Source organism: Strongylocentrotus purpuratus, unplaced genomic scaffold (assembly GCF_000002235.5).
Source record: "Strongylocentrotus purpuratus isolate Spur 01 unplaced genomic scaffold, Spur_5.0 spur5_scaffold_2, whole genome shotgun sequence".
Taxonomy (NCBI): Eukaryota; Metazoa; Echinodermata; class Echinoidea; order Camarodonta; family Strongylocentrotidae; genus Strongylocentrotus; species Strongylocentrotus purpuratus.
This window is the reverse complement of record NW_022145605.1, coordinates 32,158,146-32,280,041: the sequence shown is the minus strand read 5'-3', so window position 1 is coordinate 32,280,041 and position 121,896 is coordinate 32,158,146. Positions and strand designations below refer to the sequence as shown.

The window sequence follows — 121,896 nt, the reverse complement described above, 5'->3', positions numbered from 1 at the left end:
AAGACAAAATGAATGATGAAATTGACATTAAAATCATCATAGAATGTGCATTTGAAACTCATGATTATACATTCTTGCAATTTGACTGCCGCACATTATTTTACCACAAAAATAAGGTTCAAAACATCTAAAAAATGTTTACCAGTAATTATTAAGTACATGTTGAATTTGATGCTTGTTTCCCTTGAGGATGACGGTCTTTACATTAATGGATAGTGTAACATTTTAACAAAAAATCTCACCCTTCATTAAAGCAAAAATAGATGAGTAAAGAGTCATGCAGATAATCCACATTTTCAACCTTCTTCTTTTTTTAAGCGAGCATAATTTAAAGGGGGGATCATAAAAAACAAAAACATCCTGCTCAGAAAAAAAGGCATTGGATCGTGGAAAACACTAAGGTGCACTGCTAGGAGGAGTCTTGACACAAAAAAAAAAATCCATTTCAATCATGTTAAAGCACAAGTAAGGGCATGATATTAATGGTTATCTTTATATCATGTCACAACTTACAATACAAAGTAAAAACCTTGATTTAAAAACAGCACCATGTTGTTGACCTCAATTAACAGATTAACATTACATCATTCACTCACATAAAAATTGGTGGTCTAATCTCTTTGACAAACTTTGGACAACAATATACATTATATCTTCATGGTCATAATTGGTACCACACATACTTGCAATGTTTATAGACATTACAAATCTAGAATGAATATACTACAATAAACTGGAGTTGAACAACCCATATTCATACAAAATTGCACATAAGTTTTTTTATTTGTACATGAGAATCGACCCTCGTCATCAATTTTTTTTGTTTCATTAACCTCTCCTGAACTTCACCAGCGTTTTGCTTCCTTTTTCTACATCCATCACATGCAGTCTTTTCTCAGCTTTAAGACTTCCATCTAAATATCCATGTTTTTTCCCCTCCCATGATAACAACCAAAACTGAATCGTCGCCTGGCTGGCAGAAGGGCGTTAGCTCGAATTTCAGGTAAAAAATGAAGCGCTAAGCAGAAGGGCATTAGCACTTAATCGCCTCAAAATTTTATAAAACTGACTTACTTCCTTTTAAAAATTGTGGCCTTGTACTATTATAACATTTCTATTAGTCTTTTATATTTTAAACCAATTTTCGGGACGGAAAGCAGTTTAACTATAAAACAAATCTTTAAATGGGAATAATTTGAAAAGTAGTTTTTGAGTCGCTTGCGCTAACCGTAACGCCCTTCTGCCACCCGCCCGACGAAATGAACAAACAGCAACAAAAATCTGAAAATAACCATGAGCAGTATTAAACTGAGCGAACATTTAAATAATCTCTTATCAAAGTAACTCTAAAACGAAAACCCTGCATCAATCCACTTTGTGCCTCACAGCAAATGCAGTGTATATTTTTCCTGAAAACTGAAAACTCAATATGTTCATCACACCTCCATATATAAAAATAGAATATGAACCTTATTGGTTCTCTTTCATGAAGAAAGCTGTCTGGAATCGCTTGTGGTTTGCAATTTCAAAGTAAATCTTTTCGAAAAGTTGTAAACCAATAAAATCAAATCAAAACAAGTGCAAGTACCGTAGACAAAACTATAAAAGCGATTCGCTTGAAATTGGAAAACACTTGTAATTGATGTAAATGTACATCGTGAATGGCAATCATGCCAATGACCACAATTTTCTTTTGGAGTTTGCCAATCACAGAAGTTGAGTTTGCAAAATAACAATTGAAATTTCCTAAAACTAGCAAAGCTAGAGCGATGTTAAAGAGTTGTGATCACGATAATCACTTCCATGACATGTGGACATTTGATATTTGGACATATGTAATATATATTGAGATTGGGAGTGTAGTTATAGCAGTGCTCAATATTGACGGAGGTCCAGTAATCTTGGCTCCAACATTCAACTCCAGGGTCCTGTTTCATGAAACTTGTTATCAATAACAAGGTACGATAATTGTTATAAGCTACTGAAATCCTTACACTTGATTGGCTATGAGCCATTTTGTCAGAGATCTGTGACACTTGTTATTGATAACAAGTTTTGTGAAACAGGGCCTTGACTCTGAACATTTTGAAGAAGAAAAAAAGGTTTGATACAGACCTAACATATTTCAATCTAGACCCCTTAAGTGAAGTTTGTAGAGTAGAGTTCTTATCTTTGAGAAAAAAGGAAGGAAATGATTACAAAGGACGGGGATATTAAAAAAGAGAGAAAGGGAGAAGATGAGAACATTCAAGAAATGGTCTTTACATTGAAGGTATGAAGGTAAAATGTGAGAGGGTATCCCACAGAAATATAACAGACTCCACTTGGCAATGGATAGAAAAGCGGGAGGAGGAATAGGAAAGTCTGCTCAGTTATGCACCACTTTGGGTCATCATTAATATCATAATGAACATGAAACATACAACATACATCTTACTTAAAACATAGTTTCTTGCACATTCCCACTTCTCAGTACACATTTATTAGCTCACTTTGCAAAAGTGGAGTTTAAAAACAAACAAAAATTCACCTCAAAATGTAACACAAGTGAGACGGAACCTTGGCTTAAAAAATAAATAAATAGAATGAACGAGATACAAACATGATTCATTGCAAAAGACATCACGTTTCACATCCATTTTCAAATAATATGAATACAAATGATTAAATGCTAACACGTCCGCCGAAAGTCTTTTTATCCCTGCGATGGCCGTTTCAAGCCTACATGTACACATCCCAACAGGTCCTGCAAATAATAAAAGCTTGTAATTCTTTCATCCATTTTGGGAAAGATGTCAATACTAATGACAAAAAATGTTTCCCCAAAGTCTTTTTATCTCTGTGATGGGAATATTTCATGCCGTAATTTCTCAAGCCCTCCAATTCATAAATGCCTTGATCCTTTCCCACTGCAGCACAATCAACGATTCATGATCCTTTCCGAACGATGATTGGTGCGTTTCCACTATACCCCCAGACTAAAATTGGATGTGAAGGATGACCAGGCTGGAACACTCTAGTACACAGGGTAGTAGTGAGCCAGGGTTCAAATCTACCAAAGACAGGCCAGGGTAGGGCAAGGAATGCCCAAGTTGCCAACACCATCTTGCACACTTTCTCCTCCGTTGATTCAAAATAGGGATGCTGTCCCTCGACCATCTCAGTTCCTTTCACCTGGGGTAGGCCACGGGAGGCCTAGGTAAGATCTACAAGTACCCTTAACCATCCACTGTACGCTAGAATGATGCCTCTCATAGATGCTACCCTCCATCTCACGCTTGCTCCTCCATCTATTCTTGAGAAGGATGCCATCCTTCGATCATCTCTGTCCCATTCAACCTTTGTAAGCCTGTGGGTAAGCTTGACCAAAGACCGTTGAGGTACGCCAGGGTAACGCCTTGAACACCAACCTCCATCTCATGCTTGGTCCTCCATCAATTCACGAGAAGGATGCCATCTTTCGCTCAGTTCAGTCCCATCCATCCGTTATCATGCAGTTTCTATAATGACACCACACCAACAACCTTCGCATCTTAGTTGCAGGTTAACCTTGTATGCCAGCACACACATTGATAATGTTCATATATAATATAAGGCAAGATTGGTGTCAGAGCGTCTCTGAAAACGTCCTCTCTAATCTGTCCGCGATCGCAGGCCGTTTTAGAACCGTCCGAACGTGAGAGACCAACGCTTTCTCCTTCACACCCATGGATAGAAGCTACAAAAGAAAGAAATAAAGACAAGTAAGATTAATCATCATTTCCATGTGTTTATATCTATAATCCAATCCAGAGTTTTAATTCCTCAGCATTACATCATGATTTAAGAATGTTGCAGATTATATCTGCGAAGTGGAAACATAAAAAAAAAAATTTGGAAGTACAAAATAATGTACAAATTGTTTCTTTTGCAGTTTTTGAACACCCACGTTAGTCTGGACCCGTCTCATAACACTCGTTATCAATAACAAATTCAAAAATTCTATGGGAATTTGCTCTCAGCCAATCAAATGCCACGATTTCAGTAGCTTATAACAGTTATTGAAACTTGTCATTGATAACAAGTTTTATGAAACAGGGCCCTGAGCTTGAATTTGTTGTACAGTACATGTATAAGAATTTGTTTCTTTATGACCCTAACTTCTATAAGATAACCCTAATCCTAAAAGTAACCCTCTACCTAACCCTACTACCAGTACATACAAACCAACCTACCCTGCCACAGCGACTGACCCCCAAGATTCTCCTCCCATCCGTGTCTGGCATACAGGTGAAGACAGCGAGATTTGATGCTCTACAGATAACCCTCACCCTACCCTAAACCTAACCCACCCTTACCCTAACCCTACTACCAGCTCATTTTAAACCAACCTACCCTTCCACAGCGACTGACTCCCAGGATTCTCCTCCCATCGGTGTCGGGCATACAGGTGAAAGACTTAGAAATTCAATGCCGTACAGATAACTCTAACCCTACCTTAACCCTTACCCTTCTACCAGTACATTGTACATCAACCTACCCTGCCACAGCGACTCACTCCCAGGATTCTCCTCCCATCGGTGTCTGGCATACAGGTGAAAGACTTAGAAATTCAATGCCGTACAGATAACTCTAACCCTACCTTAACCCTTACCCTTCTACCAGTACATTGTACATCAACCTACCCTGCCACAGCGACTGACTCCTAAGATTCTCCTCCCATCGGTGTCTGGCATACAGGTGAAGACGGTGAGATGCGATGCTCTACAGCTACCTCTAACCCTATCCTAACCCTAAACCTAACTTTGACCTTACCCCTACCGCTAACCCTAACCCTTCTACCAGTACATACAAACTAACTTACCCTGCCACAGCGACTCATTCCCCAAGATTTCCCTCCCATTGGTGACTAGCATACAGGTGAAGACAGTGAGATTTGATGCTCTACAGATAACCCCCACCCTACCCTAAACCTCACCCACCCTTACCCCAATCCTAACCCTACTACCAGTACATTATAAACCAACCTACCCTGCCACAGCGGCTGACCCCCAAGATTTTCCTCCCATCGGTGTCTGGCATACAGGTGAAGACGGTGAGATGAGATGCTATGCAGCTACTGAGGAATGTCCCCGTTTCTAGGTCACACAGCTTGACTCTGCCCATCTTTGTCAGGATGTACACCAAACCATGTGACGAACTCACCTAGAATTTAAAAAAAAAAAATATACCGTAATTAACGGTGTATAAACCGCACCTTTTTGCCGCCAAAAAAAAATTCAAAGTCGGGGGTGCGGTTTATACACGGTACACCAAAAAAAAAAAAAAATAAATAAAGTTTTGATTTATTCCCCTCCACCTGGCGCTATGCCTGGCAATGTCTCCCAGCTCAGTAATCGGTGTGTTGAATCAACACTCGGAAACTAGAACAACACTCAAATTTGTCTGTCATCTTGGTTTGAAAGTAGTATTTCTGATAGATCTCAATATGTAGTTTATAATAATAATTCCTACACACGGCGTACCACAAGGTTCTATCCTAGGTCCTCTACTGTTTTTTAAATTTACATTAATGATCTAATACACATTCAGCAATGAAAGGCCTTCCCGCGTGGGTTTTTTAACACGGACCTGGCTTGCTGCCGACAGGGCAAAAAAGAGGGGTGCGGTTAATACACGAGGGCGGTTTATACACCGTTAATTACAGTATTCAAAAATTGGGGTAAAGCTTTCACACCTACACCTTGTATTCTTTCAATGGAATATAGAGCCCTGAAAGGTATGGTGAGCACCACAATGAGCTGTAAGAGGTTCTTAATGTTTTGATCAGTATGCTCTTTTAATCTTTTCTCAATGAAAATAACTGAAACATTACCCACTGGAGTCTACTTTATTGCCAATGAAAGGATACAATATGCCGACCACCCATTTCTGTCTGGTACCCAATAGAAATGCCTGAAATTTTTAACAACAGTTATTGCATGCAAGGTGTTCACAAGGATTTAATGCTTTTAAAAAGTGAGGGGGGGGGGGGGGGAAATACATCTAGAATGTTATTTTAATTTGTCCTTAAAGCTGTCTACCATCTCTGAAGTTTTCGCAGACTTAGTCAGACCAGCAATACATGCAATTACTGCATGCTTTATTTTTTGCTTTTGCTTTAGAGATTAGAGTACACCTAAATCTTTCTTTTTTAGTATGGGTCATAATTATTTTTGCTCTCTGTTTTGCTTGGTCTCTTTAGCTCTGGTCTGTTTCCTAATATGCAATTAGGACACATCTTTCACCTCAAGTATTGTACATAATTTTGTTCATATATTCCTCCTGACCCCTCTCCTTAATAATAGTTCAAATCATATTAAAGCGGGACTGCACTTCTTGTAGCCACTAGCGCCCTCTATATAGCCAACAATGCCTAAGCGGTACCTGTTGATCCCCCATGATCCCCTTTTTATTATTTTAATCGAGAGCTAATTTGATGAGATAACCATCCGTCAGTGACCATGCAGGGAGGTCTAATCCCTCCTGGCCAAACTAGTGCAGATAGGCTTTAAAACATTGATCTTCCTAGTTTTCATGATCTGGCTTTGCACAAATTTATAATAGAAAACAGATGCAAAAGTTCTCAAAAAAAAAAATTGCCCACGGCCAATCAAATTGCATTGATTTCAATAACTTATAATAATTATATACTTGTTTTTTACAACAAAAGTTATGAAACAGGGCCCTAATATTTATACGATGCATTACCTGGACTGAGACTGGAAAGTCGTATCTCTCATCATCATCAAAGTTGACTTGTTCTGAATGGTTGGTCAAGCAACAGTTACCATCTAAGTAAGGACCAAGCTCAATGATGTGTAACTAAGTAAAAGAATGAGAGAAAGTGAGGACCACGTTCAATGAAGTGTATACAAAGTGAGGACCCAGTTCAATGATGTGTATTTATGAGTCAAAAGGATAATACAAAGTGAGGACCACGTTCAATGAAGTGTATACCAAGTGAGGACCCAATTCAATGATGTGTAACTAAGTAAAAGAATGAGAGAAAGTGAGGACCACGTTCAATGAAGTGTATACAAAGTGAGGACCGAATTGAATGATGTGTATATATGGGTCAAGAGAGTTATACAAAGTGAGGACCTAATTCAATTATGTGGATATATGGGTCAAGAGAGTTATACAAAGTGAAGACCCAATTCAATGATGTGTATCTATGGGTCAAACAAATGATACAAAGTGAGGACCCAATTGAATGATGTGTATCTATGGGTCAAACGAGTGAAACAAAGTGAGGACCCAATTCAATGATGTGTATCAATGGAACAGTGGAACCTCATTATAAATAGCCTTTGGACAAGGCCTCGCGCGCTGCTTGTCTGCCGAGCAGGGTCTGAAAATAGACTAACGCAGTGTGGCTTTACAGCAGTGATCGCTGGACCGAGCCGCTTCAGCGGCTTGACCTTTGCTAAATTGCGGAGCTCATCATTATGTGCATATGCATGAGGGTCTTACATATACAGCAGCTAGTGATGATCGTGGCCAATCCTAATTGTTTTAACCGCGCGGTGTTTAAAATGGCTTCGTCCATGAAATTGTGGGGGAATCGGTATTCAAATGTACTAAAAAAATAAAATAATATCTAGTTCAATTTCGAATAAAATATGAATTTATCAAAAACAATATTCTACTTATTGACTAGGGTATTTATTATTTTGCTACTTTAGTAGATTCATAGTAAAATTTTGTTCCCTTGTTTTTCATTTTAACCTACGCATAGACTCTAGTGGTTCGCACGATCAGCTGGTCGGAATTGTTATTGTACAACACGTGAATATCTGTGTACGTGTGAAAACGATGCGTTCATGGAGCTTTGAATTTGCAGGGCTAGCTGAGCTAGCTGCATGCAAGTGAATTAAAATAATGAAAAGGACATCAAATTCTGGTAATTCTGCTTAGGTCTATAATGTAATAGATGTGCAAAAAAGGGTAGATATCTACTATGCAGTACATTCTGCATGGTTCCTGTGCAAGAGTTTTCCTAGCTATTTCTTATACTGGACTTAACTGAAGATATCATTTTATTGTGTGTGACAAGTTTGGTTCACATTCTTTCATTAAAGAAATAAGAGGTGAAACGATAACTTCAATGGACAGTGCAGTGCGGTGTGAGTAGGCCCCCGAACTCTGGGCAGCTTCGGGAGTAGACGCCGATGGGGATGGTGTGCTGGCAGCGACTGTGGTCGTCTGCACAAAGAAGTCCTTGCACAGTGAAATGGCTTGAAAAATCGCAGATTTGCCATAATCCGTTCGAAGATTAACAAATACATCTTCCCCTTTCACTGCTGATTTTATAGCTTTTGATTGTAACTCCTTAAAAGATGATAATTTCAACCTTTCGACCGCATATTCAAGGCTCTTTGATAAGAGATCTCCTTCGTCGCTCGCCATGTTCTGTAACCGCTCAAAAATGTATTTATGATTATATATGTTGATAATGAATATGCATGAAGTTTTCTCGAATCGTCTACTCTGATTGGTGCATCAGATTGGAAGGGGCGGTTTGGCCGGCTTTCTGGGTAAGATGCTTTGCATCTAATTATCTCCTGATTCGGGAGCGGAAATATAATACAAAACAAAAGAAATAAACTACAACAACCACTCAGGTTAGTAAAGGCCGAGATGCTGACGCACCTAATCCCACAGATCACAGTCGTCGCGCGATTAGTCTATGTATTCAGGCGCATTTAGGGAAATACAGCACGAGTGCCTTGACTAAAGGCTACATTATAAAGAGCTCTGAAATAACGAGGTATCTGTTATAACAAGGTGATCAATGCAGATCCAACCTCTCTATATTCTTTAATTGGGTTTATTTTACTCTGATCTAACAAGGACATCGCTATACGGAGGCTCCACTGTAGAATACAGATTTTAGAGTGTGAACGTCTGATTTTTACTGACACAGTGAATTTACCTATAACTAGAAGACGAAAAAAAAGAGAAGAAATCATGGTATACATAAGAGAGTAATTTCTCTAAATATAATTTACCTTTCCCTGTAGGCTTGCTTGCCTGTTTACAATGATAAGGACGGAATTGCTATTTTTGTTGTCGCTGCGACGGTAGGTGGCAAAGCTCATGGCTTGAGCATCGATGCACTGGCTTCTATCTGCTGTGGCCGAGTAGATCTGGACGACACCTGAGACAGAGTTTGAGTCACCATCCTGTAGGGTGGAGGAAAAAAACACAGATGGATGGTGTTAAGTTTGGTGTTAGATCAGGACTACACTTGATGAATAAACAGCTTGACACAACATTGTAAAGGCATCGTAAAGGAACAATTGAACATGAATGGATGTTGATGAAGTTACAGTGTAGTGTTAGATCTAGACTACACCTGAAACAGAGTTTGAATCACCATCCTGTAGGGTGGAAAAAACACAGATGGATGGTGTTAAGTTTGGTGTTAGATCAGGATTACGCTTGATGAATACACAGCTTGACACAACATCCTGAAAGAACAACTGAAAAAGAATGGATGGTTTGAAGTAACAGTGTAGTGTTAGATCTAGACTACATCTGATACAGAGACTGAGTCACTATTGAGTAGATTACTAAAACACAAGTACCGGTAGGAGGTTGCATGTATGCTTGTTGTCAGTTTCTTATGTTGGATCTGGCTATACAAAATAGATGGGTGCTTTTAGTTTTGGAGTTAGATTGGCCTACACCTGAAAGAGAGTTTGACCCACTATCTATGTGGTGTTATGTGTGGTGTCAATTACTGGTGGAGGATCTGCACCAAGTGTTTTTAGACATCATCCAAACTCACAAATGTAGATGAGTAGTGTTATGTTTGGTGTTAGTTTATGGCATCAAATCTAGACAATCAAATGTAGGGATAGTGTAACGTATGGTTTTCAGTTTCTGGTGTTCTACACATGATACAGAATTTGAGCAATCATCCTGTGGGGGGTAATAAAACACAGATGGGTGAGGTTACGTGTAGTGTTAGTTTCCGGTGTTAAATCTTGGCTAAACTTGATACATATATAAGTCAGAGTCACCATCTAATAGGGACACTTAAAAACAGATGGATGTTGTTACATGTACATGTTTAGTATTAAATTTTTATGTTAAATTTGGATTACACCTGATATATAATTGTTGCAACATCCAGTATTGAAAAGGGAGGGGAAAAAATTGGCCCATGCCCCCCGCCCCAACCCCTTTAAAACAAAAAATGGAAACCCAAAAGTATACAAAAGAAAGGAGCCCCCCTTTTAGTTTTCTTGTGGCACTTCAAAGTTTGGACCAAAAAGGCACCTGAAAAAGATCCCCTTTTTTTGTCAGAAATATTTGGCATAGTGCTGCTGCCCCCCTCTCCCCCTCCCCCTAAAAGAATTGGATCTAGGATATCTGCCTCTGATACTGACCTCATAATCTCTGTAAAGACCCAGCACAGCAAACCATCTAAAGGAAGGGTCTGCCTTGTATCCTACGATCTGACAGAAATTCAGCCTTCCATGGCGTGGGAAAGCCTTCATTGGACATGAGAAACCTGCAAAGAGAATGAAATATTTTAAAATGTAAAGGAAAAATAACAGCATGAGGAAATAAGAGTATTGGTACCCATATACATGTAATCTAGCTTCCATAACCTTTCTGATTATTCTATTTCAACATAAATTATAGAAATCAAATAGTACTAATAAACTTTAATGATGTTTGTTTCCTTTTTGGAACTACTACCATTATTGGTAGTATAAACTGACACACACATTACACTATTAGGCTGCGCTTATACTGTGATGTCTTTCAAAGCAAATGGATGTGGGATTATTGTCGTTTTGGTCAGGTCGACCCATTTTATACAATAAATAATACAGTTTGAGCTCCTGCATTTGATTTTAGTGAAATGCACAATGAGCCTGATAATGAACTTGATGAGTCTCGTTCATTATCCTAATTGTGACTTAACCAGCATGAAGTGCATATTCACTAATGCACTTGCAAACATGAATCATTTGTATAATAATTATACATGTATGTACAAGTTCATATCCTGTAATCAAGAATATATATATATATATATATATATATATATATATACTTGAAGGCCTACATGTTCATATACATGTACCTACATGTACCCTTACTCCATATCTGATTTCAAAGGCATGTCATGACGTTACAGGGTGATTAGTTTCATATTAATTAATTGATATTAGTCAGCCAGTATCACTTTCATTCGATCTTCAATCAGTATACATTCAGGGTTCCAAGTATTTCATGATAAGCAAATTCTCTTATTTTTTCCCTGACTTTTGTCTCAGTCTCAAATTACCAGGATCATTATCCCCACCTACAGTGTACATACATACAGGGTGTACATGTATGTATTTCCAGATATCTGTCTTCAATGACATTATTTCCAGATATATCTTTAGATTAAATGTCTTCAATGACATGTAGTTCAGGGGATATCCTGTTTGGATACAATTTTTCTCTGATTTGAGTCGTTTATCTCAAATTTCTTTCCCCGCCTTGCAGGAAAGAAAACTTATCTGCCAGGTTTTCCCCATTTGCGAAGAAGGTTGGGAGACCTGCGATAACACTAAAATATGACTGAAATATGTACATGTATGTACAGTCAAACCTGCTTTAGCGACCACCTGTATAAGAAAGACCACCTGTCTAGAAAGACCACATTTTTTGTTTCCCTTGAATATGGTTTCTCATTGAAACATGTACTATATAAAAGGAACCTGTACATAAAGACCACCTGCCTATAAAGACATATTTGGGTCTCCCTTTGGTGGTCTTTATAGACCGGTTTCACTGCAGTATCATCCTATTACGAGGGACGGGGGGGGGGGGGGGGGGGGGGGGGGTATGAATCTTTCCAGTATCTCCAGGTATACCCGTCTTTTCACTATCTACATGTATGAAGTGGATACCGGTATACAATATATACCTTGCGGTTTATTTATTCCTTCCTCATAATTTATTTTATGAATAGCACTTTCAATTGGCTATAACTGATCCATACTACAATTAGCTAATTGAACATTATGAAAGATGACAATTTCATTCATGAAATTGCTAAATGACAGAAACTACTAGAGTACTTGTACAAGTACATGAACATTAAAGCTCAATCAGCTTTTGTGCAAATCTTGAAAGGATGCATGCACATTCATAGCAATACATTAATACTTTGAATGAACTGTCATCAATGATGTCAATGTTATAAATTCTTCAGATTCCTTGATGCAGATATCCTTGTTTGTCCCTAAAACATTCCTGTGTTTAACCATGACCTTAAAATCAAAGTATTCTGTGGCTTATAAACACAGGCTAATTAACCCCGCCCCCACACACACACACACACAAAAAATATATATATATATATATATTTTTAAAAATGTGTTCAGGCTTAAATATGATCCACTTAATTGGTCATGAATACATTCGACACAGCCCTGCTACATCCATATAAAGTGTAATATACGTAAGTACCGGTATGCACTTTTGTTTGAAACATCAAATGGATTGTACAAGGCAGGTAATGGTGACAACTGCTCCCGGTCTATTGCTAAATTTTAATTACAAACTAAGTAATCATATCCTTAATTTCAACCTTGGACCTAACACCCTAGTAGTGGTTAACCATAAACATAACCATAAACCTTTCACCTACACCCTACGCACTGCCAAAGCTTTGAGGAAAAACAAAAACTTAATCAAATTATTACTGTCATCCCTTCGAAGCCACCTACACGTACATACACCCTGTACATCTAAATTCCCGTATGCACGTGCACGAAAGCAGATCGTGGTTAAGATTTTTCCTGTTTATGGAAATGAAACAGCAATTTCAATGTTGACATGACTAACACTCATGAGCTCTAAGAATCACGGCCAATAGTATTTTTGGCTCACATTCAAAATCTATTTTCAAGACCGATTTAGAAAGTTGATGTCATATTTCATATTTTTCAAGTGCTTTTGCCAAACTGTGATTGAATTATAATAACCTAATATACCGGTACTTGATTAGTAAACATATGTTCTTATATTATAATGCAGGAATAGAGTAATTTGCAATCATGTCTTTGAAGTTGCCTTGGAACTTATAATCCAAATTCAAATAAAAAGGCAGAGTTATTTAATTTTTCTCTTCAGGAGTCTCGCTCTAAAAGCCATGTGACAGATTTCCTAAATTTCCTAAATTTCTCAAGGAATTTTCTGAAAGTATTTTATTTATCAAACATTTTGCATACCCTTGGAGAGTACTAAAGAGATAGCAAAAGATGTATTGTAAGCTTGACGTATATATATACTATACAAGTAAATTTGCTCCTGTTGAAATTAGTTTCACATTTAAATGGTTTCGCATCAATTGTTTACTTCCTGTCAAGTGAAAAAATAGTGTAAACAGTCAAACTTTGTAGGTTAAATTAGGTTTCATTGTAATAGCATTTGTTAAGAATTGTTGATGGCATACCGGTATCTCTTTCAGTACACAAAAAGAAGCCATACAACATAATGTCATATCTTAGATATCCTGTAGAAAACATATAAAAGAACACAATGCTTTTCTTTCTTTCTTCAAATCTTAACAAAAACTATCCTAATTATGATGGACTGCCTTTTTGACAGGAACTGAGGAAATAGATTCAAGAAATGTTTACTTGTTTATTATCATACAGAAGGTCGCTTGTTAATAAATTAAAGAACAAAAGACCAAACTTGCTGGAATCGATCAATTTTACTGAAATCCTGTGTTCTGTTGGCAAAACATGTGATTGGGAGGACAATGGAACTTGAAGTTTTTCACTCCCTCTCCTTATTAATCAGCTACTGGACATTTCTACAATTTAAAATAAAATATTTATATGTTTTCTTGATTTTCATAATCCACATCATATATTTCTAGCATTCAACATTTACTGTCAGTTTGGTTGTCATCTGTGAAATACAATTTTTGTCACTTGTTACAAGAATTCTATATATTTTTTTCCCCAACAAAGTCCTTAAAAAAAAAAAATAGTTTTAAAACTACAATAAAGGACCACAGATATGACTTAGCCCATGTTCAAGCTGTATGGACACAAATAACATAAAGTACTGGTATGCTGTAAAATATGTTGGATACAAAAGAGTCAAACATTGGGATAGTTATCCCTTCAACTTTAGGGCAATTATGTGCCTTTTTTTTGGGGGGGGGGGGGGGAGGGGTTAACTTTTTGTTGGATACAAATCAAAGAAAATGGCAACAAAAACAACAACAATTTGAAAATATTGCCAAGAGCAGTTTAGACACAACTGCTCTCCTCATTGACAATTCCTTTTAGCCCAATAATTATTTGAAGAGTGCAATGTTCCGACCTACCTAGAGGAGAGAGGTCCCAGTGATAGATGAACTTTGACCCCACGATGCCGATGACGTCGTCGTTGAGCCAGCTCCAATATTGCACTTCGTCTTTCATGGTGCAGCGATACAGCTGCTTCTCCGCTACGATGTTGAAGATTTGAAAATGTTTACCAGCTGTTGAGGGATAGACAAACAGCAAAGGAGGGCCATTAGTGAATATTTGCTTGATACATAAACCCTAGACTATGCATACTATTCAAAGGATTCAGAAAATTTACAAATATACAGCTCGTAAACTGTTTATACATCAAGTGAAGTTCTTGGGGCTTGGGCTTGGGCTTGGGCTTGTGGAGGGGGGTTAAGCTTACTGTGATTTACAATTTTGTATGAATGAGTATGCATTGGAAGTGTCGTAGTCGAGTGGTTTTAAAGCACTTGACTTGAATTCAAAGGTCGTGGTTCGATCCCCGTCAAATGTCCTTCGGAAAGGCATTTCTACATTTGCCACACTCGACCCAGGTGAGGTAAATGGGTACCTGGGTACCTGCCTACCTGGCAGAAATTAATTCCTTGAAATGCTAGAGCGCTGTATATGGCAGCTAGGCTAAAGCGGGTAATAATTACTGCACCTCGGAATAGAATTTCTAGATAGACAGCGCTATAGAAATGCCTATTATTATAGTTGCTGAGCACACCTATTTTTTAGGTTTAGTAATCCCACTTTCTGTTTGGTATACATACACACAAAAAGAAAAAATGTTTAAAAATGTTCTGTTTATAAGAACTTCTTTTAGATTTCCTAATGCTCTCATGTCAAGCTTTTCATGGTGTACACTTTTCTTGTTTAATATTTCTTTCAAGAGCTTAGAGCTTCTTTCTAGTATAATAATAATAATACCGGTAATCAAAATAAATAATGATAATAAAAATATTAATAATAATAATAATAAAAACAATGATTATAAAAATAGTTTTCAATATCATTGTTCTGGAAATGTACATCCATCATGTCTCTATGAGTTTTACATGCACTTAGTCAGAAGTGTGTAAAGCGTTAAGACATTATATAGAGAAAGAGAGAAAGAAAGTCTGGGGGGGGGGGGGGGGAGTTACTAGGCCTGTCGTCATCAACTCGAGATTGCCAAATTTCCTGCTATTTGAACTATCCCGATCTCAAATTATCCAGCTAATTTGCGTCTTCATCAGCCGAAGTAGCAATTATCGGGATATTTGGTCGGGATAATATCTCAAGAAATCTCGGTCTTGTTTGCAAAATATCCCGTTATTTCCCAAATAGCGGGATAGTTTGCGCCCTTCTTCATCAGACCGAAGTACGAAGTCAAATATCCCAATCCCATCATGCACAACGATTTCCAGTCTTCCGTGTTTGTAAATAAACTAGCTTGTAAGCTCATGCTCTATTAAACCTGCGCTGCATGCATGCACAGCTGGTACTTGTTTACGTTTTTTACAGCGCAGGTAAAATCTCAAATCCGCAAGCTGGTATAATTGGTGTCTGAAATGCGCATGCGCCAATCTCGAGATTATTTTTCAAGCTAGTTTGTGATGAGCGTATCGGTCTTGTGAAGATGCGATTTCAAGTATCCGGATAATATCTCGAGTCTGAAAATAGCGGGATGTTTGGCAATCTCGAGCTGATGATGACAGACCTACTGTAAGCATGAGAGTGAGAGTGAATAGAGAGAGCAAGGTCAGAGCCAAGTTCTTGCTGAGAATGTCTTTAAACTTGGATTCTCACAGGATTACTCTATTCATTCTTCACGTGTAGATGTATCTTACAAACACTTTTTACAACTAAACCATACAAATCATCTTTTTGTCTTCAAGAGTGCTCAGTCTTTAAATGGACATGTTTACAATGATCTCAAAGTAGTTAAATTGTATATCGATTTGCCTATGACTGTGTATACAAACATTCCTCAATTTCTTTTATTCATGCAATGTCACACTGTACATTATAAGTAAAATATACATCTTTTCCCCCATACAGTATGTATAAAACAACTATATTATTCATACCCATACCAAGTTTTGTAATTTGTTAAATATGTGAAAAATTGATTTGAAACAAATTTTCTTGAGAATGTGACACGTTTTCAAGCTTACATCTGAAAGTAAATAACAACGGCCCTAATTCAGCCAGTCCACCTTTCATTCTCGAGTTACAAAAAGTACAAAAATCATCAAATTTACAAGGAGTATGAATAATTAAGTTGTTAATTGTATACAGATATGGTTGTCAAAGGTGTTATATTTGTATCTCATGTATTCATTCATAATTTGAATCCCATTCGTGTGTGCATGGACCTTGATGATTCTACTGAAGTATCTTCGGTCAAAATACACCAAAATGATTGCCAACAACATCATGAAGAGTCTGTGAAGGTAGACCAAAGAGAAAGTGCTGTTGGCTAGCAACAACAATGAAATTAATCAGTTTGCTCTGACTTTCACAAAAGAAAAAGAGGGGAATATACTCCTGGGAAAGTACCATAAACCTTTCAGAGTTATGGTGGAACAAGAAAATTGAGAACCATACAGTACACTGAAAAATGGCAATACTTTCTACAATGTAAAAAAACAAAAATTTACAAAATGTACAAAAAAGAGAAAAATATACCCCTTGGAAAGTACGATAAACCTTTCTGCTCCGTTCAGAGTTATGGTGGATCAAGAAAATAAAAAAAATGTACGATACAGTGAAAAATGGCTATACTTTTTAGAATGCACTCTTATTCATCAGCTTTATAATTGGAATTGAATTACAAATGCATAACAAAACGTGGCCATGACATTTCTTTTTTTGATAGTAAACAAGTGCTGGTCTTCTCTAGTACATGTATACATGTAAGATTTTGCAGAAATAATTCATTATGATTTGACAAGTGAAAAAAAAATTATGCCTGGGAAATCTATTACACTGTAGAAATGAGGCTCGAGCAGATTCATTCTAGTTTTAGAAGAACATGTTGCACACCACATAGACTGATCCAAAACCAGCCATGTCATTTTGCTTTAAGACTTTTTTATGTTGAGACTTGAGTGCCAGAATGACATTAACTGCATCAAAGTACATGTACATGTACATATAACTTTAATGCCTTTCTTTCTCACAACAGATGATCTATAGAATAAGCATCTTATAATCAATCCTCTCTTTAACCGATGGCTCAAACGATTCCATTTGCCAAGACTGTTTCAAAATTGTTTTCGACGATGGAGGGACCTTTCCACAACAGACAGACGCATGGAATTTTTTGATTTGGCACAAACCACTTATACTCTCTCTCTCTCTCTCTAATGGGGCACTTACATAGAATTGCCCTGAGAGACTCTTTGGCATGTAAACAGCCATCCACTTCAATTTATCTTATTATGTTTACGTTCCCTGTGTATAATGCCTGCCTGTGATGATGGTGAGCTCGCCGGATGGTAGGTCAGGGTAGAAGAAAAAATCAGTGCTATGCTAGTAGTAGTAGGCTGCAGCACTCATGGTCGTGAACATTCCAGAAGATAACTGGTAATCGCATGAATGCAAAACGAAGGCCAATTTACGATCTTCACATCTCGTCTTCTCACTTTGTGCCCCCCCCCCTTCGATCTCTCTCTCTCTCCTCTCTTTCTCCTTTCTCCATCTCTCATACACCTTTTGCCCATCTTTCTCCTCCTCTCTCTCCCTCTATATCCTCCTCTATTCCAATCCCCTCCCACTTAATACTCTCTATCCCTCTCTATCTCTCTCTCTCTCCCTCTTTCTCATTCAATATTCATCTGTTAAATTCTGTTGTTATCTGCTTTTGAGCTCCTTGTACATTTGTATGTGCCTTTCTCCATCTCCATCTCATTTTGTGTCTCTTTTTAACATCTCTTCTACTCTCCATCCTTACTCTGCATGTCTCTACCTCTCTTCATATTTACTCACTCCCCCTCTCTATTCTACAGTGTATGTCCACCCTTTTGCTTTCCTCTCCCTTTCCTGTTGTTAATTCTTTTTCATGAATTTTTCCATCCACATTCTCTTCCTCTTTTTCACCTTCTTGGCCCCCCCCCCCTCTCCTCCTCCTCCTCCTCCTTCTTCTCTCTCTCTCTCTCTCTCTCTAACTCATCTTCTTCTTCTCCCTCTCTCACTCTATCACTTGCCCCACCATATTCTTTCTCTCCTGTTCTACATTGAATATAGCTCTCTACAGAATGAGAGATATCCACATCTTGTAAGTTAATAACATTGCGGTTTTCCCCAACCTTGCACATCTCCTTTCCACTGGCTTCTTCATAAATGTCAATAATGTACGTTTATGTATGCAGACAATGTTTTCAATCTTCTCTCCTCTCTCCTCATCGGCCTTCAGAGTTCCCTTGCCTTTCAACAGCCTACAATGTGAATGCGATGAACGACAAATGCACAAATACCACAACTGCAATTTCATTATTTCAATACCCTCTTGTACATGTATCTCTTATAGAAATCATGTTTACATTACGTAAGAGATCATTCTAAATTTCTAATGTTCTAAAGGCACCTATAATTACATTACATGTTTTTTTTAGAGTAGGTAGGTTGATTATTTTGTCTACAAAATGTCTTTTTGATCAAGTTAAATGCTAATACCACAGTGAAATCCTAACACCAATCAACTTCAACCCTTGATCCAGCATCTAACCCTCAACCTAAGTTACTAAACCTAACCCTACAGTACATGTAATTGGAAGTAAACCAAGCACTGAGCCTAATTCTTTTACAACAAAAAGTCCAGAGTTAATGTGCAAGCAAAGGTTGAATCCTTGTATTTTTACTTGTTTGATGCTTCTTATATTATTTGTCGCCCTGAATATTTTTGTTTACCATTGTTGTTGATGGTAAAAACAGAAATTATAAAAAGGAGAATATCTTTAATAGATCATTGTGCAGGTAAAAGTATATTCATCCATAGCTTTTGTTACAGGCATTCAGGAGCCAGGACTTGCCTGATGATTCTTGTGTTCGACATCTACATATTTTATACAGTACATGCAGCTTCTAGCCTTCTCTCTTGTTTTCCAATTTCTCTGCATTTTTACAATTTCACTCGTTCCCTACATCTCCTTTGTCTTGTTCCCAGGATGTTTTTCTCCTTACCAACCATATCCAATAAACAGTACATGGAGCTTCTATCCTTCTCTCTTGTTTTCCAATTTCTCTGCATTTTCACAATTTCACTCGTTCCCTACATCTCCTTTGTCTTGTTCCCAGGATGTTTTCCTCCTTACCAACCGTATCCAATTTCCCCCAGGGTCCTCACCACAGCACACACAAATCTCACATACATGTACATTATGTATGCCGATAATAATGAGCCATGCTCCAACAAAACAGATGTATTCACTGTCAATGTACATCTACTGTATTCCTCTGTTTTGGGGCTGTTTTTTTCTTCTTATTTTTTCAATAACCTAGGAGCAAGAGCATAGTCTCAGCTCACAAGCCTATAATATTGAGAAATGCTGTCAAAAAAACATGTATCCATCTTCAATCTATCCTTCTCAGTCTTGTTCCATTTGCTCCATTTTTATTTTTCTTCAATAATGTACCGAAAGCAAGAACATGCACATAATTATATCTCACATGCCTAAAATAAAAAGGTATGCCACTAAACAAAACAACTAGACAAATTGTTCTTTAATGTCTACAACACTTTCTCTCTCAGTTTTTGCTTCTCTTTTCCCCCATAATGAACTTCTACTGTATACAAACAGTAAGAGTATACAGATTTCAACTTGATGGCCAATGCATGTGCTCATCTTCATAAGATATTAAAACACTTTTTTGTATAAGTACATCTTTTGAGAGTGTTACTCCCATCATTGGTGTTACTTGACATGAAAGTCAATGAAAATCACACAATATGAAAATATAAATGTACGGTACATGTTTATGTATGTATTTCCTAGTTGGAAGTCAATGCAGTAGGCTATTGAATAAATACATAATACAATGTACAGTACATCTCCAATGAAATCCTTCATATTCTGTCATTTATATTTCTTCGGTAAAACTATTTCTAAGATAATGCAAATTATTTGTTCTTCTTCTGGGGTAGACTAGTTAAAATTAATAGCTCTTTTACATGTTCATCTCTTAGACATCTTTGTAATATATATATACTCCATGAAAAATGAAAAAAATCTAGTTTTGCATACGGTTCTACAGCAGTACAAGTGCATAATTCAATGTGGGCCTCCATCGACCAGATGCCAGAACATGTACTATGGGACCGAATGATGGAGTATAAATCTGTTTGTACGGTGCACACTGCTGCTGCTGCCGCTACCGAGCCTCAGGCAGTCGAGCACTGTCTTGCACTTTTGTAAGATAAGATCGTGTGTAAGAGATTATATTTCACTATCTTAACAAGATCACATCAATGGCATTGCTCAAGGCTCCTTTAAAGGCATCGTTTAACAAACAATGTTTCCAGTTTTACAAATCTGAGATGCGTGGCCTACATTGTACGTGTTATCAGTGTCTGTGATATGGTGAAGTGTAATATTGAAACCCTAAAATTGCGCTTCAAAGTTACATGATACTGTATTATTTGATTGTATGTATATGTATAAAATACAAAACGAATTTCGAATTCCAATCATAAATATCTTGATTTATAATCAGACAGGCGATCGGCTTGTATGCACTGTACGTACAGTACACAATTACAAATCGTTCCTGTTTTCACGAAGTGACGGTAGTGAGGAAAATCCGCACGCAAATTGTATGGGATTATCGTTCACTACCATCACTTTGTGAAAATAGGGACGAAATGTATGTAACTTGAATTAAATAAAGGCACATTTTTAAACCTATAGTTTCACAGAAGGAATTCTTTTAATCTTTCATAAAAACGAGGGGATCTTTCGTTTTGTTGTGTTCTCTCAGTTTCTTGTTTTGTTTTGTACTACAATAACAGCTCTCCTAATAAGTCAAGTCGTCATGTTTATATATAAATATGATCACACCCTACACCCTATTGAGATCAGATTGAGAATATCCTGTACCCTTGCCTTGCAGAAGGAAAGCATAAGAGAGGGGGATAAATATAGAACAGGATATGACAGATAGTGAGGAGATTTAAATTAGTCTGTCATCTCCTCCACACATCAGCCGAACCCCTCAAAAGGCCAACAAACCCCTCCCCTTCCCTCGAATGCCAAGATGAGAAACTTTGTGATAACTTGACTTGTTTGTGCAGTGATTGTAACGTGACACTGTACAGAACATTTACACAAAATAGAGCTCACCATTTAGAGACATAAAACCAAGGTTTTCTTATTCATCAAATCTAATTTATCAAATATAATTAGTAAGGGATACCCATAATTACATGTAGTTATACTCTTAGAGCCACCAAAAATTCAAAAAAGGAGATAAACCTTTTTGTAATTTATGTTTAAGTACATGAACCCGTAGACACTGCCCAGTATAGTGTGAGCAGATTGTTAAATACTAGTTGAATTTTCTCAATGCATATTCAGAAATCTACATGTATTGGTTTGAAAATAAAAATTAAAAGTATGTTTCCAATGATTAATAGCATATATAGATACAGTGTACATGTAGATTTACAAGCCAAGCATTCAGGATTAATTGCTTTCTTAGAAGCCATGAAGCTAAAACTTATTTCCGTTAAAAATTGTGCCGATATTTAATCATTCTCATATTTTCAAAAATGCACCACACGAGTCAAAATATTAATTGTACAGCAGGTCCCCAGGCCATTATACCAAAAACAAATTGAAAAGAGAACTTCCCTGTTTTTAAAATGGCGTTGCATGCAGTTACGCCTGTGTCATCTGATCTGTGACAAGCGTAATCTATTTTTTCTCTTTCAGGTCTGCTCTATAAATTGGCCAGCCTTCGATTCATACCAGGTACCCTTGCACAAAGTTCTGTTCATACGTGCAGTAAACAGCCCTTATAACTTTTAAACTGGAACAGCAAAATGAAATTACATTAATTACGTTAGACCATAGTATGCACCACAAAATGGTAGACCTACTGTACATGTACATGTAGTTGTACATGTACATATTCACAGACCACTGAGTAGGCATACAATGTACAACGTACAATTAACAACTAAAATATTCATACCTATTGTAAATTTGATGATTTTTTTTATTCATCATCATCATCATCATTATATTATATTATAGTAGAATTAGTAAAACTGTGGCATAATTAGCGGTAGTAGTAGTAGTAGTAGTAGTAGTAGTAGTAGTAGTACTGTGGCATTATCGGCAGTAGTAGAAGTTGAAGTTGTTACATGTAGGAGGAGTAGTAGTAGTAGTAGTAGTAGTATGTGTAGTAGTAGTAGTAGTAGCAGTAGTAGCAGCAGCAGCAGTAGTACTGTGGCATTAGCATTAGCATTAGTAGTACATGTACATGTAGTAGTAGTAGTAGTAGTAGTAGTAGTAGTAGTAGTAGTAGTAGTAGTAGTAGCAGCAGCAGTAGTACTGTGGCATTAGCATTAACATTAGTAGTACATGTACATGTACATGTAGTAGTAGTAGTAGTAGTAGTAGTAGTAGTAGTAGTAGCAGCAGCAGTAGTACTGTGGCATTAGCATTAACATTAGTAGTACATGTACATGTAGTAGTAGTAGTAGTAGTAGTAGTAGTAGTAGTAGTAGTAGAAGTAGTAGTAGTAGTAGTAGTAGTAGTAGTAGTAGAAGTAGTAGTAGTAGTAGCAGCAGCAGTAGTACTGTGGCATTAGCATTAACATTAGAAGTAGTAGTAGTAGTAGTAGTAGTACAGTAGTAGTAGCAGTAGTAGTACTGTGGCATTAACAGTACATGTACATGTACACATGTAGTAGTAGTAGTAGTAGTAGTAGTAAGAGTAGTAGTAGTAGTAGCAGCAGCAGTAGTACTATGGCATTAGCATTAGTAGTAGTAGTAGTAGTAGTAGTAGTAGTAGTAGTAGAAGTACATGTAGCTGTAGTAGTAGTAGTAAACATTTAATTTGCTGTGGCTGTTTTTCGGGGAGGTTTACTGCGTAATGTCTGAACGAGGCTCAATACTCATTACTGACCAATTGAAGAAGCACATTACTCCATGCAATCTAGCTTGACTAATGAACGATACTGGCAAGCTGCTACCCATGGCTACAATGTACATGTACTGCATGCTACTTGTAACGCATGGGCCATGGGGTGAATATGCACTTTTTGTTGACAATAAGGTACTTTAATTCAAGAAAGAAACTTAAGGCCAAATAACAAAAGTAATACGTTTCTCGTCCGGACTTTAAAAAAAAGGATGAGGCAGGGTATTACAATACTATTTTGCAATTTTTTTCCAAAATGGCTGCCATGCTAATTATAGCTGGCCAAGCCTATTTATTCACAGATATTGTGCTATGTGAGTACTGAGTATACTGATGCAATGTATGACTAAACAAATGATTTGTATCAATTTAGAAGCTACATGTATGTGTATATCACAGGCTTTTTTTTTGCGTTCCTTTTTTTTTTTTGGTGCTTTTTTTCTTCTGAATAGTAAATGCCGTAGTGAAAAATAGATAATTTATATTATAAATATAAAGAAAACGATTTGTGGACAGTGAGGCAATGATGTCACAGACTCATGAGGGAGTTGCCAATTTGTCTAATGATTTTCAAGGTTTTTCAGTTCATTAAAAATTCATGACTTTGTTATTAGTTATCCAATTTTGCTCAAACTTTTTTTGATTGGTTAGTCTGATTTTTATGCTTCTATTGAAAGTAAGTTATATTCGGAGTGGACTTGCTCTTTTTTTGTGTTACAGGTCTACCCCTTTGATGTAGGCATAATCGTGTATGTTTATGTTTGTTCATCTTATACTGTATTGTATTAAAGGTAAAAACCAGTAATGGTCATGCGATTGTGAAAGCATTGTGAAAGAAACGTTGTGGAATCGATCAGAAAAGGTTGAGCATCTAGCATAAATGTACTGCAAGGTTCTGGAATCATCAAAATGATAAGAAATTTGGCCCAGTCTTCGTAAAGTTACAAGCACTGTACACAGAAAGAAGTATATGGGACTACGCACACGTGCGCGACACATGCGTTTATCTCTCACAGACCATGTACATGTTGCTAAACTAATTTACCAAATATATCAATTAGTAGGCGGTTTCCCGGCAAATTTTTTATCATCATGTATTTGTCAAAACATATTCTTTCACATGATTGGTAATAAGAGCTTCCATTTCATTATTTGAAATTGGGGCGTTTCCAATACTGGTCTTTACCTTTAACAGAAACAGTGAACCAGCTAATTGTTCCACCAAAGCTCCCCATGAGAGCCTGCTTGATTCAGTACATTTAACAAATTATAAAGATATCTGAAACGTCTGACAATATACAAAAGAAAAGAAGAAATGACCTTGATTTACATGACCGATTTCAGCTTCTAAATGGGATTGAAAAGTTTACAGTCTAATTGAGAAAATAAGCCCTTTGTGATCACTCCAAGGTCATTCAAAATAGGGGCATTCACACTGCAAGCAAAAACCCAACTTAAAACACATATTATGACTGAAATTTCTGTTTTTTGCAGCATGTTTGATCTCAAAACACTAATGACTTATTCCAGTTGTTGCTCATGCGACTCTCCTCGCTTTCATGGTATTGCATGCAGAGCGGCAACAAGTAGTGCAAGCACCTTGATGTCGGTTTAAAGTTTACACAACTCAAGTCTATCAATGGTGAGCGAACACTGACGGTTTTATATAGGTTTTTTTCAGTAGTGTACAAGTAGTCACGTGTACATGTACAGTAGGCTTTTCCAAAAAAGTGTAAATAATCCTAATGCAACTTATCTCAAAACTAGTTTTATTAATATCTAATGCACCATGAAGGCCCTCTTGGCGGCCAATGAAGTGTATCAAACTGGAAAGGAGATGTACCCCTACAGTGTACGCTTGCATGAAGAATTTTTTTTATAGATATCGTAGAGGTCTTCAGAACTGTTTGCAAAATGAACTAAATGTCCAACAAAAGATAAAAACCATCAAGGTGAGAAAAAAAAAACAGTTGAACAAAATTTTCTGATTGTTTTACTGTATGCATGAAGACAACATTTGGAAAAGGGAAATGAAACAAAGTCTACAATGTACAGTACAATCTACACGTACAGTACCAGTAGATAGAAAGCAATTTCAAGATATAATTCTGAACAAGGTCAAATCTAATATGCCTGCCTATAAAGGAACAATGGGAAACAACAGGGAGACTAAACTTACACAGATCAAGACAGTTGTTGGTCTATACATGTAGATGGTCAAAAACAAAAGAATTTTAATTGTATCCAATGCCAAACCATGTACGTTGGTTACACTAGGCCTGTCTTCACTATCTCGAGATTGCCAAATATCCAGCTAATTGAACTATCCCGATTGCAAACTACTGTACATGTATCCAGCTAATTTGCGTTTTCATCAGACCGAAGTAGCAATTAGCGGGATATGTGGTCGGGATTGTCATCCCAAGATATCTTGGGATAGTTTGCAAAATATCCCACTATTTGGCAAAATATCCAGCTATTTGTCCTGTGCATCTTCACCAGACCGAAGACCCCCACTATGCGCTAACGCTGAGCAAAATATCTCGAGCTAATTTCTCAAGGTCTAGTTTCAAGTTTCGAGGTCAAATCTCAAGCTGATGAAGGCGCGATTTGTAACTTCGGGATTATTTCCCAAATCAGAAATAGCGGGCTATTTGGCAATCTCGAGATAATGAGGACGCGCCTTCTGTGCATGAAGCTGCATGAGCATCATATGGTTCATGAGTTATCCAGAACAGAACAGAAGTGGTATTGCCTATGGTGTGTGCTTGGGTGAGCTCAGTCAGAGGGATTGTTTTCACCAGCCCAACAATTAAAGAATAGAAGAAGGAAAAAAAAAACACCATTTCTCTTCCTGGAAAAATTAGCTGATGGCACTGTAAATAATGCCTATGTAGTATATTCACCAATGACACACCTGGGAAATTACTACTACATGTAGCTACTGTACAAATTGTACAATATCATAAAATAACATATAACATGTATTTACTAAGTTCAAGGCTACATTATGAAAGCATATTTTTTGTATTATTGGATCACGGCATGCAACGCAAGAGCTGATTACTAAAAATAAACGAAGCATGCATGCACTGTGCTGCATATTTATTGTTTTAATATCAAGTCTGATATATAAACATATAAAAAATAATTGTGTTTATCATCTACAGCAATAAAAAGCAGGCTAGTGAGAACACACCTGGAGATGATGAAGTGTGAACATACCTGGAGATTTACATGTATAAGGCCTGTGGCCTGTATTGTACTAAATTTTAAACTTGGGCCATGTTTCATAAAATTTGTTATCAGTAACAAATGCTAGATTTCTATGACAAATAAGCGCTCAGCCAATCAGATGCCACAATTTCAGTAGCTCATAAATAACAGTCATTGCAACTTGTTATGGATATCAATTTTTATGAAACAGGGCCTTGATGCTACATGTTCAGGCTTCTGTTCAAAATCAGGTTTAGAAAGTATAGTTTGAGATCCAAGGTATTCCTTGTGGAAATTTGACTTTTGAGCAAGGGTTGGGTGAAAACTGAAAGTTGGACCACAGTCTTTAGACTTATTTATGGGTTAATATTGACAGCACAGTATTTAAATCATATTGAAATTATGTTGAAACTCTGATTTCCTTGGTACAATGTACATCATCTCGTGCGAGCAACCAGTTCAGGCTAGTGGGCATGCATCTCAAAGACAGACGGAGTGACAAACATCATCCTCCCGTTTCAGGCTACTGTACTATGTCCGGCCGATAGTTGATACTATAGGGATATAGTGTTCTGTGGCATCGTGCACTATTTATAAAGGGGTCATCGTCACAGTTGTGTGCACAGTAGTAAACCTTGGCCAAGGCCTGTCATAGGGTACACACTACACAGGGAGTGATAACGATGAAGGCTGTCATGTTTGTGAGAAAATGTGACCTATTTTGGCAAAGCAATTTATTTACATGAAATACACATCAGTTGTAGGGCACGTGGGCTAACAAAAAGTTGGCAATTTCACAACTTCCACTGAAAATGCAAAAATATAAACAACTTGTGACAGTGAGTCAGTGACCAATTATTTTTTTTCCACAAAAATTCGCTTAGGGCTTTAAAACTTCCATCATAGAAGTATGGTTAAGGTGAGGGTTGCTATTGAGAATTGCATAGGATTACTGGTTAGGGTCAAGTCCAATGCATTGCGTTTGTTTGTTCCTCAGTTAGAATTTGGAAATTTGTTTATTGTACATGAAATATGCCGAGCATGGAGCGATTGTCACCAGAGCTGAGAGCTTGCCATATTAAGCCAATGTAACATTACACTTTCACTGACAACAAGAACTATGATCATGTGTTCCAACTTCCAATTGATGCCATTTACATACATGTACATACTGTTGCCTACAGTGTCTATGCATTGTTAAAATGTTTTATAAACAAAATAATACTGTTACATGTACTGTGTTCAATATTTATGCATTCATTCATCATAATACCTCAATCCTACATGTATAGACAGATACATTTGTAGAAGGTTCAATTTGTTGATTTACTGGTATACATGGAGTACAGTATACTGTTACGTTTTAATGTGATCAATATTCATTCATACTGTACATGACTCATCATATTAAACACCTCCATCCTATAGAAGGTTCAATTTGTATAATGTGATGTTTGTTAATATTGGATTACCGGTAGGTATAATACTGTTTATCATGTGCGTTCATGCGCAGAGGAGAAATATGAATCATACATGTACATTATGTATCACCAATCAATAGCATTGCTGAATATTGCTCGGTCATATTGACTGACTATGGCAAGAGCTAATTAATGATCGTAGAATCATCCGGCAGCAGCGCTTTAATTGGGAGCTTTCCTGTATGGTATTCATTGGACAACCAGTACGCAGAGAGTTGCGTAATGAGCAAAGCTATTACAAATCAAAGGTGACATACTGATTAATACCACAAAATGTCATTTGCATTTAGAATGAAGTTGCAATATTAGTTTCAGTGAACATCTATTTTGGATTTCAAAACAAAATACATGTACTGTATCAGCAGACATACTGTATGTTGGTTTTTAATTAAACAGGTATTTTACTTTAAAAATAGAAAATGCACAGGTGAAAATTTAGAAGGCTACATACATTGTATATAGACCCTACATGCACTGTACATGAATGGTAATGGGTCTTTTGTTGGTATTCTATTATTTAGAAATGGTGATTTCCATGTAAAGTCAAGCTGATGAAAAAGTAGTTACAATATTAAAGTTAACTTGAGTTCTGGTAAAAAAAAGAGAAAATTAATTCTCACAGAATCAACAAAACTTACACTGAATGTTCAAGATTACAAATAAATGACATGTGCCAAACAATTTTGGAAGAAAATGTATACTGGCTGAGTAATGAGCATAGAAAGACAAGGAAATCAAGGTAGTACCAGCCCTGACACCATGTGTGTTGTCCCATATATAGCTTTCTGTGTACAGAGCTTGTTACTTTACCAAGACTCGGTCAAATTTATTATGATTTTGATGACTCTAGAACCTTGCAGTGCACACCAATACTTACATGCTACATAATCAACTGTTTCTGATCCTTTCCACACCTTTTCTTTCACAATGCAATCGCATTACCAGTACTAAAGTTTATCTTTAACAACAGTGCTTATTTACCTACATCCCTTTTTTTAAAACAAATTTAGTATATAAACTTATAAAGTTGAATTTTCAGTTTGTTTATTGTTGTTTAAAAATAAAAGTATAATTGTTTGGTTTAGTACACTACATGCATTGCATGGTGTACAAAATATATGATTGGATTTCAATGCATTGCAGAAGTGGCCTATTGGTATCTCATATTATTATTTTAATGTTCTTTGGAAATCTTTATTGTAATTCATGTTCATTTCAGTTTTTAACTGCCAGACACAAAGATTCTAATGAAATCCATTTACATGTATCTACTCTAGATCCATCCATAATGATAAGCTCAATAAATGCTTGCAAGGGATCATTCATGTTTTACCCACATTTGACAAGCAAAAACTTTGCATCAATTCCAATTTGAGCACGTACCTTTGAGAGCAAGCCAGGGTTTCCGAGGGTTCATCATGGCCGAGTCTGCCGAACACGGCCATGTAAGGGCGCGTGGCGTCCGACGCGTCAGGTTGATGGCCGTCACGCAGTTGTCCCTCTTCTTCTTTTTGCTGGTGTGACGGCAGCAGATCCAGCGATGGGACGATGCCGTCACCCGGGGGAATGTTACCTGCTCTGATTTAACTCCATAAGATGAGAGCTGCAAAGAAATGTTAATTTATTAAAGAATTGTGTATCTTTGTCTCAGATTCTGAAACAAAATCTTGGATTTAGCTTATGATGCTGTCATAATTACATGTACAAACCTTTAGGGCAGTCAGGAATCCCATGAATTTTACAAGCCGATCGCCTGATTGGAAATCAAAATTTCATTTTTCATTTTCCTAAAGGTTTTCATAACACTACAATCTATTCTGGAAGATGAGTAAAATGATTTAAACTTTTTTGAGGCACTGCATGATAATTTTGAAGCACAATTTTTCTAGAGGTTCAATATTTAACTGTACACCATATCACAGACCTGCTAACACCATAGGGCCATGCATCTCAGATTTAACATTTAACGATGCCTTTAAAAAAAATATTGCCCTCCACATAAGATGAGAGCTGAATAGTGTGTAGAATTTAAAGTAAATTGACTTGTGAGGTTGATCAAATTTTAATTAATAGATCTACGGGATCATGCTGTCACAAAGGGAAATTTGCCTATTTGAATACCCCAGTTCTCATCTTTTAAGAAAAGACCAATTCTTGGCCATAATCAAAACCCAGACCAAGCTCGTCTGATGAGAGCTACAAAGATTGATCAATTCTTGAAGCTTTTAAAGGGACTTGGGTAACATTGTTCAGATAAGATAAAAAAAGATAATATGAAAGTTTGAGTAAAAACGGACCATTATTAATGATAAAATTGGGGAAAACTGATCTGATCAATTCCTTAATTCTCCCAACTACATGTACTGTATATCATTACAATTCAATTACATTTAAGGTGAATGTAAATCGTCAATAACGAATTGGCTCTATATGGCATTCCAGACATTTAAGTGTTGGAAGATTTTTTAAAGCCTGTCTAATGTCTTATTTTCAAGGAAAAACAGTCGAGGAAAATTCAAAAATGTTTGGGAGAATTTACTGTTGTTTTAGAGTATTGCACAGTGACGCCTTCAAAGCAAACCATAAATATCTTTGTGGTTTAAGAATTTTCTCAGGATTTTTTGCCTGTTAGAGAGTCCATGTACATGTAAGTACAGTAGTAGGAATATACATCTAGGAAGTATTACATTTCATACACAAATTACAGTTTTTTTCATCAACCTTCAACAATGTTACCGAGTCACTTTAAAATCAATACACATACTGTAGATGCACACATCACAAAAGTTTAGTGGAAATATTTACTTCAAGTTTCAAGTACATGTACTGTACGTGTACACATGAACTGTACTGTTAAATATCACCTTCATAATGATAACGCAACCTTTTTGAGACTTGGATTCTTATCTCAGAATGCGTGCTTCTTAGCCTTCATGAATCCCTGACCAAGTTTGTTCCGATTGTAAAATGTAAACAGCACAATATTTGCCTAACAATACATCACTCCACAGTACAAACAAAGCATTGTACCGGAATTCAAACTGTTGCCAAATGTCTTTATGCAATAAATTTTGGTATAATATTTAAATGCGAAAGTTCACTCTGTACAACGAGAGGCCAAGAGCTCATTTCCGACTGAAGTTTTACCACCAGGACAACGACATACTAATGAGGCTTTGTACAAACGGCTTCAAATATTAAAGTAGACTGAACATACACTGTACATGTACATGTTTCAACAAAGAAGTTAAAGGAAACCAAAACCTTAATACTAAGTTACTTTTATTGTAAAGTTTAAGATATTTGAAAAATATCAGTGAAAATTTGAACAAAATCAGGCAAGGAATAAGGAAGAAAGAGCTTTTTGAAATGACTAGTCACTAGAGGGCGGTATTCAATTTGATGACATCATCTGTGGACAACTCTCCATGCCTTTTGTACATAAAATTTCATGTTTTTCCTTCTTTCTTGTGATTGAGATAATGTACTCCCCCGAAAGCAAGATATAGAATGCAAAAAGATATTCTACTTCACATGTTATGAAGTCGGATCAAGAACACAAATACATGTAAATACGAAGAAAACAAAACAAGGGAAACGCTCTCGGCGGTCTCGCCTGCATAACGCAATTCAATATGATAAACCAGAACGTCAATGACGTAGCGCTCATCCGCATCTCGCAACAACAAATATCGTAAATTTTATGTGGTACACTTTTGAACTGGTCAAAATTTTGCACATTCCAAAATTTGATGCCCTGGAAGGGACATAATTTCATTTCATTTGCATAAAGTACCATAAATAATCAATGGAGCAGAATCTCACAATTCTGTGTAGAAGTTTAGTGTTCCAAATTGAGCTCTGCCAGATAAGGCAAACCAAATCAAAATCGGTCAAGAAATGAGGGAAAAGAAGCAATTTTTGTTACTTTTTGAATAAATTTGCATAAATTACCATAATTAATAAATGGAGAACAATTTCAAAATTCTGTGTAAAAGTTAAGTGTACCAAAGTTAGCTCTACGATATTATGCAAACCAAATCAAAATCGGTCGAGAAATGAAGGAGAAGAAGTCTTTTTTGTGATTTTGAATAAATTTGCATAAATTAGCATAGATAATGAATTTCACGATTCTGTGTAGGAATTTTAAAATCCCCCTCCTAGCCCTATCATATGAAACAATCAGAATCAAAATCGGTTGAAAAAAAACAACGAAGAAGAAGCATTTTGAAAATCTTGATGTTGATGCCACAACAAAGTCTAAGTTTGTTGACCTTAAATGACCTTTGACCTTAACTTAGTGACCTGAAATTCTACTCACATGATTGGGGAGACTTGATAACCCTATAGTCCAAGTTGCATTGACTAAGAACTTATACTTTCAAAATTATATCAAAAATTCAAAAACTTAACCTTAGGTTAAGTTTTCCATGATGATGCTACAACATAGTCCAAGTCTGTTGACCTGAAATGATCTTTGACCTTGACTTTGTGATCTGAAATTCTACTCACATGATTGGGGATACTTGATTACCCTATAGTCAAAGTTTCATTTACTAAGAACTTATACTTTAAAAATTATATCAAAAACTCAAAAACTTAACCTTAGGTTAAGTTTTTGATGTTGACGCCGTCGCCGTCGCCACCGGAAAAGCGGCGCCTATGTCTTGCTTTTTGCTACGCAGGCGAGACAAAAATGGTGAAATTTTATGTACAAAAGGCATGGAGAGTTGTTCACAGGTGATGTCATCAAATTGAATACCGCCCTCTAGTGACTACCGGTAGTCATTTAAAAAAGCTCTTACTTCCTTATTCCTTGCCCAATTTTATTCAAATCTTTTAAACTTTACAATAAAAGTAACTTTAAGGTTTTGGTTTCCTTTAACACGCCTTCTGCCCTACATGTACATGTACATGTATATGTACATGTACATTGTACTTGCACTTCATACTGTACATGAGTTACAGCACTAGCAGATCCAGGATTTTGTTAATCGCAGAAGGGAGGAAATGCGCACATTGTCGAGAAAAAAATTATTAAAAATAGAAATAAACAATGAAGGGGGAATAGTATTGATGAGTAGTGTACAACAGTAGTACAATTCATAGCTCTTCAGAAGTTCAGCTTTCAGAATATCAGAAAATATTTAAGATCTAGTCAAAATTATTACCCGGTAATCATCTTAATCTTAATAAAATACAAAATAATTCATGAACATTTTCAACATAAATCTCTAGATTAAAAAAGACATGTACAATGATGTCGTATGAAGGGGTGACCAAAGTTCGTAGATATTTTTCTTTTCTTGCACACCCAGATCAACATCGTGTTTCACACGTCATAAGAATAGTAATTTATCATATAATCAAATTATATAACATTCCAAGGCTATATTTACTTCAAACCAATGATAAGACGAGAATTTCAGCTCACCACTATCGACGTCTGTCAAAAAGTGTGACTTAAGTTCGCGCATAATATATTTACTACCCTCTTGTGATGGGCTTTTTATATATGTAAACATTCCAAAAAGGGACATAGTTTCAATCAGAGGTAAAACTTATTATATTGAAACTTTGAAAAAGATAATAATTTCCCTCTATCATTGAAATTTTGCCCGAACAAAATACCATTGTTAAATTTTGTAAATAAAAGACAATTTATTTCATTTTTATGTGCTAAGGACAATGTAGTCCTATATCTCCATGTCATTTGTTATTTTGTTTGTTTAAAAAGTTTATCATGTATCTCCTTTTTATATGTCAGCCATATGTGTACACAAGTTCTCGCTCTTTTCTCTCTTTGTCTCTCCACTTTCCCCTTTTAAATTTGTATTCTTACGAAACCCGGCATAGATTCATTTACATTCATAAATACAGATACGGTGGAAGCAGGCGCGCAGGTTCAGTTTTTTTTGCGTAAGAAATTGGAATTTTATAATTATTTTTCGGAGTGAATCCCTCTAATAAACTGATTTTCATATAAAAAAAAACACATTTTGATATGATAAAAAGCGTGAAAAAGCTAGCTTATTCACATTTTTATGTCACATTTTGACCTCTGGAGTTGTCGACGGTACTCAAAGATTTTGTTGTCTCAGTACCACACAGGCATCGCGTATTGTTCTCCCACTATAATAAGCGCTTTTAGTGCCTAGTACGGAAACTTTGGTCACACCACCATAGATCATGAAAAAATTATGAGAGATCCAAGTAAGATCTAGTAGATCTACCGCCGCAATCCCCATTCCCCGTCCATTAATTTTTCATTGACAGATGGAGATAGCAATATACATGTAGCATGCATCTAACAGTAACAGTAACAATGTAACAACATGTCTAACATTTTGTAACTAAGTTATAGACTTAGAGTTAGACTCTACAAATTGTCAACAAATGCTGAGTGAGAAACCAGGCCAGATTCGATCGATGAATAACTAGAGTGAACAAGCATAAGATGTTCTAACATTAGTATTATCCACTATATTTCTAATTGTATCCCTAATTCTCACATTAAATGACCAGGTGCAGGCAAGCGCCAGGACAGTCAAAGACAATTTGTTATTGTTGTTGGCCCGTGCCACATACTGACATAGGCTTGTTCGTACAACAGACCTCCCCGACCTTAGCCGCAAGACGTCCTTCAGCTCTCCGACAAAGCTTTTCCGAGGGGTCTACACAAATGCAAAGGAGATGTGTTTCGACAACAAAAACAATTGTTACATTTATTAATGAATTTTCTAAATACCTGGAAAACTTGCTGAATACTCATAAGAGGTCCGTCTCCAGCTCTGTCCATCTTTTCTTGTTATTTCCTAAGTTATCATCATCCAGAAAGAGACATTAAATGACCGGTTGCACCTGAGGTTAATAGCGAGAGATTGAGAGAGCAGAAGAAGGAGATTTACTGCGTGCACACAATATGCACACGTACACCGCACTGTACACAGGCATGGATATCTAGCCTAGCGCTTTTAGATGAAAAGCAAAAGATGAAAAGCCCTCTATTGTTTGAGGCTTTATAGCGGCCCTATGCTAATCATAAATATAGAGAGGATCATAACTTTAACTACTCTTAAATCGATTGATTAATTCGCATACATACAACAATATAACAAATTAAGTCAGCTTGAACAGGACAACACACGAAAGCTCGAGAACTTATTTACAGTGGGGTCCCCGACATTCATTCAAAATCATGTACAAAATGAATAAGTTGAAATCGTATTATTTACAGACAGATAATAATAATAATAACAATAGATAAATGATATGAAGAATAATAGGAAGATAAACAAAGAAAAAGAAGAAGAAGAAAAAGAGGAGGAGGAGGAGGAGGAAAAGGAGGAGGAAGAAGAGGAAAATGATGATGAATATGTTGAAGTTCTATAACGTACAAAAAACATAAGTATATACAAGATTAAAATGTATGAACCAGCAGAAGAGAAAAAAAAGACAAAAGAAATCTGTATTCAGGCTATTTCAATCATATAACATGTCATTCGCTTCTCTCCTCAGACTCTCAAGTCTTAGGTGTTCCTTTTCCTTCATCATTAGGAAGTGAATTCCAATTTTTTATGGTAATGTAAAACGAACTTCCAATACAACCCAACCCAACCCAACTCAATTCAACCCAACCAGGCCAGGGTAAATCAAAATGAATAAAAAAAATAGTGAATAGTTCATGTTGATTCGTGGATATCTACCCCCGCCCCCTTGTTATTCATGGTACGCGTCTATGCTTCTTTCCTCCCTTTGAAAGCACCCCCTATCAATCAATCTATCAATCTATCTTGGAGACCCCCCCCCCCCCCTTTACTCCGGAACACAGCTCAATGTACCACCCTACCTATGATATTCAAGATATTTTATAACCCTCTTTCCCAGGAGTCCAAAGAGAGACATAGAGAGAGAGAGAGAGAGAGAGAGAGAGAGAGAGAGGAAAAAAAAAGCACACCTCTTAATATTTTATAACCTCATTTTTACATTTTTCAGCAATCCAAAGAGAGAGAAGGAGAAAAACACCCCTTTTAAAGAAATCTGCAAGTGAAAAGTCAAATACACCTCCTTTTTTAAACAATCCTCGGGCCGGACTTTGTCGCGCGAAAAATGCCCCTTTACCGGAGATTTTGGGAACACGGAGTGGGGGTGGGGGGGGGGGGGGGGGGTAGCCAAGATCTATCCATGCGTTTCATGAATTTTACTTATCTATAAGAAGAGGTTATGATGTGAAAGAGTTTTATGGGGGGGAAAAGGAAATGTTGTTGCCTTTATTAGCATCATGCAACCTAAACTTAAACTAGTAACATTGTTTTATCTCTCCGGTTTTTAATTTTGTTTTCTCTCGCTTATTTTTTACGATATGTACGTGCATAGTCAATTTTTGTAATGGGGTACATGTCACAGAGTTTTTACTTTAGGAGAGCGCCATCTTCTTCTAAAAAACTTTTAATCCTAGTCCGTTTCTTATACTAAAAGAAAGGGGGAAAACGATGTGTATACTAATATTAGTATTACGTGGCCTGTGTGGATTCTTATTTTAACCACTTCAAGACATGAACCATTATAACGATACAAATGTCCCATATTTTATTTGAAACATCTGATGAGAAAGAGAGAGGGAGAGAGAGCGAGAGAGAGAGAGAGAGAGAGAGAGAAGGGGGAAATGAGAGAGAGAGAGAGAGAGAGAGAGAGAGAGAGAGAGAGAGGGAGGGAGAGAGCGAGAGCTGGGGGGGGGGGGGGGTTAGAGGGGGGGGGGTTGGAAATTGGGTGAGGAAATGGGAAAGACGAGACAGCAAAGAAAAAATGAAGACAGGATTGAAAAGCTAGAGCAGAGAGAGAAGGGCAAGGAAAGGTAAAGAGTGCGAGAGAGAGGGATTTTTAAATATAATTATTGTATTTTTTATTTATGAATATATTATTATCTTCTTTTTACGGGGGGGGGGGGGTAGGAAAGCCCAGAAAAAGGACAGAGATAGAGAAGGAGATACCCGGGCTATGAGAGTTAAGTTGCCCCCCCCCCCGGCCCCCCTCTCCTGTATCTCTTTCCTTCCCCCTCCCCCTCTTTCTCAGGCTCTCTCTCCCTCACTCTTTCTCTTTCACACTCCCTCTTTGTCTGTCTGTCTGTCTCTCTCTCTCTCCTCCTCTCTCTCTCCCTCCCCTCCTTCTCTCTCTGGCACCCCTTTGCCTCCCCCTCTTCTCTTTTTTTCCTTGATCTATAGAATAAATCAAATAATATTGAAGGGACAATAGCCTCATTGCCATGACTTGTGAGCGAAATGATCTAGTTTCAAATAAAACCTATATAATTATTACTTAGCTCAGAGCTGTGGATGATTGGCAGCTCTAAAACACAGGATATATACAGGTTCTAAAGATCAAGATTATAGTAAACACGGGTCAAGGTAGACTAACAACTGAAGCCTTTGAAAAGTAAACAGAATAATGAACAATTATTATGCCACAGTATCGTGACCTATATAACTGTGTTATAATCAATCATTTTAGCAATTAACCTATATTTTCTTTTCTTTTGTCAATAGATATTAGTTGTAGGTAATGGCATTGGAAATATGAAATATTCACTTCTGAATATTATTTTAAATTATGCGCAATGTGCAATTTATAAAGGTTACGTTAAGAAGATTGTTAATGGTTCTGTTTATTACCCACATACTTTGTTTATTGAATTCAAGTCATTGCTAAGATTATTTTTAAGATATGAATGTTTTATCAAAGAAAATAATACTAAGCTGGAAGCATTGTTGAATATACTTTAATATTTAGCCTTTGTTATGTTTCACTCAATCATTGAGTTATTAATGTAAATATGTATCGAAATTACGGAAATAAAAACCTCGCTTGAGGATAAGAGGAAAAAAAATCAACCTATATTAACCAATATTCATCAATCAATCAGCCAGTCTACCAGACTAATCAATTTAATCTATCTTTCTATCAATCAATCAATCAACCAATCATCTACTAATGCAATTATAAACAATAAATCATTCTAATAACCCCAAATTAAATGTTCAATTAATCAGTTAATCATTCAACAAGTCAGTTTATATACCCTGTATTGTTGTCGTTTTTATTTTTGTTGCATTACCGGTAATACATAAACAGGGGGTGTTTCACAAAACTTAACTCCAAGTTGGACTTAAACATTATGGAATGCAATTTGTAGCCTTAAAATAAACATATTCAAAGGCAAAAATTCAATTATTTTAGACTTTTCATAAATTCCTTATTAATAATAATAATAATCATGAGATTTATATAGCGCCATTATCCATTTAAATTAAATGCTCAAGGCGCTTCAAAATATTAGGGAACACATTAAGTCATTGACAATATTTTATGCCTTTTAAAATAACTTTTATAATTTGTTTTCAAAGATACCAACGGCTTTCCATATTTTAATGTTAAGTCCAACTTAGCAATAAGTTCAACTTAGGATCTTTGTGAAACACCCCCCCCCCCCCCAGAAAGGCCCGGGCCAAAAGTTGGATTCGAATCTTCAATCCTTGGATTGGGGGTAAAGTAAATGAACCACTATTTCACGAGGCTTGCATTGGAACTGGCGGTATCATGAACAAATACTTACAAGCCTATTATAATATTTGTTTGATATCATTCTCAATTCAAATGCAAGTTGGTTAGACCTCCTTCTTAAGAAAAAGAAATTAACAAGTATATCTCACATCGCTGTAGACGATAATCATTGACAATACATTCCTCGCTATACCCAAACAAAAATACCATAACACATGGATGAATTACGATATAGTTACTTTTTAATAATGTATGTTAAGTACCAAAATATTATCATTATACAGCTTTTCAGTAAACTGTTACTAAACACTTATTTCAACTTAAAAACTGAAATGTATAATGACGCAAAATATATTGATTCTGATCATGCATTTGACCGAAAGAATTGTTATTATAAAAATATTTAATTTCATATAAAATATAAGAAAAATATGGATATTTACTCTTTACTCATTTACTCTCGGGTAGGAAATTAAAGGAGAATGATGAAGGAAATATTCGTATGCAAACGTTATTGGAAATGTTTGACATCATGTAGGAATATTATAACATACATTGGAAGGCTTAAGTTATCATACTGTTATGAAAATGTTTATCCAAAGTACAATAGACATAATAATAACTCAATATAATGTACTTGTATAATGTTTATGTACTAACCCCGTGTTTCTTGCATAGAACATTCATATTGAGTAACATGTAGAAAAATCATGTGCATAATCGCGTTATAGCCTTTTGTCAATCTCAGTAAATTTCTCTGGGATAGGTAATAAAATTAAAGGGTGCATTACGAAAACTGCAAAAACTTGCTTTGGCTTTACTCATATGTATTATGATCTATAGTTCAAATTGTTTTAAACCGAACATGATATTTGATGATGATTATTGTTGTGATTCATAAATTGTTATACCTCACCAGTTTATTCTTATCATTTCTGTAAAGTCACATGGATTGGAAAAGAAGACCTTCGGGTTATAGTCATTAAGTTAATCTTTTTCTTTTCCCGGCATCCATGTGACTCTTTTCAAAATGCACTCTTGTTTTGTATTCACTGATTTTTCTTTGTCTTTGCCAAATAAATTATAATAATAGTTATAATAATATTTTGAGACTTACACAAAAATAACATAAAACATTAAGAGTCATATCCTTCAATTTCATATGACGTTCAAAAAGCATTTAGATATAATAATAATGATAAAAGGCACGTTATTTGTATCGTGCAAGAATATTGCTTCAGCCTGGCTACCCTTACAAAAAAAAAAAGAGTACAAAACTGCATTTTGAGGAGTCTCTTCCTAAACGCCCGCCTGGGTCGAGAATGGAAAATGTTAATATTTTGCCAGATGAAGTTAGTACTAAGGCAGGGATTTGAACCCCGAACCCTGTGATCCACAGTCCCTGCGCTGATTTATCCTTTACAAGCACATCCGAAAATTGTCAAAAGAATATATCTTATATCAGAAAAAACGATGAAAATCATTTCATCGACTGAAAATCAATCTGTTTACCTGTTTACCAAACTGTATATTCATAACATCTTTGTGAATGACTTAGCATGTTGAATTTAAGTGCACATCAAGATTGTAAAAGTCTATCATTGTTACGAACATCAGCAAGATCAACGTATTGCAGTATTTTCATTGCTTATAACATGTACAAAGTGACACTTCATTTTTAGGTATATTTTTTTCTTTCTTTTTCATTTTGCTAATACATTATTTTTCTCTAGCCGCTAATCATTTTATAAACAATTAGAGGGATACGGTAGACGCGCATTATACTACAGCGTCTTCATAATTATAAGCATTCCACATATTGTATAAAGATATAGACCGGTAGTGGTAAAATTGCGGTTCAAGGGTTTTGGGTGCAAAATATCCATTCACTATTGTTTAAATATTGCCTTCAGATGGCAATACTTCAACCTAAATTCGCAAAAAAGCAGAATATATGCCCAAATGCTCAATGTTGAAGTGCATTCGTGATATATCCAGGCCGGATCAATATGATAATTTACCAAATATATCAATTAATAGGCGGTTTCCGGCAAAATTTGTATCATCACGTTTTAGTCCAAACATATCTTTCACATGATTGGTAATAAGAGCTTCCATTTCATTTTTTGAGAGGGGGGGGGGGGGTGTTTCCAAAACTGGTCTATACCTTTAAGACCCGTTGCATACGAGGTCTCATTTTGCTGTCGTACTGCTGCGTCAGCAACTGGCGCGTTTTTTGACGCGCCTTTGAGAGAGATATCTTACAAGCACTGAATGCAAAATGAAAAGTGTAATATTGCGTTGACTTATTGGCGCATGCTATATTAGCGCTCTATTATTAGCGCATGTAATGACGCAATCGAAATTGACGCACCGTGTACAACAATAATCACTCGCTTGCATACAAACTTCAGCCTTTGAATGAGTATATAATATAAGGTACAATGGATTGTCATTTAGCTATAAGAGGTACGTGCACGTATGCCAGTTTACCCCGACAGTTAACTTTATATTTCAAAGACATTACAAAACAAACAAGTAATTCAGCCTAATTGCATTTTGTAGACACCAATGTAAAGAGAGAAAAATACAGGAAGAAATATTCATGCCTTCTACGCTCTAGTTTCTATACGGAGGTATACAATTCTCCTTATGACAAGAATTATTACCATCAACGAAAAAGAACTAATATAAACATTATATATTAACAACAGTCTAGGGATCAGTTTTAAATTTCGTAGTATGTAACAGAGTGAGAAAATGAATCTTCGCAACGATATGGCTATACAATATAATTCAATAATTTTCATACCTTTGAACATTTCGAAATTATGCAAAAATTCGTATCAAAATACACTTTAAACAAAATATAAAGAAACAAGATGAAGACAAAATCTACATAATAAATTTTGATCATTTTGATGAAAAATATTAACAATGCAATTTTATAGACAGCGATATAGGTTATTTCAATATTCACATTAACCATTATAATTATAATGGAAGCACTACTGTATAGACCTACATGTGCGGCTCTCACGAGACCAAAGGCCTGCGAGACTAATAATATTCTTGTGAGCCTTCTACGTATTCAGCGACTATCTTATTCTTTATTTTCTCGTTTATTTCTTTGATTTTCTATCTTTAAGTATCATATGCAATTTCTTATTGTAATTATATAGGCCTTTCTTTGTTTTCCTCTATCTACCCCCTTCTCTCTCTATATATATTTCCTTACGTAATCCATTGGTTTTTCCAATGTTCATGAACGCAATTTATCTCCCCTAAAATTTCTTGCATGGACCTCTCGGAGCTCTTTGTCTCGTGTGCTATCGGTCTCGTGTGCTATCGGTCTCGTAGGCTGTCGATCACGTGGCCTGCAGGCCTCTTATAGAATGCCGGTCTCGCGGGCTGTCAGTCTCGTAACTTGTTCATTGAAGGAGATTACCATCCCCCTTCCTTCGTAAAACAAGAACAACACAAAATGTAAATGAATTCTTTGCGTTCTGCGTTTCTTTTCAAAGTGAGGAGCTACTGTAGTTATACTCCAGTTTCATCAACGAGACCGATATCAGTCCGAGCGTGGAATCCGTTACCCCTAATGGCCCAAAATTGGTCGCTTTGGAGCAAAGAGAAATAATAAAAAATTGCATATATCTCAATGGTTTGGAGTCGGTTTGGCGATGTGTCCGAAGTATTACTCACACATACAAACTTCGGCAAATAGATGTTTAAGTAAACGCGATGACAGTTAATAAGATGATGACAGTTAATAAGATGATGATATTGAAGCTCACAAACACCAAAAATGGACATCAATAACATTGACGTAGGACTAGAATGTCGTGTCGATGACAACAACCACGACGAAGATGATGAAAGCGTTGTCGATGACGGCAATGATCACCACTCACTCTATCGTCAATATACACTTATTCGCTGGCAAGAATAGTCAAGTCGATGTCGTCGTCCCGCTGCTGTTATACAATGCTGTCGTCGGGAGCAGCGACCGTCTTTGTCGATGTCGGCCCCTGGTCGTCTTCTGGGGTTTCCTTCCTTGTAACGACGCCATTTTGATCGATGGCCATCTTGTAGAGGATTTTTCTATAAAAAGAAATGGAAATGGAAAACGTAAAAAGAAAAATTAGCAACGATCTTTGCATTGATATATAAAAAGGGGTCACATCAATTATTATCTGTCTATATTAGCTACATTGCAAAAGGACCATATCACTATTAAAGCACAATTTAAAAAAAAATATATTTAAAAAAATCTAACTTCACATGGTCAAGGGAAAAATCGTCATACGTTTATAGAATAGTTTAATACTATATCCCTCTTTTCCACAATAATTCAATTTCAGTGCTGTATTTGATAATATCCTTGTGATGTATAATCTATGCTCCATAAAAGTTAACTGTATATCTTAAAGTGAACTTTGTCTTACAAAGCCATCACAGGCTTGTTACAGTTCTCCTATTTTTTCATTTTATATAAATTGTTTTTATTTCATATAATTTTAAACATCACAGATTTCCATCTTAAGAGATGCTCAAGGTGCCCACAAATACATTTAATTCATAAGCCCCTTAGTCATGTAAGTAAACCAATATAAATATTAGTAGTCAATTAACTACAAGCTTAAATCTAAGAAGGAAAACTTTAATTATTGTAACCAGCAAGCATTACAGGTGAGTCTTGCGTACGGCTTGGAAGGTTTAAAGGTTATTGACTCTTTGAAAAGAAAAGGATAATTTATTCGACAGAGAGGGAGCTGCTGATACCACCCCACCTTCTTTTAAAGGTATAGACCAGTTTTGGAAAATGGAAACGCCCCCTCTCGAAAAACGAAATGGAAGCTCTTATTACCAATCATGTGAAATAATATGTTTCGACTAATAGTAATACGTGATGATACAAAATTTTCCGGGAAACCGCCTACTATAATTGATATATTATTATATATATCTGTCCGAACTGGATAGATATCGCGTAGTCCTGCATATACATTTTTCTCTGAAAAGTGCTGGTAACTTTACCGAGACTGGGCCAAATTTCTTATCATTTTGATGATTCCAGAACCTTGCAGTACACACCAATACTTATATGCTAGATGATCAACCTTTTCTGATCAATTCCACACCGTTTCTTCCACAATGCAATCGCATGACCGAAACTGGTCTATACCTTTAAGCCTAATCACTAAATGAAGAACGACATGGAATCCCCCCCCCCTCCACATATTCATGTGAATAACACGTCTCTAATAGGGTCTCTATACTAAAAAAAATCCATACTAAAAGGGGCAATGTGATCACGAATTAGTGAGTGTAGCGTGGAAAACCATGACTAAAATCTGCCGAAATATCAAGAGCTAGATAAATACAACTGCCAAGCACTACAGAATAGGGAGATATATTCATAGTACAGTTTAAACAAACCGAATGCTTCCCATTCTTAAGCAAATGGTACTTAAAGCAGGATTAAAGGGGCTCATATTGCTCATAAATCTAAGTTCGAGGACTTATGGTATAGGCACCTCACTGTAAAACGTAGTAATTTAAAACTTTTTTATTTAGGGGGGGGGGGGGGTGTCCAAGACTACTTTGGCTCATGAGGGTTTCGAAAAAACGGCCCCAGATGGAAATTTCTCATGTTGTTGTTAACGTTGGTCTACAGAAAGTAACTTCACTCCTTTCTTTTATAATTCCTATTACTTATTACGTATCGCTGTACGTAGCAATTCTACATAGAATTTTAATCATATAACGATTTTTCCCATTTGGTTTCGAGTCGATACTGTCGGCACATGTAGTAAATAATACAAATGTGATCCCCAATGTGCCCCTGATTCCTGGACTAGAAGCAGTTAAGCCCCCAAAAGGATACCTGAAAATGATATGTTTTTGTTTGGTCAAAGAAACTCATCTGTGCCCCCATGTTTATCCCGGATCCGCTATTGCAGTTACTAAAACTGTACAATTTAAATATCATTTACAAGAATAGTCTATCAGATCCTGTTTTCAAACAAGTCTTTTCTTTTTGTCCGAATAGATGATCTGTGACACCAGTCCGACCGCAAAAACCAACGGCAAACCGACCGATTTAAAAAAAAAAAAAAATTCAGTGGGGGTCACGCCATTCTCTTTTTCGGTCTGTAGTCAGTCTGGTGTTGGTCTCGTGGGGGCGACTGTGGTATTTGCCTCGCATTCTGGTCGACCAGCTAGACAAAAATGATTCCAATAATAATACAAGTTCAGATATGATACAAGGCTACTGTGGTTGTTTTGAGGGAGAGAATCATAATGGCACAGTCTATTGTCCATAAAGTATGGACAAAGCTGTTATAGAGACAGCAACTAGACAACGACTTTTACAGGTAAACTAAATGGGAAAAGAATCTTAATACGTCGAATAACGCCAAGTGGAATTTAGACAAACATGATTCCAATAGTAATTTAAGTTCAGATATGATACAAGGTTACCGTGGTTGTTTTGAGGGAGAGAATCATCGTTGCGCAGTATATTGTCCATAAATAAAAGTAGAATGGGGAAAAAAAACTGTTATCAGGACAGCAACTATATAAGTCTTGATACGACTTTTATAATTAAACTAAATGGGGACAGAATCTCAATACGTCGAAAGAGGGGCAAGAGGAATTAATAGACTTATATCATTGATTGTTAGATATCACAGTTCTATACATCACTAGTAAATGATAAAATCTCTTTTATCACAAAACGTAAGATATAAAGCAACTTGATGCCTATACTTTACTTTTTAAATTTCTAAATTTCTTTCATCAAAATCGGAAATTAGCATATGATGTAATTGTACATGAATAAACTGTATACTAACTAATGGCCTATAGAGAATATTGTGCCCTCTCAGAAAGCTTTTATTTACATTCGACACTGAACTAATGATATATCCATTTGTTTGCTCGAATATTATATAGCGTGCGAAAAGGTAACACACTTCTTTTTCTTGTCCAGTTACACAAATAAGTTATTCTTCTCATGACAAATGAACTGACATTTCAAGATTAATCGGGGGGGGGGGGGGGTTCACTCCTAACATGACTGGCTATATACGCACCCGCGTCTAAAAAAGCTTCGAAATGGTTTTCAGCTATATACGGCGTCGTCGACGTTTTCCTTAAAAAGGGGGTGTATTTCAAGCACTAATCGCACAAAAACCGAAAAAGGTACCTTTTCAGGTTCACAGGTTTTGACCCATGTGCGACACTTACGCCTTTAGGGTCACTTCAGAAAAGGTGCGATACGCCATTAGGGTCCATTTCAGAGGTTGATGGACACGGGTGGGTAGCACTTGTGTCTGAGAGTGACCCCCCCCCCCCCCGGAGATAAACCCTTTAACCATTGAACAAATACTTAATGCCACTCCTATATTTTCCCCCAATTCAATCTTAGTTACTTTTTTCTGCGCTACAAAAAATGTAGACAATGATATTTTCATCCAAGTGCATCTTTGCATAAAATCAGCTCCGTTGTAAAAGATTAAATTATGTTTGTAAAACGTGAACTGAATATGGTTTTGCCGATTCGCTGCATGATTCTACAGTACATGATGGTTGTTTGCGTGAGAAAATGAGCTTGTTTGAACTGTGCATTATTATGCCCGGTCTATAAACCCCGCTGACTTCATATTGTATCTGTTTATATAGGCAGACGTGACTGAACAAATCATTTAAAATGCATTGGAATTTGGTAATGAAAAATACAGAGTAATGACGTCAAACATTTGCTAATACAACATTCTTCTCAAAAAAAGGTGCGCGGCATGGAAATGTCACACACCAAAACAAGGTCATTTTGGCTAAGTGAAAACCATTACTGAATTTCAGGAGACATTTGATTTTCTTCTGCATTCATGAAAGTTTACAGTTTCGATAACAATAATATGAAATACAATAAATATTTTACTGGCAATGAAACATAAATTAATTCTACCTTGAGTATTCTGATAATAACATCGTTTTAACTTTGGCCTTAAATGAGTAGAGGGAGCAACATGAATTAATAGATTCTGGGAGAGAGTTCCATAGGTCAGGATCATGGTGTCTTATGGATCTATGGGCAATAAGTAATTTCGGGTTTATTAGATGAAAATTTGAGGAATTGCAGGTAGGGTAAGAGTGAATAGCTTTATTCATAGTGTAAAAGTTTTGAAAGGTGGTTATGGCTATTTGGATAAAAGGAAATTATTTGTACTAGATGGATATTGTTGATGTTGTTGTTAATGTTGGTCTACAGAAGGTCATTTCTCTTATACCTTTCTTTTTATAATTCCTATGCTTCTTGCGTATTGCTGCACGTAGCAATTCTACATAGAGTAAGAGTGAATATCTTTATTCATAGTGTAAAAGTTTTGAAAGGTGGTTATGGCTATTTGGATAAAAGGAAATGATTAGACGTGATAAAAGGCAGTCATTCGGCCTCACGTTCATTAAACCACTGACAAAGGGTTAACACTGAAATAAAATGCCGAACAAAAACCAAAACCATTTCCGTTTCAGCGTCTATTCTGAGCCACAGGGGCGTTAACTCTGTTGTAAAGCATAATTATGATCGTTTACATCGTTGTGGATCGAAACAGAATATACGAGCTTTCATTTACAATAGAGGTAGGATGCGACCGTCATTGTTGGTCAACCAGTCTTTGAGCGTCAAGTAATGCCTGGCTGGAATGCTCCACAGGGAGTGGAGATTGTGCACACAGTGTATGCGGGAAAGTATTGAATCCAATGACCGGGGTAATAGTATATTTGTAAAGTGCTTAGAGACATTGTATCAAGCGCTATATAAAAGCTAAATATTATTTAAATTATTTTATATAAAACGATATTGCCATTAAAATACGAGAATGACACACACAATGGTAAATTTAGATAATCAATATTCAAGACAAGGATATAGATTGTAATCATTGTAACGTAGGAACACAATCACTACAGTGAATAACAATACAATGCCTTTACTTGATATTAAGCAACACATAACGATATAGTTGAAATCAATTGGTCGATGGCCTGTAATAATAATAATACTCAGTTCTTTTATAGCGCATAACACATTACAGGATGTCATGTCCCTATGCACTTCAAATAGAAAAGATAGGGTTACAAGAAAAAGTCATACCAATTAGAAAATTCACTTAGAAGCAAGGAAGTACATGTAGTGTTGGACGCTGAGTTCATGAGTGTACACTTTTAACATTGAATAAATACGTTTTATTACGTATTTATTGCGCCTGTAATATAATTATGATTTCGTCCTGTATATAGCTGGCAATAGATCGCAGAGACTTCATACAATCTGGAATGTCAATATATATCCAATGCAAATTATGTTGGAATGACCTAATACGTCATTGTGATGTTAGCACAAACTAAAAGGTGACTGCAAAGGCTTTTGAAACTTCCTTGGGTAGATTTTTCGAAAGTCTTTGCTATCATTTGAATTATGGTCCCATTGTATGGGGTATGTTTTATTTGGGTACCGTCGACTCCCAATAAATATCAAGTCCCCATTGCATGTTACCAGTGTCGTAGTCGAGATCGAAGGGTCCCCAGACCAAGAACAGTCATGACAGTATGAAACTTTTGATTACTTTTGAACTTCAATGCCCAACAGTGTCAATTTTCAAAAGAAAGCTTAAGCATTATCTTGTAAATGAATATGTGTAACTAGAATTTTTTTTACATAAATGTCTTTCTTGATTTGTTTGGATGTATTTGTCTGGTTTATTTCTATATGTTGATGTTTGCGTCATTTTAATCTTTGTATTTTTATCTTGTTTTAAGATATTTAAGAAACTTTTTTATGTAAATGTTATTATCTTTAGGAATAACCTTTATAGGCCAATGGCCTCTCTCTTCCCCATCACATTATGATTTCAATTGAAGATGTTTCATTTTAACATTTATTATTGTATATATGCATATAAATTGTACTTGTGTTTTTTTAAAATCAGATCTGGAAATAAAAATTTGAACTTGAACATTCAATCTGCATTATGTCTCGTAGTCAACACCAAACCCGAGACACCCAGATCCGAGGAATGTACTGGGCTCGCTGCTTTACATCGTCGGCAACATTGTGAGCCTGGGTCAAAGTTCAATACATTAAAACTCGAGATCTATGTAGACTGGTCTCGCTGCTATACAACATTGGTAACATTATGCTCCTATCGTTGGTGGAGCAAAGGTCGAGCCATTAAGGAGCAATGGCACCCCTCACCTTTTCCTCTCTACCCCCTCTACTTCCTTTCAGTCGTGAGTGGGGGGGGGGGGGGGGGGGAGGGGACATGCTCACTTGTTCACTTCGAAGATACCCTGAGTGCCACGGTGCTTTTAATGTTCGAACATTCACGATAAAAGGTGTGGTGCCATGAGAGAGGACATAGGGTGTATAGGGTGTGGTGGGAAAGTGACGCAGAATGGTGCCAACTTACTATTATTATTATTAGACAAAATTCTTTCTTTTTATCAATGGTTAATTTTCCTTTCTCGTTTTAACAATCTGGAATATCAAACGTAGGCCCATTCAAGTTTGCAGACTTTATTGTATGCGAGACCAATCGGCATGCGAAAGAATACAATGTATGACGTCTTCGAGTATTTGCTTTCGAGCTCCGCCCGAATTCCTTTATATCAAAGAAGTTTCTGCAAGTTAAAGATAAACTTGAGTTCTGGTAAAAAAAGATAATGAATTCTAACATAATCAAACGAAACTTACACTGAATATTCAAGATTACAAACAATTGTCATTTGCCAAACAATTTTGGTAGAAAATGTATACTGGCTGAGTAATGAGCATCAAAAGATAAGGAAATCAGTAGCCCCGACACTATTTGAGTAGTCCCATATACATCTTTCTGTGTACAGTGCTTGTTACTTTACCAAGACTGGGCCAAATTGATTATGATTTTGATGACTCCAGAACCTTGCATTACACACCAATATTTACATGCTACATGATCAACTTGTTCTGATCCATTCCGCACCTTTTCTTTCACAATGCATGACCAGAACTCAACAATATCTTTAACCGGATATGGCATTATTTTGGGGCGTTCCCATTCTATGATAGTTTCAGAAATTACATGTGGCTGTGGAATATAATATCGACGATCCTAATATGAGGAACAAAGAGAAAAGAGGGCAAGGTCGTTTTCATTTAGAAGTATCCGCACGTACATATACGGTTTTAAGATTCATTCATAATCTTGTTATTGTGTGTAATTGGGTTTTACAGACGTGTATATCATTCAGACTATTTCGACTATTCGACTATTTGCGAACGACCTTTGACGTCACCATCTGGAAAACGTGACTTAATTTCGAATCTGGGTTCAACCGACCTATAACGTTACCATCCGAAAGACGTGACTTAACTTCGAATCGGGGTTCGACTGACCATTAATGCCACCATCCGAAAGGTGTTACTTAATTTCGAACCTGGATTCGATCAGAGCCACTTTGAAGGCAAAGACTATGAAGACAGAGAGAAACATCATATTGTAGACAGTTATCCTAGACTACTTGTTTGTAACTCAAGTACGTGTTCTTGGTTGTTGATGAATAACTACTATATGTGTTGTGGTCTATAGTGGATAAGCCGCCGGACTGTAAACCACAGGGTACGGGGTTCGAATCCCTGCCCGCGCACTAAGCTCCTTTGACAAGACATTAATCTACATTTGCCACACTCGACCCAGGTTAGGTAAATGGGAACCTGGCAATTCCTTAAAATGCTAGAGTGCCAAATGGCAGCTACACGTATGTGTCTGACAGACATGAGCGCTAGACCAGAACCATTTTTATTTTCAATTAAAAAAATGTACAGGCTTCATTAAACAAACTATCATACAGGGCCATCGTCAAGGCATGAGATAATAAGGTAACAAACAGAAGCATAAACTTATATCGAAAAAAAATTTATCAAGATTTGCCAACCATGTACCACTGCACTTAATCCAAACCAACCAACCGTTGCGTTTATTCTGAGTGAAATATGTAGCCAATTTGTTTACTTCTACTCGGAATCTACTAAATCAATTTAGTTCTGAAGGCCATTAAAAAGGTGGGTTATTGTTGAAGCAAGCTAAAGAACGATAAAGTTGCAGTAAGGTAAAGTGAAAAGGACATAGTAAGAGCATGCCAATGTAAATTGCAATGGTATTACAATTCAATTCATTTCCATAAAAATCACATTTCAAAAACACATACATTTTCAACAAGGTACTGTAAATAACATGCAAAATCTGTCACTAGAATTTACATAAGTACATTAACATATCAAACAATAATGGGAAAAGGGTAGTTATAAAAACCCAAATAAATGAGTTTGTCGAGATAGCTCCCCCAAAATAATTAAACAAAATGTGATGAACATAATAAAGATTTGAAATTACATAAACTTGTTTTGCCCCAAAGAAAACTCGTATAACAACAGATAAAAAAAGGTTGAAAAAAAGAAGAAGAAAAAAAACAACAACAAAAAACAGGCCCTACACATACACACACATAAAGTGGAAAAGTATTCTACACAAAATCATATGTGATTAGATGCTGCTTTACACCTCTTTCAATACAACATGATAATAATTAATATTTTGTTATAATATAAATTGCACTAAAAATACTTTTTGTATGCATACATGTAGCTCTTACAAGAGAAAATGAAATAAGAGCGGAAAAGGTTAGAGGTGCAGTTTAAGAGGATAACATGATAAGTTGGAGCTGTAGTAGTAATGGTGGTGGTGAATTAGCATGTAACAGAAACTTCTGTTAGGTACTACTGTAGTACAGTGTAATATCACTCTAAGAATTCTTATTTTCTCAATCGTTATTGGTAAAGGGCGAGTCCACTCCAAAAATAACTTACTTTCAATGGAAGGAGAAAAATCAGACACACCCAACAAAACAAGTTTGAGCAAAATCGAATAACTAATAAGAAAATTATGAATTTGTAATGACATGAACAACTTTGAAAATCAAAGACATACCGGCAACTCACTCACGAGTCTGTGACGTCATTGCCTCACTATCCACTAATTGTTTTCTTTATATTGATAATATAGATTTCCTATTTCCCCCTAAGAATCTTATTTCTTCACACCAGCATCCAAGTTAGATTGATAGTAATATGTGTTTGTGTGGATGCAATAATAAAGTGCAATTTTTTTAGTTAAATCATGAAAAATGTGAATTTTGATGAACTATTTATATAAAAATCAATGATAATGAATATACAATATTCAGGAATAGTATCAATTCATCAAAGATCATAAAAGGTTTTGTGAAAAGTCATCTGTTAAAAGCAAATCATCTTTGGAGTGGACTTAGCCTTTAAGACTTATCATCATTAATATAAACATGGCTATCATATCAAGGGGCTATCAAAATCGTTTTTTTCGAGATTACTATTATAATCATTATCAAGTACATGTAGGAAGGAGGCACGAGTGAGGAGGAGGGGGAGGGGAGCAGGAGCAGAAAGAGGTAGAAGAGAAGAAGAAGAGGAGGGGAGGAGGAGTTGTACTTATTGTAGTAGTATAGTATAGTAGTGGTTGTGAAGTTGTAGTAGTAGTAGTAGTAGTAGTAGAAGTAGATGTAGTAGTAGTATGGTAGTAGTGAAGTAATCGTAGTAGCAGAGGTTATAGCCTTATTAGTTAGTGGTGGCGTTGGTAGTAATAGTAGTTATATCAGCAGCAGCAGCAGCAGTAGTAGTAGTACTAGTAGTGGTGAAGGTGAGGGTGGTGCAGTAGAAGTAGTCGTAGTAGTATAAATTAGAAGTAGAAGTATTGGTAGAAGTAGTAGTACATAGTAGCAGCAGCAGCAGTAGTAGTGAAAAGTAGTAAAAGGAGGAGGACAAGGAGTTTATATACAAACATAAAAATTATACAATATGTGAATATCATGAGTATTCCTACCTTGACAGTGTTGGGTAATCATTGATCATGAGCTGTTTGAGTTTCTCAGCATCCATTGTAACAAGGTTCTGCAGCTCACTGATTCTGCTCTCAAAAGATGCAGTCTTGTTCGGATCGGACTCGCTCGGCCTCCTCGGAGCGATTCCGGGGAATACCGATCCCGTCATCGAAGACGACTGCGATGCCGACGCTGAAGTCGGCGAGAAGGCGATGGGGAACTCATCTTCGCCCTCACCATACGCTGAGTCCTTGGAGTCCGTCCTACCCTGTGCGGATCTCCCATTCTGCCCTGCAGGAGGGCCACCAATTTGGAGCGGTTCCAGAGTTGGTGGGGGCCCTCTGAGCTTGGGAGGGGGGCCTCGTTTGGATGGTGGCCATGCATCGATCTTCATTTTACCAGGGACCTGCTTCTGCGACATATTGACGATATCCTGTCTTTCATCTACATCCTTGTCGGATGTTTTCCGAGCTGGGGTTGGCGTTACCTTGGTAGATGATGATGCCGATGAGGATGATGATGACGTGGTGGATGTAGGAGGATTTTTGTGTTTGCTCTTGGTTGATGACCTGCTACCAACACCGTCATTACTACCATCAGCAGGAGCAGAAGCACCACCAGGGCCACCACTATCATTTGGGGGAGCAGGAGCACCGCCAGGGCCAGCACTATCACTTGCAGGAGCACCACCACTGGTACCCGCCTCTAAAGATGGAGGTGGGCCATGCTTGCCCATAGCCTGTTGTCTCCTTTGCTTCAGCATCCGTTTCCTCTTCAGATCTTCAAAGGCTTCGATGTAAGCCTGAAGCTGCCAGTAAGTCAGTCCCTGAGCGTCCTCCGCCTTGTCGCACAGATAAGCATGAAGCACCAGGACCTGGTTGGCTGGTGAGGGGTCGTCCGTCATCTTACTGATAATCGCAAAGACCTGAGGATGCGTCAAAGACGCAACCCCGTATGTGATGTGATGCAGCGGGATGAAGAAGGTACATCCTTCCTTCTTAGGTTTCAAGAAAGGACCCGTCACTTCCCGACACATCATCCCGTCAACATTAAACGCCAGAAGTGTCTTTGGCAGTTTCTGCTTCACACGGAGTTTGCATAGCTGGTGAACGGGGTCCTCCACGGCCTGGCGCCCAAACTCGGCATCTGCCGGCATCCGCCCGAGATAGTGGACGATGAAGACAGGGTATTCATTCGAGCTTGTCATCACCATGCCCGACATGTCCTTAAATTTTCTCCTCTCCCGTTCCTTCCTGTCCGCTTCCTTTTTCTTCTGCATTCCCTTGTCCTCGACGATAGAATCATCCTTGCTTTGCGCGTCGACAGCGACGTCTGGCTTGTCCCTTCTGGAACTGACGTGAACGCTGTGACGTTTTGCCCTCCTCATTTCCGACGCCTTCTCCTTCTCATCTTTTTTCCTCGCCTCCTCCTCCAAGTCCACGCTCTTCTGTCTGTTGAATTTTTTCAGGAAAGACATGCTGCAAGCGTGATGTCACTGCATAAGCTTCAATCACTATTACACCAATTCAACGTTAACAAATCTCATCCGGACGCATATATCACATTACCAACGTGTGTATTCGCAAATGCAGATCATTCGTACAGCTAACATCGCAAAGTGTCTAAAACAGGTCTAGGCCAAGTGCCTTTTGGATCTGAAGTGACAAGTCCTGATCGACGTTCCCACGACCTTGGCTGTTCGACGCCGCACCAAAAGAAGCACAGTTTCTCCAAGTGCATAAAAACGTGCTGTACTGTTATATCGGTAAGGAAAGTTAGACTCTGCTAACTACATGTACAATGCATATTATATTGGCGTGTTTCTCGCTCTCTCTCCTTTATTGTTAGCATACAATAGGACCCCCACCTACGCAGAAAGTCAACAATGGAGCGCAGTAGAGCACAAAAAACAGTTCTGTCCGTGATATGAACACAGATCGGGCACTATAAGCATTAACCATAGCCCTGCAGGTACCGGCGTCTGTACAGTAGCTTCATGTTGGTCATAAATGAGCGCCAAACTTTCACCAAGAGTGTAAAGTGGTAGTTTAACAAGATTCAAACGTTCTAGATCAATTGATACGTTAATATAAAACGTACTTGTCAAAATACTACAATGTCCCTTCTCTTTTTCAAATCATATATCATAAGAATTGCATGTTATTATATACATATATTTTCATAAGTTCACGCGTTTCATTCGTCATCAAGGGGGCATATAAACGAGCATCAGGCTCTTAATGAGTCCGTTATCCAGTAGTCCAGGACTACTGATGCGTGACGTAAGGCCCCTATTGTAGTCTGACCGGTCTGAACAAGATCACTCGGATAAGCCTGCATTGTGATGGTATGACGAATTCGACCATCTTTTGAGAATAAGAAGGAGGTTTTTTTTGCAACTCCCCTTTTCAGCACGGTGATTCGGTGAATAGGAATAATGACCTCGGACGACAAAACCAACAACGCAGGAACAAAATCAGTATGATGAGTTCAACTGAAAGCTTTTACCTTCAATTTGAGAAATGGTCCTATGGTGTCTTTGAATGTGTATAGTGTCAAATTACCAGCACACAAATCAACGGCGCTCAATGACAAAGTCAACAGCACAAAAATAACCGTGTGATTAAAGTTCATGTCATTAGATATATAATGACAAAGTGGGAACCAGCATGAGCAAAGACATGTGACACACAACATTACATACATACAGACATAATATGTAAGCATGATAGGATAAAGTATATTACTGCGATGGAGGAGATTTTAAAAAGAGACTCAACACATTTAATTACAAACAAATTATATTGATGTAGTTATGTAACAATAATAGTTTATATCACTGAATTATATACATTTTTTTTTTGGTGGTTTCGTGCCTCAAGAATGAAAGGTGGTCTGGGGGTGTTTCACAAAGATCCTAAGTCAAACTTAACTCTAAGTTGGACTTAAATATTATGGAGAGCCATTTGTAGCCTTAAAATAAAATATGTTCAAAGCGAAAATTCAAGTATTTTAGACTTCTTATAAATTCCACATCAAGAACATGAATTCTCCTTGATAATAGAAAATTATGAATGATTTGAATCAACATTTTATGCCTCTTAAAAAAGCTTTTACAAAATAATTTCAAAGATGCTATCGGCTTTCCATAATTGTTAAGTCCAACTTAGAGTTAAGATCGACTTAGGATCTTTGTGAAACACCCCCCTGGTTGAATTACGGCCTTTGTTTAATAATTTTAGATGTAAGCTTTAATATGTCACATTGTCAAGCAATATAATTCAGGACAAATCAATTTTTACATAGTTAAAAAAATACAAAACTTGGTAAGCGTATAATTTAATTTGAAATTGTATAAATATATATAAATATAGTCAAACCTGCTTTAGTGACTGTCTACAAAGACCGCATCTTTTGTTTATCTTGATAATGATTTATCATTGAAACATGTACTAATTTAAAAAGGAACCTGTCTGCAAAGACCACTTTTTGTGTTTCCCTCGAGTGGTCGCTATAGACAGGTTCGACTGTATATATATATATATATATCCTTACGATGAGAGAATCTACTGGCAGAACATACACTTTCCATTTTGAACAGTGCATGGCGCCCTATGGCGTAGCGGTGAACCAGAAACTTTAGAGGGATATTGACATTATGAAGGGGCCGGCTATATAAATCTTATAATAAGAATAATTATTCTGATTATTACTGATACATGTATTATCATCATCATCATCGCTAGATTATTAGAGAGAGGGAGTGTTGCTTATCTAAACTGATTCCGAAAGGGCGTATAGTCACTTAATTGCTGATCCACAAACGTAATGCTATCAACAATCTTGTATTTGGATTACGAAAACATCCTTAACACTGACCTGGTTTCCTTTAGTAAATTATTTTGGTTTCTGATCTGATTTTGAAACAAGTGACTTTCTAGTAGACTGCTGGAGAAGTGTGAACTGGTCAATGCCATAAAAATAGACTACGTGTCTATAACATATATTACCACAAAGAATCTCTGATGCACAGGGCATTTCTCTCTTTGTAAGTTTTCAATTGTGATCGCTCTGCATGCTTACAGTGGACCGGTCAAGGGCGGCATGGCTGAAAGTAGACTTCAAGAAGACTGCCACTGTTCCACAAATATTTGTTTTTCTCTCCAATTAGATCCGCAAACTTGAAGATCACCCACGCATAAGATCCAAACAATAACGTGTTAAGCTGTCAACAAGTTGAAGGCCAAAAAGCCAGGATACAACAAAAAGAATCATGCAAACATCTGCACAGCGGAAGAATATTTTATTTGTTAGAATGGGTACCAGATAAGTGCCCTTTTTTAGCCGATTTATATCATGATCATGGTTATAATGTTTGAGCCGATCAGGAGCGGCGCGGCGAAACGGACAGGAGCGATATCAATAATAAAAGAAAGCTATCTGTATCATTATACATAATTTATGTATCATTGTCAATATGGGCAGTGTTTCTTCTGTACATCTTCTTCTTATTATCTTTGGTTATTTAAAATACTAAGCGCACATATTGTGGGAATAGCCCCCGACCTACTCCAATAATATGCTATGTACTCCATTGGTCCATATATTTTGATTGAATTATATTAGATATTTACAAAAACACTTGCAGAGATCGTCGATGTATTAAGTGCTATAAAATCCCAGATTATTATGAATATTAACATTATCATTATCATTATTATCATCATCAGTATTATCATTATTACTATCATTATTATTATTGTTGTTATTTTTATCATCATCATCATCATCATCATCATCATCATCATCATCATCATTATAATTACATTATCATTATCATCATTATTATTATCATAATTATTTCGAAAATTATTATAATTATTATCGTTATTATTATCATCTCAGTATCATCGTTAATCACAAAACAATCGAAAAACATGTGGTATGCTAACCAATTTATGGTTAACCTCAGTCCATGGCAACCTTACACTTTACCCCGATATAGCAACGGAGTTTAAACACGCCATTCTCGAAATTATAGAGCACTTGTGGATCCAGACAGAGGAAGAGAGTGGGAGAGGGAGGAATAGAGAGAGAGAGAGAGAGAGAGAGAGGGAGGGATAGAGAGAGAGAGAGAGAAGGGGGGAGGGGGGGGGGGGTAGAGGAAATAGTCCCCGATTTATTTCACATTGATTTCATGGACGCGCGACTGACAGCATGAGGTGAAATATATTTACGGATGAACACCATCGAGGGTTTATTTATTTAAAAAACACATACTCCCACTTCATGACAAACAAAGAGTAAACCTTTAAAAACCATATCCGAACTGAAAAATGGAACAGATGAATTATACATCAACGGAAAGCTTATAAGCCGTAGGTTACGACAACATCAATTAAATGCCATTTTAGTTTCAGTCAGAGGAGTATCAGCTCTCTGAAAACTCAAAATCCAAAGCTTAGAAAATCGGAAATTGTCGACCCTAAAACTTGCTATCGACTTGAGGACATCATTTTATGTAAGGTACGCATATTCACAATGACTTTGCATTAATTAAGCACGGCTCATCGCCTCAGCTATATAGATGAACCGATGGAATTCACATGTTATGTCGTCCCTGTAACTTTGGCAAAGTTGACCCATGTTGACCCGTAATTTGGAGGGGTGTTGAAAATAAGGTTTTAATTTGCTTTTGTGCAATAATGAAAGGGTAATACTTTTTATTCCTTTATATCTGTATTAAACATTAATTCAGTTTTCCATTGATATCAAGTTTTATTTTCATCGGATAGGGCCTTTAACATTCACGGGACTCTCACGAATATAGCATATTGTTTGTCGGTTTGGTCGGTTGGTTTTATGACATCTTGTATTGAGTGTTGCTCTCGGCCTTCACCTTTGTTTCGTTTTGCTTTTACGTTTTTTAACCTTGTTGTTTTAACCTATTTTAAAATGGAAAATAAATGTATTTGACGAATGGTGTTTTTCAATAACTTGCAATATCATTGATATGAACACTCAAGAAACATGAATAGTAGAATCGAAATGTCGGAGCAATGCAAGTCTCTTTTTGGGCAGGAAACCGAAGAATGTTCGTAGTATCATCAGACTCGTCGTGCGACTGTCTATGATTTGAAACCGATTTGGTCTTTATCACTCCGAAAAGAAGGCTCACGATGGCAAAATTTCGGTTTTTAAATATTCATAATCATTGTTCTGCATCTCAATTAGAAAGATTAGATTTGTTTGAATTTCCAAAATAAACTTGGGATTGCATTTTTGTCGGATCCTACTATATGGGATAAGATGAACTTTCAGTCTACCGCACACTACATTTGACTACGATCCGATTTGGGACGAATTTGCGACGTCACTTGATATGGACGCAATCGCAATGATCGAGGATTCGAATAGTGCTGAATTGCTGTTCGGTCTACAACCAGTTCGTCTATTACCCAATTAATATATTCCCGTATGGTGTACGCCCAGCCCGTCTACTATCCGCATGCCATTGATTGGCCTAATAACCATTTCGTCTTCTCATCATTAATAATAATAATAACTATTTCTTATATGGCGCTTTTTCAGGAGGGCCCTATCAAAGCGCCTTACAGATATATATACTATTACCCCGGTCATCAGATTCAAGGCTTACCCGCACACAATGTATGCACATTTGGTCTAATTTCCATTTGGTCTAATCTTCAATAAGTCGGTCGGTCTAATTCCCAGTTTGTCTAATGCCCAATCCGTCTACTATCCATAAAGTCTAATAATCATTTGAGGATAAGTATTATTTATGATTAAATTATTGTTAGACCATATGGATAGATTAGATGTGCTCGGTGTACATTATATGGGAATAGACTTGGGTAGTAGACGAACTGGTTGTAGACCAAATGGCAATAAACCTTAATATTCATTCAATATTATTGATCAAATCTAAATTTCAAGGGTTTTTGATGCTTCATCCTCTTTGGAAGAGGAAAAGCTAAATCGACTCAGAATAAGGGAGTTTACAGATACAATCTGCACATGGGCAGATAAAGGTCATTTGTACCAAAAAGGTAAAATCCACAGAGATGAATACTGGATATGCGCTCATGAAAGTTATGTAACATTATTCATTTATGCACCAACGGTACATTCTATGATACGCAGTATTCTTTTCAAGAGGGCAAACAAAAGGTATTCATGAAGCACATCTAGGACTTTGGCAGTTATTATTCTAATATGCTCAAAGTGGCACTTCTCCATGTGTAAAGGATCTGTGGATATTTGGGGTCATTTGTACCATGTGCTATCTGTAAACTCCCTTATTGAAGTTGCTGACAGCTGATTAATAATACGATCCTCTACGATTTGAAGTCGATTTGGCTTTAATTCTCACCAAAAGATTTAAATGCACCACCTTTCGATTGTTAGTATTCTTATTTTTATATAAAACCTGAATACGGAGGGCGATATTTGTTTAGAGTCCATATTTCATAAATAAAATTACTATTCCTTCAAAAATCAGAACGCAGGATGATCGTAAAGTGTGCGGGAAAATTAAGATGGCGCCCTAGTCATTTAAATGTGATAACGTTCCACTCCTGTCAAATATTTTCATACCTGGCACTGGGTTCTGGGTATGACTTTTTACAAAAGTTTTCTACATTCAAAATGTGTTTAGGATCACAGTCTACATGCATTATTATTAAGACCTGATATTGTTCTTTATGTTATTGCAGACAAATGACTCAAATGAATATACTGACTGTCATTTATACGTGGATTAACATTCACGTTCATTTATTGATTTCGATGAAAGGTATAATATGTTTAGCACTGTGATAAGTAACGTGGATATCTTAATATTAGGAGCCGAAGACCACAATCAAAGCGGTAACGCCATTTCTTTATTTATCGAACTATTATGATCGCAAAGACTTTCGAGAATCAAAATCAAAATAAGGCAACAAAAATATTACATAATCCGAACTGTATTTCTATAGGCTGTTGATATTGCCTTCGAATTGACGCGTTACAAAAAAAGATATATTGTCCTCTTCGTTCATGCTATTATGACATGCGTTAATACTCCCAAGATTTCGACGGTTAAAACCTGGCCCATTTCAATGCCACGTGGCTTAGATAACTACGTTTACAAGTGAGATCAGAATTCTGATAAATTTTGCCGCTATTAGATCATGAATATTGGATAAGAGCAGGATTTATATATTTTTTTAAAAGTCACTGTTGTCCTCTAACGTTCAGCTCCACCACATGCATATAGCAGAATCACATGATGTTAACATCGATAAAACAATTATATTACAACAAGGTATGATACGAAATTAATTCGATCAATCCTTGCAACGCCCCATAAGTTTAAGAGCGAGAGAGAGAGAGAGAGAGAGAGAGAGAGAGAGAAACATGATTGAATATCAGAAACATAACCCATGATTGGTGTTGGTGGTCGAGAGTCTAGGCTGTTTTCATAGGCCAAGCTCGTTGAGGACATGGGTGCCAATGGCGCGCACGGCAGCGTGAATCTCGTCGTAGGTGTCTTGTATCTGGTCCTCAGGGAGAAGGAACCCGTACTCGCCCGTGTCACGGAGCTCCACCGTGTAAGAATACTTGGCCCCAAGCCCCCCTACAGTGTCGCCCCGATTTTCTAAGAAAGAGGCGTAGCCCCAATCCTTGCTCGAGCCTGCTGCGGGGTCTGTGAAGAAGAAGAAGAAGAAGAAGAAGAAGAAGAAGAAGAAGAAGAAGAAGAAGAAGAAGAAGAAGAAGAAGAAGAAGAAGAAGAAGAAGAAGAAGAAGTAGAAGAAGAAGAAGAAGAAGAAGAAGAAGAAGAAGAGGAAGAAGAAGAAGAAGAAGAAGAAGAAGAAGAAGAAGAAGAGGAGAAAAGGGAGAAGGAATTTTTTTAATGTAAGATGTTTGCAGACAACGATAGTGTTCATCATTCGTCCTTTCTTTGTGAAAATACAATTCAGTTAAGGCCTGACTCCGACACAAAACTATAAATTAGACAATTCACAACAATATCCATACATATTACTACATGTACTATTAGTACTGCTACTACTACTACTACTTCTGCTATATTTATCAACATCAACATCTTCATTATCAACATCATCTATATCATCATCTTGATCACTTATTATTTCAAACTTATTAATGGATAAAAACTTTGCGATAAGCCTCGGGTGAAAATACACTAGGCCATTTGAACGATACAATCGGAGTTAAATTTGATTACTAAGCATGTTAAATTTAGTATTTTAGAATACAATTTTTTGACTTTCTATACGAAATTCGTCGCAGAGCAGACGTAGTGAGGTGTACGGCCGGTTGTGACCATGGCATTAATACTTCCCTTCCTACGGGTCCTGTAAAGGCTGTAATTAATATTTACCTCAGCATTGCTAGGTACACATTTAATACACCTTGGCCAAGAGACACAGACTGATGTGGGTAAAACGAATTGATCAAGAAAGTGAGCACCGAGCAAGGACCGAACCCGAGACCTCTCGTATAAGAGCCTTCACCGATAAACCACGCTGTTCCCACTAGATTCGTATTGACTTACACAAGATTTCTGCTCCCGCACCGTAACCATACACTTTCTGCGAAGTGGCCAAAATAGCATCACTCATTGCAATAGCCATTGTCATCTAAATCATAAGGTAAAATGAACAAACATGATTATGATAGATTTGTTTGTCTATTTCATTATTTTACTTACATAATACATAAAAGAAACAATTTGAAGAAAGTAGATATTTTTACACAAAAAGAACGTTCTCGATATAATGATTCGACTATGTTTTTCTTAAGGATATGAGGATTGAGAAAACGGCCAATGTAAAGCACTGAACAATTTAATGAAAAGTAAATTATTACAAGGCATGACGAAACAAATCAGATAACTAAAAAATGTAATAATATTACCTGGTCATCGTAGTCCTCCGTACGAGGATCTGAGTCGAGGTAGGACCACGGTGAGATGATGACCTGTGAGTAACTGTGCCAGTCAATGAACACCATGAAGTCCTGTCCCTCGGCCTTCTTCTTTCGTAAGAACGCGACGACGTTAGCGACTTCGACCTCGGAGAGAGCCTCAGAACCGTGATAGATGTCCGAGCACGGCCATGGGCTGGTTCCGACGCCTAAAAAAGGACGAAACACACAAAGCCAAATTTAATAACAGCAGCAATCGGGTTGAAATTTAAATATTAATACTATCTTCCAGTAAGACGTGGCCTTTAAGAAGACCAAACCCAACAATCAGTGACCCGGCATATGTTCCCGCGACAAGCCGGCAACTGATCCGGGCTTGAATTAATTTGCGAAAAGTATAGGACCAGGCTTAGGGCTGAAATGGGTTTTTGGTTAGGTCCAGTCCTAGGATTATTGTAAGTTGCAGTGTTTGTAGCAGAAGACAGTAGTAGACGTATAGTAGCAGCAGCAATGTTAGTAGTAGTAGTAGTAGTAGTAGTAGTAGTAGTAGTAGTAGTAGTAGTAGTATTGGTAGTAGTAGTATAGAAGTAGTAGTAGTAGTAGTAGTAGTAGTAGTAGTAGTAGTAGTAGCAGAAGCAGCAGCAGCAGTAGTAGTAGTAGTAGTAGTCGAAGTAGTGGTACGCTGTGAAAAGGTTGGGCAATGTTTTCCAACACTTTGCCAATAGTCAACCCAACCATCTATTGGGCAATATTTTCGTATTTTGCCCAACAGTTGGTCAAGATTTTCCCAACAAGTGGGCTACCGTAGACGGGCAGTTGAAGGGTCATATCTTTGCCCAAATTTTGGTCTAAATACGAAACAATTATGCACGTGTGAAGTAGGGTACTTACGTTTACCAATACCGCTGGGCAAAATATTGCCCAATAGATGGTGGGGTTGACTATTGGCACAACGTTGGGCAAAGTGTTGAAAAGATATTGCCCAACCTTTTAACAGTGTAGTAATATTCGAAGATCTCCAAGAGAGGTGGATAGAAGGAGGGGGAAACTAATGAAATGAAATGTACAGAGCAAAAGAATAATCTTTCCATCGGTTCAATTCTCTTGAATATCTGTGTAAAATTCGAGAATTGAAAACTATGATAAAAGTATGTACCTCCCCACTGATAAGGCCAGTTTCTGTTTGGATCTGTACCGGTGCAGGCAGCACCTGCATTGGGTGAACGGGTCTTGCGCCACAAACGGTCCTGCAAAAACAACAACATGAGTAATGGTATTTTTCAAGTAAAGTTAACTCTTCTGCTTATAAAGTTATTCATACGCTCATTAATTTCCATGCTTTTTTGTGGAAAGATTCCTTCCTCTAACCCTGTTTCTTAACATGCTCAAACCTTTGAAAAGTTTTCACAAACATTTTACTCACTCCGTTTCTTCGTGGCTCCGCGTCGTTGGTTTCAAGACTTAGTATGAACTTAATAATTTTTTGTTTTTAGAAAGGTCTAGAAAAGGGTCATACTTTCCTTTTTACACGATCCTTAATAATTCCCCTTCCCTTTTACACCATCATTTTCTATAATTTTGATACGATTTTTGAATCTTGGTTCTTGAATCTTTAATCTTAGGGTGGGGCGTGTCCTCCAACCTCCCCCTACTTTAGTACACTTAAATAATGACCATTAACCTTCGCTACTGTGATGATGTAGTTCATATAATATCATGTATTTATCGGCAGGTCCAAGATCCATTTGCAGTTCCATACGTTACCAATGAAAAAGACAAATAAACAACAAAAAATGAACACCGCATTTGTAATTTTCCTTGTTATTGATCCCAGCTTTATAGCAGGGCTAACTTGACAGTATCATGGGGTGTAATACAATTCGCCCTCTGATTGGTCAAAACTCTAGGCATGAAATTCACTACCGACTGCTAGGCAGAAAAGCAATAAATATTGACCGGGCACAGTTCTACTCGCGCATACGATGCAGGGACGTCCGGACGCAATAAATGCTCTAGTCCAGAATCTGGCCGGTTCTTCATTATCATATTCCCTATAAATGATTCAAGCCACCGAAGATGGCGTTATCAACGAACTCATATACGCTCAGGAGCCCAGCCTATATTTTTTTTCGCCGGGCGTCCTAATTTAATGATCACGCCATCTCCGGCTGGCAGCAAGTTAATAATTGCGTTGGTGTGGTGGAGATCCGGGTGGAGATCAAAATTAAATAGGCCAGGTTCTGGACTACAGGTGCTCATGAACAGGGCCGTAGCCAGAGTTTGATGGGTTTTTTTTTTTTTGGGGGGGGGGGGGGCAGCACATACATGTAATCGATTGACGTCCTGGGGAGGGGTCTAAAAAAGTTCAACCGATCTTGAGAATTTTTTTTTTTTTTGGGGGGGGGGGCACGTGCACGTGCCCCCCCCCCCGTGACTACGTACCTGCTCATGAAGCCAACAATGGATGCACGCATTATATACGCGCGCTTCTCTTAGATTTAGATTAAATTAACTTAATTCATTGTCTTTTTGAGAATCCAAACGTGAGATGCGGTATATGAAACTAATATTGACTGCTGAATTTTCGGGTCCCGTTTAAACTACAGCTCCTCGGTGATCTCGAGCCTGCACTATGTCCCCTCAACTTCGTATAGTTTCTAGATCACCTTGGGTTATAGTTTTATGATGGGGGGTTGGGTGGCCGGACACCTAACAAAAATAAAACCATCTCTTTTGCCTTGAGATTTAATTAAACAAAATATATTGAATAAATAGCACTGACCATCATGAATATTTGTCCCAATATAATATTTTCCAACATAAGTTTTAGAAGATTTATGAACTATTGCTTGTAAGCTTCTTCAAATTGCTGTTTTAAATAATTGTTCAGATACGCAACCGCATGTCCGGACACACAACATCTACCTATAACTGTGCCCCTCAAAGCAGTCCATATTTGAATACTATAGACGACGGTGGTAACGTATGTGACAAAATATCGTGGACTCGCTCATATTCGTCGTCATCCGAAATATGAGACTGGGCTTGTCTTAACTATCCCCACTCTTACGTTTGTCCATGTGTAGCTGTACCCGTCGGCATTCAGAGAAGGAACGATGTACCAGTCTATATTATCAAACATCCTCACAGCAAGATCCTCGTTTAACCGGTATTGGTCTATAAGCTTAAAGAAAACAATGAAGACATAAACAGTTTCCAGGAGAAATTTAAGAACATCCGATATGATATCTAAAGGTTTATTTAACTATTTACAGTGCCCTTCCGTTTAACTGCCTTTTAAATATTTTCATCTTCGTATGATTTTATTTTCTTTCTACAATTCAAGTTCAGTTTAATTTAAATATTATCGTAATTGTGCAAGTGTTTCACTTTGGTAATCTAGATCACTTTAATAATTATCAATTGAAATATTTACTTTGCAGTGTGAAATTAGATAGCTTTATCAGCCTTTGGTTCTTGCGATTTGTTAAACTTTTTCCTTTTTCTTATTCCCCTCACAGACACTCACTCTTTATCTACCTTTTGAGTGAATCCCATGACAGTAGATGGTGAGACCCATTCTCGAGCATGAATACCGCCCTCAAACCAGACACCTGGTGGGTTAGCAGACTGGCTTCCAGTTCCTCGGATCTTGTGGGGGGGGGGGGGGGGGGGGGGGTGTGGAGAAAAAGTCAAATATATCTGATTGAGATTTCAGAATGCCGACGACTAGTTACGGGTTAGCAAAATCAAATGCCTAGTTACACGTTCCTTCTCAATCGTTCATTTCATGACTAAAGGGATTAGGTAACTTTGTCTCAGATTCTAAAACAAAATCCTGGATTTAGCCATGCTGCAATGATAATTACAAAGCTTTAGGTCAGTCAGGAACCCCGTGAGTTTTACAAGCCGATCGCCTGTCTGATTATCAAGATATTTCTGATTGGAAATCCAAATTTAAAATTCGTTTTCCTAACGGTTTTATAATACTACAATCTATTGTGGAAAATGAATATGGTAAAACCGGTCACTCAAAGAATTTTACTTTTTTGAGGCACTTTATGATAAATTTGAAGTGCACTTTTTTTAGAGCTTCAATATTAGGCCATATCACAGACACTGGTAATACGTAGGGCCGTGCATCTCAGATTTAACATTGTTAAACGATCCCTTTAAGAATAAAATCAACATTTTATTAAACTGTATCCTGGATAGCTTGCAAACAAATAGTCAAGATGGTTACCCTGAATCCGTTGATCTCTCTTCCTTCATATGATTTTCCGAGCAGGAATGGTTCGATAATGTCACTGTTTTCACTGGCCATGTCAGCTACCCATTGTTGGATCTGTTTACGCATCAAATAAATTCATAAAAGTGATATCAATCTTTTCGATTATCATTAAATATATAGGAAAATAGATTAACAGAAGATTAGATATAACATTGCAGTTCAGGGCCCTCTTGCAATAAAAAATGCGTTCATGAATTTATCAATTTTATCAATATTGCTCTATTTGCACGGAAAAGGTAGGTCCTCGGTTATGCAGTAAGTTACCAGATAGTCCTCGGTTATGCGGTAAGTTACCAGATCGTCCTCGGTGTGTTATATTTCTACAAAAATGTGTGTCCTCGAATAAGAAAGAACGTCGTGATATGTCTTGTGAGTCATCGATTCACTTGAGCTCATATTTCTAATCACTTCTAATATCATTCACATTTTGAAGAAAAGATATATTTTACATAATCTGATAACGTCTTTATAAACGTAAGTTGTCTTTCACAAATAAAAAATATTATATTCAAGATCACCGTAAATGTTGTCATTTACCTCGTCATAAGTGTGGTAAACATTGTAGTCGAAGTTGTCTAAACGTGCCCCGATGGAATGCTCTCCTCGTCGCCTCGCAAGAATCTCAGCCATTTGATTGGACACCAGTTTGTTGACTTCATCAATCATAATTTCAAAGTCCATCTTCTGCTGCTTCAGGAGCATGCGCAGAGTGCCCCGGCCATTGGGTCGTACCATTATATCGACAGGGTGGCCGGGAATTCTTGAAATGCCGGTCCAAAAGTCAAACTGCAAACAAAAAGGTAATTTGAGGGTTTGCGGCTGTGTTCTCCTCGACAGTTGCTCCGGGTTTTACTTCGTCACAAGTTTAGGGTTGGGGTTAAAGTTAGGAACTCTGATAGTTTAGGAAATTGACCACTGAGCAGTGGTCACAAGAGCATGTGTCGTACAAAAAATGTACATGAGTGAAAATCAAAAGTAGTATTAGATTCCACTCTCAAAAGAGTTAAGTACAACTTGAAGTGGATTCCGCTATAATTTAAATGGATTCAGAAATCATAAATAAGTGATTCCTGCCTGACAGGAATCTTTAAAAAATAAATAGATTCCCATTCGTCTCTACTACACGAGATGGCTCTCATAAATAGAGTATGTCGACATAGTCAACTTTATCTGTTTATCTATATCAAACAACTATGCTATGCTAAGCGGAACAGGTGGTACATTTCACATGAGATAATAACGAGATATTCATTTAAGATATCATGTTTTTCTTTTATTGTAAATACATGTTGGTTCAAATTTGGGTATAGTAAATTAAACTATTAAGAAAAGTTTCTAGGATGAGGCTAATCTCAACTAGCTTTTGCCATATGTTGGCTCAATTACAAAATGTATAGTTATTGTCAAGCTGAAAAACACTGATCTTGAAATGTTGGTAATAATCTAAATGATGTAATGAATGAATGAACAAATGAATAATAAAAACGACCGTAACTACTTTGAAGGAAAAAAACAAATTTTAAGGCAATTTCAAAAGCCACGTACGTCACCTATTGAATGTGCAGACATGGCAATGACGCATTGGTAATTCGAACACGATTTCTATGGGAGTACAATAGGGTATTGAAATTGCTCTCGAGTTGATTTTTTTCAGAAATAGATGGAACCGTGTTAATATGCCAATAATTGTGAAGATAAAGTTCACATGTGTGTATTTGCTGATAAGTTGATCACCACTCTGATATATGTGTGGTGGTTATTTTACTTGGCTACTAAGAAAGCATAAATGCTTGTTAGTAAGCAACCAGACGGCCGACGGCTTTAGGTCCTCTCCGAGGGACATGGTAATGAGGATTAATGCCTTACCAAAGGGCACTAGGCGCACCGGATTACTAGACCACTGTTCTACCAACTGAGCTATCGCGCCATATCCTTCCTCCTAAGTTAGTATGAATGATTAATGTACGAAAAACTATATATACTTTTTTCTTACCTCATCGGCCATGTTTTCTTCGACGTAACTCAGCCATCGCATTTGATTCTCCGTCGTTGGCTTTATCCTCCAGACTTGGTACCTGTATCGAGAAATATGTTCGAAGGAAGGTTTTGCTCGTTTGTTTGTTTGTTCTTTTCTTCTTCTTCTTCTTCTTCTTCTCCTCCTCCTCCTCCTCCTTCTTCTTCTTCTTCTTCTTCTTCTTCTATCTTTCTTTCCTTTTTAGACATAGTATTGAACTTAAGCCGACATTACTCATTTCACACATTAATTATTATTATCATTTTTGTGCGAGGAGCTTAAAACTATTTATTCAACAACATGAAACTTTGTTGTTTTTTGTCATTCACTCTGATCCTTTAAGAACGGGGCATTTATTGGATCTTGTCTGAACTTGTTTTGTTCCGGACTGATCCGAATTAATAAAGAATATGAGAATCGCAGGAATTCCGCTGACAGGAAGTAATCCTCTTCAACACAAAGGCTTACACGCGACACAATAGTTATCGCTGAAAATAACACAGAACGTTATACATGTAACTATAGTAAAGTATTTTATGTGAAAACTGCTTCATGCATGTTCAAACTGGACTTAAGCAGTGTTTGGAAAACCTTCATGATCAAGATTACTAAAGTAGGCTTATACATCGTTGCCTATCTATATATTCCTGCATGTTCTTCTAATCATTACTTATCCAATACGCAGATAAAGGCCCACATGAATGAATAACTGAAGGCAAACATGATAATGATTATAAAGAAATGTAAAATAGATAGGCAAAAGACCATTGGCACGATCGCAAAGGCTTTCGAAAATTAACCTAAGGCGAATATTGTACGCCACCTATTGCAATGTGCGAACATGACAGTGACGTATATAATATGAACTATTCCGAAAATGATTTCTACGGGATAAACACTGTTGGTCATAATGGTGGAATAATTATTTTTACCCCAATTTATGGAATGATTTTGACAATGATTTATTCCTAATAGATCTAGATAATAGTATACATTCTCAGATTTTATTGAATAATAATTTGTGAGTGTTTGTTTTGCGTGAATGCTAAATCAGGTGTATGCTACTATGCTATTCAAGTAGGGGACCTACGTCCTTAAGTCATAACTGACAGTAATGAGGATTAATGCCTCATAAAAGGGCACTAATATATCACATCGACACGGTTTTGATCCTGGGGGCTCACAGTAACGAGGCCATTGCTTAGCCACTGAATCATGACTGTACGCAGCGGGGGCTAGAGTACGTCGCCGCCCCCACAAATACAACAACAACAAAAGCAATATATTATCAATAATTCATTGCATTTTGCCCCGACCTCTAACATAACAAAATACTCTGTATGGGCATGCCTTGAACCATAATGCATGGCTCTACAGGGGAATTTTCCCAGTAATTTTTCCATCATTATGACCAACAGCTACAATAGGGTATTGAAATTGTACTTGAGTAGATTCTCGAAAGTTTTACAATCTTGTTAATTAATCACGCATTCAGCTTACCCCTCATAATCCGCCGAGGCGAAGCAAGCCAAGGAAGCGAGTAAAATCAACTCCGTCGCAGATCTCATAATTGAAGATGCTTGTAGACCAATAAATGGACTATATTATGATTTCAGATCCAGCAGATTAGCCGTATATAGCACAATCTGGAAGTCTCGTATCCGCGTACAGTCGTGTGAATATTACAATATGTTGCCATTTAGGGTAGATAAAATGGGCTATCGCGTGTAATATAGATTAAAAAAAACTGCATGCCAAATATGGCATTCTGTTCAAGTCTCAGTTTAAAAAATAGTCTGTTTAATTCGTAGCATATTAGTGTTGCATTGAATTGAATTGATTTGAATTAGTTTATTGGAAAAAAACAACATGACATGCAGCACAAGGCTGATACGTATTATCTGTTTTTATAAAGTTAATATATATTTACATGATAAAAGTCTACAAATTACTTTATCATAAAACGCAATGATATAAAGGAATTTTTCATGAATTCACGATTACGCGACATTGTTTTAGTTGCATGCTATAGTGTATAGTCACGATTAAGATCAGAAAAGATGATTGGAAAATAATGATTGACCCATGAAATGATGACTCAATTCTTTCTTTCTTTCTTTTTCTTTCTTTCATTCTTTCTTACATAACAATCGTGTTTGTTGAGATTTATCTGTCTCTCTCATTCCATCTTGCTTGCCATTACTTACTAGTTCTCTCTCTGCCTCTCTCTCTCCCTCTCTCACACCCTCTCACTATTTCTCTATCTCTCTCTCTCCTCCCCTTTTCTACAGTCTATTCTTTCACTACCACTAGCTGTATTCGTTCCGAATTAAAACTCGTGATGATTCTGAACTCTATAATTCATTTAATCATTTGCCAATTCATAATATTCATTCTTATACATCTTTAAAGATTTTAAAGCATTTACAACCCATATTCACTCAAAAAGTTTAAACATTTCAGACGATACCCGATTGTGCCTTTAAGATTTTTTTTGAGTGATTAAACGTAGCCTATCATTTTATGGGTACCGATTATGACTATATTAATTATAGTAGAATTATTGTACCATAAGCAATAAATCCTGATCACTGAATCCTTTATCATTTCAAGCTATTTTTTTAAACCAATTTTTTCATCTAAGACTTAGCTTTTGTACAATCAAAGCGTTCGCTGTTAACCAATGGCGCGCACGTGAGTCGTTTATTGCATCATAACTAAACGGTACAATTAATCATTAGACTCTATAAATTAAAATCCTATGTTTTATTTTGATAAAAACTACGGTTTTATAAAATTCTTTTCTTTTCTATGTTATATAAGCTCGTTGAGTACACGTTCATCAATAATGCGTAGAGCCATGTGTATCTGCCTTTAATGATAAAATCAATCATAAAATCATATTAACTAACATCAGATGTTTTATTTCTTGATCAAAAGCTATGGTTCAGTTTAACACCCAAGCACTTTTACAAGCCAAGCTCGCTGAGTACACGGTCACCAATAACTCGCACGGCAGCGTGTATCTCTTCATAGGTGGGCTGTATCTGGTTCTCGGGGAGTGTAAACCCGTATCTGCCCGTGTCACGGAGCTCCACGGTGTAAGAATACTTGGCCCCGAGCCCCCCGTTGGTGATGGCGCCCCCAAGTTCAAACGTGGCGTAGCCATAGTCCTTACTCGAGCCTGAGGATGCATCTGTAATTTTCCACAAATAAATATTTTTAAAAAATGACCACGCTTACTTAGGCCCGAAACGTAATTTTATTTCATTTATTTCAGTAATTCAAAACACGGTAACCCGTCTCAGCCTAAATGGCGGTTTTTCAGAAAGATCGTGCGAACTGAATAATAATATACAAATTATAATACAAACAAAAGCCAGTAATAAAGATAACAAAACAAAAATACAGGCCTATGCAAAAACAAACAAGTCAAATCAATGATGACGATTTGTAAACAAATTTAGAAAAGGGATATTGAATTACAATGGCCCTATATATGCTTGGTAAATAACATGACTTACAGAGAATTTCAGCGCCAACTCCATGATCGTACCGTTTTCCATGTGTGTCTCTAATGGCGTCGGCCATTGCTGCAGCCATCGCCATCTGTCAGTGATTAGAATATAAATAAAAGATAAAATGATTGCTACCTCGCTTTCCAATTTTACTTTATTTTCATATATACAAGACAGATGGTTTATACTTTTCAATGAATAAAGACAAGAAGAACTAGTGCCTGCAGCATAATTCTGAATGTTATACATCCCGAAGGGAATATGATAATCTAGCTTATAGTCCAATTTCTCCAGATCTTAATGTAAAATGAAGTGTAGCCTATAATACCAGTCAAACATTGTATGTTTATGATGATGATGATGAACAGCATTTGTATGGCGCCATATATCTGTTTTAAAAAAACATTCAAAGGCGCGAGCTCCTCCAATAAAATTAGCATTTAAATGTCTGAAGGAAGATGTGAGTTTTGAGTGAAGCTTTGAAGTGTTCCAGGTTGTCAATTTCGCGAATAGATGATGGGAGGGAATCCCACAGGCGAGGAGCAATAGAGGAAAAATGCCCGGTCTCATATATGATACATGAGTCATTTTTAATTGAGTCGACTTGAATCGAATCGAACTAAATTGAACTAAACTGAATTGTACTCAATCAAATCGAATGGAACTGGACTAAATTAAATTGATTTGAATAGAATTGAACTTGAACTAAATTGAATTCAATCGAAAAAACTGAATTGAACTGAGGTGAAATGAAGTGAAGTGAATGGAATGGAATCAAATAGAACTGGATTGAATAAAACTGATTTTAACATAACTGAATTCAATCGAATTCGATTGAAATCACTTTAATTTTAATTTTAATTTGAATGATATTGCTGTCACCTGTTCGTCGTAGTGTTCGGTGCGAGCGTCAGACTCGAGGTAGGACCACGGTGCAATGATCAGCTGCGAGTAGCTGTGCCAGTCAATGAACACCATGAAGTCCTGTCCCTCCGCCTTCCTCTCCCGTAAGAAGTTGACGACGTTTGCCACTTCGACCTCGGAGAGAGCCTGAGACCCGCGGTAGGTTTCAGAGCACGGGGAACTGCTAGCTCCTACGCCTGTGTAGACATGGATATGAGAAATTTAAAGGCCGTCTGTACTAGTTTAGCCAGGGGGATTAGACCTCCCTGCAAGGTCACTGGCAGGTGGTTATCTCATCAGATCAGCTCTCAATCAACATAAGAAAAAGGGGGATCATGGGGGATCAACAGGCACCGATTAGGCATTGTTTGCCCTATAGGGGGCGCAAGTAGCTATAAGTAATGCAGTTGGGCTTAAAGCTTGTTCAGATATGGCGCAGTGAACCACTGCCAAAAAAAACAAAAAACAAAACAACAACAACACAGGCGCAGGTTTTTGTTTACTTTATGTAAAATCATACCCCCAAAACACCCGAAATTAAACGAAAAGGTCCCCACGTCCCTCAGATACATGGTTAGATATGTCTCAATATGACAATAAAAAGAGTTCTAAAATCTATCGAACGTATAGCGAATTTATTTTGGTGGGCAGCTCAGGGAGGGGAGGTGGAGGTGAATTTGCATGTGCTCCCTCTCCCATAGATCCGCCACTGCATAATAGCCAACGATAACCGGTGAAAATGCAGGATCAATAATTTCTCAACTCGAAGACAAGGAAATAGTGAATAAAAGTGAACAAAATTTGGAATAGGAAAATGATTGGAAGGAAACAAAACACAAAATGATACTGTAACAATTATCAACTGATTACCATAATCAATATGAACAGATGAGCATTATCGTGAGATAGGAAACCACCTTTCGTTTCGCATAGTAGCTGTAGCGCTTAATTACGTCACACGCATATTAGTCCCCATTTACCCACCCCTTTTCCCATTCTACATGCTTTCGGGTGCTTATAAAAAACGAGTGGTTTCCAATTAAACCACGATATAACCAACAAGTATTATGTTATATTAAATATAAAGCTTACCTCCCCACTCATAGGGCCAGTTTCTGTTAGGGTCCGTTCCTTTGCAGACCGATGCTGAGTTTGGTGATCGAGTCTTGCGCCACATACGGTCCTGTGATAATATCAATAAACAAACATAATAATTGTTTTGATGGTTTTATTAACGCAGAGTAGTTTCAACAGCACTAAGAGTGTTCTGGGTAATTCTGCGGATTCTGCCCAAAGTAGAAAAAGCCTTGAATGAGAATAGTTACGCAGTGTTAGGGTTAGGGTTAGGGTTTAGAGTTAAGTTTAGGGTTAGGGTTAGCTAGACTTTGGGTTAGGGTTAGGATTAGGGTTAGATTTAGGGTTAGAGTGGCCGTGAATGTGAGGAATAGTGCGTAACTATTTTCTTTCCAGGCTTTTTTTCTACTTTGGGCAGAATCCGGAGAATTTGTCTTATTCTGCAAGCATTATTACTTCCAGCTTTGCCAGGTATCTATTTGATACACACGAGTCGAGAATGACTGAAAGTCCATTGATGTAATTACGTCCCACCAAGGAATTATAATTGAACCCAAGACTTCTTGTTTGAGAAGAGAGCCTTTTCCGATATATCAACAGTGCCATGTTGTTGCACTCCAGTGTTCAGTATTCTTTCCACTTCCACTAGCGACAACGGGACTTTCAATATGTGTGCGTATGTGCGAACGAGCGTTCGTGCGCGTGCGCGTGTGTACGTGTGTGTTTCAGTGTTTGTAGGGGGAGGCATTCTTTTTTCCTTCAAATAGGAAGATAGGTCGCATCATCATCTCCGCCCCACCCCCGATAAGTCGCACAGTACGGGGGAAGAGGTAAGGATAAGCAACGAAATTTAGGTTTCTTGAAAAAAATGAAACCACAACCGTTTCTTACCGTCATTCGAAACTCGCGAAGGGTGAAGAAGAAAGTAGTCCCAGAAATTACTCTCCATATATTTCTGTACAGACCTGACTTGGAATAGGTCATTGGTCTTTGTTGTTTCGATAATAATACATATGCATGTACATAATATCACTTGGTTATTCATTTGAAAGTATTTAAACATTACAAATCTTAATCTGGGCCTAGTTAAATACATCGGGATCCTGACAATTAATAAATATGTTTTGTAAACTGTACTCGAACAAATCTTCTCGTCTACAGAGACATAACTCCTGTCTTTCACCTGGGTCCACGTATGATGGTACCCGTCAACATTCAGAGAAGGGACGATGTACCAGTCGATATTGTCAAACATCCGTTGGACAAGCGGATCCCCTTCTTCATATTCGTCAATAAGCTGCAAGGAAATGGGGAAGATACAATGTATTAATTTGTTTGTGAAAATTAAGTCGTTACATTTCGATGGTGGTATATCGTAGTTCATAAGCTGGCTATTGGAAAACCTCATTGGTTTTATCATTATAATGCAAAGGATCAGAAGACCCTTACTTTTATATATAGCTTCTCTAGGCTACGTAATAAATTCGTCATATATCATGATTATCCAACTCTCCCCTCTCCCTCTCTCTCTCTCTCTCTCTATTTCTTAGCTCTCTGATCTGTTTCATTTTTTTTTTAATCATTTCGCCATCTGTCCACCCTCTCTCTCTCTCTCTTCTCCTTCTCCTTCTTTCACTGTCTCTCTCAAAAACACACACAGACACACACACACGCATACACGCACGCACGCACACACGCACACACTTACTCCTGCCCTCTCTCCCCTCTCTCTCTTCTCCTTTTCTCTTTAGCTTTTGAGTGAATCCCATGACAGTAGCTGATGAGATTCATTTTCTATCATAAATACCCAACCCCTTCCCCTCCCTGTCTATGGTGGCCCTGAAGGGACATCGCGAATAGACTAAATCGTGAAAAATATGCGATAAAATTCACGATATCGTCAATTTTATCGCATATTTTTCACGAAGAAATTCACGAAATTGACGGTATCGTGAACTTTATCGTGAACTTTTCACGATGAAATTGACGATATCGTGAATTTTATCGTGAAAAGTTCACGATATAAAGTTCACGATATCGTCAATTTTATCGTGTACTCTCCTGACGGGCGCTTCGTAAACAAAACCAGCCCTAGCTGGGGGAGACAGAGAGAAGGAAAAAAGGGAAAGGGAAAGAGAAGATAAAAGGAAAGAAAGAATAAGAAGAAGAAAAGAGGGAAACGGGGGGGGGGGGCGAAGGGCTCTTGCCTCCTCCTCACCCCCCCCCCCTCCCCGCCAAAAAATAAATCAGAGAGAGAGAGAGAAGGGAAAGGGAAAGAGAAGATAAAAGGAAAGAAAGAAGAGGAAGAAGAAGAAAAGAGGAAAACGGGGGAAGGGCGAAGGACTCTTGCCCCCCCCTCCCCCCCCCCGCCAAAAAATAAATCAGAGAGAGAGAGAGAAGGGAAAGGGAAAGGGAAAGAGAAGATAAAAGGAAAGAAAGAAGAGGAAGAAGAAGAAAAGAGGGAAACGGGGGCAAAGGGCTTTTGCCTCGTCCCCCCGCCCCCCGCCAAAAAATAAATAAGAGAGAGAGAGAGAGAAGGAAAGGGAAAGAGAAGAAAGAAAGAGAAAAACGAAAAAGAGGGAGAATAGGAAAGAAAGGAAAAGAAAGAAAAGAAAGGAGGCAAGAGCCCTTCGCCCCTGTTTCCCTCTTTTCTTATTCTTTTTCCTCTTCTTTCTTTCCTTTTATATTTTGTTTCCCTCTCCCTTCTCTTTCCCTTTATGGCGGGAGGGGGGAGGGGGAGGTAAGAGCCTTTCGCCCTTCCCCCGTTTCCCTCTTTCCGTCTTCTTCTTCTTTCTTTCCTTTTATATTTTCTTTCCCTTTCCCTTTCCATCCTCTCTATCTCTCTCTCTCTCTCCTATTTATTTGTTGGCGCGGGAGGGGGGAAGGAGGCAAGAGCCCCTCTTTTCTTCTTATTCTTCTTCCTTTCCTTTTTTATTCTCTTTCCCTTCTCTCTCTCTCTCTCTCTCTCTTATTTATTTTTTGGGCGGGAGGATGCAAGAGCCCTTCGCCCCCGTTTCCCTCTTTTCTTGTTCTTCTTCCTCTTCTTTCTTTCCTTTTATCTTCTCTTTCCCTTTACCTTTCCCTTCTATCTCTATCTCTTATTTATTTTTTTGGCGGGGGGTGGGGAGGGAGGAGGCAAGAGCCCTTCGCCCTTCCCCCGTTTCCCTCTTTCCTTCTTATTCCTCTTCTTTCTTTCCTTTTATATTTTCTTTCCCTTTCCCTTCTCTCTCTTATTTATTTTTGGCGGGGGGGGGGGGGGAGGAGGCAAGAGCCCTTCGCCCTTCCCCTGTTTCCCTCTTATTCCTCTTCTTTCTTTCCCTTTCCCTTCTCTCTCTCTCTCTCTCTCTCTCTCTTATTTATTTTTTTGGCGGGGGGAGTGAGGAGGAGGCAAGAGCCCTTCGCCCCCCCCCCGTTTCCCTCTTTTCTTCTTATTATTCTTTCTTTCCTTTTATCTTCTCTTTCCCTTTCCCTTTTTTCCTTCTCTCTGTCTCCCCCAGCTAGGGCTGGTTTTGTTTACGAAGCGCCCGTCAGGAGAGTACACGATAGAGTACACGATAGAGTACACGATAAAATTGACGATATCGTGAACTTTATATCGTGAACTTTTCACGATAAAATTCACGATATCGTCAATTTCATCGTGAAAAGTTCACGATAAAGTTCACGATATCGTCAATTTCGTGAATTTCTTCGTGAAAAATATGCGATAAAATTGACGATATCGTGAATTTTATCGCATATTTTTCACGATTTAGTCTATTCGCGATGTCCCTTCAGGGCCACCATACCTGTCTGTCTCTGTGTCTCTCTGTCTATATATCTGTATCCCTCTCTCTCTCTCTCTCTCTCTCTCGCGCGCACTCTCTGTATACCTTTTGACAGAAGCTGTTGAGATCCATTCTCTATCATGTATACCACCCCTATCTCTGTCTGTATGTCTGTCCGTCTCTTTTCTCCCCCCCCCCTCTCTCTCTCTCTCGCTCCCTTCCTCTCTCTCTCTCTCTCTCTCGCTTGCTCTCTCTCTCTCTCTCTCTCTCTCTCTCTCACTCTTTATATACCTTTTGAATGAATTCCATGACAGTAGCTGGTGAGACCCATTCTCGAGCGTGAATACCAACCCTATCTCTGTCTTTATGTATGTCTGTCTGTCTCTCTTCTCCCTTCTCTTTCCTCCCCCTCTCTCTCTCTCTCTCTCTCGCTTGCTCTCTCTCTCTCTCTCTCTCTCTCTCTCTCTCTCTCTCTCTCACTCTTTATCTACCTTTTGGGTGAATCCCATGACAGTAGCTGGTGAAACCCATTCTCGAGCGTGAATACCACCCTCAAACCAGACAGCTGGTGGGTTTGTTGATTGGCTTCCAGCTCCTCGAATCTATACTCGGAGGGAGACCAGAGGTTAAGAAAGTGAACGAATCTCAAAATAAGCACATAGGTAGGTATATAGCCGATACAGGTTTCTTGGATATTGATATTTTTCATCTTTAAGTTTAATCATTCTGAAAACGGTCAGCTTTGCATATTTCCAACCTCTATTTTCTCTTCTCATATATATGTAAATATCATTGTATAAAATGTATTGAAGTAGGTACATACAAAATCAAATCAATCAATCAAATCAAATTTTCATCTCATCATCATTATTATCATCATCATCAACAACAACATCATCATTACCTCATCATCATTTTCATCTTTTCCTCCGCCTCCTCCTCCTCCTCCTCCTCATCATCATCATCAACTTTATCACCACTATCATCATCATCATCATCATCACCATCATCATCAACATCATGGCTGTCATCGTATGTTTTCTTTCTGGTCACATTAGGGTACGTTGCCCCTTGCTTCCCTACGCCCTTGTTGAAACTCATGTTACCTTTATGCCTTGGATGGTTCGTCCTTCGTAGGAGTTTCCGAGCAGGAATGAAGAAATCTGCAGGGTCGCGCTGTATTTATCCACCATGTAATCAACCCACTCCTGGATCTGTTCAGTTAAATAGAAAATGGCATGGGAAAATATCTCTTAAAACGTATACCCAACACATTTTGCTGTACTCCATAATTTTCCGAAAAGCAGCCCCCCCCCCCAACAAATATCGAGCCATCACATCATTGCTTGTACTTCTAAATTTAATTATTCAAACTCACTTTATGAGACCTTAAACAAAAAAGCAGTGATTTATGAGCTGAAAATTCTTTCGTAGTAAAAAAAAGAATATTGGCACATTTTTGTTGTTGACATTTTCACATGTTTTAAAAAACTATCAATCTTGTATCATGAAAATAGGTTTCAGTAATAATCATTTACCGAAATAATTTATATATTTAGTTATATTACGCAATTAAATTTATGATAGCAATTCATTAAAAGGCTTATGCATCAATTGTTACCTCTTCATAAGTATGATAAACATTGTAGTCAAAGTTGGCCAAACGTGTACCAAAGGACTGCTCTCCGTCTTGCCTCGCAAGAATCTCAGCCATTTGATTGGATACCAGTGTGTTGACGTCATCAATTATAATGTCAAAGTCCAACTTCTCCTGCTTCAGGAGCATGCGTAGAGTGTCCTGACTATTGGGTTGTACCATTACGTCGACAGGGTGGCCGGGGATTCTCGTAACACCGGTCCAAAAGTCAAACTGTAAGTTTAAGAGGAAAAAATAAGAAAGAAAGGTAGAGAGAAAGAAAGAAAGACTTAAGAGAGGATAATAGTAATAATGATGATAAGAAGAAGAATATGAGGAGGAGGAGAAGAAATTACCATCATGGAGCTGAGAAGGGGGCATTTGAATCCCGGATTTGAATACAGATTTGTAACTTTTTCCGAATTCGATAGTTTGGATTAACCTCAGTCTGGCTGCCAAATCGACTCCAGACTGACTCCAAACCAACCGAGTTTACGTCCTTGGGCATGGGCAAATTTTATATTTTCCCACAATAATTTTGTTAGTCTTACATTCACCCTATATACAACTATTGGAAATATGTTGTGTACATTTCCTGTATGAAACAAGTCTATTCCGTCATCAACAACTAAGAAAATGAGAGTTTATGAAATGTTCTGTACAGAGCAAATTTGAGAGGAGCTCGCAAGATACGTCACAGTGTTCCTAATTTCTGTGTACTAACTGAAGAACTTTAGCAATTCATTTCTTTCCTATTTTTAGTCGGATACTACTTACACTTTCAATATTGTTCTTCTACCATTTTTTGCTTTTATCAAAACCATGATAATATAAGAGTGGAATTTCCCTTTAAATGAGTACGTGTCATTACTGGGATAAAACAATAATTGCTAATGACTATTATAAACCAATTAATTAATCAAATTATTACCAGCTCCCAAAGAGAAATGAGGTCGTACAGGGTTAACAAACTCTGTTTATCTCTAAGCAAGCAAATATTGTTCTACCTTTCCCGGTCCAGATGGCATATTTCACAAGAAACCGTTGAAACAAGATAATAATAGATATCTAATTAATAATCATTTTTATATCAATTGCTTTTACATCATATTAATATATTTTTTTGATAATCATGTTTTCGTTGTTGAAGTCTCTTCTGTTTATATCCAAAGAAGATGTACAAATACGGTATAGATATAATCATTTTCTTTCTCAAATACAAATCGATTTTATGCTAAAAAATAATTAAAAATTATACCACACAGCGAGGTCACTGACAGGTGGCTATCTCATTAACTCATCATTAACTCTAACATAAGAAAAAGACATTCATGGGGGACCAACAGGCACCGATTGGGGAAGTTTTCTATATAGAGGGAGCAAGTAGCTACAAGTAGGACAGTGGGGCTTTAAACGACATCCTCTTAAAAGTGTTATGACATGCCTTATACGATGTTGTTAGAATCTACGAAAGATAAAAACAAATAATACATTTCATCGGAAAATTCCTGGTTGTAAAATTACTATTAAACACTATTAAGATCATAAATAGAAATAAAAAGAAACAGAGGTCGATGAGTCTCTTAAGAAGCAAAGCTTATATTTCATAGAAGCTGGTTAGTTTTTTAGATAATTAATATAGATGAATCAATAATTATTTAATACATGGTAATTCACACGTTTGAGAGACATATTAAAGCTTGTTCAGCTTTGACGCGGGAAATCGCTGCGTTAAAAAAAAAGGCTTTTTAAACCGTTTTTAATGTTCAATATTTTAGTTACGGCACCCTTTTTGGAATAAAACATTTTCACGTCACCCCAATCCTAAAATTCATTACATCATCACTACCCTTTCATGTGAAAATGGACGGGCATACGGGCTCCTCTTGCCCAAATATACCATTCAGTGTTGCGAGTGAACGAAGCGAACGAGTAAACAAATGACACACTTCTTATCATGGCAAAAATGTTACTTTGTCATCAATACATACGAGATAAAATGCGAAAATTATATGGTGGGTCATCTTATTGCCAGGGATCATCCTGGTTTATTAATTTTGCTAGAAAGTGAAGCGGGCGTTGGAAAAAGCACACCTTTCCGTGACATAGATTTAACTTTGATACAAAAAAGCACTGGATAAGATTATTTTGAGGCACCTTGCTGCCCGAATTCTGATGATATTGACGACATGCTGGCAGCAAGATGCCTGAACATCGTCATTTCGTCATAATTACGAGAGTATTCATGCACCTCGCTGCCTGAAACCACCCCATTTCTAAATGTTGTGAGGGGGCGGGGCGAGCGAGGAAAAAGAAATTTTCATTTCATTATTATATTCTAAATATTATTTCCCCATTACGATATCCAAAGTGATATATCTAGGGATCTTGCTGTTTCCGATACTTCGTTTTCATGAAGTTCACGTTATTGCATAATATATATTTCATATAACTGAACTTCTCTAGCTGCACCCCTAGCGATGCCTTGCTGTACCCCAGCTAGTGTGCTGGGGGTACGCCCCCTTTAATAAATATCCAGAGAAGAGACGAGACTTTAGCCCCCCCCCCCCCCCGACAAAATCGTGCCTATTCACTTTTTCCTTTTCATTTCCTGCATCACCCGCATACTGATATCTATAGCAAAACCATTTGTATTTCTCACCTCATCGTCCATGTTTTCTTCGATATAACTCAGCCACTTCATTTGATTTTCCGTGGTTGGTTTAATCCTCCAGACTTGGTACCTGTTTGTTAAAATTCAACCAAGTGAGATCCAATCGCCGTGAAATTTATGAATATTAGTTTGTTGATTAAATTATATTTCTTACACCAATGACTCATATGGCAGTGTTGATAAACTTACATATATCGCGTTTATGTTATCCATATCGAGTCTCAGTTAGGTTGTCAGATACCAATATTTGTTTTCCTCCTTCTCCTCTTTTCATCTGATTTTTCTTGTTCTTCTTGTTCTTGTTCTCGTTCTTCTTATTCTTGTTCTTTTTCCCCTTGTTCTCCTTCCTCTTATTCTTGTTCTTGTTGTTGTTGTTGTTGTTTTTGTTGTTGTTGTTGTTCTTCTTCTTCTTCTTCTTCTTCTTCTCTCTTAAAATAATTTTCCTATAATATTTTACCAATGCAAAAAGGAGACAAAATATGTATAAACAGTAAATTATGTGATTAAATAATCAAATATTCGTTATCTCACCCCTCATATTTCGCCGAGGCGAAGCACACGAAGGAAACGAGTAGAACAGGTATGAGAGCTCTCATATTGAAGATGCTTGAAGACCCGTAAAAGGAAAAGTTAATGATTACAGATCGAGCAACCTAGCCTTTTTTGTGATATCAGTGCGAATATCCACAGTGATGTAGCCTAAGTATATCCAGACAAAGGGGTGGAGGGGGAGGAGGAGGGGGGAGGGGGGGGGGGGGGTTGAGGGCGTTTATTTTTTCTTTCTCTCTCTCCCCCCTCTCTCTCTCTCCCTCCCCTCTTTCCCTCTCTCTGTCTCTCCCTGTCTCTCTATCTTTCTCTATCTCTTCTCTATCTCGATTATAGGTGAGCCCCAGTGTCCGCCCCGTATTCCCCGGCATTCCCCACTGCGCCGATCACCCTCGCTAGTCCTGTGAATATTACAATATGTTGCACTATTATTAAAGATAACTTGACCATGTTATCATATCTTTACAGATAAAATGCTGTCTTGTCAAATGCTAATTGCAAGTCAGGCCGTATAATGATTATGTGAGGACATAATTATGACTGTATAGGATTTCATCCGTTTTTAAAGTGTTGTACTGCTAATACCTACCAAATTTTTGAATGTTTCAAAAACTTTTCAAAAACGAATCCTAAACCCCATTTAAGAATTGATATAACTTTATAGATTTCCAATTTATTTCTAGTTACTCTTTTTAAGCCGCTTAAGAATAAAATTATAGAAATTACATGCCCTCCGACCTACATGCATTCTAACATTTCACACGCCCATTACCAGTATTTGCTTAAAGGCTAATTACTACTATACTACTACTTTTACTGCTGCTGTTACTACTACTACTACTACTACTACTACTACTACTACTACTACTACTACTACTACTACTACTACTACTACTACTACTACTTCTACTACTACTACTACTACTACTACTACTACTTCTACTACTACTACTACTACTACTACTACTACTACTACTACTACTACTACTACTACTACTACTTCTACTACTACTACTACTACTTCTACTACTACTACTACTACTACTACTACTACTACTACTACTACTACTACTACTACTACTACTTCTACTACTACTACTACTACTACTACTACTACTACTACTACTACTACTACTTCTACTACTACTACTACTACTTCTACTACTACTACTACTACTACTACTACTTCTACTACTACTACTACTACTTCTACTACTACTACTACTACTACTACTACTACTACTACTACTTCTACTACTACTACTACTACTACTACTACTACTACTACTACTTCTACTACTACTACTACTACTTCTACTACTACTACTACTACTTCTTCTACTACTACTACTACTACTACTACTACTACTTCTACTACTACTACTACTACTTTTACTACTACTACTACTACTTCTACTACTACTACTACTACTACTACTACTACTACTTCTACTACTACTACTACTACTACTACTACTTCTACTACTACTACTACTACTACTACTACTACTTCTACTACTACTACTACTACTACTTCTACTACTACTACTACTACTACTACTACTACTACTACTACTACTTCTACTACTACTACTACTACTACTACTACTACTACGACTACTACTACTACTACTACTTCTACTACTACTTCTACTACTACTACTACTACTACTACTACTACTACTACTACTACTACGACTACTACTACTACTACTACTTCTACTACTACTTCTACTACTACTACTACTACTACTACTACTTCTACTACCATAGGCGGTGATCCCGGGGGGACGGGGGGGGGGGACATGTCCCCCCTCAATTTTGTTTAAGGGGGGATCGTCCCCCCGGAAATTTAGAAAAAGTGCCAAAAAAAAGTATAGCAAGTACTGTTTAAAGACTGAAATCACTTTTAGGCTCTCGAGCGCCCAACAGTGCAGCGTGTACTAGTCTACTACTACTACTACTACTACTACTAATATAATTAGCCTTCCTTTGAATATCTAACACCATGCAGTTGAGTTTGATGAAAATTGTATTCAATCAAAATAACAGCGGAGCGAACTATCAAGAATTAAGAGGAGCAACGGAGTTGTCTAGGAGTTTTTAGTCCAAAATGCTAATCACCTTTTCCTGGGTGCTTGGTCGTATATAAAGCGAAGAAAATCTCTAATTTCAATTTTATATCCTCACGTTCTTTCAGTCTATATGTAAATTTCTTCCTTTCAAATTCTCTCACTCATTTATACCCCTTATTGTTTAAAAAAAATACATCTCTTTCACTTAAACATTCTCTCCCTTTTTCACCTTTTCACATTCTCGCAATTTTGATCTTAGTCTTCATTTTAAATTCTATCACTCTAAATTACATCTCTTTCATGACAAATTTCTCTTACTTTTAATCAAAAATGTTCGCATTCTCTCACTAAATTATACATCTCTTTCATTGAATTGAGGGAAGTTTTAAAGGTAATACAAAGGTTTTGGTATGGGGTCATGAATTTGGTTCAAATGAACATATTGGAAGCATATGCGATTTTACAATATTCAATGATCGCATCTAATGTGATGAAATTGTAAATGATAAGCTCCCTCTCAAGACTGATTTTTCTTTAGCTTTAAAACAATTTTTCTTGACTACAATCGACCGATTTGCTATTTCCGTTTGGAAATTATATATCAGAACTAAATATTCTGAGATTTTCATGGTCGCAGCTACCATGGCCTTAGATGCTATTTGAATATTTGAAATTTGTCGGGAGCATCGGTAAATTTTGATTATTCAATTTCTCGAAATCAGAAGTTTTTTCAGGGGCTGAAATTGTTAGTGCTTATAATACATCCACAGGGGCAACCAAATATTTAATATTTTAAAGAATTACCATCCATCCAATTTTCAAAATTTCCCAAAACTTTGCGTTGTCTTTAAATCTTCTCTCAATTTCTCTTCTCCACACGTTCTTATGTTCTCTGTATCCCTCTTCTTCTTCTTGCTCACACAAACACAATTGACAGCAGAGTAATTGAAACGATATTAATACACGTCAAACAAACATTTAATCACTAATGCTAATATATCAATGACTTTACAAAACGACTCATTCTGTAATAGTGGCAACACCAATAATGTATCAAGTTTGCCTATTTACATGGGCTTTACATACATAAATGTTATTATTGATTTGGAAAATAATAGTGGTAGTAATAGCAATAGTAATGATAATAACAATAATGTTAATAATAATGATAACAACAATACTGATAATATTAATAATAATGATAATAATAATGAATGAGACAATGTTTGAGAAGATAAATGGAGTTGAGGTATGATTTTAATGAGGCTTCTATTCATAGTAACATATAAACTGTCTTGACGTTCGACCCAATAAAATCGAAACCCGAAAAACAAACAGGTATTATGAGCGAGCTATGAGCAGTTGAGATATAATTTCAGCCTTTCTATGGATCCGCCACTGGGTCAACCCCCCCCCCTTAGCAAAAATCTAGATCCGCCCCTGTAATCAATGTATCATTGGAAAGCATAGTTCTTCAACTAGTCTAAGAAATCAGGGAATCTCTTTATACATACACCTCGGTCATAGATATTCACAATATATATTTTCGAGTTTCATTTGTGTTGACGTACTGTATAGTATATATTATATAAACCGAGCAATTTACTTACTTTATATTACCTCATATTTCACACTATAACCATTTCTTTTTAATCTAAACTTTAAAAGATATAACATTGAATTGACTGTGTCTTTCTTCAGTTTCAGTTTAGTTCCTTTTATTTCACATGGAAAAACAACAACAATACATTAACAAAGCATAGCATATTTACAAAATCGATATTCGTGAACAATAAAGACATCTACATAGCACAAGTTTGTATGGTATTTACACTAAATAATGTCGAAATTACATGTGAAAAGGGAACTTAAAGCCCCACTGTCCTACTTGTAGCTACTTGCTCCCTCTATATAGAAAACTTCCCCAATCGATGCCTGTTGGTCCCCCATGATCCTCTATTTCTTATGTTATTCGAGAGCTGAGTTGATGAGATAGCCACCTGTCAGTGACCTCGCTGTGTGGTCTAATCCCTCCTAGCCACACTAGTGTTGATAAGCTTTAATAAAAAGCATGTAGCTTGTAGAATTTGCTTTTTCTTGAATCACTTTTATGATGTGATGTCATGAATTGTATAGGGCTTTCATTGTGTATGATTCATCTAGGTACTATACCAATTCGTAGATATGACCCAAAATATGGACAGATCTTTTAACTTATTTTGGAGGAGTTCCTTTCCATGCATTCTAGAATAATCACTGCCAAAGTCATGGAGGTGCTTCATGAAAACCTTTTATTTGCTGCCCGCTTTTGGTCATTCACTATTATTCATTATATACCTAACTTAAGAAATCCAGCCATCTGATTGGTCGAACTTGCAGTCGTGATTTTAGCCATTCCCGTAAAGAAACAAAAAATTCCAAAACCATTGAATAGTCCAAGAGTAAAACAATAATATAATCTTGCTGCGATACCTATTGGTTTACGTGTTAAAATGTTCTTTGGGCGAGCGCGGACATCATATACAGTGCTTTTTGTCTGCGATTCCCAACTGATCGAACATTTCAGTCATTTTTCGGGCGGTGGTAAACAGAAAGTTTATCAGATTTTCCGTGATGTTTTAACCAATCTTTACTCGATAAAAGGATAAAGTAAGAATTCTTGGTAGATTTTTGTTTGAATTCGGCATATCAAAGAGATATCGACTGCTTTAATACTCGAGGACTGGCTGTTTATATACTGGCTCTCGGGAAATTTGCCACCGCTGCTATCACCCCGAGGCGCGCCTGGGTCGTATAAAAACAGCTAGTCCTATATCGTAGCAGTCCATATCTCTATACTATTATTCTAGTAATATCTGAAGTATAAACTCATTACTCGAGACCATATATATGAATATGTATATACATATATGTAAATGTACATGTATAGGTATTAAGTACATGTTTACATGTTTGTACATTTATATCATAAACTCTATACACATTTACTCATAAAACTCCACTTTTATGTTGTAGTCGGATACCTTTTGCGTTTCATATTTTCATGAACCACTAACTACTATTCTACGATGAAGTTTATACAAAGTCTCTTTGCTAATCATAATCTCATTGAAATGTGAAAAGTGATCCGTCTTTTTAGACACAAAAATTAATATCTCCGTAATAATAATTTAAGTGCTGTTCATATGAAAATAAGTGCATAGAACGACCAAAAAAGAAAGTTTTACTGACAAACTCGATCATTTCCAAAGCTTCGATAGACTTGTACAAACAATGACAAGAGAAAACCTGATTATATATATATATATACATTTGTGTGTGTGCGCGCGCGCGCGCTTGTGTGTGTGTGTGTGTGTGGGTGTGTGTGTGTGTGTGTGGGGGGGGGGGTGATGGAGGGTATTCCGCTTGCCCCCTCCCCCATCAAGGTGTTTAGATGCAATCATTGGTGCAATCGGGTAGTATGCAAGTTGAAAGAAACAAATCCAATTTTTATGCCCCCACTTTTTTCTCGCAAATGTATTTATATTCTCTGGAGCAATCCTCATCGTGCCACCCAAATGGATTACGCACATCAAGTATGAAACAGTTTACGTTATCATCGAACGAATCGGAGACAAGATTGTTATATGTAAGATTTGATCCGTCTAGCCACCTTGCCTCATTGGGACTTGAGCCGGTCAGCCCGATCCAGCGACCCTCGCTGGCGATCCCTACGATGTAGTTCTGTTCCTCTTGCGACTCGATGAAGACCAGATGGGATCCGTATTGGGAACAGGCTGAAACCGCGGAAGCATGATTCATCTTGCAAGTGCTAAGATAGTAGGACGATCCGCCGTATTCATGTTTCACCGAAGGAGATGGGCACGTTAAAAAAACTGAAAGCAATATGTAAATTATTCAATTTAAATTAGTAGAAAAATGTATTATTTGGGAAAAAACTTAAATATTCAAAAAAGAATAAATAATGATGATAATGATGACGACAACAAAAACGATGGTGATGAGAATGAGGTTTGTTTATTTTGCTCGTTTTACCTGACGAGTGAGAAAACATGTGCATGCTAGCAATTAAGCAACAAGGGGACCGACGGCTTTAAGTCCTCTCTGGGGGACTTGGTAATGAGGATTAATGCCTTACCAAAGGGCACTAGCGCATGGACTTGGTTTCGAATTCAGACCTCCCGGCTACTAGCCTTTTGACAAGGATTTTTTTTGGATTCTGCCTTTTACTGCTCTGTATGAATTATTCATAACGTTGGATTTGTTGACCAATCAGAACGGCCATCTCCCAGTTGGCTTCGTTCGTGATTCGTTCGTTATCAAAACATGAGAGAGAGAGAGGGAGAAGGGGAGAGGGGTAGCGGCTAATAATGATCAAATGCATGATGTCACTTCGTTATTTCTCTTACGTTTTATACTGAAGGTAGTGGTTTCTTGCGATGTCGTTGTGTCTGACATCGTGGTCGAAGAACTCGTCGTGCGCTTGGTCGTCGCGTTCGTAGTCGATGATTCTCTTGACTCTGAAACGTTTTTAAAATCATAACTGAGTAAAGCTATGGTCACAAATCAGAGCAGCGACCGACCGATCAGTAGCCTGCTCGGTCGCTGCTAGAATTTAGACGAGCAGGCTGTAGAGCCCCAGCGATGCCTTGGCGGTGACCTGTCGATTACCCGTCGGTCGCCGGTCGATTTTAGGTCAAAACTGGGCGAAATCGCGGAGCTTTTTCGCGCGGTGTCCCGGCAGTGACCGACCGGTGATCCTCCGATTGCCGGGCGGTCTTCCACCAGCCACGGGCTGATTTTAAAGAAACTGCCCGGCGGCCGGCCAGTGATCGGCGGGGCTCCAAAATACGCCCGGTGCCTGGTCGTTCGCCGCCCGGGCACCGAACTAATCTAGCGTTCGCCACCGAGCGATTTAGGTCAAAAATCGAAGCCGCTAGGTCAAAGGCTGCGACCGATTTTGGACTCGCCGCCCAGTGACCGACTGATCCCCCAGCGGAGACCGGGCGGCGACCGGGCGGCGACTGCTCGACAGCCTTTGACCTAGAGGCTTCGATTATTGACCTAAATCGTTCGACGATGAACGCTCGATTAGGTCGGCGCCCGGGCGGCGACCGCCCGGATCGCCGAGCGTAGTCTGGGCGGCGAGTGAAAGTGAGCAGGCGCCTCCCGAGCCGAGCGGTGCCTTAAAAACGAGCGGTGTCTGGGCGGCCGCCGCTCGGTGGCCGGGCAAAATAGACTAAAAACTCGCCGCTCGGCCGCCGAGCAGGCTACTTTTGGGTAATGTGACCATAGCATACGGGTTTAGAGTTATTAAAAAATAAAAGCACACGTACAAAGCAATGAGATTAGGAATGACGCCTAAACAGGATTAAAAACAAAAACGAAAAAAACTTACCTTCAGCAAATTTGTAGATTTAGTGGTGTTTTGTCAAAGTTGAAGGATATTTTGTTGTTAAATATTTCCTCTTAATGGTGTTTATTTTTGTTAAACTCGTGGGCACAAGAATTAGACGGTAACTTCCCCCCTTACTAAATTTTATTTTAGTGACGCCCGTGAAAGAAAAGGAGACAGAAAATAGAGAGTCAGATAAAGACTGGGAGAGGGAGAGAGAGAGAGAGAGAGAGAGAGCGGGGGGGGGGGGGTATTGGCTAGTAGAGCAATTATGATAATAATCAAATTCATGACGCCATTTAAATGTTTCTTTTGCCTTACCTATGATGGTGGTTTCTTGCAATGTCATTGTGTGTGGTTGTTCCGACACCGTGGTCGTAGGGCTCGTCGGGGGCAAGGTCGTCGCTTCCGTTGTCACCGACTCTGAAAAGAATTTAAAACCTTTTTTAAATGAATGGGGGGGGGGGGGGGAGCTAGAAGCCGGAACCAAAGAGACAAAGAGCGTGGAGGGAGGGAAAGTAAATATAATACAAATATACGAGCAATGCCCCACCCCCTTATAAAGTGTTTTAGCTATGCTTATGAACGAAGGACAAAGAAAAAGAGAGTCAGAGAGTCAGAGGGAGAGAGAGAGAGAGAGAGAGAGAGGGGGGGGGGGGGGGTAGATGGGGGGGGGGGGGGGGGAGCTACATATGGCTAGCCCCATTATGATAATGATCAAATGCATGACGTAAACTCCATGTTTCTATTGCTTAGGCATACTAGAGGTAGTTGTGTTTTGGGTAATTGTTGCATTTTAGCGTTCCGACATTGTGACCTCTGTAAAAAAACATAACTGAGGTAAATGACGATGCATAACATTATCTTTCTGAAATTATTTTTCCACCGGCTTCCTCCATGCACTCTTGGTCATGACACGGGGATTGGATCAAAGGGGGGGGGGGGGGAGAAAAAAAAATAGAAATCGGAAAATAAAATAATTACATACTCCATAGCCATCGGATGCCCCTTTTATTGGTGTCAGTGCCTCTCCTAAATTTCACTGTTTCTTCTCGTGATTTTTTAAATCCCCCGTCAATTATTCCTGGCTTTATTTTGTCAAAGGTGCATGGCTAAGGTTAGAGTTAGGGTTAAGATTAGGGTTAGGGTTAGGTATATTATTTGCTCCAATTACAGGAAAATCCAACCTCAACGGACAACTACTCTAAGAAAGCACAAAAACAGGACTTTAGTTTTTATAGTGTAGTATTATTATCATTTGTAGTATAGTAGTATACTTTTAGTACTAGTAGTAGTATAGTAGTAAAGTAGTAGACCTCTAGAAGCAGTGGTAATAGCAGTTGTTGTTATTGTTGTAGTACTTGTAGTAGTTTTAGTAGTAGTAGTAGTACGAGTAAAAATTGCAGTAGTATTAGTTGTAGTAGTAGTAGGCCTAGTAGTAGTAGTAGTAGTAGTAGTAGTTTCTGTTGTTGTTGCTGTAGTAGTATCAGTAATAGCAGTAGTAGTAGTAGAAGTAGTAGTAGTAATTGCAGCAGTAGTATCTGTTGTTGTTGCTGTAGTAGTATCAGTAATAGTAGTAGTAATTGTAGCAGAGGTTATAGTTGTTGTTGCTGTAGTAGTATCAGTAATATTAGTTGTAGTAGTTGTTTAGTAGTAGAATTAGTAGAAGTAGTAGAGTAGTAGTAGAAGTAGTAGTAGTAGTAGTAGTAGTAGTAGTAGAAGTGGTAGTAGAAGTAGTAGAAGTAGTAGTAGAAGTAGTAGAAGTAGTAGTAGTATCAGTAATAGTAATAGTTGATGTTGCTGTAGTAGTAGTAGTAGTAGTAGTAGTAGTACTAGTGGTAGAAGTAGTAGTAGTAGTAGTAGTAGTAGTAGTAGTAGTAGTAGTACTTATTGCTGTAGCAGTAGAAGTAATAGTAGTAGTAGTAATATGATCAGCAGCAGAAGCATCAGCAGTAGTAGTAGTAGTAGTAGTAGTAGTATTACTTGTAGTAGTATTATTCATAGAAGTAGTAGTATTAGTATTAGTAGTAATATGATGAGCAGCAGCAGCAGCAGTGGCAGTAGTAGTAGTAGTAGTAGTAGTAGTAGTAGTAGAAGTATTACTCGCAGTAGTATTATTCATAGAAGTAGCAGCATTTTAAGTTTATGTTGTTGTAGTAGTATTATTAGTATTAGAAGTGGTCCTAGTTGTAGTAGTAGAAGTAGTAGTATATGTAGTTGTAGTAGTAGTTATGGTAGTAGTATTACTTGTAGTAGTATTATTTGAAGTAGTAGCAGCATCATAAGTTTCTGTTGTTGTAGTAGTTTTATTAGTATTTGTGGTAGTACTAGTTGTAATAGTAGAAGCAGCAGCAGCAGCTGTAGTAGTAGTAGTAGTAGCAGTAGTAGTAGTAGTAGTAGTAGTAGTAGTAGTAGTAGTAGTAGTGGCAGTAGTAGTAGTTGTATTTTTCGTAGTTGTAGTAGTAGTAGACATCTATCGGTAGTCGTAGTAGTAAAAGTAGTTATTGTGGTAGTGGGAGTATAAGTGGTATAGTAGAATCAGTAATCGTGGTTACAGTAGTAGTAGTAGTAGTAGTAGTTGTAGTAGTAGTAGTAGTAGTAGTAGTAGTAGTATAGTAGTATTACGTGTAGTAGTATTATTTGAAGTAGTAGCAGCATCATACGTTTCTGTTGTTGTAGTAGTGTTATTAGTATTTGTGGTAGTACTAGTTGTAATAGTAGTAGCAGCAGTAGTAGTAGTAGTAGTAGTAGTAGTATTAGAAGTAGTAGTAGTAGTAGTAGTAGTAGTAGTAGTAGTAGTGGCAGTAGTAGTAATAGTATTTTTCGTAGTTGTAGTAGTAGTAGACATCTATCGGTAGTCGTAGTAGTAAAAGTAGTTATTGTGGTAGTGGGAGTGGATATCTATAATATCATTTCAAAATGTATTATGATACTCACCCGGGATTCTGCATATTATATGTTGGCCAGGAATTTTTCCAGCGATGACAGCAGGGGGAGAGAAGAGTTTTGGGACAGTCTGCAATATGGTGCCATTGGGTAGACGCACCATCTTACACTGATAGGACGCCGGCAAGGTTTTTTGCAGGCTGATGAACTCGTCTAGGCAAGATGTTTCTGTCAGCTTGGACGAATCCGATAAAATAGGCAAGGCTGTGTGGAATAAAACAAAAAAGAAAATCAATAGTGAGCTCTTCCTCCTCCTCCCCCTTGTTCGTCATCTTCTACCTCCTCCCCTCCCCCTTCCTCATCCTCCTCTCCTCCTCCCCTCCTCCTCTCATCATTATCCCCTTCTCCGCTTCTTTCTCCTCCTCCTCCCCCTCCCCCTCAATCTTCTCCTCCTTCTCCCTCTCCTGTACCTCTCCCTTCTCCTCCTCTTCATCTCCTCAATCTCCTTCCTTTCCTTCTCTTTTACCTCTCCCTTCTCCTTCTCCTCCTCTTTCCCCCGTTTCCCTTCTCATTTGCGTCGTTCTCCTCATCTCATCATCCCTCCTTCCTCTCTCACTCCCCTCGCCCCTATTTATCCGTATAATCCTCCTTCTTCTTCTCCTCTTCCTTTCCTTTCTTCCTTCTCCCCTTCCTCCTCCTCCTCCTCCTCCCCTCCTCTTCCTCTTCTACTCCTCATCCCCTCCTACCTGTCCTATTACTCCTCTTCTCGTCCCCTTCTCTTTCTATTCGTTTATCTCTTCCTCGCCTCCTTCCCTTCTTCCTCCCCCTACCCCTAAGGAATTAACTTTCCCTTTATAGTTTGAAACCTTCATTAGGTAGAACTTAACAAACTGAGAACTTTTTTTTGAGATGCCACGTAGGTTTATACACCTCGCTCCTATTTCGCTTCATTATGGTGATTTTGAAAGCCAACTTTTTTCAGCAACATTCGTAAAATCATGAAAATATGACGCAAATAAAAAGTATTCTTACCAAAGGCCAAGCAGGAAAAGGTACCAAACAGCAACTTCCACAATACACCGATCATTTGGTATTTAGCCTGTATTTAGAAAAAACACATTAACATTGCATATAGAAATAGAAAAAGAACTAGAGCAAGGACAATAACAAAAATAGCAACAACAGAAAAGATGATGATTAATAATTTTTAATTATGATAATGGTATTATTAACAATGGTGATAATAACAATTATGATGATGATGATGCTGAGGATGATTATTATTTCATAGAAATATTGATAAGAGCAATTACGGTTAAGCTTCGGTCACAAATGTCATTACGAACTGGTACGAACGCCGTACGAACGATTTCCAGATCATGGAAATTCGGGAAGACCATGGAAAAACAGGGAAATTCGTACGAACGCATCGTTCGTGCAAACCTTTGTGACTGTAGCTTAAAGCTACGGTCACAAAGGTTCGTACGAATCTCCCTATTCGTATGGATTTCAGAGTTCGTAGAGATTCATAGATTGGGCACAGTTTCTTTAATACGTCCTTCCTAAGGAGTACGAACTAACGCCGTTAAAGTTTTCGTTTTGTTCCCGTAAGAATTCTTTGAGGTCTTCTTACGTCAGACTTACGGCCATCTTGCGAGTTTTTGTTCTCGCAAGATGGTCGTACGTGTATAACTGACGGCATTCTCAAGTCATTCGTAAGAAGATTTTTACTATTTTGTTGGTAAATTTTGTCGGGTCGCAAAAATACGCTGCATAAATTGCATACAATGGGTACGTACACCTCGGGAGCACCTTACGAACGCCTTACGAACGCCTTACGAACACCAGGAGTCGTTCGTATACGAATACAATGCGAATCTCGGTTCGTAGAGCGTTCTTACGAACGCCATAAGAGCCCTATATAAACAACTTAAGGCGTTCTTACGTACATTTCGTAGGGTCGAAAGACAATCCTAGAAGCCTCAAATTTAAACAAATCCATATACTAGAGTCTTCCTGTACGAATGGAGGATTATTTCATAAAAGTATATTAATTTGTATTTTGTATTTGTATTTATTCACAATTCAGTTAAAGGTAATACAAAGTTTTGGGAAATTTCGAAAATTGGGTGGATAGTAATTCTTTACAATTTTGATATATTTGGATGCCCCTGTGGATGTATTAAGGGCACAACAAAACTTAGCCCCTAAAACAATTCTGCTTTTGAGAAAAATTGAATATAAACATTTACCGGTGCTCCCGGTAAATGTTGATAAATTTCAAATAGCGTCTACGGCCGTACAATGGTAGCTGCGACCATGAAAATCACAGAATATGTAGTTGTGATATATAATTTCCAAACGGGAATAGCAAATTGGTCGATTTTAGTCAAGAAACATTGTTTTATAGCTTAATTAATATCTTGACCTTGAGAGGGAGCCATACAACATGAAGAGCTTATTATTGACAATTTCATAACTTTAGACTCGATTTCAACCGCGACAACGATCACTGAATATTTTAGGATCACATTATGCTTCCAATATGTTCATTTGAACCAAATCCATGACCCCATACCAAAACTTTGTATTACCTTTAAGTCTAATATGTATATGAATGGAGCAGAGGTTTTAAAAAACCTAGGGATGCATTTTAAATTACAAAAATTAATGTTAAAGTAAACAAATATAACAAGATCCATGATCGTAAAAAAATCGGAAACAAATAAATTCATCGATAAAATAGTTAAGAAGGTACAATATGAATATAAAAGCACAATGAGATTTCATAGCATGTAATAGCATCAATAGCATCAAAATAATATATCAAAATAACACATATTTGCAAGACACACTTTGAACAAGAATTACACATGTAATACGAGATGGTTATTACAAAGGAAAGGATTGTCGGAGAAATCGAAGTAATTTCAATGAACAAAATGCTCAATCGGGTGCTCAAAATGAATTTGAATGTATAGAGGGCAGGATATTACGTGATCATGTCATTCAGAAATGTATGCAAGCTTGACGAAAAGCGTACATAACTCATGAATTTGAATGAGAAACATGTTAATTTGATGAATCAAACGCGTTATAATGCACAGATAATGAATTTGTTCTCTCAAATAGCAAGACTGGGACACATCAATTTCAATTAAATGGTTTGAAAAAGTTGTGAAATTGGCCGGAAAAACTAAACTTTATCTTCTCTTCTCTTCTTTTCAATTTTTTTCTATGCTTCTCTTTTTATTCTTCTTCTCCTCCTTCCTTTTTATTTTCTTCTTTCTTCTCATCCTTATTCTTCTTTCCTCTTCTAGGCCTGGTGTAAATAGAACGAGGACGTTCAATTGAAGAGAGCACGGAATTTGCCCAATAGACTATACTTCGCAGTTAGCACATGATAAAATGTGTATCGAATGTTCACTACGAAGACTCTAGTCTAACTCAAGCTTTTACTTTCTTTGGCCGAATTGGCATTTACAATAATATTTCTTTAATCTTGAACCACATAGCTTTAATTCATTAAGTCGCGAGTCACCCTCCTTGTCATCACACAAACATTGCTTTCTGTAGCATGCCCCTCATCACTTATCATCACTTATGATATGTTTAATTTCATTTTTTCTATTTGTTTCCTTGTTTGTTTTAAAATATTTATTACATTGTATTATTTCGAAATGTATAATGTACATGCTTATATTGAAACGGACAATTAAAATGGCAATCAAATCAAATCAGACTCATGGTGTCATTTCTGATTGGAACAAAAACATAAAATACTCACCATTTTACAGATCAATCTTCAAGGGCTTCCAAAAATTATGAAACAGCACGATGATAACCTGACGTCTTTCTCGGATAAAACAGGAACACATTTGGAAACGAAGAATACAGTTGCTTGAATACAGAAAGGCGGAAAAGACGAACCGTAAGATCCAAACTGTAGGCTATAGCTACCGATCAACGGAGATCAATTGAAATCGCAGGAGACATGACTTGATATCTACTTCCAACCAATTGTAAATGGTAAATGGTACGTTTTTCATTCTCTGCAGGCGGTAAGCTCGTATGAGAGCGGGATGCGGGATCGATATGAACAGAAAGATTAAAAAGGAGATACCGCCAACTCGTACATCAAAATTATGATGACGATTGGTGGATTGAAATTATGGGATAGATTATGGGATAGCTCTGCAAAGGGTGTAGGTAATTATGATGATTGTTTGGTTATAGTTTTTCTTTGAAAAGGCACCCGATACTTTAGCAACATGTTGTGTAGTGAACAGAAATTATGAGATAGCTATTAACGCCGATCATTGTTTCTTTCTTTGTTTGTTTGTTTTTGCTATCGTTTGAGAAAGCGCATGTTATCTTAGAAACACCAAAATTTGGATCGATTTTAGGGGATAGCTCTGTTAGATAGGTATTCGCGCAGATAAACTTGTTTGGAGAATTGAGATATACATAATTTCGTTTGTGAAAATACACGTTACGCTAATAACATTCTAGGCATGGATAGGAAACTATGAGACAGTTTCATTGGAATACCTGTCAGCGCAAATTATTCATAAAGAGGTGGAATTGTATTATTATATATATATATTTTTTTAAATTTATTTATTTATTTATTTATTTTTTTTTTTTTTTGGGGGGGGGGGGGGGAACTAAGTCCACTTAGAAACATGTCGAGTGGATCGACTTTATTGGAAAGCATTAAGCCCCACTGCACTATAGCTATACTTGCGCCCTCATTATAGCAAACCATGCCTAATCGGTGACTGTTGGTCACTCATAGTCCCCTTTTTCTTATGTTAATTGAGAGCTAATTTGATGAGATAACCACCTTTCAGTGACCATGCAGGGAGGTCTTATCCCTCCTGGCTAAACTAGTGCAGATAGGCTTTAAGGGATAGATATGTATATCATCGACAATTAGTGTTGTTAACGGTGCCATAGAAACAAGCTGATTAAATTGATAGGTATGACAGAAGAAAAACAAACCGACCGTTATGCACTGTCAGACAATTCAATATCAACCTTATATCAGACATGAAAAATTCTGAATATTTCATGAACAAAGTCATGCATAGTTGAATTCTAATACTGAGTCACGCTTTGATGCTCCTGCTTTGGTGGGATAATGGTTGACCTGGTTTTGTTCCCGAACGTTGGTATTTTCAAAGGTTCATAAAATAAAATAAAAATCCAATATCAGTAAGCTCATGTATCCGAAAATGTTATAATGGTTAAATTTGGACATTTATTACCCTACTCTGAAGGTTTATTTTTCAAAATTGTAAATATTTTACCTTTTCATGCGCGCGCTCACCAGAAGCATTAGGGACTTTTAGATTTGCACAAAGACAACGTGGATTGCTACGATCGACGTCCTTTTAATGCACTGCCTTGAATGGACGTCACACGTATCAGTTCACGCAAATCTAAAAGTCCCTATTCACAATTCCCCTAAAACTCACCTACCCTGAAACAAATGAGAAGGGGGAGGGGGAGGGGGAGGGGAAGGGGGTGGGGGACTGTTTTGGTGCATAATTACATTGTACATATAGTGTCAGAGTGGGCTCGTAAGACGTACGAATTAAGCTAGCTAATAGCTGCAGATAAGATGAAATAAAATAAAGACACCCGATACCTTAGCAACATGTTGTGTAGTGAACAGAAATGATGGGATAGCTTTTAACGCCGATGATTGTTGTTTCTTTGTTTTTGCTATTGTTTGAGAAAACGCATTTTATCTCAGAAACATTATATACCTTTGGATCGAATTAGGGGATATCTCCTCGAGATAGTTATTAACCCCGATAACATTTTTGTAAACAAATGTTTTGCTTTTGTTTAAGAAAACGCATTTTATCTCAGAAACATCAAATTTTGGATCGAATCTAATTTAGGGGATAGTTCTGTTAGATAGGTATTCGCGCCGATGAACTTGTTTTGAGGATTGGGACGTACATAATTTTGCTTGTGAAAAATACACGATACGCTAATAGTTTGATCGGTATGATACCAGAAAAAAAAAAAAGACCCGACCGTTACGCACAATCAGACAATTTGATATCGAGCTCATTACATTAACCGCCCTGGTAACGTTTCAATAACGCGTCACGCTTTAATGCTCTCGCCTTGATAGAATATGGAATGGCATCAGGGGCGGCGATTTCTTTTCATGACTGGGGGGGGGGGGAAGGGATGAAATGCGAGGGACGAGAGGGCAGTGGCGTAATGAGCAAAACCTTTTTTCTTGGGGGGGGGGGGGGCAGAAAAAAATCTGTTTCACCACCACTCTTACATGTTACGCAGACCCTGGGAACGTTTTTCAAAATGGGGGAGGGGCTAAAGTATTTACGATCAGGTAGATCAAAGCAAAGTGGAGCATAAATTGGCGTGGGGTCCAGGGGCAAAGCCCAGGCGGGTGTCAATGGGCAGAGCCCCATGAAGTTCAGGGGTTTCAGGCATTTATTTACGGTCAGATGAGCAACCAGGGGCCCGCGGAGGTGAAGGTGACGGAAGTAACTACCCCCTCACAGGTTTTTGAAGTTTTGTTATATTAACAAATTACAGTCTTGGCAAAACTATAGTATAAAAACAAGCAATAAAATTTCAAACATCTTTTTTGGGTCATCAAATTGTACCGACCGAAACTTTTTTCGAAATAGACTTTATTTAATTCCGTGCTCACAAGTAGACCAATTGATATGAAAATTCTCATTCCACACCTGAATCTTGAATTTTGAGTCATCTATAAATTATGAAATTTAGAATATCTATGAGCGGCAGTGATTTTTAGAGAGGTGGGGTTTTTTTGTTTAGGGAAAACACTCGTTACCTTTTAAATATGTTGAGTGAATCGAAATTATGGGATAGCATTACGAAATATTGATAGCGTTTTTCCGGCGTTATTTTTGTCGTTGAAATGCACGTTACAATAGAAACAAGCTGGTATTAAGAGGCAAGATACATTAGAATCCTATGACGGAAGCTGATGAGAACCATTCTTTATCATGAATACCTACCCCCCCCCTTCTCTCGCTCTTTCTCTGTCTCTGTCTGTCTCTATCTCTGTCTCTCTGTCTCTCTGTCTCTCTCTCTCTCTCTCTGTATACCTTTTGACTGAATCCCATGACAGAAGCTGTTGAGATCCATTCTCTATCATGTGTACCGCCCTATCTCTGTCTGTATGTCTCTCTTTCCTCTTTTTTGTATGTAATTGGTTTGGGCATAATATAACACGACAACATGCTTGTGGGAAATTGTGTAGTATGTCAAGGGTCATATAAGCCCATGTAAAATAATAGAGTTATGTTGGCAAAAAGATGAAAATTGTAATTTTCCCAAGCTTAGTAATATTTTCTTTAAAAAGCTACACTTCTAAATTTAAAGACTCAAACCCACTCTATGAGACAAAAAAAGTCCTGCAGTGCTTTATGAGCTTAAAAAAAAAAACCAAGAATAGGAAAACAACTTTAAAAAAAAAACACTTTTCTTTTACTTAGGTACTAAGTAAACTTATCTGACGTAAACGCAATCAAATTAATTCTAGAATATTATTTAAGAGGCACTAATCTATTCGACAAATCTCACCAAATGACATATTTCCAGAGAAGTTTATGTTACCTCTCCGTACGTGTGGTAAATTTTGGAGTCGAAGTTATGCTACGGTCGCAAAGGTTCGTACGAACGATAATTTCATACGAATCTCCCTGTTTTTCCATTGTCTTCCCGAATTTCCATTGTCTGAAAATCGTTCGTACGGCGTTCGTAGCAGTTCGTAATGGCATTTGTGACCGAGGCTTTATCTAAACGTGTCCCGATGGACTGCTCTTCATTTCGCCTCGCAAGAATCTCAGCCATTTGATTGGACCCCAGTGTGTTGACGTCATCAACCATAACAGGAGCATTTGTAGAGTGTCTGGACTATTTGGTTGTACGGTTGTACCATAATTTTATAGTCGAAATGGTCGCCGGGAATTCTTGTAACGCGCGCCGGTCCAGAAGTCAAAATGAAAACTAAAATATGGTTCTAGGACACCTACCCCCTGGACAACCACCCTCCGGATAACCACCCCTAGGACAACTACCCCCTGGAAAACTAACCCCTAGGGTAACCACTCTCATTCATTTCATTTTTCGAGGATTCGAGGGGGCCTTTTTTTTTAGATCGTGGACAAAACAAAACCAGGGATGGGAGGGAACATAAAATCTGAAAGATGGGGTTTCTCAACTTTTCCCGATCTCAAGCTTTCCTCCCAACCCAACATCTTTCTCTCTCTCTCTCTCTCTCTCTCTCTCTCTCTCTCTATTTCTCTATCTCGATTCCAGGGGGCAATTAAGATGAGCCCTAGTGTTCGGCACGTGACCCTGGCACTTCGCCACTGCGACGATCAGCATCGCTAGACCTTGATCATACTCAGTCAAACCAAGGATTCTGAAAATTATTTTTGGTACAATGCGCAGTCCATTGTTATAATTATGTTACCTGGTAACCCACATACTATGCTACATGAAGGTTCAAATGATATTCAGGTATCTGAAACTATATGATAATGGTTTAGAATGTTTAGCACCATCTCCAACAATCCAATTGTAATCTCGAAGGAGGACCGTAATTTGACGCTAACTTGAATTTGGTAGCGCCGTTCATTTTTCACCTATGTAATTTATGTACAGAATCGTCTTTAATAGTTAAGTTAGTATAATGCTGTTTTGACAATGTAAATAATTGAGAATTTGTGCGATCTTTTTAGTATGTAAGTAGTATACTTAGATTGATTGTATAACGTAGGTTGTATTTTATAAGATTTTTTCTTCGAGCTTAACTTGATAATTGTATTTAATTAATTATCACAATCTAACCACTCTTGTCATTCATTTTGATCCGCCGGTTACGAGAAGCTAATTTGTCCCGCAATTTTTGAATCAGAGGCGACGAGAACCCGGCGCCGCGGGGATGGGACCTTCCTAGTCTTTTAGTCCTCCTCTCGGATTTGCACCTCCCCACTCTCAAGTTCAGTTTTCAATGACGTTTTCGTACTTCGTAGTTTTGCCTCGATTTGGCATTAATTAAACTTGATCTACAGACTTACAGTTCGACTCGATTCACTGCCTGGTTTATACTGATTTAGCTGTTTTTGGCTGGAAGCCTAGTTTAGTGCTGCTTCTGATATCCGCCATTTTGGAGTAGACCTACAGCTTTTACGATCTCAAGTCAAGTTGGATTTCGACATTCGATCCTTGTTTGTTGGGATCCTCACCACTCGTCAACGCCACCATAACCACTTTGAATTTTGAAGTTGGTGCGAATTCCAATAATGAATTCAAGTTTCAAGTTTATTTCACATTTCACAAATAAAAAGAATTTAAATAATTGACAAAAATAGAACATAATATGAAATATACTAAAAGTTTCAAATTATATAATTAATTATTTGAAAAGACGTCGAAATTAATTGTAATGAATAGAAGGTTATACAGAGTGAAATGTGAGGAACATATTAAAAAGCTTAGCTTGTAGATTATAGGTTCCCATAAATAGAACTAACATTTAGTTGAAGTAGTTGTAATGGTAGAGGACGTAACAGTAATAATAGGTGGGCAAGAAGCCTTAACATAAGATGATTATACAACGTGAAACAAGCAAAAAATGCAAAAATAGCTAATACAGCAAGCAAATTTGATATTGATATTATCGAATTGCGTTCCGTCTATCACCCCGAGCACCGTCAACGTCGAACTCGAACCTTACATATCCCGAGTCTCACCATCACCGATTGTGGACTCCGCATCCGATCGACATCGCCGACCCTTGCCTAGCCTTTTGACAAGGCCTCGTGACTCTAAGCGGCTGAGATGAGTCTAGATACCCGGAGTGAACAAGCGACCGAGTGACGGAACACTAGGATGGGCTCCTCGCTCTCGCGTTCACTTGGGTTTTCGCGATTAGTCTCGTTTTAGTCGCTCGGCGTCTATCATACAAGTGGTCTTGTTTAAAGGCTAACCCTTGCCTGGCCTGATCCTGACTTTTAAGTTGATCCTGACTCTGACTAATGATGACTTACGACGACTCTCGCTCCTTCGCTGGAAGGACAGTTTGTGTAATTACTATGTAGGCTAGACCTAGTCTAATTTGAATATGAGCGGCAGTCTTTCGCTATAGAAATAGACTAACCACTTTACTTATAATATATTTATTTGCTGAAAGTGTGCATTGCCATGTAACAAGCAGCAGTCTTTCGCTATAAAAATAGACTAAACCATCGATTCTGAATAACCATAATTTGTGAATAGAAATTCGTAATTTGTAATTTGTGAAAATGTTTGGAAATTTATACGAGCTAGATCGAGTTTATGTTTAGCTTGTTTTAATAAATCCTTTTAAATTGTAGGCCTAGGCCTACACATTGTTTCAATTGTTCTATGCTTGAAGCCTTGTTGTTCTCTCGCAAATCACAGTATTTTTTTTTTTAAATCAAGAATTATATTGGGACGTTGACCGTTGTTTTGATCATTCGAATAATGATCATGTCAACCCTTTCTAGTTTTTGCCAAATAATCATTTGCTCTACAGACGCTAGACAAATGAGATCGAGTTTTTATTGGGCGATCACTTTTAGGACGATGAAAACCTCAATCTGCTTGTCTGTCAAAGGTTAGTGGGAATTCCCAGAGCCTAAAAAGAGATCGAGAAGCTAAATACATGAATGTATATTACCACTTATGATCAGTGCACCACTACATTGTAAAGGCAGAGAGTATACATGTTCACTGATTTCATATAACACCAAGACCGATACGTAGTTACGGAAAAAGAGGTGAGTAAAATGTCTGTCATTTTCAAAAGAAATACTACGAGATTTTGCAATACTTTCGTTTGACATAGTCGTATATAATTATATTAGGCTGACTCCCAGACGCTTGTGAGGCTTTGTTGGTATCTTGGTTATAAAACCATTTTCCTTAAACTGAAACAGTTGGGTTTGGGCCTAGAATGGCTAGATATCTTTGAGGTGATTAATGGAGGCAATTGAGCTCAGACCAAGAAGATACTGACGGGCGTTCCCTATTTTCACGAAGTGACGGTAGTGAGGAAAATCGTAACGCAAAGTGAATGCAATTTTTTTTCACTACCGTCACTTCGTGAAAACAGCGACGAAATGATATCAATTTGGTAAACCATGGAATAACATACTGCAAAAACAGGTCTAAACAAAACAGAGCTTTGAAACGAGGCCATAAGAGTTTCGTGTTTTTGATCGTGAACCCGAAATATAGAAGGAATATGATCGCATTGATATCGTTCATACGTACAACTTCTCAGTATTTGTTTGTCGTGGTGGGGAGAAATCTTGGTAAGTTATTGTGATTTGAATAACAAATATGTCATTAATTATTATTCTTACATTTTATGTTCATATAATTGCACCTGATAAACATTTCCAATTGTAATCTGGAAGGAGATCCGTTCCACGAGACTTTGGCAACAGTAATTTGAATCTAACTTTAGATGTTTTTGTATTGGTTGGGGGGGGGGGGGGGGGGGGGAGGTAACAGATATATAATTTAAGTTGTACACGGGCAAATATTTGCTCTACAGAAGCCGTGACAAAATGAGACCGGATTTTTATTGGGGGATCAATTTTAGGACTATAAACCTCAACCTGCTTGTTTTCAAAGGTCGGTGGGAATTCCCAGTACCTAAAAATAGACTGCCACACAAAATTCATACATGTACGTGTACAGACTTTACAGTATATGCCTATTATTAGTGCAGCACTACATTTTAAAAGCAAATATGTTGACTGATTTCATATAGCACCTAGATATATACGTAGTGGTGGAAAGAGAGGTGAGTGAATTAAAATGTCTGTTTCATTTCCAAAAGAAATATGGTGAAATTGTCCCATACTTTCTTTTTACATCGACGTATACAAACTGTTATAGATAGATTCCCAGACACTTTTGAGGATTTGTTTGTATCTGGTTTATAAAATCATCGTTTTCCTTAGCATGAAATAGTTAGACTGGGTCGATCTCTGACAGGCGCGGATCCAGGATTTCTTAGGGGAGGGGGCCCAACTTTCTAATTTTGTTTTGCTCCCGAATATTTGAAAATCGCGCCGGCCGAAAAGTCGCTCAGTGGGGGTGGGGGGTGGGGGTGGGTGGGGGGGGGGGGGGGGGTAGTAAGCACATTTTTTTTTGGTCCTCCAAAATTTGCACCCCCCCCCCCCCCCCCATGAGCGCCAGGGAGGGGAGGGGGCCAACACCCCCAAAAAGGTAAAAATCACGTGATTCTACATGATTTTTTTCCTCAAGGGGGGGGGGGGGGGCGGACCCCCTGCCCCCCCCCTTGATCCGCCACTGATCTCTGAACACTTCACTACATAGTGTAGAATTCAGTGGTCTAGATTTCTTGGAGTGGATATATCACCGGACAGTATAGATCACAAGGTCCGCGTTTTAAGTCCCGCCGCGGCACTAATGTCCTTTGGCAAGACATTAATCTACATTTACCTCACCTCGACTCAGGTGAGGTAAATGGGTACCTGGTAGGATTACTCCTTGAAATGAACTGTGCGCTAATAACGGCTGCCGGAGCTAAAGCTAGGGTAACAACTTCCAAAGCTCTTTGGAAGCGCATCTCTCTTTCTCTCTCTACGTGCCATATCCTGAGACGTGGGCGACCATGGAGTGCCTCAACTCTCTGTCCCATATTCTATGAAGTAATTTATTCTCCCCGAGATCAATTCCACATTCAGAAATCCCATCTCCTTAAGCTACTCATCCACAGAATCCTCCTTCTACCCCCTTCTACCCCTACTCCTCCTCTCCTCGATTATTCCGGTCAGTGCAAGATTTTCCAAACTATTCTTCCGTATAACATGGCCCAAGAAGCTCAGCTGTCGACCTCTTGTATTATTCAGAAGCTTCGTCTTGTTCCTGCCATGGCAAATACCTCATTATTAGAAACTCTTTCTGTCCATGAAATTCTTAGCATCCTTCTCAGGAACCAAACATCACAACTTTCCAGTCGCTTTCTTAGGTCCGATGTCAGGGTCCAAGCTTCACATCCATACATTAGAACTGGATATACATAGCAATTGAGTACGCGGAGTCTCGTTTTCATCTTCAGCTTCTTATTCTTTAAGATGTTTTCTAACTTGGAGAAAGTTGTTGCAAGTGCAATCCTTTTCTTGATTTCTTGCTCGCCTCTTGCATCGTCTGTAATTGTAGTCCCGATGTAATTAACAGAGGTGGCTTGCTTTATTTGATTATTGTTGATCTTAAGAGAGCATGGTATTCCTCCCTTCTTTGAAATTACCATGCATTCCGTTTTCTTGTATTTTAATGATAATCATGTCTTGTCACTTTCTCTAACGACAACATCCAAAAGTCGCTGCAGGCCCTTCTCTGATTCTGCATTTAATATAGTATCATCTGCGTACCGTATGTTTGTGATATTATATCCTCCTACCCTCAATCCTCATTCCTGTTCTATGCTTCTAAGTATCAACTCACTGTAATAATTGAAGAGATCTGGAAGCGCATAGGGACGTTATATAATGTAATACGCGATACCCAAGAACGTACTGAATGTTAATATTATTATCATTAGGATTTGTATTCCTTTTCTTTTATCTCGTATTCCTGTAGAATTCGAATCATGGCTGATGCATTAAAGAATGCCATTGCTCAGAGTCTGGAATGTCCTGTATGTCTGAATACCTTCACCGATCCCAGGATTCTGCATTGTTCTCACACCTACTGCAAGGCCTGTCTGGACAACCTCTTGGAATGCCATGGTAACGACCAGATGCTCCGATGCCCTGTCTGCAGATCTGAAACCCAGGTCCCAAACCAAGATGTCAGCAAATTACCGGCTAATCTAGCTTTGAAGTCTCTCATAGAGGACGTAAAGAGTCAATATCAGTTTTGCACGAATTGTGAATCCGAGGACAAACCCCAAGCTGTTTTCTACTGTCAAGACTGCGGCATGTATCTCTGTATCACTTGCCACAACAAACACTCTCAGTGGAAAAATTTCATCAGTCATGAGGTCTTTGCAATGAGTGAGATCCTATCAGGGAAGGTGTCAGTACGTAGATACCGTAAATGCAGGAAACACCCCAAAGAGGACGAGGAGTGCTTCTGTTCCGTCTGCAGGAGATTTGCCTGCTTCAGGTGTGTTGTCATGGAGCATACAAAGGAAGGACATGGGGTCATCGAGGCAGCTGTTTACGAAGGCAACCATATGAAGAGTATCGAGGACCTTAAATCCAAGACGGACAAGAAACGCCATTCCTTTCAGAAATACGTTGATTTCATTGATGAACAGAAGGAGCGTGTGAGCAATGTTCAGAAGCAGTGTACAGATGATATCAACAAAGCATATGAAGAATCAGTCCAGCAGTTGACAGAGAAGAAAGAACTCCTCATTGGTGAAGTCAAGGGTAGGACTGAAGAAGTAAAGAAAGACCTAGACAAAATGAAGAAATCGGCACAGGAGCACATCACTCACTTGATCACCGTAGCTGACGTGATAACCACTAGAACAAAGATACCGTTAGATATGGATGCTTTGGCTGCACACGACACTCTATGTCAAGACTTGCAAGAGGCTTTGAAACAAGAAGATCCTGACTACAAGCTGCCGAGGCAATCGAGCAATAAAGGAAAAAGTGTCAGTTTCAAGAGGAACGTTGGAATGGACGAGATAGCTCTCGGTAAGATCGTAAATCCAGTTGCAAAGAACATCGCCTTGCCTACTAAGAATAGCATGAATGCCATGGTTAGTACACCTGACGGTAGGATGGCAGTGGGCTGTGCTAAAGGTGGCGTGGAGATCTTCTCTGCTGATGGCCAGCTCCAGCAGACAGTTTTTAAACATCTGGTGATTCGTGGAGTAGGGTTTCTCTCTGATGATCGGTATGTTATACTTCGTGGCTCAAACAATATCTCACTGTACAGACGAGATTACGCAAAGTTAAATGTAATGTTTGAGACTCTGAGTCATGAAGAAGGTGGAAATGCTAACCTCACTGTAGACAGTGATGATCAGATCTATGTTAGCTACCAGAAAGCCCAGAAGATCCAGGCATTCGCACCAGGAGGTGGGAAGGCGATCAGGGAGATACCATGTGATGGGTATACACCTAAGCAGAATACTAGTTATAATGATTACCTGATCACCAAATCCTTGAAGACAATACGATTGATTGACAAACAAGGTGTTGTAAAATATGATTTAGAGAAATTAGGTGTTAACCCACATGCTGCTGTATCTCAAGGGAATACAATCCTGATTGCCACGGTGAAGCACGATGTAGGTTCAGTCAGCATTGATGAGTACACTAACGAGCTGAAGCATGTTCAGAACCTTGTCTTCGATTACGAGATTGAGAAGCCTGAGAGAGAGTGGTACTATCTCCAGCAGTACCGATCAGGAGAGATCGCTCTCTGTACTTCTGATAGGCTCTATATATTCGACAGAAAATAATGGATGACTCCCCATTTATTGCACTGTATGATACCACTGTCTTCAGGCCCGTAGGTAGAAAGGCGGTGGTGGTACGATATGTGTGACCAGACCTCTATTTTCTGGTCAAAACAGGCAAGCTGAAAAATTTAGGATAACAGAACATTTCCTTGAAATGTGTGTGTGTGTGCGTGTGTGTGTGTGTGTGTTAGAGAGAACAAGAATGTGGGTCTATTATGTAAGTAAGCGAGTGCGTGTGTGTGCTTATATTAGTTTTATTTGTTTTAGCTTCTTTGTCAAATATCTATACAAAAATTCACCTCGTATCGCCAAAACCAAAAATAAAAAATAGAAATACATGTTTCCTCTGAGAGGCATGTTTTTCTGTGACTTCATAAAGTAATAATATATAATATCCAGTGGAATCAATTATATTCTTAACTGGATGAAATGGATTTTTGGTGAATAATTAAGAAATGACATTCCTAGATCATGCTCGATTTGAATGCTTGCACATTTCTAAAATATAACAAGTAACCTATCTTTTAACATACTTCTGATGTGTTTATTTTTCAAGATTTTGTTATGAAACAGTTCATGATTACTTTACATGTGGATGTGACTTTTTTGGTAGCTGTTATAAATGTATAAATGATGTAGACACAATGTAATTATCGCGGACTAAAATATTATTTTACAGTAAGGGGTAATCATCCAAATAATGAAATATTGTATATATTGCTGTTTTTGTTTTATTTATTTTATCCAATGCATTTCAGATCACTGTCTGATTAATCAAACTAGATTTTTCTTCCACAGAATCATGAGGAGATATGCCATTTTTCATAATAATTTCTACTTCTTACAATTTCTATAGTTTTGTGCTAGAAGGTTTAAGAGTTTTGAAAGTCGACATATTGATTGTATGATATATGTTGTAAAAATATTGTTAAAGCAAATAACAAAATAAGGGTTTATGTTTGAATATGATTGACTGTGATATCTTGTATTTTGTTTTTAATAATTACTTTCCGTCTGGCAAAGTACATGGGAAAAATGGCATGGGTCTTGTCAAAAATACCCGATTCATTTATTCCCTTTTTGGAGATATTCCATTTTGTCTGTGTTTCCATTTAGAGCAAATGGTCTTTATTAGTTTTGAGAAAAATCTGAAAAGTTATGACTTTACATTACTCTTTGTTCACTTTGTACAAAAGATTTCTTTACACATGAAACAAATACCATGTTAATATGACTTTTTTGGTAGCTGTTATAAATGTATAAATGAAGTAGACACAATGTAATTATCACGGACTAAAATATTATATTACAGTAGGGGGTAATCATCCTAGTAATGGAGGTTTTATGTATTGCTGTTTGATACATTGATTAAAAAAATAAATATTATCCAAAGCATTTCAGATCACTGTCTGATTAATCGAACTAGATTTTTCTGACACAGAATCATGAAAGGATATATATGCCACTTTTCATAACGATTTCTACTTCTTAAAATGTCTATAGTTTGTACTAGAAAGTTTAAGAGTTTATTAAACGAATTCGTTTTCACTGAGTGCCTGCGATAGCAACATGCAGAATTGACAACAGACTTAACTCCGTTTCGTTGACAATCAGCCATGTATGGAGTCTTTCGTCTACTGCTGACTGCAACGAAATGGAGTTAAGTCTTTTGTCAACTCTGTTTGTTGCGACGGCAGGCACCCAGTGAAAACGAATTCGTTTGATAAAATTATGGAAATGCAAGCACTACTTCAAACAAACAGAACTTTGTCATTCCTTGCTCATTTTTCCTGATTGAGGTGTCATATGAAAGGGCAGAATCTCAACTTTCTAAAAATGTGATTTCCTCCTTGAAACTCAGATACCATCCGCCAAATGACTTTTTGGTTTCCTCTCTTCAAATTCATTTTAATCACTAATGCGTGAAATATGTATTATATGAGTTGCATCAAATGAAAGAAGGGAATCTAAGCTTTCCAAATATGTGTCATTTAGCAATTATAAATGTGATTAAGTTATGATAAAACATCGATAATTCTCGGTTTCGTTTTTCTGGGACGCACTGTATATTGTATGTACAGTAAATTGTTTGATGTGTTTTATGAGAAGTGGAAATAAATTAAATGTAAAAAAACCCTAACAATTAATTTTATCAAATTTCGTAGCGGGGAGGGGGCGTGCAAGCGCGTACAAAAGGAGCAGAACACTAATTGGCATGGGATCCAGGAAGTCGAGCCCCAAGAAGTTCAGGGGGTTTTATGCATTAAATTACCGTTAGATGAGCATGTAGGGGCCGCCTTAGGGCCCTAGGTGGGGTCCATGGGGCAGAGCCCCGGGAAGCTCAGGGGTTTTAGGCATTTAATCACGGTCAGATGAGCATATTTTGTGGCACTGGCAGGTCACTGTTCTTCTTTTCTTTCTATCTTTCTTTCTATTTCTCTAGAGGCAAGGGCCTTTTGCCCCCCCCGGTCCACAAATTGTTGGCGGGAAAATTGCATCTGAAACACCCCCCTTCTTTTCTTTTCTTCTTCAGTTTATTACCTCCCCTTTATCTCCTCTTTTCCCTTTTTCTTTCCCTTTCCTCCCTACTCTCTTATTTTGTTATGGGGGAGGCAAGGCCCTTTCGCCCCCGATCTCCTTTCCTTTTTTCTCTTTTCTTCCTCTTCTTTCTTTCCCTTTCTCTCCTCTTTCCCTACCCCTTCTTTCCCTTCTCTCTCTCTTTTTTCCGCGGGGGGGGGGGGGGGGGGGGGGGCGCTCGCCCCCCCTTTGATCCGCGCCTGCAAAGACCGAAACATAGTGACGGGAAAAGAGGTAATTGAGTTTAAATGTCTGTCATTTCCAAAGAAACGCAGTGACATTGCAATATTTTATTTTACATTGTCGTATATAACTATATAAGGCTCACTCCCAGACGATTTTTGAGGCCTTGTTTGTATCTGGTTCATAAAATCATTATTTTCCTTAAATCGAAACAGTTGAATGGTCTGGTCCATATCTTAGAGGTGATTAATCGAAAGGAGTTGAGCTCAGATCAGTGATAATGATGGGTGTTTATGAAACGATATCAATTTGGTACACCATGAACAGGGGATTATCCCTATATTGTGGAAAACTTCTACCATTGTACCAATGCCCAAAGGGAAAACCCTACTGAAATGAATGATTTTAGATCAATAGCCTTGACATGCAGCATCATGAAATGTTTTGAGAAAATCATTTTGAAATGCTTGTTAAAGCAAACTTCATCTCACCTAGACCCCATGCAATTTGCATACAGACAAAACAGGGGTGTGGAAGATGCAGTTTCGTTTCTCTTGCATAAAGTGTATTCACACTTAGATACTCCTAGGTCGTACATTATATCAGCTTTTATAGACTTTTCCAGTGCATTCAATACCATCATTCCCCACATGCTTTCAAGGAAGTTAATACAAATGAATGTACACCCACGGGTTATCACGTTGATTCATGATTTTATGTTGAATAGGCCCCAGCGTGTGAAAGTGGGCCACATCGTTTCTGACGATCGGGTAGTTAGTACCGGAGCGCCTCATCAGGGGTGTGTATTATCCCCAGTGCTATTTTCACTGTACACTAGTGACTGTGTTAGTACGGATGCCGATTGTACTATCATCAAGTACGCCGATGACACAGTCATCACAGGATACCTCTCCGGTGATGCCAACTGTTATTTCGCGGTGCTTGATTCTTTTGTGAAATGGTGTGACTCACATTTCTTGCAGCTCAATGAATAAAAAACTAAGGAAATGATCGTAGACTTCCGTAAGAATGTACAGGATGAACATGTACCTCTCACCATACATGATGATGTAATAGAACAAGCCAAGGAATATAAATACTTGGGTACTACCATAACAAACAGACTGGATTGGTCAAGCAATGTACATGCCACACAAAAGAAAGCTAATCAGAGGTTATTTTTCTTGAGACAACTCAAGAAAATGCACTTAGATAACACTCTTCTCGTGTTGTTTTATAAGTCGATTATCCAGTCCATTCTCTTGTTTAATTTAATTTGTTTTCATGGCAACCTCACATGTAACAGTAAGAAAGCCCTAGATAGACCACGGAAAATAGCTCAGAGAATCATTGGCATAGCACTGCCCAACATGGAAAAGTTGTATGGTGAAGGTTCACTAGCTAAGATCATGGGAATCATGAAAGATCCAACCCATCCTTTGTTCAGTTACTTTAGTTTCAACAGATCTGGTGTTCGTCTTTGTGTCCCCCGTACTAAGCGGGCCCGCTTTAGAAACTCGTTTGTCCCCGATTCCATCTACATGTTCAATAATAAAGTAATAAGATGAGAGGTTTCCTGAAGGTAATGGGAGGGGGGGGGGGGCGATATCGTTAATGTATTTTGGTACTAAGTATACTTTAACATTTACATTGATTAATATTATTCATACATGAATATTTAAATTAATTATTCAGTTGTCAACGAGTCCATATGATCATATAGTTTAAATGTAAAAGTATGATTTATTGTTCTAAAAAATGTAGTGCTGAGTTTATAATGAGCAATGTGTAACTTAAAATGTGTTAAATTGACCCATGCTCTATATACTGTATATAGTTGTAACCATGTGAAAGAAGAATTTCCACTCAATGTGGACAATAAAACAAATCAATCAATCAATCAAATGACAGGCTGTAAAAATAGGTCTAAACAAAACGGATCTTTGAATTCAGACCACAAGACATTCATGTATTTGACTGTGAAACCGGGAGTAACGTTCGTCGCGTTTGAAAACTTCTAATCATATTGATGTATTTCATATTCAGAATAACTTAACTTACTTAATGAAAACCATGAATTGTTTTTACAAGATATAACGGAATATTGATTTGAATTAAGTTGAATTGAATTGAATTTAGTTATTCACCGACATTGAAACAGTATATATATATATATATATATATATATATATATATATATATATGTACAATGCCAATGTAACATAAATACATGACATGAATAATACATGTTCTACAGCAATATAGATGTACATTATACAAATATTAAAAAACAGTTATAAGTAATTTTAGTGTCAAGAGTAAAACAATAAATGACTATTTACAATGAGTTTGTGATCGATGGTAAAATAGAGTAAAAAAATAACTCATGTGCTAGTCGAGTCTGGCTCTCGTTATGTAAAGCCTGAAATAAAGTTCATTGAAAAATACACTATGTGTTTCCAAATCCTATGAATAAGATTTGTGTATAATGATACAATTTAAAAAAAAGAGACTGTTTGCTATATACATCTACTATATATCACACTGTGTGCGCGTTATATTCTGTAAGGGAAAGACGTAAGTGAAAGACGTGAGGAAAATGATGAATAATAAATGAATCAAAACTACATTAAACCTAAACATGCTCTTAAATTGCTTTTGTCATTATGTATGCGCCTTTTTTCACTTGAGTATTTTGTTGTTATGAAAACCAATGAAAGTTGGAATGGGAGAAAATAAATATTTCTTTTAATTGAATGATTTTTGTTATTATATCAGGGCGTATAAAATACAATATGAACATAAATAAGAGGCTAGGCTGTTTAAATATTACGAAACTGTCAGAATAGGGTGGCGGCTCCCCGTGCCCTAATTGCAATTTTATAACCCGGGATCCGGAGCTAGGCCGCGGGGTGGAACCCTTCAGCACTTTGTCTTGTAGTTTAACTAAAATTCCAACTGCATTTGAAAGATAATACTAATTTAGAACTTCCCTAAAAAAGGTGGGGCTTGAAAATGTCTTCTAGTGGAAAAATAACGACTATTAGTTGTCAAACCGACTTTAGGGCTATAGAGCCCCAAAGTAATAGTCTTGATTTTCAGACAATTGTACCGAATGGTCATACGTTTTATGCTGCGCAAAGATTCAATCAGTTTAATCTTGGCCATCACAAGAAGTGGGTTATTGATGTAGACAAGTGCTCATGTACCCTTTACAACTCTTTTCATGTATGTTATTACCAAAGAAGAAAAAAAGCCAGTCAGTCACTCATTAGTGTCTGACGGTGAAGTCTAGCAAGTAAACGGGTTTCCTTGCATAATTTGAATATGAGGACACTGCTAACGTTTAAATTTCACAGATAGGACATACATGACATATTCATAATTCCTGCACAGTTCTACAGAATTTGAGGTTGGCTGCAAAAGGGACATAGTACCTTTAAGGCAAAATAGCCCCTAAACAACCCGAAACTATAATAATTCTAATTTTCTTAGCTCTCTCAACCTGATGATAAATAGGACAATATAATTACGTAAAGGTCAAAGATAGAATATCTTCTTTAAATACTTCTCTCCTTTTCGGCCGGATGTGTTTAGCATGTATAGCGCCATCTCCAACATTCCAATTGTAATCTGGAAGGAGGACCGTTCCACGAGATTTTGCCTACAGTAGTTTGAATCTAACTTTAGAGGTCGTATGATAATGCGAGGGGGGGGGGGTAACATAAATAGAACTCAATTTTGATACGGCTTATATGTGCTCTACAGACGTTTGACCAAATGAGATCGAATTTTTATTGGGCGATCACTTTTAGGACTATAAACCTCAATCTGCTTGTTTGTCAAAGGTCGGTGGGAATTCCCAGTGCCTAAAAATAGACTGCCACACTAAATACATATACGTGTATATAATAGTACTACTTACGATTAGTGCAGCACGTACATCGAAAAGGCAAAAAGTTTACATGTTTACTGATTTCATTTAACACCTAGACCAAAATAGTGACGGGAAAAGAGGTAAGTGAATGTTTGTGTTATTTCCAAGAAAAATGTGCATGGTGACATTTCAATACTTTCGTTTTTACATCGACGTATATAATAATGAATATATAAACTATAACTATTAGGCAGACCTAACTCCCATACACTTTTTAGGCTTTGTAACTGGTTTATAATTTTTTTTTTTTCATAGCCAAACCTGGGTCTAAATCACTGAACTCTTCGCTACATGATGTAGAATTCAGTGATCTAGATGTCTCTGAGGTGATTAATGGAGAGCGATTGAGCTAAGACCAAGATGGAAAGAATGGGGGTTTAGGAAATGATATCAGTTTGAAGTAGAACGAAGATAGGCTGCAAAAACAAAACTACACAAAACAGTCCAAATCTAAGAAACCAGACCATATAAAACTGTAATCTACTTGATCGTGATCTCGGGACCAACATTTTTGCGTTAGAAAACTTGTTAGGTGGTCTGTTATCAACAGACCACCTATTGATTTCGTCAGAATTTTCTTTATTAGGTGGTCTGTCAACGACAGATCACCTATTGTTTTCGTCAGAATTTTCTTTATTAGGTGGTCTGTCAACGACAGATCACCTATTGTTTTCGTCAGAATTTTCTTTATTATTATTTCTTTATTTTTATTTCCTACACTTTTTTGTGCCTAGGATAACTCAAGTTCGATTTCGTCAATTTCATTCAATTTTGGCACAGTCATAGGTCATTGTCATGAGACGTGACAGGAACATTTTCAAGGTCATCACGTCATCGTGACGTCATCCAGGCGCCATTTTGTGAAATCACGTTATCCATCATATCTTCATGATGCATAAGCAAAGGTCATTCATATCCATATCACATATATTTCAGGTCAAGGGTCAAAAGGTCATGTCATCAAAGGTCACATAAAGGTCATGACGCGCGCGTACGTGCGCGTCAAAATTTAAAAATTCTCAAAATCACTTTACTAATGAAGGAGAGTACGAATTAGGTCATTTTAAGCATTTCAAAATTTTCCGTCCGTACGTGTCCACGCGCGCGTTGCGCGCGCTCACAACGCGCGGAAAAGGTCAAATTCATTTTTTTTACATGATTTAGATTCCTCTTACCGTAAATGACAATTTACATTAATTTCAGTCACTCTTGACCTTTTATAAGGCCGTGAGCGCGCGTCAAAGTTCAAAATCCGCGCGGGCTGCTATGGGCAATATAATGCAAATTTGATCAAAAACATCCCATTTTAAAAATCAAAATAGCTCTTCAGAGAGTCAATTGACCCCAACTTTTATATCATGGTTGGAAAAAGCATGAGTTGGAAATATGATTTCATGTCTCATTTGACCCTCAATTAACTCATGACGTCATCATAATGGCCTTCGAACTCAAAATTGTAATTTTCATATTATGACGTCAGCAGATTTTTGGAAAATTGATTGTAACTCTGTAAATGTTGATCAATTTTCTTTCAAATTTTGATATGTTCTACCTGAGAATATTTTCTACAAATTAAGTTACCACGATATTTCATTTTGACAAAGGCATCATGGCGTAATTTTGCGATTAAAGGAGGCATGTCAATTTTTCACATTTTGCGTGTATTCTCTATGGGATATGACTTTTTCTCAAAACTGGATTCTACATTCTCGTCTTTCGGGAGCAATATCTCCGTCGTTTTATCTTTGTTTACGCTGAGCTTTGAGTATGTTGCAGCTGAGACAATAAGCTATCACAAGTGTGCCCTTTATTTTTCGATCAGATGCCGGGATCATGCTCATATCTCACTTGCAAAGAGGGATTTGAGAATTCAATTTTCCGTTTACGTGTATTCTCTATGGGAAATGTTTTGGTATATCGGTAACGCACTTGACTTCCGACCTCGAGGTCCCTGGTTCGAGTCCGGGCGTCTCCAACAATTTTTTTTCTTCATTTTTTTTTCTTTTTTGACTTTTCAATGATCATAAAATTGAAAACAGACCACCTAATTCGTCACCATGACGAATTAAATTTCTAGTTATTATTATTTCTTTATTTTTATTTCCTACACTTTTTTGTGCCTAGGATAACTCAAGTTCGATTTCGTCAATTTCATTCAATTTTGGCACAGTCATAGGTCATTGTCATGAGACGTGACAGGAACCTTTTCAAGGTCATCACGTCATCGTGACGTCATCCAGGCGCCATTTTGTGAAATCACGTTATCCATCATATCTTCATGATGCATAAGCAAAGGTCATTCATATCCATATCACATATATTTCAGGTCAAGGGTCAAAAGGTCATGTCATCAAAGGTCACATAAAGGTCATGACGCGCGCGTACGTGCGCGTCAAAATTTAAAAATGCTCAAAATCACTTTACTAATGAAGAAGAGTACGAATTAGGTCATTTTAAGCATTTCAAAATTTTCCGTCCGTACGTGTCCACGCGCGCGTTGCGCGCGCTCACAACGCGCGGAAAAGGTCAAATTCATTTTTTTTTACATGATTTAGATTCCTCTTACCGTAAATGACAATTTACATTAATTTCAGTCACTCTTGACCTTTTATAAGGCCGTGAGCGCGCGTCAAAGTTCAAAATCCGCGCGGGCTGCTATGGGCAATATAATGCAAATTTGATCAAAAACATCCCATTTTAAAAATCAAAATAGCTCTTCAGAGAGTCAATTGACCCCAACTTTTATATCATGGTTGGAAAAAGCATGAGTTGGAAATATGATTTCATGTCTCATTTGACCCTCAATTAACTCATGACGTCATCATAATGGCCTTCGAACTCAAAATTGTAATTTTCATATTATGACGTCAGCAGATTTTTGGAAAATTGATTGTAACTCTGTAAATGTTGATCAATTTTCTTTCAAATTTTGATATGTTCTACCTGAGAATATTTTCTACAAATGCAGTTACCACGATATTTCATTTTGACAAAGGCATCATGGCGTAATTTTGCGATTAAAGGAGGCATGTCAATTTTTCACATTTTGCGTGTATTCTCTATGGGATATGACTTTTTCTCAAAACTGGATTCTACATTCTCGTCTTTCGGGAGCAATATCTCCGTCGTTTTATCTTTGTTTACGCTGAGCTTTGAGTATGTTGCAGCTGAGACAATAAGCTATCACAAATGTGCCCTTTATTTTTCGATCAGATGCCGGGATCATGCTCATATCTCACTTGCAAAGAGGGATTTGAGAATTCAATTTTCCGTTTACGTGTAATCTCTATGGGAAATGTTTTGGTATATCGGTAACGCACTTGACTTCCGACCTCGAGGTCCCTGGTTCGAGTCCGGGCGTCTCCAACAATTTTTTTTCTTCATTTTTTTTCTTTTTTGACTTTTCAATGATCATAAAATTGAAAACAGACCACCTAATTCGTCACCATGACGAATTAAATTTCTAGTTAGGTGGTCTGTTGAAAACAGATCACCTATTGTTTTCGTCAGAATTTTCTTTCTTCTTTATTATTATTTATTTATTCTTTATTTTTATTTCTCCCCCTTTTTTGTTCAGAGGATAACTGAAGATCAGTTTAATCAATTTCTTTTAATTTTAGCACAGTTATAGGTCATTGTCATGAGACGTGACAGGAACATTTTCAAGGTCATTAGGTTATCGTGACGTCATCCAGACGCCATTTTGTGAAATCACGTTATCCATCATATCTTCATGATGCATAAGCAAAGGTCATTCATATTTATATCACATATACTTCAGGTCAAGGGTCAACAGGTCATGTCATCAAAGGTCACATAAAGGTCATGACGCGCGCGTACGCGTGCGTCAAAATTTTAAAATGCTCAAAATCACCTAACTATTAAACGAGAGTACGAATCAGGCAATTTTAAGCATTTCAAAATTTTCCGTCCGTACGTGTCCCCGCGCGCGTTGCGCGCGCTCACAACGCGCGGAAAAAGGTCAAATTCAAAATGTTTACATGATTTAGATTCCTCTTACCGTAAATGACAATTTACATTAATTTCAGTCACCCTTGACCTTTCATAAGGCCGTGAGCGCGCGTCAAAGTTCAAAATCCGCGCGTGCTGCTATGGGCAATATAATGCAAATTTGATCAAAAACATGCCATTTTAAAAATCAAAATAGCTCTTCAGATAGTCCAATGACCCCAACTTTTATATCATGGTTAGAAAAAACATGAGTTGGAGATATGATTTCATGTCTCATTTGACCCTCAATTAATTCATGACGTCATCCTAATGGCCTCCCAACTCAAAATTTCAATTTGCATATTATGACGTCAGCAGATTTCTGGAAAATTGATTGTATCTCTGTAAATATTGATCGATTTTCTTTTAAATTTCGATATGATCTAGCTGAGACAATTCTCTACAAATGCAGTTGCCCCACGTTTTCATTTTGACAAAGGTATCATGGCGTATTTTTGTGATTAAAGGTGGCATGTCAATTTTTCACGTTTTGCGTGTATTCTCTATAGGACATGACTTTTTCTCAAAACTGGATTCTACATCCTGTCTTTTGCGAGCAATATCTCCGTCGTTTTAGCTTTGTTTTCGCTGAGCTTCGAGTATGTTGTAGCTGAGACAATAAGCTATCACAAGTGTGCCCTTTATTTTTCGATCAGATGCCGGGATCATGCTCATATCTCACTTGCAAAGTGGGATTTGATCATTCCATTTTCCGTTTACGTGTAATCTCTATGGGAAATGTTTTGGTATATCGGTAACGCACTTGACTTCCGACCTCGAGGTCCCTGGTTCGAGTCCGGGGGTCTCCAACAAATTTTTTTTTTCACTTTTTTTTCTTTTTGACCTTTTACTGTACCATCTCCTTTAAATATTAAAACACGTACAATCGCAAATAATGTAATAGACAACCATATTTACTTTATTATTACCCTATTATCACTTGATCCATTACTTTTTGCATGTAATCCTTATGGGAGATGACTTTTTCTCAAATCTGGATTCTACATTCTTGTCTTTTGATAGCAATATCGCCATTATTTCGGCTTGATTTTTGTTGATTTTTGAGTATGTTGTAGCTGAGACTATACGCTATCTCAACGTTCCCTCATTTTTTTAATCAGATGTCATCATGGTCTGTTGATGATCATCAACATCACCATCATCATCATCATCGTCATCACCATTACTATCAAGATCATCATCATGATCATCATTCTTTACATGTCTATATAACTTCTCCCTTTTTCAATATAGTAAATATTGAATTAAAGATGAGCATGAACATAGGAATTAAAGACAGACCACCTAATTCGTCCCCATGACGAATTAAATTTCTAGTTTATTATTATTATTCTTTATTTTTATTTCTTCCCGTTTATTGTGCCCTGGATAACTCAAGTTTGGTTTAGTCAATTTAATTCAATTTTAGCACAGTCATAGGTCATTGTCATGACACGTGACAGGAACATTTTCAAGGTCATCATGTCATCGTGACGTCATCCAGGCGCCATTTTGTGAAATCACATTATCCATCATATCTTCATGATGCGTACTCAAAGTTCATTCATATTCATATCACATATACTTCAGGTCAAGGGTCAACAGGTCATGTCATCAAAGGTCACATAAAGGTCATGACGCGTGCGTATGTGCGCGTCAAAATTTAAAATTGCTCAGAATCACTTAACTACTAAAGGAGAGTACGAATCAGGTCATTTGAAGCTTTTCAAAATTTTCCGTGCGTACTTGTCCCCGCGCGCGGTGCGCGCGCTCACAACGCGCGGAAAAGGTCAAATTCAATTTGTTTACATGATTTAGATTCCTCTTACCGTAAATGACAATTTACATTAATTTCAGTCACTCTTGACCTTTCATAAGGCCGTGAGCGCGCGTCAAACTTCAAATTCCGCGCGTGCTGCTATGGGCAATATAATGTAAATTTGATTAAAAACATGATACTTTATAAATCGAAATAGCTCTCCAGATAGTCCATCGACCCCCAATTTTTATATTATGGTTGGAAAAAGCATGAGTTGGAGATATGATTTCATACCACCCTGACTCGTACAAAGTGAAACAAAATCTTCATATTTGCATCTTAACTAAAGAAAATGTATTTTGTTGATGACGTCATTTTTGTCTTTGTTTAATTGAGATTATCTCGCTTATCAGTAATCGATTTTCTCCCAGATTTCGATATGTTGTAGCTGAGATAATTGTCTATCAAAATTATTTTATGTATTTTTCATTTAGATGACGTTATCATAGTT

The 121,896-nt window shown here is 37.6% G+C and overlaps 5 protein-coding genes across 5 annotated transcripts; 1 reads left to right on the top strand and 4 right to left on the bottom strand.

Moving 5' to 3' along the window:
- Positions 1 to 2,881: 2,881 nt before the first annotated feature.
- On the bottom strand, positions 2,882 to 35,086 carry LOC576556 (clathrin heavy chain). The gene is made up of 8 exons (XM_030992221.1): positions 34,907 to 35,086; positions 29,542 to 29,761; positions 14,381 to 14,536; positions 10,419 to 10,543; positions 9,033 to 9,206; positions 6,730 to 6,843; positions 5,011 to 5,184; positions 2,882 to 3,718 (listed from the first exon to the last, which is right to left on the bottom strand). The coding sequence occupies exons 1-8, from the start codon at positions 34,955 to 34,957 to the stop codon at positions 3,608 to 3,610; spliced, it is 1,125 nt and encodes a 374-aa protein (XP_030848081.1). The 5' UTR covers positions 34,958 to 35,086; the 3' UTR covers positions 2,882 to 3,607.
- Positions 35,087 to 40,849: 5,763 nt separating this feature from the next.
- On the bottom strand, positions 40,850 to 54,514 carry LOC115918839. Its single transcript, XM_030992220.1, has 2 exons — positions 52,677 to 54,514; positions 40,850 to 42,819 (listed from the first exon to the last, which is right to left on the bottom strand). The coding sequence occupies exons 1-2, from the start codon at positions 54,149 to 54,151 to the stop codon at positions 42,696 to 42,698; spliced, it is 1,599 nt and encodes a 532-aa protein (XP_030848080.1). The 5' UTR covers positions 54,152 to 54,514; the 3' UTR covers positions 40,850 to 42,695.
- Positions 54,515 to 61,059: 6,545 nt separating this feature from the next.
- LOC582373 (carboxypeptidase B) lies at positions 61,060 to 70,580 on the bottom strand. Its single transcript, XM_011666505.2, has 10 exons — positions 70,434 to 70,580; positions 68,913 to 68,994; positions 67,457 to 67,705; positions 66,872 to 66,973; positions 66,169 to 66,279; positions 65,699 to 65,812; positions 63,785 to 63,875; positions 62,620 to 62,837; positions 62,258 to 62,342; positions 61,060 to 61,384 (listed from the first exon to the last, which is right to left on the bottom strand). The coding sequence occupies exons 1-10, from the start codon at positions 70,499 to 70,501 to the stop codon at positions 61,158 to 61,160; spliced, it is 1,347 nt and encodes a 448-aa protein (XP_011664807.2). The 5' UTR covers positions 70,502 to 70,580; the 3' UTR covers positions 61,060 to 61,157.
- Positions 70,581 to 71,715: 1,135 nt separating this feature from the next.
- LOC115926483 (carboxypeptidase B-like) lies at positions 71,716 to 80,014 on the bottom strand. The gene is made up of 8 exons (XM_030991233.1): positions 79,817 to 80,014; positions 79,302 to 79,409; positions 78,687 to 78,797; positions 75,612 to 75,725; positions 74,447 to 74,537; positions 73,334 to 73,551; positions 72,458 to 72,542; positions 71,716 to 72,129 (listed from the first exon to the last, which is right to left on the bottom strand). The coding sequence occupies exons 1-8, from the start codon at positions 80,012 to 80,014 to the stop codon at positions 71,903 to 71,905; spliced, it is 1,152 nt and encodes a 383-aa protein (XP_030847093.1). The 3' UTR covers positions 71,716 to 71,902.
- A 24,072-nt stretch (positions 80,015 to 104,086) lies between these two features.
- On the top strand, positions 104,087 to 109,185 carry LOC115926818. Its single transcript, XM_030992219.1, has 2 exons — positions 104,087 to 104,236; positions 107,076 to 109,185. Exon 2 carries the CDS (start codon positions 107,086 to 107,088, stop codon positions 108,916 to 108,918), a length of 1,833 nt encoding a protein of 610 aa, XP_030848079.1. The 5' UTR covers positions 104,087 to 104,236; positions 107,076 to 107,085; the 3' UTR covers positions 108,919 to 109,185.
- Positions 109,186 to 121,896: the final 12,711 nt, after the last annotated feature.

Excerpts from the sequence above, each read along its gene's own strand:
- LOC115918839 (XM_030992220.1), bottom strand. The coding sequence starts at position 54,151 with ATGTCTTTCCTGAAAAAATTCAACAGACAGAAGAGCGTGGACTTGGAG. Across the intron at positions 42,820-52,676 it reads GATTACCCAACACTGTCAAG|AAAAATCCTCTACAAGATGG; the intron begins GTAGGAATACTC and ends TTCTTTTTATAG.
- LOC582373 (XM_011666505.2), bottom strand. The coding sequence starts at position 70,501 with ATGAGATCTGCGACGGAGTTGATTTTACTCGCTTCCTTGGCTTGCTTC. Across the intron at positions 63,876-65,698 it reads ACAGCTACACATGGACAAAC|GACCGTTTGTGGCGCAAGAC; the intron begins GTAAGAGTGGGG and ends TTGTTTTTGCAG. Across the intron at positions 61,385-62,257 it reads TGCGGGAGCAGAAATCTTGT|ACCCCGCAGCAGGCTCGAGC; the intron begins GTAAGTCAATAC and ends TCTTCTTCACAG.
- LOC115926818 (XM_030992219.1), top strand. The coding sequence starts at position 107,086 with ATGGCTGATGCATTAAAGAATGCCATTGCTCAGAGTCTGGAATGTCCT.
- LOC576556 (XM_030992221.1), bottom strand. The coding sequence starts at position 34,957 with ATGGACAGAGCTGGAGACGGACCTCTTATGAGTATTCAGCAAGTTTTC. Across the intron at positions 29,762-34,906 it reads GTATTCAGCAAGTTTTCCAG|CTCTCATCTTATGGAGTTAA; the intron begins GTATTTAGAAAA and ends ATTTCTTTGCAG. Across the intron at positions 14,537-29,541 it reads ACCCTGGCTTGCTCTCAAAG|CTGGTAAACATTTTCAAATC; the intron begins GTACGTGCTCAA and ends ATCCCTCAACAG.
- LOC115926483 (XM_030991233.1), bottom strand. The coding sequence starts at position 80,014 with ATGGTACAACCCAATAGTCAGGACACTCTACGCATGCTCCTGAAGCAG. Across the intron at positions 79,410-79,816 it reads TTTATCATACTTATGAAGAG|ATCCAGGAGTGGGTTGATTA; the intron begins GTAACAATTGAT and ends TTAACTGAACAG. Across the intron at positions 75,726-78,686 it reads TCATGGGATTCACCCAAAAG|CTTATTGACGAATATGAAGA; the intron begins GTAGATAAAGAG and ends ATTTCCTTGCAG.